The following is a 135,649-nucleotide window of genomic DNA, read 5'->3' on the forward strand; positions in this document are numbered from 1 at the left end:
CTCTTGGGTCAGAGGTCTCCTCCAGCTCTAATGTGGGGTCACTAGTGGGAGGGAGACAGTGACATATATAAAACGTGGCCTCTTAGCACTGTTCCCTCCACCCCACTCCAGCAGCACAGTGGGGATGAGTTAGCTTCTTTGGAAGGCCCTCATGATATGGTCAGCTCCATGGTTACCATCTCTGGGACAGATACTAACTAGCTGATTAACCTTCAAAAGTTCACTTCTCCTCCTTGGGCTTTACTTTCTGTTCTGGAAAATGGTGGGGCTACATTATACGACCATTAAAGTTCTTTTGCCTCTCACAATCTGTGATTTGTATGTCTAGGTAAATGGGTTTTGAAAGGATTTTCCTAGTATCTGTGTGATTAGAAACATGCATACTCATTAGTTACTCATTACTGAGCATATAAAACATGCAGGCACTATTTCAAGTGATTATAGTACTTAAACATAATATTAGGGGACCTTGAGTCCAAAATTGAGTTAACCATACTCCTCAGTTCTTGATAAAGTACCCTTATGGATCAGTTCAAGGTCCTTTTCCATTTTGTTTCATTACTTTCCCTCCTTCTCTCTCCATCCCCACACCTTGCCCAGCTCCTCGCCCAGCTCCTCATAGGTGTCCACTCTAGCGTGTGCGAAGTATATATCCTTCCATGTTTATTCCTTTTATATTTATTTAGAAATGTATATCTTTGAAAAATATAGTCATTTTGGTATTGTAAAATTTACATACATTATCTTGTTCTGTAAATCCCATTTTGTTTCTCTCTTTTTCCACACATCCTATGTTTTTATGATTTGTCCATGTTTTGTAGGTAAATCTACTTTGTTATTTCTGATTTCATTATGGTCTTGTTTGGAACATTCACAGCATATTGTACTTATCCATTCCACTACAGACTTTGAGGCTTTGGATATATTATCTTATTTAATCCTGAAAACAGCCCTGCAAGTAAGTATTCTTATTTTTTACCAGTGAGGAATTTGGATGTCTGGAAGATGAGTTTGTCTAGGGTCACCCAGTTTAGGAAGTGGAGATTGAGGTTTCAAACGCTAATGATCGGATGGCAAATTCTGTGTTCTTTGTTATGAATTTGTTTTGCTGCCACCCTACATTCTAAAGCATCTTTATGATTGATGGAATCAAAGAAATCTCCCTGCAGTTCTTTGGATAATCAGGTCCTTTCTACTTTCAAGTCATGAGAACACTTGGCTAATTTCAATATCTTTCTCAACATCTAGTTCTGAAATTGTCTTAGTCCTTTTCTGTCTGACTCATAGTAAGGTCCTGGGGTTCCCTCTGATTTGTGGACAAAATTGTTTAATGCACATAACCAGCAATTAGGTGGCAGGTCATAACGGTACAGATGCAGCCACACTGGATTTGTGCCACATGCATGCCTGGCTCACCTCATACATTAGCTCTAATCCTTCCATCAGCCATGCACGTTGGGTACAGCCATGATTATTTTATGGGTGAGCAAAGTGAGGTTCACAGAGATTAAGCAAGTTGCCCAACTTGCCACATACCTGGGAAGAATCAGAATCAATATTTGAATCGGGAACTTTCTAACTCCAAATTCTGTTCTCTTCTCAACACATCGTGCTGTCCTTCACAGGGGAAGAGAATTACCCTTTCTGCAGATCCAAGGCTCAACTTTTAAAATCACAGCCTTCTTAGACTCTTAGGCAAATACTCAATTTCCATGGGAGAAGAGGATTAAGTCTGATTTTAGAGTTTTTTGGTCATCCATGTCTGTTCTTCTTCTTCCTACTTTTTGGGTTAAGACACACTTAGTTGGGCCATATCCCTCTTTTGGTATACTCTTGGGAAAATTGCTTAGTGAATGAGAATCTTGATTTTCTCAATAAAAAAATGGGAACATAATAAAGATTTTTGGAAACCCTGAATAAATCTTTGTCTAATGTGATAGAGTGCCTTATATTCCATGAAAGCAATTTCCAGAATATTTCCCAGAGGGAAAAATCAAAAGCAGGCTGGTGACAATCAGTTTTATATGATCTTATTTAATAAGGATTTTCAGATCCAGTAGCTTGTTTTGGGCCCAGAGTAGAGGGCAGCAATGGACTCCCTGAACCCCAGAACAGTTTACAAGAGGGAAAGCAAAGGTTTATGGGCACTAGACATTTTAAGAGGGTCTAGGGACACTCATGGGTTGATATTAATACTTGTAATATGTTTTGACTGTAACATGTAATGTAGAAAAATAGATTTCTGGAGGGAGTAGAGAAAGAGAAACAATCTTACCAGGGGGCATCCTTCAGAGAAGAAATGACCCCTAAATCTTGTGCTTACTTTAACTTGGTACCTTCTCTCAAACTTCAATCTCTTGCTTCCGAAGTTTGAGTCTACTGGGGAGAATGAAGGAGCTCAACACAGTTAACTCTCCTCACCTTATTGGGATTGCTGTTTCAAAATATTATTCTCAACATTTACTGACTCTTGGCCTGAGTCAGGCAACATGCTAAGCACTGCAAAGCCTTTATTTCATTTCAACATGACAACAACATTACAAGAGAGGAATATTTATCTTTATTTTACAGTAGAGGAAACCAAGGCTTTGAAACATTACATATTCTGCCTAAGGTTTCATAGCTAGACTGAGAAGATATTTAGATCTTAGCCTTGGTCTCCTTTACCCGAGAATTGGGGTGTCGAGCCACTATGTTGTGCTGCTTTTCCTGATACTCGTAGCCATTTATTGAGCATGTGCTCTGAGTCAATCAGGATGTTAAGCATTCTACATGCATTATCTCAAATAATTCTCACAATGACTCTATAATGAAGTATTATTTTGTCCTGGAGGAACTTTGGGCTATGAATAGTTAAGTAAGTTGGCCAAGGTCACATAACTAGTCAATGAAAAAGTCCAAATTCGTATTCATCTCTGTCTTATTCCAAAGCCAAGGCTCTAGTATGTGTGATTAATCTCACCTCCAGCATCACTACCAGAAGTACAGTAATTTACAGTGAAGTTTTTGGTCTAAGCTCTGCAGTCTAGTCCTCACTCCTGCCCCATGAAACTGTTTGCATTTTAGAAAATTTACCTAGTGACACATAAACCAGAGGAGATTACAGCTGTATATCCCCCTCCCCTCACCCAAATGACCCAGTCTTACTTGTGTATTTCATACAAGAGCTCAAATCCCATTCTGGACATGGTCCATTGAATGACAAGTTTCAATGACAATGGCATGATTCTCTGCCAATTTCACCTACCCTAGATCATGTGAACATTACTTCAGCGCGAGTATCCTTTCAACATGACCAAGATCACAATTACATCTTAATTACCTGTGCAATAATCCGGTTGGATTCATCTTAGATTTGGAATCAAACTAATCTAAGGTCATCGAGGCATTTTGCAGAAGGCAGCGAAGATTGCTCAAATAGATGAATGTAGCTGACAGATTTGAGCTTTCTTCTTAGTAGGCAAACCAATGGGATATTTAAAATGATTTGGTGATGTTTCCGTGGGCGGGATGCAGTGAACACAAAGGTTCTCCCTGAATCATGAATCAGCTCCTGGGACAGTCCCCAGATACCCCAGGAGAATCCATCTTGTCAGGGAGAACACGCTCTAGCAGGGCCTCATTATCTCATCTTCTGTACACATCTGAGAGGATAAAAACAACTCTTGTGGGATTTCATGGCAACTCCCAAGTCTCTTTAGTCTCAAAGCTCATTTGCCATTTCTATAGGGAATACACTTGGTTCCTCTTTGCCAGAGGTCCTCACTGTCCTGCTGTCCCAGTTAGTAAGTGGTGGTGCAAGGACTGAAACTCAGATCCGAGGACTCCTGGCGAAGTTCTCTTTATACTGCGTCCATCTTAAACATGATGTCAAGTCTCATCTCAGGGGCTGAAACCGAGCTGCATTGTCTGCTCAGAATCTCATCAGGAAGGATGACTATTGGTTCAGGAGGGAATGAGGCTAGGGTGGTCTAAACACGCTTCATTTGAATCTTTACCCTGAGTTAGTTCACCCTCTTTAAAGATTCATTCCCAGTGTGTTTATAGGCAGGTTTCTCTGGTTATTCTAGCTGCTATCTCTTTCTTGGTCTCTGAAACCCACATTCCCTTTGTTAGAACCACACAATTAGTCACTTAATTCCACTTGTCTTAAATTTTTCCACGGTTGTTCTAAGTGGTTAGTCTCATCTCCCCTGCTAGATCTTGGGTTTCTGGAGAACCGACCTTATTTCCTCTTAATAACTTGTGTTCCGCTTTGGTCGTGTTGTCCCTCTGCCTTGTATGCTTTCATCCACTGGTTAGTGTAGGGTCAGAACTCTTCAGTAGGAGGCTTCTCAGAGAGGCACGTGCCCCATTCACTCCAAAGTAACAAGACTGAAAGAAAACCCTTTGATAATTAGGAAGACTTCAGTCCAGCTAGTATGGTTTTTGCAGTTGCAGATGCCAGGTGATGCAAGAATGCATTACAAAGAAGGAGGCAGCCAGAGACCAGGATTTCTTGCAGCACAAGGATTTCTATATTCTGATGCATTTTGGGACAATATTATCATTTCCTGTAATTAAATACCTACTGAAATAACTATGTGGTAAGGGTATGTGTACTGTATTGCAAATGTGTTCTAGAGTAGGATAGAAGATGGGTGGTAATTGGGACAAGGTAGAGAAAAAAGACGGAGAATATGCCAGTAATGATAGTATTCCATTAAACATTCCCTGGGGAACTTATGGAAGTAGGTGTTTGTAAACTATTCATTAGCTTCTTCTCCTTCTGACAGATTAGGGGGATCTGGAGTGCTTTGATATGTCACACAATGATTATTGTTGTTGTTAATATTAAGCTTAGAGCTTTTGTTTGGACTTGTGGGAGGAGATATGTGTTAGGTTGGGTTCCTTAAAAACCAACGCAAGACAGGGATTTTTGGATTAGTGTTTCACTGAGGGAGTGATCACAGAAGAACCCTGTAAGGGAGTGAAGGAAGCAGGAAACAGGTAAGCAAAGAGGTAGTTTCTGTTGGAATCTAGCTTTGGCCCAATCCTTAGGGGAACTCTGGAATGTCAATTATACCACACACTCATTTTTGCCTCTAGGCAAGAGATTTGGCCTTTTGAAATCTATTTTCATTATCCACTGACTGTGGGCTGCCCCCAAGAGGACAGGTGTGACTCCCTAGGCATTTCTGGGTGAAGTGAATCCCTTGGTTGAGAGCAATACTCTGGAGAAGGCTGTAGCTCTGAGCCATTAGAAGACAACACTCACAGCAGCTGCAGGTGGCTGTATTGATCTGGTAACTGAGATACTAAATGATGCTCTTTCTTCCTTATAGATTTTTGAGTGTTTATATCTGGGGCTTCTGATGCTACTACGTGGAGTAGACACAGCTCAGAGGGGTGTTAAGAAGTCAACGAAGAAAGACTGGCTTCAATGCAATCCCTATCAAAATTTCAATGGCATTTTTCACAGAAACAATATAAACAATCCTAAAATTTGTATGGAACCACCAGAGACCGTGAATAGCCAAAGTAATCCTGAGAAAGAACAAAGCTGGAGGCATCATCCTTCCTGATTTAAAACCATGTTACAAAGCAATAGTAATCAAAAGAATGTGATACTGGTATAAAAATAGTGTCATAAACCAATGGGACAGAATAGAGAGTAAAGTTGTTTTAGAATCCACATAAAAGTGATATCATTCAGTATTTGTCTTTCTCTGCCTGACATCTCACTTGGCATCATGCCCTCAAGTTCTATCCATGTTGTCACAAATGGCAAGATTTCCTTCTTTCTTATGGCTGAATAATATTCAATTACATGTATATAAATACTACATTTTCTTGACTCCCTTTAATCCATATTCCTTATAGAATCTGGAGAAATTGTTTATAACCTACATCAGCTTCTTTAACCGACCTTTTAAAAACTCTCCATTGGCTTCCTGTCACACTTAGGAAAAATCTTAACTTCTTTCTCCTGCCTGAGATCTTATGTGATCTGACCCCTGCCTACCTCCTTTCTGCCATCTTCTATCTTCTCCCATCTCCTACTGCCCTTGTGTATGTTCCTTGAGAGCCCAGCTTATTCCTTCCTCAGGGCCTTTGCACCTGCTGTTCCCCCTGTCTGAAATGCTCTATGCCCAAGAAGATGCTCTTGCCAATTCTTTTCATGCGCGTCCCCGTGTAAATGCCACATCAGGGAGACCTTTTCTGACTCCAGGAGTCACCTTTCTCTGCCAATACCCAACACAGTTCCTATCACATCTTCTGGCTCTGTTTCTTTATAACACTATTTTAATTAAATTAATTATTTATTTAAATTGCAGTAACATTGGATTACAACATTATATAGCTTTTGGATGTACATCATAATATATTTCGAATTCTGTGTAGATTATATCATGTTCACCACCCAAAAACTAATTATAGTCCATCCCCTCACATATGAGCTTAATCATCCCTTTTGCCCTCCCCCCTCCCCCTTCCCCTATGGTAACCACCAATCCAATCTCCAATGCTTTATGTTTGTTTGTTGTTGTTTTTATCTGCTACTTATGAGTGAGATCATACGGTTTTGACTTTCTCCCTCTGACTTATTTCACTTAGCATAGTACCCTCAAGGTCCATCCATGTTGTCATAAATGGCCGGATTTCATCATTTCTTATGGCTGAGTAGCATTCCATCGTGTATAAATACCACATATTCTTTATCCATTCGTCCCTTGATTGGGTACCTATGTTGCTTCCAAGTCTTAACTATTGTGAATAATGCTGCAATGAATATAGGGGTGCAAGTATTTTTATGCTTTTGTGTTTTCAAGTTCTTTGGATAAATACCCAGCAGTGGGATAGCTGGATCATATGGTAGATCTATTCTTAGTTTTCTGAGTATACTCCATATTGTTTTCCATAGTGGCTGCACCAGTTTGCACTCCCACCAGCAGTGTACAAGGGTTCCCTTCTCTCTACACCCTCTCCAACATTTGTTGTTTCCCATCTTGTTAATTATAGCCACTCTGACCAGAGTGAGGTGATACCTCATTGAGTTTTGATTTGCATTTCCCTGATAGCTAATGATGTTGAGCATCTTTTCGTATGCCTGTTGGCCATCCATATATCTTCTTTGGAGAAATCTCTGTTCAGACCCTTTGCCCATTTTTTAACTGGGTTGTTGGTTTTTTTTTTGTTGTTGTTGAGCTGTATGAGTTCTTTGTATATTCTGGATATTAACCCCTTATCTGATATATGGTTTGCAAATACCTTCTCCCAATTGTATAACACTATTTTTGAGGCATATGTATACAAAGGAATACTATTCAGACATAAAAAAGATGAAATTGTGCCATTTGTGACAACATGGATGGAACTTGAGGGTATTATGCTGAGCGAAATAAGTCAGACAGAGAAAGACAAATACCATGTGATTTCACTCATATGTGGAAAACAAGCAAACAAACACATAGATAAGCATAGCAGATTGGTGGCTACCAGAGGGGAAGTGGGTGGAGGGAGGGTGAAAGGGGTAAGGGGCACATATGTATGGTGACAGATGGAAACTAGACTTTTGGTGGTGAAGACGGTGCCGTCTCTACAGAAGCTGAAATATAATAATGTATACCTGAAATTTACACAATGTTATAAACCAATGTGACCTCAATAAAAAAATAAAAATAGTGTATAAACTTTGATCCAGATTGCTAAAAAAAATGTCTATAGTAAAAAATTCTGGAAGGATATTAATAGAACCAGATTGTTCTGTATGTTTTACATGTATCATCTTTAACCTCCATGTCTATCTAAGGAGGTGGGATTAGAGAAATGACATAACTTACTTAAATTTACAAGGTAAAGGAGGACCCATTTGAACCCAAGCAGCCTACTGCCAGATCTTATGTGCTAAATAACTACGTTCTAGTACCTTTCCCTCCAACCGCTAACAGCTCTTATTGGAGTGGTGTGATCATTGTTGTTTAAATGTCTTCATTTATACTTTTTTGACATTGTCCAAATTTTCTATCCTAAATAGTTGTATTTATAATCAGCTAACTGACATCAGGAAGTACAGGATAGTGGTGAAGAGCAAGGTGCCTGGAGCCAGCATTTTCTGGTTCCAATCTCAGCTTTTCCCCTTTCTACCTTTGTGACCGTGGGTGGTTTTTTCACCTCTCTGAGTTTCAGCCTCATCACTGGTAGAGTAGGAGAATAATGGTATCTACCTTGTAGGATTGTTGTGAGGAGTCAGTGGGTTAAACATAGTAAAGCTAATATGGTGAGCTAGGGACTGCTCCAAGTACTTTATATGCAGATAATTATTATTAGTTGAGTAAATGAGTAAGCAGGCTGCTGGGACTTCACTTATTTCACTTGTGCCCCATAAATAAGATTGGTCAGAAAGGGTCACGTTGGATGGGTGACAACTTCTCAGAGAGCAGTGTCTCCCTCCATCCCCAAAATGAGATTAAATTATGGTAGGGACTGCTAGACAGGGCAAGGGTTGGGTGGGGAGGAACTGAGAAAGCTAACTTTGCAGGGGCCCTTTTCTGAAGGGCTCCCTCCCCTCCGGGAATCAGAGAAGCCTAATTAGAAGCTTAGGGCCTGATTAGAGAATCCCAGCCAATGACGAATCCCCCTGCCCTGGTCTTCTAATTGCCCTCCTGGAGCGCCCAGGACAGGGCAGAGATCCAGGCACCTGTTAATGGGTGTTCCTCTGATGCTGGGGCTGGTGAGCTGCAGGTGCTGAAGATGTTTATTTCTCTGGTCCCCAAAAGTCCCAATTAGACACTATATTCTGCTCCCACTCAGCCCAGTCTTCTAGATTGTGGAAGGACCTCTTGGTCCTGGTGAAAGTAAGAATAGCTATAGTAGATCAGAGAGAAAATGAACCACAGTCCAGATTCAAAATGTACTTGAATCTTGTTTCTTCTCATCTAAAATGGGTTTGAGAGGTTTTTTTCTTTAGAGAATAGGGTCAAAGCTAGTGTGGTTTGCTGGGGAGCACAATGTGCTGGGAGTTGTTAGTTTTGCTTCCCCCTTGCAGTGATGTAAGACATTTAGCATCTTCGTGTCTCAGTTTCCTCATTTATAACGTGGGACTGATAATGCCTCTCCTACCTGCTTCAGGTGATTGTTTTCAGAATCAAAAGAGACAAGGTAGGTGAGACCACATGGAAAACTAGGGAAGCTGTTTAAATGTGAGAGTTTCTATTGAGAAAATGAAAAAAGCAAGCAGCAACTCTTGTTGAATTTCTAGGAAACTTGTAAAACTGTGGCGGGTATTTGGAATGTGATGGTACTGAAATTAGAGAGAGAGCTGGAAGTTATAGGAATGCTCTAAAACAGAATGAGCTCCTTCATGGGGGAGTAATTTCCCCATCATTGAAATTGTTCAGGCTTCACAAATGTCATTGGTCAAGAAGGGTCATCATTAGCTCAAAGACCAGCCATCAGTGATGCCTTAGAGGGGATTTTTGCTGTGGGTGGGAGGTAAATCTAGACCCCTGCAGTTCAGAGTCTGTGAAGCTACTTTATTTGGGTGCTTGTCTGAGCCACTGCTAAGGTGTAGAGAATTGAGGTCTCTCATTTAGAACTGGTCAGCTAGGCACTGACTTCGGGAGAAGTTCTTAGGAGGTTGGGGGGTGAAAGAGCCCCATCCAGAGCTAAAGAGACCTGATGCTCATGCTCTGTAAGGCTGGCTCTGTCTAGGTATCCCCATCGCCATGATTCCTTTCCCTTTTCAATCTCTCTTTAAAGGAAGGCAGTTCATCTGTTCTCACACTCTCTGAGAAGCAGAGAGCTTAAGTAGTTCTGGGCATCAGAAAAGCAGTGCTAAGATTCTGAAAAGGAGGAACAGCCCAGGAAGTAGGAAGAATGTCTTTTCAGGCTGCAGATCTGGGCTCTAGACACTCTCAACCTTTTCCTCTGTCTGTTTGCTTCCGGGTAAGACCCACCTCATCTCGGGGCCTCTCTTTCCTCATCTATACTTCATCTGTTTGAAGACATAAGGGCAGAACCATGACCTTTAGAGACCCCTTTAAGTTCTAAGATGCTACTGCACACTGAGGCCAGGGAACAGGTGGGTCAGAGTGATCAGGCATTGGTGAAGGAGACGTGTAAGGGATTTGAGGTCAGCATTTGGACAGAATTTAAATGCCATTCTGGAAGTTTATTGTAGGATCACAAAGTGAAGGAGACCCTCAGGAGTTCAACTTTTCAGGTCTTTTCCTCCACACCTCTCTTCTTCAGGCAGGGAATCTGTATCACTATGACCACCATGCTGAGGGATTGGGTGCTGTGGCGGAAAAGGTTTTGGGTCCCTGTTCTGGCTGCTTTTCTTCCTAGCTATGTGACCTTTGGACAGGTCAGTTGATCTCTCTGAGTCCCACTTTCCTCATCTGAAAATGGGTTGTGTGGAGATCACATGAGATTATGGATGTACTATGTGCTAAATGAGGGATCCTGAAAGTAATTTGTAATTTTGGGGAGGGGAATTCACACCTTCCATTGTATGCAACAGAACCAAACTTTGTTGAACACACAATATGTCATCTCATTTCATCCTCACAACACTCCTGTGAGTTAGGTAGTATTCATGCCCATGTTAGACAGAAAGAGCTGAAGTCAGAATTTAAGCAACTGGCTGGGATTTGACCGCACTGCGACAGAACTTCACAACATTCTGGTTCTATGACACCATACTAGTTCTGCCTTTCTGCTGTTTTCATGAGTTTTGCTGGAGAATATTTTCCTGTCTTTATGAGTTTAAATTCAACTAGAAAATGACCAACTACAGTTTTTCCCAAACAAGTTTCTGAGGAAAAAGGGAGCTTTTAAATAGAGACTCTATTTTCATTTCTAGGTTGAGCTGCTTCTTTTCCTGAACACGGAGTGTGGGTGGAAGGAGCGGCTGTTTTCTCACTATTTAAACATTCTGAGGTCCCAAGTCCACCCTGACACTTTGAGTGGCAGTCAAAGCATCTTGTACCTCATTCCTTTATCCCTTTTTCTCTTCAAGTCATCACCAGCAGATGATGTCAGTTTCATCATAGTGGCAGAGGGAGAATCACTATCATCTATGTCTGTTTAGTTCTACATAGTCATCATTACATCCCCAGTGTCCAATAGTGCCTGGCACAGGGTGTAAAGGCAGATCCTTTATAAATCTTTTTTGCATACTGCTGGCTGAGAGGAATGGCATATAACTTCAGGCACATCATACAACCTTTATACCTCACCATTTTAAAATACCTTTAAACCTGACTTGGAGGATCTAAGCAGATTAGTTTTGCTGAGCTGTATAAATAGTCTTCAGATCCGTGGCTACATATTTTCCAGAAGTCTTATAAAACTATTATAAAGCTGGTGCCTGGGCACTTATAACCATTCCTTCCAAATGCAAACTTTTTACTTTTGGAATCGTCTTCCCATACATTTTCTTATTTGATCCATAGTGGCCTCTTGGCTCCTAGTCCAGTGTTGTCTCTACTGTAAGATGACAAGTGGAGTCTATTAAACACTGAAGCCTACTGGGCTTTCTCTCTTTTGAAGCCCCTGTTAGTTTTCTGAGGTTAAGTGGAGGTTTTGGGGTGCCTTAATTGCCTCAAAGAGCAGATGACCTCAAGGTCTTTTTCCTTTAGCTTTGGAATGTGGGAGAATTACATGTCCTAGGTGTGTTTACCATTGGCTGACATAAAAATGACACTGTGTGTCTTGAGCAGACATGAATAATGTGGGGGACAGATAATCTAGAGTTACAAAGGTCCACCAGAAGAGATCTGTCAGGAAGCAAAATATTTCTGTGCATGATCAACAATTAGGTAATAGTTCACTGAAAATGTTAAATGGTGATGTTGCTCAATACCATGGAGCATAGTGGGTTCATAATGGCATTAAAGATTCCTTTTCTTTTACACATCCTTAAAAGCCAGCAATTTCAACTATTTTGTGGACTTCAAAAACAGGAAACTGCTGTTTCAGTGTTCTATTTATAAATCTTAGCAACTTAGTTTATCTAAATTGCCTGAGACCAAATATTTTCTCTGAGGCCACACTGATCCGTAGTTCTTCTCCCTGCCTGGAGAATTTTTGGAGCTGCTGGTTGTTTTCTTTAATCTTAATCATTAGGAAGCTGATTGGATTCTCTATCTAGAATTATCAGTCATTTTGGATGAGTTCAGGAATTTAGACAAAGCACCACAAGACAAAGTGGAACAGTTTTTAGAGAGAACCAAACATCCCAGCTCCTCTGAAGATCAGCAAACAATAGGCAACCTGGATTTTCTTTAAAATTTCCTCTGCCCCTTGCAAAATGGACGACTTAATGCTCAGAAGGATCACAATAAGGTGCGTTATGAGTTAGGAGATCCTCCATGCTGCTCACTGTCTCAGAATGGAGGCCCGGGCCACCACCTTGGGGTTTGGACTCATGAACATTTCAGGAGATGACTGCAGTAGCACAGACCTGGAGACTTCCCCAAGCTTTTGCATTTTCTCCCTTGAGCATCTGCCTTTCTTTGTCATCCATAGATGAGTTTGATTTACATTGAACCACTGTTTGTGCACTGTCTTTCCAGAACCCCTTTGGCAAAGTCTTCTGGCGGCACTCTTACTGGTCCGATGCTGATGGGGCTGATCATTCTGATTATCCTGGCATCTGACAAACAGGCAATTTTATTTTGTACTTATTTATTCATCATTGCCTATTTCCAAAAGAGATTTATAGTGACTTATGAAAATGCATGACATGCAGCAAGATAAAATAAATTAAAAATGAGGACTGAGATTTGGGCAAAGGGAAAGTATGGGTAGGCAGATGATAATGTGGAGCCAGGAGCAAGGTTGGTTCACATGACTTTTGTCTTGCCACTTCAATCTGTGCTGGGCATGACGGTTCCTTGAGGGCTGTACACTCCTCTTTAGAGTTGGATTCTGATGGTAACCCTGAGCATCTCTTCTAGTCTCCCATCCTTGTAGACAAGACATGACAAATAAAGATGATATTACAAAATGGAAAACATGTGTAGTGTTTCCAACTCAGAATTGAAGTCAGTTTCCAAAATCTTTATTTAACTTATGTTATTCTCCTCCTTGCCCAAATGTAGAGGATAATTATACAAAGCTACTAGAAGTTTCTGGGCATAAAAAATGTGCTCTCTACATGGTAACTTATCATTACTATACTCATGAGCAATGGGATAGCACTTAGGAGGGTGGCCCTGGAGTCGAACAGACCGGAGATCAGATCTCAGCTTAGTGGTTTACCTAAACCAAGTTACTTAATTTCTGCAAGCCCGTTTCCCAGTCTATAAACAAGGATAATAGCAATACGTCCTGTGTTGGGGTGCTGTGAGACGTAAATGAGCCACTTTATGTAAAACATCCAGAACAGTATCTAACACAGAGTGAGTACTATCTAAATACTGTTCTTTGTTGTTATTATTAATACTATACTATATTGTTATCAATATTAATATAATTACTAATATTATTAATAGAAAGGCTCTTTGACTTTCTCATTGGACTTTTAAGAGGACAAGAGAGACCACCATGTTGTAGAACAGGATGCAGCATTTGAAGTCCTTTAGTGCAGCCTTCTCGTGCGAGGGCATAGTCCCAGAGAGAGGAAGATAGTTGCTTCAGTTACACAGTACCTCTGTGGCAGAAAGTGGACTTGAATTAGGCCTCTGAGTGCCTTTTCCGGTCTTCCTACAACATACTCTCTCTCTGACTCATCATAATCAACTGCTCCTCCCCCACCCAAAGGAAACTAGTTCTCCTCCCCTGGGGAAGATCTAAAAGTGTCTTTCAGGGGGTGGTGGAATAAAGTGGGTCTCCTCGCTTGTGCCTCCCCAGCTGGGGTTGCCCAAGGCTGGGCTAAAGCATCCCACTTCCTGGGCCAGAGTGATGACCATGGTGTAGATTAGTGTAAAGCACAATGAATTTGGAGCCAGAAGTCCTGGTGCCATTTACTAACTATGTGTTCTTGGGAAAGTTGATTTAACCACTTTGAGCTTATTTTACTTAGCAATAAAATGGCGATAAGTTAAATTTCTGAATGGCAGAGCAACCTAGTGATTGAAAAACCATTTTTGTAACCATTATAGATATTGGGTGTTTACTCTGTGCTAGGCAATAAGGTGTGTGTTTCCATAAATTATTTATTTTACCTCTCACAGCACAGCAGTGCTGATATTTTACTGCATAGATTTTGAGACTGAGACTCTAGAGGTCAAGTAACTTGCCCAAGGTCACACAAATAGAAATGACTGAGTCAAAGTTTGGACCAAGCTCTGTTTGCCTTTAGGGCCACTATACTATATTCTTTGGACTCCATCCTTACGTTTACACTGAGCGATTGTAGGCTGATCATCAAGGCTTTAATCCCTCAGGGCTTCTCTCTGTGTTAGGAGGTTGACACGTCTGAACAAAACAGCCTTGAAAGTGTCTCACAGGGACTTGAAGAACTCCATATATTTTATAATGGGAGCAGGGTGGTCTATTGGTGGTGATTTTTCTCTTCATTTTCTATTATTTGTGGATAAATGATGCGTGCAAATAAACGTGAATAGTCACCTGATCCCTAGCATTTCTGCTAAAATCTCACTTCCTTGTTAATATCCCTCTTCTTGCTTTGGCTTTCCCAATTCCCCACACCCTGCTGTGGGTTTAAAAAAATTTTTTTAATAGCACTTACCATTTTCTATCACGATAGAAAATATACTTAAAAATCCCATACATTGAATATGCCTGGCTCTTCTGCTAGAATGACTGCTCCACAAGGGCAGAGATCTTTGTCTGTTTTGTTCTGAGCCAGAAGAGCACCTGGCACTTTGTAAATTCTTATTCAATAGAGAAATGAATATAGTCTATTTTTCTCTCTTTTTCCTCTTTGCTCAGAATGATTTGTGTAAATTCTTTTTAGAACACAGCAAGTCATTATTTTGGTCAAAGGTCAGTATTGGAGTGGGCTCTAAGGGAAGAAAAAACCTCCTAAATACTTATCAGGAATTCAATGTGGGGGGGGGGGGTGGGGCACCAGATGCTGATCTTTATTTCACCAGTAGATCAGCTTTTGCCAAATGTTGATCAAGGTTTCATTTTCTTATTTATCTGATATCCTATGAGATCTTTCTCAAATTCAGATTTTATTTCAAGGATGGAAGGAGGTTGAGAAGAATCACCTTTGAAGTGCACATTCAGTGTTTGCATTGCCCCCAATTATCAGCATCCAAACATACAGAGACAAGATGGTTCCAATACCTGGCAAGAACTCCACCCATATTAGAATTCTAAACTCAATGTGATGTCTTTGTCCCTTAATGAGCTTTGCAGTCTGATTCTGGAATGGCTTGATTCATGTATCTCACTGATTGATAATGATCTGACATTTAAAAAAAATGAGACAGGTCCTTTGGAGTAAGGTGAAAACTTGGAAACCAGGCTATGCTGCTTGGCAGGAACAGAGAAGAAGCAGCAGCTTGGTAGGCAACAGGTTGTAGAGATTCTAAGTGTGTGAGTCAGACCATGTGCTAGGCACAGCATGTAAGTTATGTCCTTCACAATAATATTGTGACTTTGATATTGCAATCCCCATTAAACCAGCAAGGAGTCTGATGTTCAGAAAGAGGAATTAACTTGCCCAAGGTCTCAAGGGATTTGAACCCAGCTCTGATTTCAAAGCCCATGTCATTAACACTATACCACTAGGCTTTCTCCAAACAAAGTGGTATTTTTCTGGTTCTGTGGGGAAGCTGACGAAAGTTTCCAAATTGGAACCAACCTGCAGAAGTTTGGAAATGCCTAAGGAACTGAGTTCTAGCTCTGGCTTTGCCTTTTTACTAACTATGAAATCTTTTTTTCCCCAGTTTTATTGAGATGTAACTGCCATACAACACTCTATAGGTTTAGGGTACAGCATAATGATTTGACTTACATATATTATAAAATGACTACCACAATAAGTTTAGTTAACATCCATCATCTCATATAGAAACAAAAAAAGAAAAGGAATAAATACTTTTTTCTTTGTGATGAGAACTCTTGGGATCTGTTCTCTTAACAACTTTCATATATACCACACAGCAGTGTTAACTATAGTCATCATGTTGTGCATTACATCCCTAGAACTTATTTACCGTATAACTAGAAATTTTTTTGATCACCTTATGAAATCTTGAGCTAATTGCTTCACTTCTTTGACCCTCATATTCTTCTCTCAAAAATGGGATGAACAATATGCCCTTCCAAGTATGTCTGAAAGATCAAATGAAATAAAGTTTATAAAAAAAATGTAAAGTGCTTTACAAATCTAAAAGACTATTATCATTACTGAAAATAGCAAATGAAACCATGCTCACCTTCATTCATCTTCAATGAGACTTTATTTTTTTTTTTATTTCAGTGGGCAGCCTAGGATTCATGGCAGAGAATGGCACTGTGACGACAGATTTCATTCTGATGGGGTTCCAGCTGCGAGCAGAGCTGCAGATGGGTCTCTTCTTTGTGTTTCTGATCGTTTATCTCATCACCATGGTGGGCAACCTGGGCATGATCGTGCTGATTCAGTGTGACCTTCACCTCCAGACTCCCATGTATTTCTTCCTCAGCCACCTTTCCCTCCTGGACATTTGTTACTCCTCTGTTATTGTCCCTCAGTTGCTTGAGAGTTTGGGTACTGATAAGATGGTCATCTCCTATGAGCGCTGTGCCACCCAGTTTTTCTTTTTCACATTCTGTGCTAGTACTGAGTGTTTCCTTTTGGCTGTGATGGCCTATGACCGCTATGTGGCCGTGTGTAACCCTCTCCTGTATGCCACTACCATGACACCACAGACTCGCCTGGGCTTAGTGTCTGGGGCATATGCTGGTGCCATGGTCAATTCTGTGATCCGCACTGGGTGTACCTTCTCGATTTCCTTCTGTAAGTCCAATCACTTGGACTTCTTCTTTTGTGACCTCCCACCTCTGCTGAAGCTTGCCTGTAGTGAGACCAGGCCACGGGAACGAGTAATCTACCTCTTAGCTTTCTTGGTCATTACAACCAGCATTTCAGTGATTCTAATATCATACCTGTTCATCATCCAGGCAATTCTGAAGATTCATTCGGCAGGTAGCAAAGCCAAGACTTTCTCCACCTGTGCTTCCCACATGACTGCAGTGGCTCTTTTCTTTGGAACACTTATATTCATATACTTGAAAGGTAATATGGGCAAATCACTCATGGAGGACAAGATTGTGTCAGTATTTTACACTGTGGTCATCCCTATGCTGAACCCAATGATCTACAGCCTGAGAAACAAGGAAGTGAAAGAGGCTCTGAAGAAAGTTCTCAACAGGATGAGGGTTTCCCAAGTAGAGTAAGACTGGAGTTCCATCAATTCAGAAGTTCCTGCAAATCATCCTTTGGGTTTTTGGCTTGTTCCCTTAACACAAGACCAGATCTCATAATTACAAAAACATATTGAGGCAAAAAAATTTATATTGGGGTTCCAGCAATTTCTTTATTAACCCTATCACTATGAGCCAGAAATTCTCTTCCTCAGTTTTCACATTAGTAAAAATTTCTGTCTTGCTAAGATTAAGAGAGATGGAAGGCCAAAGGGCTTTATCAATGGTAACATGCTGTAAGATGTAAATTTATTTTTCTTACCTGTCCTGAATATTGTTGGGTGTTGTCTCACTTGAATTTTTTTTCTACTAAGCTAATTTTCGCACCTTGAATAATTACAAAACAATAGCGTATTATTTACATACTAAGGGCAGTCACATTCTTTGGTTGTGAGTAGTGGGGTGGAAATCAGCCTTGGACAAAGAAAACTTCTCAACATTCAATCATATCTAGTTTATGCATTTGTCATGGAAAAATAGAGGGGAAAGGAGATTTGAAATGGGAAATGTTCAACTAGTTAGCCTACTTCCTAAGGTAACGTAGAGGATCAAGACACCGTAGAATGAAAGATATAATGGTTTGCATTAATTATTGGAAACAATTTGATCTTGACATTGAGCTGAACTGAGTCCCATATATAATTTTTGAAATATTTCTTGACCACCAAAGATCAGAAGCTCTGTTTTATTTCTGAAGCATTGTTCATGGACCATCAGCCTCAATTAACTCAAGCTATTCTCTATTCTCCAGTAATGAAAACCGCTCTCTACTTCCATTTCCTGTAGGACATTTGCTTTATTCTCAGAAGACAGATAACTACAAATCTGACTGCTATCTTTTAATGGTCTCTACATCTGCTAGAAGTATTACTTGGGAAACATCTCTATGGAGATTCCACAGTCTTATTCATCAACTCAACAAATATTTACTGACTATCTACTATGTATTGCATATACATACTAGGGTTCTGGAATATAGTAATAAATAAGATAGAAATGATTCTTCCTTCATGGAGATTAGAACCTGGGACATAGACAGATATTAAACCATTACACAGTTAATTTTTTTATACCATTTTGGAAAGTGGAACAGAAGAAGAACAAGATGTTACATTGGGTTCTAACCTAGTTTGGTGTGGTCAGAAAAGGGTTCCTGAGGAGCTAACATTTCAACTGAGGCTTAAAGAATAAGCATATCATTGTCATGGACTGGGGAGACTACTCCAGATAGAAAGAGCTGCAAATGCAAGGGCCTGTGAAACAGGATGCCTTGAGGAGCTGAGAGAAGCAGAGTGGCTGCAGCAGAACAAATGAGGGGGCTTAGTGTGAGATGCAGCTCGTGAATTCAGAAGAAACTAGGTCACAGAGAGCCTTGCAGTCTCAATCAGGGATGTGTGGGCTTTACTCCAAAAGCAAGGCATGAAATGATCCTATCTGAATCCTAAAAACAGCACTTTGGCTGCAGCGTCATAGGTAGAAGCAGGTGCATGTGGTGGTGGAGATGGAGGGAAACACACCCATTTCATCTAAGCAACAACAAATGGTATATTTCAGGGCATGGTGCTTGGTTTGCACACCATACAGTGTGTTTCATTCTAGAATACATGTTAGGCCAGAGGAAACTAGCAGGTGCATGACCATGATATTGGTCTAGGACTGATTCTTGGCCAGATGGTAAAATTGGGGAAATATACTTTTGGAGACATCCCCTTTTTCATTGGTACACTCTTTCTTTCCTTAATTGTAACCTTCCTCAGGTATACACCATGTGTCCTTCATCAAAACGGTCATCAGCTACTCTCTGTTAAGAGGCCAACACATTTTCATTAACTTCTACTCTATGTCAGGCTGTATTAATAGGCTGAAGAAATCACCACTTGCAGGGCTTCTTGCATGCTTAAAGGAAGGAAAACACTTCAACTTAAACAAAAAATAGGTGGGTAAAATGCTAGACAGCAAGTGTGCTATTTTAGTAGTGGTGGGAGCTGCATCTCACTCCTCCCACCTTCTACCTGGTAAGTGGCAACCAACTCTGCTTATAAGTGAATGACCTTTGATAAATGTACAGTATTTGATGTATATGTAATTGCTTCAGGGATGCACAAAGTGGATAAAAATAAAATGAAATTTTAGCATGTTTTAGGGGACTACATTCTGATTAACATGAGAAGGCACTAGAATGACATTTATGTTGAATTTCGAATTATATGTATTAACAAACGAACGAAAACATTCATAAATTACCAAATGGGTCAGGCTCTGTGCCAAAAGTTTTTACTCATCTCATTGTCACATCTCATTCTTAAAATAGACTCTACACACACTTTTCTAGAAAATAGAATCCTGTGATGGTTGATTTTATGTGAAAATTTGACTGGGTTATAGGGTACCCAGATATTTGGCTAAACATTATTTCTGAGTGTGTCTATGAAGACATTTCCAGAAGAGATTAGCATTTGAATTGGTGGACTCAGTAAAGCAGGTTGCCCTCCTCAACGTAGGTGGACATCATCCAATCCGTCAAGGGCTTGAATAGAACGAAAGGCGGAGGAAGGGAGAATTCGTTCCTTCTTCTCTGCCTGATTGAAGGAGCCAGAACATCTGTCTTCCTTTGCACTTGGACTGGGATTTACACCATGAGCATCCCTGGTTCTTGAACCTTCAGTCTAAACTACACAACTGCTTCCCGGGTCTCCCAGATTGTGGGACTTCTCAGCCACCATGTCAGGAATTGTGTGAGCCAATTCCTCAATAAACCTCCTATACCATAAACAGATCCATCACCTCCAAAAGTTTCCCATCACCCTCTTTATTCTTTGTTATTATTATTTTGTGATAAGAACACAACATAAGACCATCCTCTTAGCAAATTTTTAAGTATACAATATAGATTGTTGTGATGGTTTCATGAGTGTATACTTATCCACAAACTCATCAAATTGTATACATTAAATATGTACAACTTTTGTATGTCAGTCATACCTCAATAAAGTGGTTTAAGCAAAATCTCCATATATATATGTCCTATTGGTTCTGTATCTTTGGAGAACCCTGGGTAATAAAATCCAGTGAGTAATATTGGAGTTGTTTTCTTTTTATCCTCTTCAACTTCTAAGTGTAGCCCTTTTAAGAACTGGGTTTTGGAATTATAAGTTTTCAGCTGTAATACTTTGGCCTCACTCTACCAAAAATGATGTAGGAAAGATGAAGCGAGCAGACCTTCAGACTTTCCGTTGACCCATTTAATTCAACACATCCAGAGGCCAAAGTGCTTTGTTCTTCTCATCATTTAGAGCAAGACCAAAAAATGACATCATCAAAATGGCAGTGTCGGAGACCCCAGCATATCCCAAGAAAGATCAACAATTAGATAGCTATCCATGACCAAAAACAGCTCTGGGAGAGCTCAGGAGTCCACTTTAGAAACTGCAGCAACACAGTGGAACAATAAACCTGAAAATAACCACACAAAAGGAGAAGAAAGAACAGCTTCGTGGCCGGCATCATCCCGCTCACACAGGTTGGCACTGCTCAGTGGCAAGAGGGAATGCCCCAGCTAGAAAGAGTTCCCCTCACCAAGAAAGGAAGAGTGGAGTGATTGACTAGTGTCCCCAGCCTTTCAGGGCAGTGCACAAAGGACACACTTTGGTTTAACCCACCCAGAGATTGGCAAAGCTGAGATATGTAGGGATGGCTAGGAACAAGAAAGAAGGGCAAGGGCTACCAGTGTCAGCCACACAGTGGGAGTGCCCATGGTTTCCTGGGAGTGATTTTCTGCTCTGAGGAAGACTCGGCAGCTTTCGTCACTGCAGAAACCAACATCCAGTACGGTGGCTGTGGACTCCATGCAGATTCACTGTTTTGTCACCTCACAGGTTTTCATATTTGCAGAGGCCAGACGCCTAAGTCCCTCCCACCTCCTTACCCTACCCCCTGTTCCAGCCAGAGCCCAGAATCTGCAGAGTAGCCGGCCCAGGGCTCTGTAGCTGAGTCAGAATAAAATTCTGGATTAGACCTCTGCAGCTGATTCCCACTGCCATGTGTGCACTCAAGGCTGGCCCTTCTAGTTGTGCACTTTCACGCTTCCAGCCTGACTCCTGTCACTGGCTTCCCCTGCTGTATGTGTGTGTGTGGCGAGACCCTACAGCCTCAAGAGTACCCAACAAGAGCTAGGGGCCCCATAGCTGCTTATGGGATTGGATCTATCCCTGACTCCTGTCACTGGCCTGTACCACTGGGCTCACCTGTAGCTAGCCCCTCCAGCTGTACATATTCATGCCTCCAGCCTGACTCCTATCACCAGCCTCCATTGCTGTGCACATACCCAAGGTGAGATCCTGCAGCTACAAGAGTGTACGCCAACAGCCAAGGTCTTTTGACACCAAAAGCAAAGATCAACAAATGGGATATATCAAACCAAAAAGCTTCGCTCAGCAAAAGAAATAGTCCACAAAATGAAAGGGCAACCTACGGAACAAAAGAAAATAGTTGCAAGCCATGTATCTGATAAGTGGTTATTATCCAAAATATATAAGGAACTCATACAACTTAATAGCAACAGGAAAACAATTCAATTAAAAATGGTAAGGGGCTCTGAATAGACATTTTCTCAAAGAAAATATACAAATGAACAACAGGTACGTGAAAAGATGCTCAACATCACTAACAACAGGGAAATGTAAATTAAAGACACCGTGAGATATTGCCTCATACCTGTTAGAATGGCTACCATTGAAAAGACAAGAGACAGATGCTGGCAAGGAATTGGAGAAAAGGGAATCCTTGTGTGTTGTTGGTGGGAATGTAAATTAGTTCAGCCACAGAAAACAGTATGGAGTTTCCTCTAAAAATTAAAAGTAGGATTAACCCAGCAATCCCACTTATGTATATAAATTCAAAGGAAATGAAATTAGTATCTCAAAGGTATGTCTGCACTCCTATGTTCATTATTCATAATAGCCAAGACATGGAAACAACCTGTTTCCATTGACAGATGAATGGATAAAGAAAATGTGATACACACACACACACACACACACACACACACGCAGAGGAATATTATTCAGTCACAAAAAGAAGGAAATCGTGCCTTTTGCAACAAAATGGATGAGCTTTGACAGCATTATGCTGTGTGAAATAAGTCAGATAGAGAAAGACAAATACTATGTGATCTCACTTTTATGTGGACTCTAAAAAGTCAATTTCATTGAAACAGAGAGTAGGTTGATGGTTACCAGAGGCTGGAAGTTAGGGAAATGGGGAGATGTTGGTCAAAGGGTACAAACTTTCCATTATAAGATGAATAACTTCTGGATCTAATGTACAGCATGGTGACTATAGGTAACAATACTGTATTGTATACTTTAAAGTTGCTATGAGAGTAAATGGTAAACGTTCTCACCATAACGACAACAACAAAATGGTAATTATGTAAGGTGAAGGATGTGTTTACTAAATTCTTTGTGGTAGACATTTTGCAATACATATATGTATCAGATCATCACATTGTACACCTTAAACTTATACAATGTTACGTGTCAATTATGCCTCAAAAAGCTGGGGAATAAAAGAACACCACAATACTTTAATTGTGACTTCCATTTCTCACATATATTAATTTGAATGAATGAATGTAGATGCAAAGTCAAATTAACTAGATTATCACATAAGGATATGGGTATAGGGAAGAATGATGGAGTGGAACCCACAAAACACATAATCTTGAGCCTTTGGTTTAGCGTATATTTATATATTTACTTTTGTGTATGGGTATGGATATCATCAGGGAGAGTCGTAACACTTCAGATAAGATCAACAATCACCACAAAAAAATTCCTTTTTTTCTCTTTGTCATGAAGATCAATACAGGACAGGTAGAAATACTCAGATTTCTTTTTCTGCCCCCTTGCTCACATCCTATTTATGTAACCTACAGGGAAGGGAAAAGGCCATCATAGCCATGTGCAAATGACCACAAGATCAGGGCTGCAGGCCCCAACATTCCTACCCCACATCGGTCCCCCATATCTTTCTGGCAGCAACAGGGGTAGAAGGCAAAAAGAGACTGAAGCATTTTGGTTAAAAGATTTTTATTGGTGATGGAGTTCAAAGAAGGCAAGATAGCTCTAGGTTCTGAATCTCATTTTGCCTGATGCTGAATTCAAACCTCAAACAATATTTTCTTCTGAATCTTACTTAGATAAAGAGTGTAGGGAGGATAAATCATCCGAGAAATTGGGGAAAGCTGACAGAAGTTGAAAGGAAAGTAGGTTGCCTGCTTCCCTGTGGTGCATCTGCCAGGTTGTTCGTGGACCGAGATGCTTCATGGACATTATACAATTCATCCTTTTAATCCTATTGGGAAAGAAGTTCTCAGCTATTTCCACTTATCTCTTCTTTAAAAACCATGAACTGTTCTGAAAATTGTTGAAAAGAACATTGTGTCATTTTCTTTTTCTCAAAATATCTTTATTCTTATTTAAAGCATAATAGTGCCAACACACACACACATACAAAAATGACAGCAACAGCAATAGCAAAAGTGCTGTTTCTCTTGTGATGGAATGAATATTTGAACCCTCTCTAATCCTACCCTTAGTAAATTTGCTTCTTTGGGTTTTAAAAGGCCCAGAAAACGTATTGTAAAAAATAGCTTGTCTACACATGTTGCTTTGTATTTTCACTCTAGACATAGTTTGAAATATTTTATTCATTAATCCAATAGATTATTTATTAAGGTGCTACTATATGCTGGGCACAATTCTTGCAGTTTGGGAGCTCTATAAGTAAAGAAAATAGGCAAAAAATCTCTGCCCTTGTGGAACTTATATCCAAAAGGAGGAGATAGACAAAAGATATTGAATATAATAAGTAAGTAAATAATTGGTAAGTAATATAGTATGTTAAAATGTGTTCAGTGTTATGGAAAAAACTGGAGACATGAATTTTATAACATAAGTGAATAATTCCCTATGTCAGAGATACTGAATGAAGAGTTGGGAGGTAATTATTTCCTTTTCAATGTGAATATAATGTCAAACATACCCACTGAACAACAACTTTGCATTTCCTCTACCCCCCTAGCCTTCAGAAACCACTATTGTCTTCTCTGCTGCCATGAGTTTGGCTATTTTAGATACCTCAGGTAAGTGGAATCATGCAGAATTTGTCCTTCTGTGACTGGCTTATTTCACTTAGCATAATGTCCCTCAGGTTCATGCATATTGTCATGCAGGGTAGGATTTCCTTCTTTTTTTTTTTTTTAAGGCTGAATATTATTCTATTGTATGAATAGACCACATTTTCTTTATCCATTCATCTGTTGATGGACATTTATGTTGTTTCCATATCTTGGCTAGTGTGAATAATGCTGTTATGAATATTGGTATACCAATACCTGTTCCAGTTTCTGTTTTCAATTCTTTTGGGTATATACTTAGAAATGGAATTGCTGAATCATATGGTAAATCTATGTTTAACGTTTTGAGGAACCACTTACTGTTTTGCACAATGGCCACACTGTTTTACATTCCCACCAGTAATGCACAAGGGTTCCAATTTGTCCACGTCCTCACCAACACTTTATTTTCTTTCTTTTTTTGATAGCCATCCTAATGGGTGTGAAGTGGTCTCTCATTGTGGTTTTGATTTGTATTACTCTAATGATTAGTGATGTTGAACATCTTTTCATGTGCATATTGGTCATTTGTATATCTTCTTTGGAGAAATGCCTGTTCAAGTCTTTTGCTCATTTAAAAATTTGTTGTTGTTGTTGTGTTGTGTGAGTTCTTTATATATTCTGGATACTAATTCCTTATCAGATATATGATTTGCAAATATTTTTGCCCATTCTGTGGGTTGCCTTTTCATTCTGTTGATAGTGTTCTTTGATGCACAAAATTTTTTAATTTTGATGAAGTCCAGGTTATCTATTTTCTTCTTTTGTGCGTCTGCTCTTGGTGTCATATCCAAGAAATCATTTCCAAATCCAATGTCATGAAACTCTCTCCCTAAATTTCCTTTTAAGAGTTTTGTAGTCTTAGTTCTTATGTTTAGTTTTTTGGTCCATGTTGAGTTAATTTTTGCATATGGTGTAAGGTAAGGTCTAACTTCTTTATTTTGCATGTGGATATTCAGTTTTCCCAGCACCATTTATTTAAAAAAAGGTACTCAACTAACATTTGCTGAAATCTTTAATGCATTGAGAGAAGATATAGCATAGTCACAGGACTGACAGGAAAGGACTTTCAACTCATCTTCAGACCCACTCTTCTTCCTTCTCATGTATTATGGGCTTTTTTTTATCAATGGGGCAAATTAAGCCTGGGATGGCTAAATGATCCCAAGTACTGCAGCTAAATAGCAACTGTGTTTTAAAGTTGCTATTGAGAAGGTGGTGCTGCGTTATTCACTGTCATAGTTTACCTGGGGAAGGGGACATTCCTCAAAGAGGGCAAATCCCAATCAGTAGGAGAATGAAAGACAATTTGAAAAACTGTCTTCAGCATGAATATTATTTTCATAATACAAATGACCTAAAGTAAAACTCTTCTGTGTGTGGCTTGTGAGCTGCCCAGACATTGGAGTGCAAGCATTGGATAAGGGGTATGAGCCAAACACGCTGGGGGAACATGGATTTAGTGGGTATTATCTCATTATAACCAAGTGGACATAACTAGTCTTTGTTGAGAAAAGACGCTTGTATATGATGTGGTCAGTGAATTAACATCTACTTTCTATTTCTTTACATTGCACGGAACCACCCCAGACATTAACACAATTATCTTAGTTCTGATGTTACTCAGTTTCACCAGGAGCTCCAACTCTTTACAGTTTTTTTTTCCAGTTAGAATTGCCATCTACCGTAAGAATTGGGGTAGAAAGATACTCCTTTCAGACAGTTCAGATTTCAGCTTTATCAGGAACCTGGGCAGAGACACTATGGAGTTAACCAGACCACTGATGCATTTCTTATGAGATCTAGGAAAACCAAGACAAGCTGTGTGGAAGTCCTCTAGGCCAGGAGAACAGCAGTCTTGAGTCTCATAAATTATACATTGAGTAGAATCAAGGGAGTTGGTATGAGGATCCAGGAAGGTGCAGGTGCAATCTAGTTCTGGAAGCCATTTTGTGATGGGGGGATATGTTGGATGAAAGAATAAAGGATAGGAACAATTCAAATTACAGAATCAGAACATTTAAAATGAACTTATTGCTGAATTCCCTGCAGAAGGGTAGTTTCAATGTGCAGTGAACAGGAGTGCCACCTTCCCTACGCATTGACAGCACCAGGGAGTATCAATTTTAAAATATAGTGGCCAATATTTGCTTGGAAAATATCTCATTATTTTAACTTGTATTTCTTTCATTATTAATGAGGTTTAGAATTGTCTCATTTGTTTGCATCATTTATATTTCCTTTGTAAATTTTTTATATGCTTTGTTGATTGAATGGTAACAGTAATTTGTATATTGGGAAAATCAGTCCTTTGTCTGTTGTTTGTGTGGCAAATATTTTCCCAAGTTTGTCTTTTGGTTTTGTTTATGGTGCTTTTAGCTGCCAAAAATGTTAAAATTTGATGTGGTTAGATTCATCTATCTTTTCCTTTGTAGCTTTGAGGTTTCCTGTTATCATTAGAAAGGCCTCTTTAAGATAGTCAAATTATTCACCCATGTTTTCCTTTAAATTTGTTAAAATTTCATTTTCTTTTCACATCTGAATTCTTGGATTTGCCTGGAATTCATTTTGTGTACATCACAGTGCAAGTTTGCATTTCTTTGGGATATTGGTGAGTAAGATTGTCTTCCCGCTGGACTGGGAACTTCAGGAAGGCAGGCACTGAGCTTCCGCTACTTGTCCATGTGACAAGGAATAAAAACAGAGTGGACCATGTCCAGATAATAAAAACCAAGATGGTGGAGGAACTAGAAACAAGATAGACAGGGAACTGGGGATGCTTACTTTGGAGAAAACTCAGCAGGGAATCTCTTCCTCTGCTTAGTGTTAAGAAGATAGGCTAGGGCCAGTGGTGGATGCTTTGGCTTTCAGAGTTTAAGGAAGAGCTCTGGAAGGAACTATTCAAGAGGTAATGGGTTGCGTTGATGGTGAGCTCCTTTTCCCCTAGCGTGCTCAAGCAGACACTTATGGGATTCTTTGGGATGTTTGCAGAAGATTCAAACATCAAGAGCCAAGCAACTGAGCAATATGGGCTGAAGATCATTCAGTAGGAAGGGGTAGGGAATCATGAATGCAAGAGGCCCTGTTCTGTCTAAAGGAGCAACTGCCTCTCAGCTCTACCCGAGTGTTACCATATGTTGCAGCAAGATTGTTTTGTTTATTTTTTTTCAAGAAGTTTGAAAATGAATTTTTCAAATGGGAAGTTTCTTGATTTTTAAAATCTTGCATGTGCTAAACAAAACATATCTGCTGCCTGGATTTCTCTTGTGGTTTATGAGTTTGCAACTCCTGTCTCAGATAAAAGGGAATTATATATAGACAGTAGCATAGTTTCTGGACTAGATGACCTTTCCAAACTTTTCTAACCTTGGCTCTCCAATTTCCTGAGCTATAAAAATGTGAAAGATTATTAATAGTGTCACTATATCACTAGAATATGACTCAGCATATGAGAAGAGCAGATAGGATGGAGGAAGAATTAGGGTTTGATGGAAGGAAGAGGGTCACTGGAATTAGTCTGCTATGTACAACCTGTCACCATTTTGTGGCAGTAAATATTAATTGCTGGCAATAATAGAGTGTGAGGAAGTTACATAAGCAAGTCTTAAGAGAACAGAAGAAGCCAGAAAAATCTTTGAAGTGGCAATGAAGAGAGAGAGAGAGAAAGAAAACGGAGGATGGAAAGCAGTTTTGGACTGAAACTTTTGTTTGCAAAAAGGAAAATTAACAGTATGATGTCTCTACTCTCAGCTCACTGACCTGAAGACACAGGATCCTTTACACAGGCTGCATCATTCACCAATAAGGTAGAGTGTTTTGGCTTAGCAATAAAAATCAATGCTATGGATTTTTAGGTCTGTGGAGAAGCTGAGAGAGTCTAAAAGGAATAGGAATTGTTATTGCTTCCCAATACAACAAGATTTCACTGCATCTTTTTATCCATTATTGAGATATTGGTTGAATACACAGCCAAGGAGAGATGGCACCTGTGGCTCAAAAGAGTCAAATCTTCCACCTATCCTCCATTTAGTATGAGGTCTTGGCTCCATCTTGGTGTGACCTACAGCTGTGTATAGCAACATGGTAGATGCTGTCAGAGCCCTTCTTTTTTTTAAAGATTTTATTTTTTTCCTTTTTCTCCCCAAAGCCCCCCAGTACATAGTTGTGTATTCTTCGGTGTGGGTTCTTCTAGTTGTGGCATGTGGGATGCTGCCTCAGCGTGGTCTGATGAGCAGTGCCATGTCCGCGCCCAGGACTCGAACCAACGAAACACTGGGCCGCCTGCAGCGGAGCGCGCGAACTTAACCACTCGGCCACGGGGCCAGCCCCTGTCAGAGCCCTTCTTATAGCCCCGCAGCTCTGACAGCTCCAGCACACACCACCTGTGAGATTCCTACTAAAAATACTGGCCATTCTTTTCCTGAGGACTTGCCTTCTAGCTTGGCAGGCCAGGGAGTTAAAGCCTTAGGAGCAGTCTTCAATCAAATAGTGACAGGACTTCTTGTGAGTAAATTCCCAGACTCTTCGTTCCTGGGATGGGCCAACTCTGAGGTGTGCTCTGTGCTGTCTTCCAGAGGCCCCAGTGGGTCGTTGCCTCAGTTACAATATCAGGAAGCTTCTCATTAACATGTCCTGTTCTGGCTTCCTTCTCTTCTCTGTCTCACTTCCCCTCTTCCCTACCTGTACTTCCTGAAATCACCTCCCAAGTAAACCACTTACTCTCAAACCCCTGTCTCAGCATCCGATTCAGGGGAAACCCAATCTACAACAGGAAACAAAGAACTTATTGTGTAGGTGAACCCAAGGGTATTATAATTCCTGTGTTATTGGTTGAGTTCTTACTCGTTTAATCCCCTGCCAAATTCACATTCTGAAGTCCAAACACCAAGTACCCCAGAATGTGACTTTATTTGAAGACAGGATCTTTACAGAGAAAATCAAGTAAAAGTGAGGTCATTAGAGGGGCTCTTAATCCAATATGGCTGGTGTCCTTATAATAAGGGGACATTTTGACACAGAGGCAGACATGCATAGAGGGAAGATGATGAGAGAAGACACAGGGAGAAGATGGCCATCCACAAGCCAAGGAGAGAGGCCTGGAGTGGATGCTTTCTTTTCACAGCCCTCAAAAAGAACCAATCCAGCTGACACTTTGATTTTGGACTTCTAGCCTCCAGAACTGTGAGAAAATTAACTTCTGTTGTTTAAGCCACTCAGTTTGTGGTACTTTGTTACAGCAGCCCTAGCAAACAAATACTTACTGACATCTGTTGAGACTTACTACCTGCCCAGGCATTAGTCTGAGCATTCTACATGCATTCTTCCGAGCAATCCTCACAGCAGGCCTTTGAGGTAAATACTGATATAATCTCCCATTTGCACATAAGGAGTTCGAGGCATGGGGAGGTTAAGAAAGTTGTCCCCAAATCACACAGATAGCCAGTAGCAAAACCAGAATTGCATGTTGGCAGTCTGTCTTCAGAGCCACACTTTTATTCATTACAAGGTTAGTTTCCCACTGTGCTGGACTCTTCTATCAGGTGAGCTGTTAGATGATCGTTTTTAAATGCTTAGATGATGGTGATTTTAAGGCCCTGTCTTAGTTAGCATTCTCCAAAGAAACAGAATCAATAGGATCTCTATATCTATCATCCCTCTCTCTCTCTCTCTATCTATCTATCTATATCTACCATCTATCATTTTTTTGAAGGAATTGACTCACAAGATTGTAGGGGCTGGTAAGTTTGAAATCTGCAAAGCTGACCAGCAGGCTGGAAACCAAAGGAAGAACTGATGTTGTAGTCTTCAGTCCAAAGGCAGTCTGGAGGCAGAATTCCTTCTTTTTTGGGAAATGTGTTTTTTCTTTTAAGGCTTTCAACTGGTTTGATGGTGCCCTCCCACGTTGTGGAGGGTAATCTGCTTTATTCAAAGCCAGCTGATTCAAATGTTAATCATTCTAAAAAATACCTTCACATCAATATTTAGACTGGTGTTTGGTGTCTTTTCTGTTTGGTGAACTTCCCCTTATCAATCAATGTCTAGCCCAACTGTCACTTGCTCTAGAAAACTTTTCCTGCCACTGTCTCTCTTGGGCCAATATCCATCTCTGTGCCACTCCCATTCCTCCCACTCAAGAAATTCCATTCAATCTCTCAGTCTACGGGTTCCCTGCCATTGCTTCCCAGGCCCTCCCACTTCCACTGCAATCTGTACTAGAGCCTCCCAGATACTCAGCAGGACTAATTACTTCCTCTTTTCCTCCCTAGTTCTCAATTCATTCCACCATCTCGGCCCATGTCACATTATATTGTATTTTTAAAAATGTGGCTGTCTCCTTGGCTGAATTGATTTTTGGCTCTTAACAAAAATCTCTATGTGTAGTGAGAACTCTACTAATGTAATTATTAATTGAATGAGGTCAACTTTGCTTTTTTCACATTTCTGTAGGAACTTCCATGAGCCTCTGTGCTCCTCTGACATCCTGGCCTCTTTCTTGAAGACACAATTTGAGCAGTAGTTCAGGACTCTTGTAATCCAATTGAGGTCTTACTGGGTGCCAGATGCGTGGCCAGTTAGGAATGAAGGTAAGAGTCTGTCTTTACATTTACTAATGGTTTCTCGAGGGAGAACTTTTTTTACGGTGAGGGAGATTGGCCCTGAGCTAACATGTCCTGGGTAGCAGAGCCCTCTATAGACATAGAGTCAATGCGATTCACTTTCAGTTTCGGCATATTTTATTAAACTACCAGCACTTGAGAAACTGGTAAAGGCTGTGAATGTTGGAGAACAGGAAACGTTGAATGTTCCTATAGGATAACAAGGCATTTTCCTCCAATAACCTATGAGTCCACCTGAAGCTTTGGAGCATATGGTTTTGGTTACTCTTAGGGTGAAGACCAAACCCTGAACATGGCTTGTAAAACCCTACTCAATCCGGCTGCAACCAACTGCTCTGTGATCACATTGCGCCATGTACCCCTTTGCTAAGCCCTGGTCACACTGGTTCCTTCCAGCTTCTTAAACACATAACCTCGGCTAATTCCAGTCAAGTACCTGCCCAGGCCATCCACCCTGCTCCCTCTCCACACTTTCTTACAGGGGTTGCTCCTAATGACATTCAGGTCTCAGCCTACTTCCTCAGGAAGCCTCCCAGGACTTCCCTGATGGGATTATGTGAGCCTCTTATTTACTTTCATAGCTATGTATGTCTCTCCTTTGTAGCACTTGACACAAATGTAATTTTGCATTCTTGAGTAATTATTTAATAATTAATTACTATCTATTTTCCCAACTGTATTATAAACTCCCCCAGGGCAGGGGCTGTGTCTCTTTTGTCATCACTGAATCCTTATCCTCTAGTAACGAAAATAATGGTTGACAGGAAGGAAGGAAGAAAAAGAAAGAAAGAACAGAAGGAAGAAAGAAATAAAGAAAGGAAGGGAGATTGTGGAATGGTTGGAGTAGCAGCTGCTTAGTGCTACATATCAGACTTGAAAGTTCTTCTAGATGACCTTTCAGCCAGGTGAGGATAGCCAAGCTTGCCCAGGAGAAACTGTATTACTGTTTCAACACACAATAGCTTCTCACCAGTAGGTCTTGATGAGGCTTAGAAAACAGGTTGGAAGTGTTTAAGGGACCCTGAAAACTTCATTTTCTGAAAACAGAGGAAACCAACATGAGTAGATAGGTGCATGAGTTGATGCTTTTCCAAGTTCTTCAGCTAAATGGCTAATGAGATGCCCTCCCATCCTTCAGGCCTCACTTCCCATCTGACACCCCATCAGGCTCTCTTAGTCAGAGATTAGTTGTGGCAAATGGAAATTTACTTAAGCTAGCTCAATAAAAGTGGGAGATTTTACGGTAAAGATAAAATAGGCAATTTCATGGATATAGGAGCCGAATTGCAGCCTGACCTAGTGGGAACTGGACTACAGAAGCTACTGGGAAACAAAGCTCCATTCTCATGTCTCATGTCTCAGGGGTGCCATGGTCTGATTCATCTCTACTTCACTCTGATTCTTTTTGTGTCCTTCTTTTAGCCAACTTCCTCTGTTTGTAGGGGCTCTATGTGGTCACCAGCCCCCAAATATACATGATGAATCAGTTCAAATTCTTACCATGAAACTGACTATGGTATCTGTGTTTCTTAGTTAAAATTCTCTAGAGAAAGAATATGAGTCAACTGATTAGAGAGACTATTGAGTAGATTGTCCACTGTACCTTCAGATAAGGTCTGGGTCATATGATATATACATGGCTACCTAGGTCTGCTGTGCTTTAGAGACACATAAAGGACATAAGGACAATTTTAAGAGAAGTAGATTATATCTGGGGATAACAGTCCAAAATCATGTTTATTATATATTTGTATTGAGTCCAGTTCTTGCTGCATCATACACCTTTGAATAGACTGCCAAGGCTCATAATAAAACTCTCAAATGCTTTATTATCTAATTCCCAGCAATGGGTACATTATGGCCAAAGGACAGAAAGGGATGCTCAATGACCGGGGGGGGGGGGTGGGGATCCCACCTTCAGAGCCACAGTTCACTGCAACAGCAGAGGCCAACTGACTCAAGTTGGGCTATTTTTAGACCCTTTTGCAGGAATTTGAAATTGCAGCTGTGAAAGACTGGTCATTCTAAGGGGCTGGTGTATGACTGGGAGCTATGGTGGGCCATATTCTTCCATATAGACTGAGTTGAGGACGAAAAAATTCTTCAGGGGTAGAGAAATATGAAGCTGACATGTAGAGAGAAGCAGAGATGAGAGGTGAAGAAAAACGGGGTTCCTGATAGCTCTTCAGGAGATGTGCTCCCTGAGTTTGGCTGCATATTTGCCAACAAGTTCTGTGAGAACCCCCTCAGTCCATACAATAAACCCTTTCTTAAAAATCTTCAGTTCATTTCAGTTGGTTTCTGATACTTGCATCCAAATATCTTAACTAGTACAAAAATCAAGAGTGTCAGGAGTAACATGTGCAAAACCAGACTTTCAAACAAAATGTGGTGTTATCTGAGACAATGAGGGGGACAGTGGGGACTTCCCCATCCTAAGATGAGAAGCTGACATTCCTTGGTATGTGCTGGCAAAGGAATTGGTGGACTTGTTACTACCTCAGACTCAGACCATGTGCCCACAGAAATGGAGACCTTAGGGATCTTGTTGGCTCAGTATCAGGATATTAGAGTGTTGGTCGCTCCTTGCAGTCTTTGGCAGAGAGCAACAAAATGCAAGCAAATTCTTATCCAGACTTTGCACATGAGAAAACACAGAATCCATATAGCTAGTATTACAGAGGTCCAGATAAAAAATTATTCATTAGATTGGTGATAGCTTGGAGGAATTGAGAAATCTACAGATCCCATTCTCCCCACCTAAACCTGTAACGAATCCTCTTATTGTAGGCAGCCAGGAGTCGATTCATGAAGAGCCTCATGGACTTTGGATTCCTACAGGGAAAACTTTGATTTATATCCAGGAGAAACAGTAAAAATAAGGAGTCCTTGGAGAAGGCTCCTAAGAGTTATTCTAATTCTCTTTGTATATGTAACATGCCAACCTGCCATTATTGTCATCAGTTACTAGTAATAAGAAGTCATAATAAGCAAAAATGTCATAACTTCTTTGAGAAAATCCCCTTTCATCTTTTAGAAATATTATATTTTGTTTGAATATGTTTCATGTAATGATACATAGCAAAAGTATTCTAATAATGGGTTGTCAGGGTGATAAAACTCAGGCTTTCTAACTTGCAACTGTACTAAGAATGTGGTTAGTGAATACATGCTATTAAAATTGTTTCAGGAGCAAGGAATAGACAGGAGTCTTGCATTAGTGAAGCTGCCTATGCCACCCTCTGGTTGTTGGAGAAAGACTGTCCTGGGTCTTTGTGAGAGCTAGGGCATTAAAGTGAAGGGTGATTTTGTTTTCTGGCACTGTGGGGAGGCAGGAAAGGCAAAGGAGTCAGAAAAATATTCACAGAGCCAGTTGGTAGTACTAAGAAGATAATTTAATACCTTTTTTCTGAAAAATATGATACAAGAAAATGAAGTGATAATTTCTGTAGCTTGAGTGCTTCCTATATGCCAGGAGAGACTAAGGACGTCTCTATAAGGCTGATGGGTGTCAGGCGAATGACCTTTAGTGACCTTTCATCCTCTTCCCCACCCCTTGCCTGTCTTACTTCTTCAGCAGAATGGGGAGAGTCACATAATCTCTGTTATTCACAGAGCTCTTCCAAGCGTAAAATGGATGGGATATTGCTCTGAAAAGTCAAGGGTGCTCTGCAAATATAAGAGCCTGCCAATTTTTCTTTCTTTCATTTTCCTCTACTGGGAGGGGTGCAGTGGAAAGAGAGTGAAGGAGCAGCTTTGGTTAGAGTTTCAGTAGGAGCGAGGGGGACAGACAGTAAATATGACAAGCATATTATATGTTATTTTAGAAGATGATAATTCCTCTGGAGAAAAATACGGCAGGGCAAGGGGAAGAGGGAGTTTGCAATTTTAAGTGACAACCTCAGCTCAAATGCCACTTCTTTGGAAATTCTCTCTTTTGAACTTCTATCCTGGGGTGGAAATGATTGATTCCATGTATGTCATAGCTCTCATGGTAGCTTGTGAAATTCTTGAAGGCAGGAAATATGTGTGTATCAATATGTGTATACGTTTGTGTGCATTTATGTGTATATGTGTGTGTGTCTGTATGTATGTTTGTGTGTGTCTGTGTGTAAGTTTCAGCCCTGGTCTCTAGAACACTTTCCATAGTGAAAAATGACAAAATGACTGAATGTGCTGGTAGCTCCTGCCTGTCCTCTTCCTGGTCCCACCTTTATCAAAGGAGTCTCTTCCTGATCTTGTTCCTTTTCTTTTTATTGACTGGACATTTTGAGACTCATAAAAAATGCTTGTGCATCAGATGCTAAGAATAATTACCACAGTTTCTCAGCCGCAGAGAGCTGGCAAAGGTCATGCCAACATGCAGACTGTGCCAATTGCTTCTTTGGGCAACGCACTTGTCCTACTTACTTTTCCCCTAGGGTTTCTCTTGTGTTAATGATTAAAGGGAGAAACTTGATGAAGCACCTGACCCCAGAAGGGCAAACTGTGGCTACAAGGGGCCTTGTTTTTACCTGGGTGAATAGGTTCCCATTATACCATCTCTGGGTGAGGCATTGGCAGGGAGCCCTGTATTTACAAAACGTCTTTCTCCCAGGTCACAGCTGGTATGGGTGGCAGAACCTATGAATCATGACATTATTCTGACTGAGAAAACCAGACCCTGCAAGACTGGTGACTCCTCACGAGACAAGTCAGAACTAGAATTCAGGCTCCCTCAGCCATTGTTAGTGATGGCCCGACAGGTCAAATGCTTTTAGAAATGGGGATAGAAGAGAAACCTTTTCTACTCCCACATTAAAAGTGCCATTTTCAGTATCAGCAACAATTTCTCCTTGGGGACCAAGGTCAGCCACTGATTGGATACAACAGTGTTGGGTCCGAACATACTAGCGGAGTCTTGTGCTGGAGCCGGGAGCCCACAGATGGAGGATATTCCCCCATCTTGCCTGTGCATGCATGGAGGATGGATGTACAGTAACTACAGGTAGGAACTTATCAAAAGAGAAAGAGGAAGAAAAGATAATTATGAAATTAGAATCCCTCGAGCTTCTTGTCTTCAGGTGGCTAAAGTCATTATCCCCATATTTTTTTTTTTTTTTGGTGAGTGATATAAAAAAAACAGATGAGGAAGTGGAAGCTTAGAGAGATTCAGAGACTTATCCAGGATCACACAGCTAATCAAGGATGGTGGTGGGGATGCAGAAGGGGATGGGGATGAGGACCCAGGGGTCTGGCTGCCCCATGCAGTGCTTTTTTTCTACACCTTCAGTCTGAGATGACGATCAGCGAAAAAGCAGAAGGTCATGAGCAAAGAAAGAACAATGAACAAGGAGGGAAAGAGACTGTTGAGGGAAAGGTGATGTGGGTTTCAGGTGAGGAAACTGATCAGGTTCACCTGGTCCACACCCATCCCAATGCTGCCAAATCAATTTTTTTTCAGTTTTCATGTGCACAGTGGTTCAGTTTAACATTGACCTTGCTGCCCAGGTGCTTCCAGCAATATCAAACAATCTCTCTACAGCTCAGCACCAGAATTTTGCCATGGCTTCCCTTAATTAATTAGCAAAAATATCCAGCACCATCACTTGTCATGATGAATTATAAAATAGTTCCTTTTCGTATGCATATTTCTTCTGCTAGACTCTGAACTCCTTGCTGACTCTTGAACACACTAGAGATGATCCCACCTCAGGATCTTTGCACTTGCTGTTCTCTCTACTAGAATGCTCTTCCTCCAGATAGCTGTATAACTTGCTCCCTTGAGTCCTTCAAATCTTTGCTCAAATATCACCTGCTGATGAGGACTTCCCTGATCACCCTACTTAGAATTGCAAGCAGCTTCCCTAATATCCTTTTCTGCTGTATTTTTCTGCATTGCACTTATCACCATCTGACATAATAAATGTTTTCCTTTTGTGTTTTATTTTCTTTCACGCCCAAACTATGTAAGTTCATGAGGGCAGGGTTCTCTGTTGTGTCTTTAGTGCTTAAAACAGTCCCTGGTGTATAGTAAGTCCAATAAATGTTTGTGGCCTCAATGACAAGTGAAGGAATGCGCTCCTTCAGGTTGGACACATCTATTACAGTTCCCGGCACCAAACACAGGCACGATGTCAGTGGAGTGAAAGAAGACAAACTTTGTTTCTTCCAAGGTTTCTATTAAAAGTATTATGATAATTTACTATTACCTCCTGTGGCTTCACAGCTCCCTGATCCCTTTTGTGAAGGGAGTGTTTTGGCAACAGTCTCTCCCATGTTCAAGGCCCTCAAATAAGCTTTGCACACTTTACCGAGCTTTTCTCTGATTACCCTGATAGACTAAGTTTGCTGGTGGGTTGCTCCTGTGGCACCCTCTTGGCTCTCTTTTGAAATACACAAACCACTTATTAATGTCTATTTATTCCCAACAGACCTTAACAGTTTCAATAGGGCAGAGCCCCTGTGAGCCTTTCTCACTGCTCTTTCCTGCACTGCCTGACACTTGGTAGACAGTTAATGAGTATTTGTTGACTGAAAGGGCCAGGTATTGTCAGCAGTGCCAAGGAGAGATTAAAACACGTTCCTTGACCTCAGGCACCCGAGTGAGCATTGCTGCAGGGAAATCCCCTTCCTTCAAGTGCCTCAGTGCACACATCTTTCGGGAAATTCTTATCTGAAGATTCAACATTTACAAAATTATGCACTTCCTGGGGTTCCAAGTTTGAATAGGCAATTCTGCTGTTTATTCAGTGCAGCAAAATTACAAAACGCTATCTAGATTTCTCTATATTTAAAAATCACTTCTTTTAGGTCTTTCAGCTTGCAGGAAAGAGGTAGAGATGTGGGTCACCAAAAAGCCTCTTTGGACTAACCAAATAAAATTAATAATAATAATAATAGTTACTAACTTCATTTATCCTAATAGATGAGATTGTATTAAACACATAGAGTACAGAGCCTAGGATTCTCAAATATTTTTGTTAGCATTTTATCGATTCCCATGATTTACATTTTTAGGTATTTAGTCTCTTTCTTTTAAAGTCTTTATTGGGTTTCTTATTACAAAAATAATACATTTTTTTGCTACTGAAATTAAAGGATACATAAATATATAAAGTAAAAAAGGGAGAGTGCTTCTTTCCTTTTCCCTCTGCCTCCCATTCTCATTGCCCAGAGGTAACCACTGTTACTTTTTATGAATCTTTTCATGCTCATCAAACATTTATTTGCTTACTTTTAAACAAAAATTGTATCATATTTAACATCATTTTCTGCAACTTTCTATTTTACTTTACATTATAAATACCCTTGCAACTTATTATTTGCAGGTATGCTTTCTTCTTATTAAGAGGCTGTATAGAGTTCTATTGTATGGAGATATTCTTATTTATCCATTTATTTCCCTAATTCTTTCCAATGACAAACAGTGTTGGGATAAACATCTTTGAGCATGAAAAATTATGCAGTTAGAAAGAGAATTGCTGGTGGATTTGTCCTGTGTCAAGTAGACAAGCTAAAGCCCCATTTCCCACAATTTCTTTCCTTGCATAGTTTTGATTCAGTGTGAGCCACAGGAAATATTTTGCATGAGTTTGGAAGAAGGAAGTGAATGAAGTAGAAGCCATCTTCCTTTCAGGCTCTGGAGACTGATGCAGAGCGCCAGAGGGTTGCAGAGAGGGAGACTGTCACATACCTTGTCACTTCCCTGCTGGTTCACCTGGCTGTCATGGGACCATACCTTGACTGCTACTACTTCAGCTCCTGCCAGGTGTCCCCAAAGCTTCTCCAACATCTGGGCCAGGTGCAATGTTTAATTTCATGATGAAGGGTGCCAGCTTCCCTGCTGTCCTCCTCTACCCGAAGTTTGTGAAAATATTCTCTCACATTTGTAAATTAAAAAAATAAGTAATTTTGATCCAGCCAGCCCTGGAGGTCTACTGGTTAAGATTCAGTGCTCTCACTGCCACCACCCAGATTTGTCTCCCAGTCAGGGAACCAGACCACCCATCTGTCTGTCGATTGTCAGACTGTGGCAGTTGCTTGTTGCTGTGATGCTGGAAGCTATGCCACCAGTATTTCAAATACCAGCAGGGTCACCCATGGTAGACAGGTTTCAGCAGCGCTTCTAAGACTAAGACAGACTTGAAAGAAGGACCTGGTCACTCACTTCTGAAAAAATTGGCCTTGAAAATCCTGTGAACAGCAGCAGAGCATCGTCTGATATCGCACGGGAAGGTGAGAGGATGGTGCAAAAAGACCTGGCAGAGTTCTGCTTTGCTGTACACAGGGTCACTAGGAGTCAGAACCCATTCGATGGCATTAAAAGCAACAAAATTTTGATTCATATATAATTTATTTTTGGTGTCTTGTGCCAATTGTTCAGATACTATTTGTTGGTTTATCCGTTAATTCGAAACTTCATCTTCATATCATATTCCACATTTACTTGAGTTTTTTTTTCGGTAATTACTTTTTCTCTCCCCAGATATGTTTTAACCCTACAGTAATATTTAGCCTAATTTCTGAGGCTTTGGAATTTATTTTCTTATCTGTCAGAGAAAAATATCTCAGTCTTTTTCAGAAATTTCTTTGCTTTTCTTATGTACCTAAAATTCTAGATAAACTTTAAGATCAGCTTGTCATATTGTATTGTGTATTAGTTATCTATTGTCATAATAACTCATTGACCTAAAATAATAAGCCTTTTATCATTCCTCCTGAGTCTATGGGTCAGCTAACCAGTGTTTCTGATTTTAGCTGGGGATGCTCATGCATCTGTGGTCAACTCTGGATTGGGTCACAGCTTGACTAGGTTGTCTCACATATTCAGAAGTTGGCTGGCCATAAGCGGTCCTCGGCTGGGACAACTGGGCTGTCCTCCACATGGTGTCTTGTTCTTCAACAGGCTAGCCCAAGCTTGTTCACACAGCCGTGACTGGGTCCAAGAGTCAGAGTGGAAGTGTGCAAGGTCTCTTGAGGCTGAGCCTCACAACTGAGAATGCCATCCCTTCAGCTGCATTCTAGTGGACAAAGTCATAAAACAGGCATATATTGAGAAGGTGTGGAAATAGACTTACTCTCTTGAAGGGTAGAGCTGCAATCACCTTGCAAACGACATGCTAAAGGGAGGCTCTTGATTGGAAATTTTTGTATAATTTTATTTTGGTGTGTATATGTGCTATCTGATTCTGGTTTGGTATTAGCGTTGCTATATCTAAAGAGTATTCAGTGTTTAAATATTACAGGAATTATTAGTTCTTTGCAGGTTCCAGAGAACATTAACCTAAAAACTATCATATTCTGATGCCTTTGATGGGAGCAGGGCTTTGACTATTTCTAGACTCCAATGGTGTATTTAGTTTTCTATTTATTTTGTGCTAGTTTAATAATTTGTATTTTCCTGATAAATAAAGTATGACATTTAGATATTCAAATTTATTGATATAAAATCATGTAGGATATTCTCTTATAATTTTTATTAGGCAATATTTTAATCATTCAGAAAAACATAGAGAATATTCTGAGGAACATTCGTGTTCCCTCCATTTACATTTGCTAAATCTTAGCATTTTACTATATATGCTTAATATTTAAAAAAATAAAGCAGTAATGATATACCTGAAACCTTTGTGTACTCTCATTTCCTTCTCCTCCAGGGGTAACCTCTATCTTGAATTTGGTCTTAACATTCCCACACATGCTTTATATTTTTACTATGTATTTATGTTTCCATAGTAACCCAGAGTTTATTTGTATTTATTTTAAAACTTCACATCTATGGTCCTATAGCGTTCATAATGTTCAAATTTCTAGCAATTTGTTGAGTATAGTGGTTTTGAAAGTTGTCCATATTGATATACGTAACTCTAAGTCATATTTAATTTTTTGTTGATCTGATAAGTATGAACTGTTCTTTCTCATAATTTAAAATAACCTCTACAAACTGTTTTTTTCTCATTTCTCAGTCCTAGGGTCATGTATTTGTATTATTTTCTGTCTCTTTTTTATCCAATGGACTGTAAATATGTTTACTATGGTATTGGTCACTTCAAAGGGTCAACTCCTGGTTTTATTTATCAGATCCATTGAAAAATTTGTCTTATATATCATTACTTTCCACTATTTCTTTTTCTTTTTCTTTTTTTTACTTCCTTTTAGTTTCATTTGGTTTTTGTGTGTGTATTAGAATTTGCTTGCAACACATTTCATTTATTTTAGTTGTTCAATGTCTAATAAATGTATTTGCAAGTATAGTTTTTCCCCTTTACCACTATTGCTACAATTCACAGGTTTTACTATATACTTATCTGTGTCAGTTATTTACAAATAGCTTGAAATCTTGGGATGAGTTCCACTTTATCTTGAGTGTAACTGGACAGACCATTTCAATATATCAAAAAGGTTGATATTCCTTTTGGCTAAACTTTGTTAATTTATGTGTGCCTTACACTGTGATCAGAGAATGCATCTTGTAGGACTAACAAACATTTAAGTGATAATTTGGTTGAGAATTGAATTCTAGATTCAAAATCATTTTCTCCAATCTTTGTAGATTGTTTTTTTCCTTTGACTTCAGCATTCAGTGCAGCAGATAGAAATTTAACGGAAGACTATTTCTTATAGATCACTTGTTTTTGTTGTTTGTTTTTTTCTCTTCCAGAAATGTGTAGTATATTCATTTTATCCTTGAGTCTAGAAGTATGTCTTATTTTCAGTATTGGTATCAGGATCTTGGTGAGCTCTTGGGATCTGAAGTCTTAAGATTTTTTTTAAGTGCAAGGAAATTTCCTTCTATTATTACTTGAATTTTATTATCCTGTTTGTATATTCTCGTTGAGTTTTTATTAAACAGATATTTATCTTGTGTTCCTCTTAACTTTTTTTTCCTGATTCTTATTTCCCCTGCTGGTATTTTTGCTTTATATTCTGGTAGATGTAATAGTTTTATAATTTACAATCTCAATACAGGTGTGCAAGAAAAACAACTTCTTAAAATTTCATTTTAACTGAACTCAATCTTTTTTCCACTGAAGGAAAGAAAAATGAATCCTTTCCAATCCAAGGCAACTCAGACACTGATTAAACATGATCTATTCAGGATTTAAACTCAGTTCAAAATTCTCTCTCCTCTTTATTCTCTTCTTTCCCCTGGGATTGATCTAAATTCCCAGGGGTTTTATCCATCCTTCTGGCATTAGAAGTAGGACATTTAGTACAACTAATTCCCTCTGTCCTCACTGTCTTCTGTACAAAGGTAGCTAGTTCTGGTTCTTATTGTTGTATGCTTGTATCTGCTGCTGTCCATGGCCAATCTATGGCTTCTCTTAAGAGACATATACTCTGCATTCTCTTTGTGTGGCCCTAAAGCTCCCTTGGTTTTCCAACCCTCTAATGAATTTTTTATACTGAGGTGTTAGGATTCTGTGAAGTTGTTCTTGGTCCTTCTGCCTCCATCAATCATTGCTGGTATGTAGCTCTGCTGCCATGTTGAATGCAGAGAATCCCTAGAAGACCTACCACTATCCTAGGAAGTAAGGCACAGGTACCTCTCTTCCAGACACCTCTGAAAAATGGGATGGGGGCTTATATCACCTACTGACACCCTCTGGGACTCGTCTGGGGTTGGGGGATGTTGGGGCACTGACTCTTTCTTAACAACATCTATAATGTATACAACTATAATTTAATCAAGGTACTCTCTGATTTTCTCCTCTTCTGCCTGCTGCTAACATTTTTTTCTTTTAACTAAGAAAATGACTCTTTATCATAGTGTGAATTTTAGATTTACCGTATAAATTCTCTGTTTCCTTTCTTCCAGGATTGCTCTTTATATTAAAAGATTCTTTTTGAGGAATTTCAAGGAAAAGCTTTTATTTTTCAACATAGTCTTTCTTGCAATTAAAAGCTTTAGTGTTGACTACTATTGTTTTAATACGTTAAAAAACCTATTTAGAAATTTAATTGATTCCTTTAGTCCAGGATATATTAAGGCTGCTTCTGAAGGGGAAGTGCATGAGAAGTAATTACCATTTCCTGAATCATGGAAGTAAAACAAGGCCTGAAAAGAACACAGGGTATTGGGTGGTGCGAATTGATAAGGAGGAGGGAAGCCAGTGTTTAAAATCCAAAACTATTACTTGATCGAAATTAGCATCTCATCTTTGAAAATACTAGATTTTCAGATGTGTCTATGATTATTTTGTGGCCATTGTCATAAAACCGCTGTTTTATGCCACCACCATGACTCCCATGATATCTGGCAGAAGCTGGTGACTGCATATGTTAGAGGATTTGACAAATGTAATCCTATCTACACATTTCAGCTTTTCCCTCTCCTTCCATGGCCCTCATCAGTTGACTTCATTCACTATGACCTCACATTGCTGCTGGCACTGACCTGCATGGATAGATTCCTCTAGCAGCTGCTGCTATATATGATTTCTCTTGATATGATTTCTGCTACTATATATGATTTATCCTTGATATGATTCTGACCAGACTAGCTGTGATCCTGTTTACCTACCTGTTCATCAACAAGGTCATCTAAACATTTGCAAATCAGGTCACCAGGCCAAGACCTGCTCTATCTTTGCCTCACATATAACTACAGTTGGGTTGATCTTTGTGACTTGAACTTTAATCCATGCATGCAATGATTTAAGCAACTCCCTGGAAGGAGAAAAGGCTTTGACAATATTGTAACAGTGGTGAGCCCCAGGCTGAACTTTCTGATTTTATAGCCTGGGGAACAAGGACGTGAAGGAGGCCCTGAAGAAAGCTCTTAATAAAGCCAAGTTGTACTAATTATCATCACAGCTCTCCAAAATGCTCATCAAAACCCTCCTCTGTTGTACTAATGATCTGGGCTCTTATTATCATTTGCAAGTGTTCGCAGCACACAAGGCATTGAACCAGGCCCCCAGAGGTAGAGAATCTTCCAGAAAGGAGTTTCTCATGAAGCCTGCTTCCAGGGAAAGTAAGGAAAGACAGACGCAGGATATCAACAAAGAGATTCTATATTTTAATGAGGAGAAATATTAACAAAGATTTGAAATTAAATTATGTAATGGCAACAACAGGGAAGGTTGACAACAGCAGTAACATTAAATATTGAGCTAGAGTAGAACAAAATGGGATAGAAGGTGAAGTGATGACAATTGCGTAATAGATTTATGAGAGCTAGCATCCAAAGAAAGAATGCTTTATTGTCTATGAGGATATTTCATTACATAATTAGAAATGTTACATTTTTTTTGGGTGATTTATAATTTTATTTTTAAGTGAAAAATTACACGTGCTTGCCGTGGTGCCTGGCACATAGTGGGCACTCAGGGGTGTTGGATATAACTGCGGTCATCATAATTATTATTAGTGGAGTCTACATTCGTTAAAGACCAGATAGAAAGTTTTACTGCTATTTTAAAGTAACCAGTTGTTGTGAACTCTATAATGTCATTAAATGTGTAAAGATTAAGATAGGAAGTAGGAAGAAAGACTGAATTTGAGAAGTGGTCCAGGAAACACCTTTCCAATGGTGAAGACTGGCTTTACGTTCTCTCATTCATTTCTCTTTCATTTGATTTCCTCCATAACTTTAGGAGACTGGTACTATTATTGCCAATTTACAGATGAGGAAGTTGAAGTACGGAGAGATTATCCATATTTTGCAAGGTTGCACAGCTAGAAAATGGTGGAGCCACGATTCAACACAGGCAGTCTGATACCAGAATCCATAGTCTTAACCAAGACTTATAATGTCTTCTCTCTGGTAAACTCTAAGTTATTAGAAAATGCTAACTGAAAGAGAAAAGACTAAAAGAGAAGCTATCTGCAATTAGGATTAAAGAACTCTCGGGCATGAAAAAGATCTAATGGTCATGATATTTTCTAATACCTGTAAGGGGCACTAAACTGGAGTGACCTATCCCCACTAAGGAGCAGATTCATGGCCTAACAAGGCACATTTCTTAACTCAGGGTAGGGGCACATGGTAATATTTGCCCAGTAGGATCTCAGAATTGTTATGGACCAGTAACTGCCATGTGCCTGCCATTCTTCGTCTTTTCTAATGGGTATGCTTACTGTGGTTATATCCTGCCTGCTTCATCAATCTGTGTTGGGTGTTTGCAGGCCCGGCAGATAACTTGTCTTTTTAGTTCATAATTCTCCAGACCAAGGGGAGCTGAGTCTGGACTGATAGAGATCACAAAATCCTAGACTTTGATCCCAACGATGTAATTTGAAGCTTGTGGAGGAGGGGAGTCTTAGGGTGGTGATGAGTATATTTTGCATGTGGTTGGGGCAGTAGGATGTGAGTATTTACAACGATAAGAAAAACTGGATTATTGTTCAGAAAATATTCACTCCACTCCTCTCCCACTGTGAATTGAACGTACTCCTCTGCTCCAGGATGTTGACTTCACCATGAGACTTTCTTTGGCTGATAGGCATTAGCAGACTTCATGTAAGCAAAGACTTGAAATGTGCTTTGGTAATGGGGCTTTGTCCACTTGTGCTTCTGCCATTGTTAGAAGAACACGTCCCAGGTAGGCTTGCTGACTCAAAGATGATGAGAAACACGTGAAACGAACCAAACTCTGGCCTGGCCAAGCTAGCCAAGCCTAGCCTAAATAAACCAAATCCTGGCTGACCCATAGCCATATAAGAATAAATGCTTATTGTTGTCACTGCATTTGTGGGTGTTTGTTACACCACAGTGGCTAAGTAAATGTTCCATGGTCAAATGCATTTGAGAATTGCTGCATAATATATACTTAATTTCAGAGACTTATAGAGTATGTTATCATGCTAAAGTCTCTGAGAAATCCTTTAGTAAAGACAGTTAACTTTATTTAATCCAGTTTCTCAGATATATACAAACACTGAATTCTTTCTCAGTATGCTAAAAGTAAAAAAAAAAGTTAAAGATTAGCTGGAATTTGGCCTAATTTTCTTCTATTAGAGAAATTTCTCTTTGTTAAGGAAAACATCTTAACAGGCATCTTGATTATGAAATTTAGGAACCTCTAATGTATGGTCTAAATGGAAGGTATTTGGGTATTAAAGATTTAGATTATCGTGAATAACAATATATATAGGATCTTGAGTCTTTTTTTCCCAATGGATTAGATTGGATAGGAGTTTGGAAGACTGGTGAACTGGGAGAAGAGAGATATAAGTAAAAGATTATCTCAGCAGAGAAAGATAGGGGGTCGTATGTTAGCAGGCAGGCTTAGGTTGAAGGTGAGAAGCAGCCAGAGACAGATTCTTTGTGATGAGAATGGCTGGGGAATTTGTAGCACAATGACATCAATTATTCGGTTCTAATTTCCCCCCTATTCTGTGTAGTACTGTGAACCTCTTAAGTTTTCTACAATGTCTTTATTAAAAGTCTGTTACCCAAGCTAACACTGTGTTAACGTTGCTTCAGAGAATGAAGGAAAAAGTCTTGGCATGATGTGGTACTGGCAAGAGTGAGTGGTCATGGGAAGTGGACACAACTGTGGAGAGTGCTTTAGTGGAAGCAGGAAAACAGAGAGCCGTGCAAATGTGATAGTGAGAACCTTGAGTGTCCTCGAAAATTAGAGGAAGGAGTTCTAGACTTTCTGTTGCACAAAGGATGGGGATGTGGCAGAGATTTTAGCCCAAATATTTGTTTGCACAAATATCCATGTGTTTCTGCACATTTTCTAGCATCCCCTGTAGCTATGCTGAAGTCATGTGATGGGGCTCTGGTCACTGGGATGTGGGTAAGAGTGAGGCAGATCACTTCCAGGCCTGATCCTGAGTGATATCCTACATGACCTTTCCCTGCTCTTCCTCTGTACTAGCAGTCTTGAAGGCCACTTGTTCCAAATGGCATAGCTACAAGATGGAGGAGAGCTACCTAACCCGCACTGGGTTTTTCATGGGCAAATATAAATTTCTTGTGTAAAGCCACCGTGAGTTTAAGGTAATCTGTTAATACAGCACAGCCCAGAACACTCATCTCTTCACCCAGTCAGCTCTGGAGTGCATGTGCATGTATTTCTGTGTGGTCATAAAAAAAATGTCCTCTTGGGCATCAAGGGCTGTGGCCTAGGCAGAGTCCATTAGCAACCAGCGTGTACAGGACAGACAAAATTTCTAGTCCACTCACCAAGAGACTCTATGACCTTGGTCCCCACTCTTGACCTCTGTTTTGTTATCAGTACAAATGGAGAGTCCTACAATATCTCTTAATCCTGCAGGGCTCTTGTGAAGATAGGCAAAGAGTGCTTTGACATGGTTGAAGATGCTCTGCAATATTAGATCTCATTAAGAGGGCTTCCTACATTTTCTTTCCTAAGTGGAGAGTTGAGAGGAAAGAAATGGAATGTCCCTAGATGATTAAAAGACATTTATTAAGCCTGCTGCCAGGAAGCCCCTTGGTCTTGCCCTCCTTTTCTGGCATATCTCCAGTGCTGTGCTGGACCATATTAGCAACAGAGGCAAAAGGAAAATCAGTGATACTGCTGCTGTGTTTGTTCAAAATTTTGATGTTTTGTTCATCATGGATATTTTGCATTGCTTTTGATTTTTTAATAATATCACATTATCATTTTCCTTGTTTACTAATGTTTTGGTGCCACCTTAACTTTTGCACCTGAGATAAGTGCCTCAGTCACCTCACCCTAGTCCTGGGTTTGCCTAGTATCATCTTGTACAGCTGCCAAAGTCCCACTCATTGTCCCAGCAGTAGTCCCTGGAGTTGCCTGTCCCTGTGAATATGCTCATGTTGGTTCCCCTTCCTGAAGAGTCTTGCTCATCATTCTCCTTCTCTCCTGCCTCTGTCCAAAATGATTGTCAAATTCCACCTCCTCTTGGAAGCCCTCCCTGATCTACCCCATCCATAAGCGATCTTGCCATACACTGAATCCCCATGACATCCTACCTACACCTCACTTAAGAGGTTAGTACTTGTTATCTTCTAGGAGGGATAAATTATCACGTATATGAGGTTGCACATTCCTTGTCTACAGGCATTTTGTTTTCTCTTTTGGAGGGTCTTGCTTCATTTTGCATCTCTTGTTCTTCATTTAGAACTATTAGCACAGTGATGAATCAAGGAACTATGTGTTCTCATTTTCTCTTGGTTCTTATAATTGTCAAAGAGAACAATTATTCTGTTCTCCCCCATCTTCCTTATTTCCTTTTCTGAATTGAGACTTGAGTGACTTAACAAAATGCTTATGAATTTGGGGCTAAAGAAATACTACAGTGTCAAAGATGCAGAGAGTTGGCAAAGACTATGCCAACAAGAAGAACTTGCCAATTGCTCCTCCTGGCAACATCCCAGGTTTTTGTTTTCCCTGTGATTTTATTTGCTTTTAAAGAGGGGGGGAAAAGAGAGACTTAATGAAACTCCTGACCCTTCCCTAGGGAGGGCAAACTTAGAAGACATGATGTGTCTTGTTGAGGTCTTTGTGTAGAGTCCCCAGTGTGTCCTCCTGGATAACGTAGATCAAAGCCTTGAGTTTACAAAGCACCCTTCTTCCAGGACATGGCCACACTGATAAGGGCATCAATGGGTACAGTTTCTCATATTGTTCTGACTGGAGAAAAGCCAGAGACATCTCACTCCTCAAGCAACCGTGCAGAATGCAGAGCTGGGATTCAGGGTTTTTAGACTCCACCAAGTGGGTGTCTCATAGGGCTCTGGAAGCTGGGACTGGGACCAGGTGCCTTGTTAAGAATCCACATGAGCAATAATTGCCTTTCCTTAGAGAACACTTTAGCCATCAACTGGGGACTTCAGAGCTTTTGTAGCACCTATTAGTATCTTCTCCAAAGGAGATTTGCATTGGAGCCAGGAGCCCATGGGAAGAGGCTGTTCTCCAACCTCTGCCATCCCAGCCTGCATTTGAACAAAAACCAGGGTGAAGAATGCATCTTAATCAGGTTTACCAAGTCATGGAAACACAAAGATTAAGGGAAGAGAGAGAAGAAGGTGCTTGACCGATCAGAACTGACGAGGGACTTGAGGATGATACGGTACAGGGACTGACATTCAGGCAGCTATGACATTGTTGTCCCATGTTGATTCAGTATTTTTTGTATATGAGGGAAGGGTGGGGGGAGTGGGAAGGACACTGAGGCCTGGAGAGATTAAGAAACTTACTCAGGGTCATAACTGAGCGGGTATGGAAGAACCACCCAGACCTCCTGCTGACCAGCACATTGGTGTCTCCTCTACACTCTTAGGATGTTTCTCTCAGCAGTAGAAGAGAAATGACCTTTTAGAGACAAAGGAAAATTAGTGGGCAAAGAGAGAAGAGGACTGTCCAGATAAAGGTGAAGTGGAATTCAGGTGAGAAAACTGATCCTGAAAACTGATCCAGAATACTGGTTTTCTTGGTTCAAGCTCAATTCAGATCATCAGATCCAACTTCTTTTATTTATCATTTTCCCCAACATGGCAGACCAACACTAGAGTAGCTGCCAAAGTCTAATGCTTTAAAGATGATCAAATATCTTCTTTATCCTGCTGCACTGCAACTCTGCCAAATGACTTTCTATCCGTTAGCACAAAAGTCTCCATCAGCCTTCAGACATGAATAGACTGCAGTGCTGGTATTCATGATTGTCTCCTTAAAGGTAGACTTTTCCTGAGTCCTGTTGCACTGTTGGAGTAGACACGTGATGCATGTGAAATCCTGTTATGAGATAAATAGTGCTGCTGTGTGCAGTTTTATTCCTAATGACAGTTCTACCATTTACTAGCTGTGCAATCTTGGGTGTGTTATTTAAACTCTTTCTAACTCAATTTTCTATCTGTAAAGTGAGGATAATAAAAGTTCTTACCTTATAAAGTAGTTGTGGAGATTAAATGAGTTCATGTATAAATCATTTAGGTTAATTTCTATTATTAAGGACAATATCAGTTCTTACAAAATTTATTTTTGGTAATCTAGTTTTGGTAAGCTAAATAAGACAGCAGCTTTCTGTTAAGTAAGCACATTGTTAAGTTGAGAATGGGAAGGTAAACCCAATGATGGCTTATCACCTTCATGAATGTTGATGGATTTTAATGAGTTATTAGCCTTCGTATATATATATAAATTTCTTTTTGCTGAGGAAGATTCACCCTGAACTAACATCTGGCACCAATCTTCCTCTTTTTTTGCTTGAGGAAGATTAGCCCTGAGCTAACATCTGTGCCAATCCTCCTCCACTTTATATTTGGGTAGCCACCACAGCATGGTTGACAAATGGTATAGTTCTGCGCCTGGGATCCGAAACCATGAACCCAGCCACCCAAGCAGAGTGTGCTGAACCCAACAACTATGCCACAAAGCCTACCCATAGATATGTTTTTTTCTTTAAACATTTTCATAAAAATAATCACTTGAATGTGTGTACAGTGCCTTCTCTTTGCAAGGTGATTCATATCTCATTTGATAACTTTGTTTATTCCTCAAAAACATGTTAAGCTCTTACTCAGTGCTGAGCGCCAGGGGCACATGCCCTGACCAGGGAAGACAGACTCAAGAGAGACTTGCTGTAGGAAGTACTATCTGAACTGAGGTTTGAAGGTAGTGTAGGAGTTGGGCAGGACCCTGAGGATGGGAAAGATAAAGTGTTATGGAAGGAGAGGCCTGCAGACAGCACAGAGATGTGAGAGAACACAGGGGATTAGAGAAGCTGCAAATAATTCAGTGCGGCTAGAGACAGTGTGGGAGGATGAGATGTGGCTGTGGGTGTGAGGAGTGAAAAGTAAGAAAGGGATGTGAGGAAGGAAGTAGGCAAGATCTCATGGAGGGCGTTCTCTGACATGCCAAGGAGTCTAAATAATATCCTGTCCTTGATGGGGCACCATGGAGAGATTTTTCACAGGGGGTGAGACAGGATCAAATGGAAGCCTTTGAAATACCACTCTGCCCACAATGAGAAGGAAAAATTGGCAAGAAGCAAGTCAGAAGGCAGGGAAAACTGTTAGTTACATGGCTGTTGTTTTGATCCAGGTGAGAGATAAAGAGGGTTTGAAACATGGGAGGAGCTGTGGTCATGGAGAAAAAGGGACAGAGTCCTGAGACTGATATTCCCATGGTAGGCAGGACCCCATGTATCAACTCCTATTGGAGCTCTAGGAATATTTTGGGTAAGAGTGAGTAACTGACTTACAGGGACTCACACAGCTAGTTAGCAATCAAGATCGGACAGCATGCATTCTTATTCTGAAATATTTACCGGTATTGGTTTTCTTGCCATACTAAGTCGACTCTATGTCACAGAACTCCCTTGGTAGGAGCTAAGACTAGTCATCTGTGAAGCTCCACACAGCACTTGGCATATTTTATCCATAGTACATATTCAATGTAAACTAGAAATACAGTTAAGTCTTATTTATAGCTTCCTAGCTTTCTTCTCATCCTCAGTACCTCTGGCTTCATGGAAAACAAGAACCTCACCTTGGTGACTGAATTCCTCCTTATTGCATTCACTGACTATCCTGGATGGACACTCCCTCTCTTCTTCCTGTTTCTATTTATCTATCTCATCACCTTATTGGGGAACTTGGGCATGATTATCCTGATCCGTGTGGATCTCCGACTCCACATCCCAATGTACTTCCTTCTGAGTCACCTCTCCTTCATGGACATCTGCTACTCATCTGTCACTGTGCCTCAGATGATGGCCATGTTGTTGGAGCATGGGATTGTTTTATCCTACACACGCTGTGCTGCGCAGTTCTTCCTCTTCACCTTCTTTGGATCCATTGACTGCTACCTTCTGGCCCTCATGGCCTATGACCGCTATGTGGCTGTATGCCAACCTCTGCTTTACGTCACCATCATGACGCAGAAGGCTCGTTTGGGTTTTGTGGCTGGAGCTTACATTGCTGGTCTCTTCAGTGCCTTGGTGAGAACAGTCTCAGCTTTCACTCTCTCCTTCTGTGGAACCAATGAGATCAACTTCATTTTCTGTGACCTCCCTCCTCTTTTAAAGCTGACCTGTGGGGATAGCTATACGCAGGAAGTAGTAATTATCGTGTTTGCCATTTTTGTCATTCCTGCCTGCATGGTGGTGATCTTGGTGTCCTACCTGTTTATCATCTTGGCCATTATGCGGATCTCCTCAGCTAGAGGCAGGGCCAAGACCTTTTCTACGTGTGCTTCCCACCTTACCACTGTGTTACTCTTCTTTGGCACCCTCATCTTCATGTATCTGAGAGATGACTCTGGCCGGTCCCCACAGGAGGATCAGGTGGTGTCTGTGTTCTATACAACAGTGATTCCCATGTTGAATCCCCTCATCTACAGCCTGAGGAACAAGGAAGTGAAGGAGGCCCTGAGGAAAATTCTAAACAGAGCCAAGTTGTCCTAACCATCACCAATCTTGGAAAATTCTGAGAATCACCTCTTATGCAGTGTTAGCATTCTGGGCACTCATTATTTATAGCATGCTCAATGCTTAAATGTATATGACATGGTACAAGGTATAAAAAAGAACCAAAACTTTTAGTTCCAGAGAAAGAAAGGAAGAAAAGGAAGAGGCAGCCTGAGAAGAGATTGGGGTGCAATCTCTAACTTCCAGGACAATGGCAAAAGAATCTGAAGTTAAATCCTATGTAATCCAGTTGTGCACACCTCACTGGTCTGTGACTATAAAACAAGATTACATTTTTTTGGCAAAATTTTCTATGAAAGATTTCCATCTCATAGAAATGTTGAAAATAATGTATAGTGAACTCCCTATACCCGATACTTAGTTTCTGCAATTGCTAATATTTTGTTATATTTGCTTCATCACACATATACAATCTATTCATTTATCCACCCATCAATTCTTCCATCAATCTACCTTATTTTTTGATCCATTTTGAAGTGAGTTGCAAACATCGTTGTTAGTACTTTTCCCTCTTGTACACTTTAGAATGATATCATCGATTAGGATTCAATATTCAGATTACATTTATTTTTAATGATTAGAGTAGTAGTTTGATGGTCCAGTCAATAAAGCTGACCCTTCTCAAAGTATTCCTCAGACTCTTGTAGTAGTTCACAGGTCTGTCTCACATGAATAGCTAAAAAGCGCCCACAGTAACATGTCTGTCTATTGTTATCGCCACCGGAAATATGACCTGATCTTTCTTCTACCTGTTCCAGCTCCCACTTGTCAAATCGTTTGCCTGAGAATCCATCTGGTGAATTTATATCATTCCCATTGCCCATAATAGCGTCTGTATCTCTCTGTGTTCCGCAGCAGTTCAGTCTGTATCCAAAGCCTCCCAGAGTCTGTTGGGTTTCTTTCCCTCCAGCTTTATTGAGAAATAATTGACATATATAAGTTTAAGGTGTACAGCATTATGGTTTGATTTACACATATTGTAAAATGATTGCCACAATAGGTTCAACTAACATCTGTCATCTCATATAGATACAATAAAAAGAAAAAAAAGAAGAGAAAAAAATTTTCTCCTTGTGATGAGAACTCTTAGGATTTATGTTATACATTATGTATATATTACATCCCTAGTATTTATTTATCTTATAACTGGAAGTTTGTGCCTTTGACCACCTTCTTCCAAATGCTCCTTTCCCCACCTTCTGCCTCTGGTAGCCACAAATCTGATCTCCATTTCTATGAGTTTGGTTTTTTGCTTTTCTTTTGTATTACACATATAAGTGAGATTATACAGTATTTGTCTTTCTCTGTCTGTTAACATCCAAAACATATAAAGAACTCATACAACACAATAGCAAAAAAAACAAATAACCCAATTAAAAAATAAGCAAAAGATGTGAATAGACATTTTTCCAAAGAAGACATGCAAAAGGCCAACAGGTATGTCAAAAGATGCTCAACATCGTCAGTCAATAGGGAAATTCGAATCAAAACCACAATGATATATCATCTCATTCCTGTTAGAATGGCTATCATCAAGAAGATAAGAGATAATAAACGCTGGTATGGATGTGGAGAAAAGGAAACCCTTGTCACTGTTGATGGGATTGTAAGTTGATACAACCACTATGAAAAACAGTATGAAGGATCCTCAAAAAATTTAAAATAAAGCTACCATACGATTCAGCAATTCCACTTTTGTGAATATATCCAAAGGAAATGAAAACACTAACTCAAAAACATATCCACATCCCTACATTCATAGCAGCATTATTTACAATAGCCAAGATATGGAAACAATCTGTTGGTTCTTGATCTTCACTTCTCTAACTGTAGGTACCTCAATCAAATCCAAGGCACTAGAAAGGAACAGGCCCCACCTACTCATCATTTTCTGTTCTTTCTTTGATCTTTGTTCCTGGAACTCAAGCTCTTTTTCTCCCTGCCCCTTGGATTTCCCAAAAACAAAGTCTCAGGTATATGAATGATATAAACCATGTGGAAACGTATAACCGTATCAACAATATTATGAACAGAGGATGATTCCAAACTCAGCCAGCCCAAAATGATGTGGCACACCTGGAATTCCAGTAATAGGACTTTAAATTGAAAGAATCAGATAAGCAAAGCATGGAACATTCATAGTGAAGGCATACAAAGGATATTCAACTTAAGATCACTTATAGTAAAATACTATGCCTTTAAATCTTCAAAGACTTTGTGTTTATTCTAGAAGACAAGATATACAATTTTCAAGAGAAATATTTGATCCCTTTAACGGTGGTTTGTCTGGTTATTAAAACCCAGGCTGGAAATTTACAGTTCTTGTAAGGGGGATAATTAATAAATAGTTCCTGTGTCAGTTGTGTTACAGGTGGTGGGAAAAGTTAAGGAAGTAGTTAGAAAGCTTGGATTAGTTATATGATGCTCCCTCCTGATTGAAAAAGACAATTTTGAGTCTGTGTGAATAAGAGTAGTATACTGAAGAGTTATTTGCTCTCTTAGAATCTGCCAGAAGGCAGGGAGTTCATGACGAATTGAAAGGGACTACTAAGAGAATGAGTTTCCAGGATTAAAGAGACAATTTAATGCCTTCTGATTAAATTCTAAGCAGGCAGTTAAAGACTTCTATTTTAGAAGAAAGGGCTAACTGAAAGATCTGTAGGAACTAGTGTCTACAAAGCCCCAGTGGGACTTCATTTACTTTTTACTCTATAAAGACTGCTCAGGGAAAGTTTAAAAAAATGCTTTCCACTTAAGTATGGAAGCAAAGACAGGATTAATTAGGCAATTTTAAAGAATAGTTGATAATAGGGAGGTTGCCTTGTTGTAAATAGTGTTAGTATCTCCTTACATCTTGCTATATCTTGTGTTAAAGTCCTTCAATTAAAGCAAACTGTGATTGTTTTTGTTGAGTTATTTTAATTCTAAAAGTCCTGTTTTAACAGAAAATATACAGCTGACGATAAATCATTCAAAAGTCCGCTTTTGGATATACATACTTAGGCAATGCTAGTCTACAACAACCAGAAAACACTATCTACTAGGAGGTTTTGAATGTGGCTCTAATGGCTAAAAGGAGAATAAAAAGGTCTTCTGGAGAGAGAATCTTGGATATCCAGCTCAGTAAGGGGATGGCAAGTATGATACCATACCCACACCCTGCCTGGTCTGAAGCCTGGCACTCGGCTGCACTTCCCCCAACTCCCTTCTCAAGTTCCTGCCAACACGTGGTTTCCTCCAAGGAGACTCCCCTACCATAAGCCAAGACCTCCAGGAGCTGTCCAAGAAGGGACTTGGTATCATGGCCTCTTTGGTGGCTTCAGGAGACTCTCTCACTTTTTTTGGCCCCAGACCTAAAATAGGGGTCCTGGACACCACATTGCTTGGTACCAGAGATGGGAAAAGAAAAGCTACAGCCCTTCCAGTGGCAGTGCAAGTTGGTAGATATTACCTTACATTGGTTGCAATATGCCGTGATTTTCAAGGTGCCAAAAAGGGGTCTGATTCCCTCTTAAATCCCCTTTCTTTGCTTCCAATTCCTTTGCTTGAAGTTAGCCTGCTTGACTTTCTCTTCTGGAGACTGTAGGATATGATTGAAAGAATGCTGGGTGGTGACTGCCACTAACCAGCTGTATGTCCTTCCATAAGGGAATTCCCCATTCTATACCTCAATTTCTCCATCAGCAAAATGGGGGAGAGTTTAGAATAAGAGAATTCTGAGTCCCTTTGTGGTCTGACACTCTATATATCCAGGCTTTAACTCTATTAAAGTGTAAATTATTTGAGAAGAGAATCCTCATTATGCATTGCTAGCCACTTTCTTCAGAAGGAGACTGCGCAGAGCCCTCTCTGAGCACGGTTTAGGAAAGGGAGTGAGCACCCAAGAACTAGGTAACTGAGAAGTATGGGAATGGGTGCCAAGGCCAAGGAAGATGGAGTGGCCAGAGACAAACTTTCTACACTTCACATTGGCCCTAGGAATTTGGGCATAAAGCTTAAAGAAATCACTAAACAACAATCGTCTTTCTGATGACCACAAGATTCGCAGGCAGGATGTAAACATGAACTGTATCCAGTGGCAGATCTGCTTCCCGTGCTGCCTCTTGTGGCCTCCCCAAGTCACTGCTCAGCCACCACCCCTGTGGGATTTTGTGAGGCACAGTGGGAATTTCCCTGATTCTTCTTACCTTAGCATGTTGAAAATCTATTCTTTTGTGTTTCCAGAACAGCATCCCGTCTCATCTGGAAAATGCTCCTTTCTTTACTCTTGGTTCACACAAGTACTTCCATTTCCCTGTAGATCCTGTCTTTCTGGTCTTCAGTGATTGACCCTGAGGTAGGCACCTGGCTAACATTAGGCTAATCCTGATACCCCATCCCTTGGCCTTATGACATCTGAGACCTTCCATAGGATTTTCTTTAACTTGGCATCGGAAAGAGTGATTTTCATCTCCTTTGTGGTGGAAAAGCTGGGACAAGTGAAATGTGGACACAACCAGTGGAAGGAGTACGTTTAGGAAGAAAATAAAGCTGGTTTTCAGAGACAATTATGGGCATTGGAGAAATTTCTGATGTCATGGAGTTACCAGTCTCATTTGTCCCTGAGATCTAGCCGCAACCTTGCCTGCCCTCCCCATGGTTTTGAGAATCTTGTCATGAATTCATCTGTGTGTTCAAGCCATCTTTTGTTACTTGTAACTAAGAAGCTCCCATTAAGAAACCCAGGGACTCTAAATCATTCCCATTTTAGGCTCTCATTCTTCACATTTGTGAGGAGTTGGATTGGACCTTAAGTTCCTTCTGGCTACATCATTCTGGGAAGTTCAGGCATAGAAGCTCTGAGAAAACTTATAAAAGAAGCAATGCAAGAAACTTGTCTCAGGCCTGCGTACCCCTGAGAGTATTAGGGGATAAGAAGGGCAGATATGCATTTTTAAATTTAGAAAAGAATCAAGATGAATTTGCTTGATTATCTGGTTATCTTTTATTTGGGGCCTCTTTTTTTTTTTTTTTTTTTCTTATTCCCAAAGCCACAGTATGTAGTTGTATTTCCTAGTTATAAGTCATTCTAGTTCTGCTATGTGGGATGCCACCACAGCATGGCTTGATGAGTGGTCATAGGTTCATGCCCATCATCTGAACCAGCAAACCCCTGGCCCCCGAAGCGGAGTGTGAGAACTTAATAACCCAGACACGGGGCCAGCACCATGGGGGCCTCTTCTGTATTTGAGAGAAATAAGGGACCACTGGGGAAAGTGCCAGTTAACCAGTTTTGCCTTAAAAAGTCATGGATTGGGAATCAAATGAACTGATATAACTGCTGACTGTCTTCCTATTTGGGGACCTTAGCCAGTTCACCTTTGAATTGGAAAGATGGGTTCATTGACTTCTAATATCCCCTTGGTTTTAGTATCTTATAGGAACCTATAAAAATTCTGCAGTTCCAGAATGTGTAAAGTGAGGGCAGTTCACCAATGATGAACTATTACAGTATGTTAAGTCCTTCCAAAGCAAATTTATGAGCAATAGGTGGTCCTCCGCCTTGAATTGGCATGAGATCCACATAACTATTGATGGGGAAAGACAGTATAGATGGATTCCAGGGTGACTGCTGAGGATATATTCTCCTTACACCAAAACCTGCAGTCCTTCCTAGGGCTTCTCCAGGCTGCTAGTCATGACTCCTTGGCTACAAAGAACAGATATCTACTTTAAAGTAGTTTAAGAAAAGAGCTTTTTTGGAAGAAGGAGGGTTAACCTCCACAATCAACTCAGATTGAGTTTTCCCCTTACCCAATTATTTGTGCTTAGAAAGGTGAGGCCATATGGGGCCAAGGTGGATGGTGAGTCCATTCTTTCACCATGGCTGTGAGTAATACTTAGAAGGAGCAAGGGCCTGGACAAATACCCCCCAAATTTTCTACCACAATCTGCTCACTCTGAAACTTAGATTCCATATCTAAGCCCAGTCTCCTTCTTTCTAAAATGATAGAAAGAAAATACATACATAGAAGGAAGGATTCCTCAACTATTCCCAAACAGGGAGTGCAGAGACATCCTCATGAGGGTTTGTCGTGTAATATAGGAGTTAAGAGTGTGCATTCTGGAGCCGGACTGCTTGGGTTCAAACCCTAGCTCTGCCCCTTACTGTGGGAGTATTTGTGATCCACTTCAACTCTCTGTGCCTAAATTTTCTCATCTCCTTAAAACAGGATAATAATAGCATCTGATAGGACTCTAGAGTGGATTAAATGAACTAATACAACTTTATCTATCTATCTATCTAACAATCATCTGTCATCTTAGAAGAGTGAAGTGGCATATAGTAAGCCCCTTAAGTAGTCTTTGCTATTATTGTCCTGTCCGATTTCCCTTTCATGTTTTTTTTTTTTTTAAAGATTTCATTATTTCATTTTTCTCCCCAAAGACCCCCGGTACATAGTTGTATATTCTTTGTTGTGGGTTCTTCTAGTTGTGGCATGTGGGACGCTGCCTCAGCGTGGTCTGATGAGCAGTGCCATGTCCGCGCCCAGGATTCGAACCAACGAAACACTGGGCTGCCTGCAGCGGAGTGCGTGAACTTAACCACTCAGCCACGGGGCCAGCCCCCTCCCTTTCATGTTTTAACTCAGCTCCCACCATACCCTGAATCTCCAAATCAGGAAATCAAAGTTGGTCAGGTCTGTAGGTCTTAGGAACAAATTTCTAAACTTCTTTTACTTTAGTTTGATAGATCTCGATACTCAAATGAAATCTTGATCTATACTCTATGAGGTTCATTCTTCTTCTTTTCTGGGGCTGGCCCTCATGGCGACTGAATCATCTTAATTATCTGATAGAGGTTGTAAATTCTACCATAGCTTCCTGAAAGTATGGTTCTGATGGCCTCAGCAGCTGATTTCACCTGGGAGTTGGGCGGAGTCACTATTGTTTGTGAAGCAGAACTGCACGGGCTCAGCCATTGAATCTATTTCACAACTGAAGGAAAAGTTCTTTCTTGAAGAGTAAGACGTTTTCCTCTTTCACATCTCCTGAGGGATCCATCTGGAAGGATGCTGCTCTCAGCCTGGCCCCTTCCCAAATCCTTTCCCTGTAGGAGCCATTGCTCTGGGGGCAGCCAGTCTGACAGAGACTTAAAGGAGCCAGATCTTGAGATGAGTCATCAGGAGATGCCTTTTCTTGGAATGATTACTGCTTTGCAGTTTGGCATTCGGTCAGTTGCTGAGCTTTTTTAGAGCTGCACTGCCTAAGGAGCATCCTTCCGTAGGAATTCTAATTCTGTAGGATGGTAATCTGCTTTTAATGAAAAAGATGTTCTGTGGTCAAATATTTTTGGGAAATAGTAGGTTAAAGAAAGTTGACAAGGTCTCTTAATTATAGGATCTTATAGATCCTTTACAATGTTGATATGCAATATGATTTTCTTTGTGAAGGAGTATGCAGTGATTTCCAAACTTATAACAACAGTAAACCTATTTTCCTCCCTGGAATGTCTACCTAAGACACCTGGGGAAATGTAAAGCTTTGCAAGTTAGGAGCCCTTTGGCCGTGTTTCTCAAACATTGCAGTACTTTGTAATCACTTGGGGATTTAAAAAATACTGATGCCTCTTTTCTACACTCAGACATTCTGGTTTAATTGTTAAGGGCTACACTTTGGGCTCCAGGATTTTAAAAGCTCCCCAGGTGATTCTAATGCAGCAAAGTTGAGAACCACTGCACTGGAGTCCTCCTGTCTTGTGCCATTTTCTGAGTAGGCTTAGTCAACAGAGCACTTTGTTTTGCTATCAAGTAGCCGCATAGCCCTCTCGGTATCTAGGTTTTTTAATTTACAAGATGGGGAAACATCAAGCCCACCCCAACTATCTTAGGTCCCCTGTGAGGAAGGAAGGCACTGATGAAAGTTTGGAGAAATCATGCTCTTCAAGAACACACGTGTATTATTTTACTTTAGTTTACAGCACGGTGCACAGAGGGTCAAGCAGGACTAGAGTTCCCGAGAATGCTTCCCCAGGCACAATTCTAGATAGAATACTTGCGGATTAGCTGTATCAGAATCACTTGGGCTGCCTGTTAACAGTGTAGATGCCTGCACCCCATGGCAGAGGCACTGCATCAGAATTAGTGGGGGTGGGGCTATAGTATTCACATTTTAAACAAACTCCCTGGGTAGTTCGTATGCACAGTGAAGTTTGAGGACCAGTGCTCTGGAGGAGAGGTTGGCCACCATTAAAAATTTGCTCAGTTTGTCTGGTAGAAGTCTGTTTACGACCTGCCCACAGTTGTCTCTCCAACATTTCATCTTGTGACTCTCCCACTTGCACCATTCTGCTTCTGTCAAATGGTAAAGTTTCAGAGTCACCAATTACAGTGTGTCTTGGCAATGGGGAGCAAAAGCCAGTGCTTACAAAACAGCCTTCTTTTGGGGTCAGGGCATAGCCGGCTAGGATGGCATTGTGCAAAACCTGTGACAAAATTCCCAACTGAGATATAGGAAACTTTCAAAGAAATACGTTCCTTTTGGTACAAAGCAGGAGTGAGGCAAGACTAGGAACCAACCTCATCAGACCTTGGTGAATGATGGCAGGATGTGGGATAGGGCTTTGGGAGCTTGAAATTAAAGAGAAATTTTCAAAGATATTAGACACCTTGTTAGGGAGTCATGGGAAGATAAATTGCTTCTCTCTGGAGACTCACCTCAGGCGCCAATTATGGCATGATACTGGAGCAGTGAATATAAGAAGCAACACCGGCAAGGTCTAATGCTGCATCAGAAGCTCCAGGAGAGAGCCTGGTCCCCTAGCTGTGCTATCATGGACTTAGTCTGAAAGAAATCTCAGGAAACTCTAGCATCAGGGATGTATTGTTTTGTCAAGGGTAAGAGGAAACATAGAGACTCTATAAAGCAAGAATAAGACAGAGAAATTCTGGAAGTGACCCCATAGCAACTAGGTTGCTATGAGTATGGACACATGCTACATTGTTGTTTACTGAAAGGGAACAGAGACAAGGTAATTGAAGTCCAGAGAGGAAAAGTGACTTGCCTGGGGTCACACATCTAGTGTGGGTGAACTGGAACCCAGATTTCCTCTGGATGGGCAAGTCACTGGCAGAGGAAACAATAAACAAAGGAAGAAGGCAATAGTGAAGTGGAATTCAGGTGAGGACTGTTCATGCCCAGCTCATGGCTTCCAAACCTAATTTCTTTTCTTTGTTATTATCCCTAATAGGTCAGCTTGGTATTGGCCTGGCTGCTGGTGCACTGAGTAATCAAATATAATCAAAGCCCTCCTTTATAGCCCTGTTCTAGAACTCTATTAAGGACCCCAAGTCCATTAACCCAGATTCCTCCATCAGTGCTTGACAATACGAGGCTGCAGAAGTATTTCTGCTTTCAAGTGTGGATGCTGTTTATCAAACTACTGCTTCTATTAGGGACTGTGAGAACAACCAAGCAATGCTTATGGAGCTTTGGCGCTAAAAGAAGCTTATGCTTGCTCTTTTCATTCCAAGGTTAATGCTAGTACTTACAAAAACGAAAAACAAACAAAAAACCCTTAGTAAGCCAGCCAACTCTAATTAGGATAACAGCTGTTTGTTAAACATGCATGTTATTAGACTGAGAATAGAAATATTACAATAAGCAGAGCCCATTGCTGATTGCTAATGGATTTTTTTGGTTCGTGCTCTTTTGTTCATAGAATATAAATTTTCCTTCCTTAAAGTGTTCATTTAAAATTTTAAATGGCCACCATATATACGTGAAGTGCTTTTAACTTTCCAATGCACTTTTGCATCTGTTTTAATCTATGCATTAACTTTATCTCATCAGCAGGGCAGATATTATGATCCCCTTTTGGCAGAAGAGGAAATTGAGGTTCAGAGAGGTCAAGTGCCTTGCATAAGATCAAACAGCTAACTGGGGACAGAGTTGCAAATATTAAGAGCTGACTTGTAAGTTTAGAGAATCATTTGCTCTCCATTCTTAGTATAATAGAAGCATTCATCACTTTTTTTTTCTTTTTAGTGAGATCTGTGTTTGTCCATTTCCACATTAGCCTGAAAAATTTGTTGAAGTTGAATGCCTATACATCGGAAACTCAATTTAAAGCTTTTTGCTTGAAATGACTTGAACTTCTCTTCAGGGATCCCCTTGCCTGGCTCTTTTGTCTTAGCCCTTGCAGGTAAATGGCTGAATGGATGGCTGGGAAGAATTACACTGTGGTGACAGAGTTCTTCCTGATTGTATTCACTGAATATCTTGAGTGGGGGCTTCCTCTCTTCCTGGTGTTTCTGAGTTTCTATCTACTCACTCACCTGGGGAATTTGGCAATGACCATCCTGATCCACAAAGATTGCTGGCTCCACACCCCAATACACTTCTTCCTCAGCCGCCTTTCTTTAGTGGACATCTCCGACTCCTGGTCATGCTCCTTCAGATGCTGGCTGTGCCGTGTTCCCAGTGTGTGGGAACACGGCACAGCCATCTCGCAGGCTCGCTGCACAGCTCAATTCTTCCTCTTCACCTGCTGTGCTCCCCTTGACTGCTACCTCTTGGCAATCATGGCTTATGACCACTATGTGGCCATGTGCCAACCCCTGCTTTATGTCACCATCTTGACTGAGAGAGCCCGCTTGGACTTAGTGGCTGGAGCTTACATTGCTGGTTTTTCCAGTGCCTTTGTTTGAATAGTCACAGCCTTCAGGCTCTGCTTTTGTGGAAATAATGAGATCAACTTTATTTTCTGTGACCTCCCTCCTTTGTTAAAACTCACTTGTGGGGACAGCTACATCCAGGAAGTGGTGATTATTGTGTTTGCCATTTTTGTCATGCCTGCCTGTATTTTGGTGATCTTGATGTCCTACCTGTTTATCATTGTGCCTGTCATGCAGATTTGCTCTGCTGGAGGCCCGGCCAAGAACTTCTCGACCTGACCTCCCACCTCACTGCTGTGGCTCTCTTCTCTGGGACCCTCATCTTCATGTACCTGCGAGATAACTCAGGCCAGTCCTCAGAGGAAGACAGAGTGGTGTCGGTGCTGTACACAGTGGTGACGCCAATGCTGAACCCCCTTATCTATAGTCTGAGGAATGAGGAGGTAAAGGAGGCTGTTAGGAAAGCCCTGAGTAGACCAAAACTTCTGGAAGGCTGTAGAAGGACTCTTGTCAAATATATCTGTCATTCCCTAGTTTCTTCATCCTTTCTGTCTTTCCTCAAATATCATCTACTTGGAGAGGTAAGTAGGGAGACAACCCTACTTAAAATTGAACTGGAACACTCCACCTCTACTTTCTGATTTATTATTCTGCGTAATACTCATCACTATCTGATGGACTATGTTTTACATTTTTCACATTGTCTAATTCTCACAACAAAAAGTGAACTACATGAGAATAAGCATTTTTATCTGTGAGATTCATTTTTGTTTCCCAGTGCCTACCAAAGTACCTGGCATATAAGAAGCATTCGAGAAATATTTGTTAAATAAATGAATTAATCCCAAGTTGCAGTGTCTACCTTTAAATTCCAACTTCTTTAGTCCTGTTTTCTTATCTGCCAAGTGGGTTTACCTACTTTATATGACTATATTTTTGAGAATTCAACGCATGAATGGGAAGAGACCATGTCTGTCATATTCACTAGTATCTCTTGAAGGCAGTGCATTTCCTAGCATGACAAATACTTGATGAGTGAAGGAAAAATATTTGGAAAGTCAAAAAGTTATCGACAAACGCAGCTACTGTTTTGATCCAAAGGGATTTTGTAAATCTTATCATTATTTATTCTTTCGTGTTTCCCTTTTTACTGTTTATGTGATTTTTGAATAATGATGATGATAATAATAGATAACAATACTTACTAAGCACTGATCACCTTCTAGGAATTGTGATGTTGGCTACAGGAATTATCTGACTTAATTCTCACCTGATTTACAAGTAGATGAGGCACCTGAGACTTAGAAGTTGAGTAATTTTCCCAAGGTCAGCATGCAAGTGGCAGAGTGGGCCTTCCACTCCACTGGAGCCTGAGCTCTTAATTACCATGTACACAGTCTCCTGCTTATGAACTGCTGGCTACTCCATATAACCACTCAGTCTGGAATTTATTGTTATTACACTTTTATTTTTCCTTTTACCTGGTGAAGAAAAGAAAAACGTCCAATCTGTAGAGGTAGGAGGCAGTCAACAACATTTATTTTATAAACCTGATGTGCTAATATTGTGTAACGTGACAGCATGTGGCTATGTGTGTGTGTGTGTTTGCCTGTAGTTGTGTATGAGAAAATGAGGTGTGTATATTAAATAAATGGCAGCTTCTGAACTCTAGGAACTTTCATTTTAAGGACATATGACAAAAATTTTAGAAAACAGTTGGGTGGGTATGTTTATAGAAAGATAGAGGGAAAAAATTGCACTGGTGTCCAAGAGCTTTTTTGGGTTCACACATCAGCCTTTGTTCATGTTTTTGCACAAATCACTTAAAAACTGCAGAAGAGGATGAGGCAACTCTGCAGAGTGCATCTTGGGGGCCATTTTTCAAATATTAACTGCCATGCAAATGTTCTCCTGACACATCAACTTCTGTGGTAGGTGGTAGAGGCATTTGTGCTGTAGGAAGAGCTCAGAACTTGACATCAAAGTGTCCAGTCCGTCACTTCTTAGTTCTATGGCTTCAGATTAGTTGGGGCCTATCAGCCTGCTTTCTCAACTGAGCAATAAAATTTATTGAGCATTTACTCTGGGCCGGGTTTTATATGTATCTCATTTATCCTCACAACTTGGTGCATGTGGAGAATGGAAGGTGCTAGGTGAAGTTGTATAAACATTAGTTTTATTATGGTGCTTGTCACAAGCTCCACAGCCCAATGAGCATCAAAAGACAGAGGGACCCATAGCTGATTAGTAAACTCTTCATTTCAGAACTCTCCGGAACAGTCTCCCCTGGGCTGAGATCAGCCTTGATCCAGACACCTCCAGAAATAGAGAGTTCACTAATAATTTTTTAACTTAACTCTTAAACTAATGGACACTCAAATGCACACTTAAACTAAGCTAGGCACTATGCTAAAAGCTTTGCATGAATCATTTATTTTAGTCCTCCTAACAACTTTAATGGAAAGTAATTATTATTGACCTCATTTGGCAAAAGGAAGAACGAAGACCCAAAGAAGTTATGTAACTTACCCAAGTAATGAAACAACAAAGAGGCAGACCAGGGAGGATTTCCAAAGTGCACACTCTTAAATAATATACACTCTTCTGCATTTTTCCCTTTTTCTCCCAGGCCCAAATTCTCAGTCGTGATTTGCTTCAGAAGTGTCTGGATTTCGACTGTCTCCTTGGTCTCAATATTTGATAGGTCTGGGCTGGAGTGGGTGCATCTTCTGGCCTGACATAAATATGAGGCTCATGAAACTCACCTTTGCCCTCTTGTAGGTCAAAGAGGAGGGTCTGGGAGAATTTGCAGCTCCTCCAGAAAGAGCAGGATAGGCTCAGATGAACGATTGCCTTCTGAAGCCCTTCCAGAGCAGCTCTTGAGTCAAACCTTCCTCTAGTAACTAGTTCCCCAGTACGGTGCTCCAAGCAGTCACCAATCTTACCTTCATGTCTTCTTTTCAGTCTTCAGTGATCAGCTAAGAACTCAAAATTCCTTTTGAAATGCTGATCATTGTTTTTCTTACCATTTAATAGCATTAAGAAATACATATACTTCATTATTTTGTTCTATCAATTATCTATCAATCATCTATCTATCCTGTATCATCTCATAAGATACTACTCAAAGGATGTGTCTGAAGTCCCTTCTGATTTGCTAAGACTTCTTAAAAATAGCTTCGTTGAGGTGTTATTGACATGAAATAAACTGCATATATTTTAAAGTGTACAATTTAGTAAGTTGTAACATATGAATACACTCATGAAATCATCACCACAATAAAGATAATGAACATCTCCGTCACTCCCAAAAGTTTCCTTTTACACCATTGTACTTTCTCCCACATGTCCCTTCCCACCACACAACCCTTCATACTCCCAGGCAACAACTAATCTCCATTTTTCACTATACATTAAAGATCTACTCTCTTAGCAACTTTCAGATATACCATACAGCATTGTTACCTATAGTCATCATGTTGTATCTTACATCCCCACAACTTATTATGTTACAACTAGAAGTTTATACCTTTTGATCACCTTCACCCAATTCCCTGCCCCCCCCCCCCACCTCTGGCAACCACAAATTTGATCTCTGTTTCTATGAGTTTGATTTTTTCAGATTCCTCATATTAGTGAGATCATACAATATTTGTCTTTCTCTGTCTGACTTATTTCCTTCCCAATACAATGTTGAATAGAAGTGAAGAAAGTGTAAATTCCTGTCCTGTTCTTGATCTTAGGGAAAACTTTTTGGTCTTTCACCATTCATTATGTAGATTTTTTCATAGATAACATTTATCAGATTAAAAGTGTTCCCTTTGATTCTCAGTTTGTTGAGATTTTCTTTTTTTTTAGTCAGAAATGGATTTTGAATTTTGTCAAAAGATTTTTCTGCATCCACTAAGATGACGGTCGCATAGTTTTATTTTGTGTTTATTAATATGGTGAATTCCATTGATTGCTTTGGGACTGTTAAACGATTCTTGTATTTCTAGGATAAACCACACTTGGTCATAGCGTAGTATTCTTTTTTTTTTTTTTTCTGCTTTATTTCCCCAACACCCCTGTACACAGTTGTATATCCAGTTGCATATCCTTCTAGTTGTGGGATGTGGGATGCTGCCTCAACGTGGCCTGACGAATGGTGCCATGTCCACGCCCAGGATCGGAACCCTGGGCCGCCGCAGCAAAGCACGCGAACTTAACCACTCAGCCACGGAGCTGGCCCCGCATAGTATTCTTTTTATTATCAAAGAAAGTAGAAGATGTTCCTGAGTATTCTTGGTTGGTTAAAAAGGTCACAGATATATTGCCTACATCTGTGTATATACCAGTTTTAAAAGGAGTTTGCAGTTCTGGGTCATCTAAATTCCTCTGTTAAAAGGAGTATATGGGCCTGTCCCCATGGCCAAGTGGTTAAGTTCGCGCGCTCCGCTTTGGCGGCCCTGGGTTTCGCGGGTTCGGATCCTGGGCACAGACAGGGCACGGCTCATCAGGCCATGCTGAGGCGGCGTCCCACTCAGCACAACCAGAGAGACTCACAACTAGAATATATGACTATGTCCTGGGTGGCTTTGGGGAGAAGAATTAAAAAAACAAAAAAAGATTGGCAACAGTTGTTAGCTCAGGTGCCAATCTTTAAAAGAAGTATATGGAGAGGCATAAGCAGTGGAAGATGGAAGGCAAAGAAGAAATTTGAGATGTTTTTATCTTCTGAAAAAAATGCTCTGAAGGAGGCAGTTTCTATTTGAATTCAGCCCTGAGGATGCAAGACTGGTTGAAAGATTGCTAGGGGTGATAGCGGCCTGCATTGAAGAGAGCAAATCAGAAAGTCTGATTTCAGGAGTGATGGTTTGGCTCCTGTGGTATTTGAAACAGTTGATCCATCCTTTTTCCTGGAACAATTTTTATTTTCTTCCTCAGTCTTCCAGACACCACTTTATTCTAGTTTTCTACCTCTTTGGCTGCTGCTCCTCAGAATTCATTGTTGGATTCTTATTTTAAAGATTTTATTGTTTTCCTTTTTCTCCCCAAAGCGCCCAGTACATAGTTGTATATTCTTCGTTGTGGGTCCTTCTAGTTGTAGCATGTGGGATGCCGCCTCAGCGTGGTTTGATGAGTAGTGCCATGTCTGCGCCCAGGATTTGAACCAACGAAACACCGGGCCTCCTGCAGTGGAGCACGTGAACTTAACCACTCGGCCACGGGGCCAGCCCCTGTTGGGTTCTTATTTTAAATGTTAGAGTTACTCAGGGCTTAGTAATAGGACTTTCTCTCCCTCTGTAGTCACTCCTTAGGTAATTTCATCTAGACCTCTGGATTTAAATACTTATTTTATTAAATACTTAAAGTATGTAAATAAAATTCAAAGTGTCTACCATGGCCTACAAGATTTAGACAAGTTGGGTCCCTAACTACCTCCATGACTATATCTGCTTCTCCCCTCTTTCCCCCTAGTCCGATCCACTTACTAGTCCTTGAAGATGCCAAACCATTCCCTCAGTGGGATCTTTACAGCTGCTCTCCCCTTTCCTTGGAATGTGTTTCCCCAGGTCTTCTCATGGCTTACTCCCTTATTTTATTCAGTTCTCGGCTCAAATACCTAAGAGAGGTCTTCTGCAGCTCTTGAATCTCTCTATCTAAAACAGTTCTTCTACCGTGTGTTACCGTTCATCCTCTGATGCCGCTTTAGTTTTTATCACAGCCTTTCTTGCAGCCTCATATTATAGCCATCATTTATTTATCTACATGTTCATTGTCTGTCTCACACACTGTGAAGTAAGAGCCAGGAGAGCAACAACGCTGTCTCACTTCCTTTTGACTCTCGCTAGGTACTTAAAAAATATTTGTTTAGTGAATAAATAAAAGAGTATTTGCTGACACTTTATACATTAGGCCTTCAAGTCATTCCTACCCAATATATGGATTTTTTATGGCTTGTTTTTACTAACCATTTCTCTTGCACTTGTTTCCTACACTTGGATATCAGGGGTTTCTGTTAATTTATTCATAAAACCACAAGTTGGCTTTTCTCAAGTATGACTAGCAAAAGAACAAGTATAGCATAAAATTTAGTTGACTGTGCTTTGCACAAAATCTTTATGCTTTCTAAATCTAATGACATTAATTATTGTCCAGTCTTGAAAATCACTTAAAATTATTTTTGTGTCAGTTTCTTTCTTTAGTTTGTGAGTGCATTCAGGTCATGCACTGTGAATTATTCATCGTTGTAGTCTCAGGGCCAGACTCAGAGCCTGGTAAATAAAAGGTTTACAGTAGATATTCATTGAAAATGACAAATAGGAGAATGACTCAGGAAAATACAAGTGTCAAGGTACAGATTTATGGCTCTCCTCTGTGAAAACTTGTCAAGGTTTTCATAAAAGTTTGTGATTCTCTGTTTTCTTAATCAGTTGTCTTTTGTGTCTCAAACTTAATTCTAATTCACTTCCTCAGGCAAACTCCCAGCTAGCATACAAGTCTATTTCTAGCTGTCAGCTTCCCCGTGACTCACTGCTGATGGAGCTTTACCTTAGAGTGGATTCAGCCTCCTGTGGAACCTACAAGTCGGAGGTGATAAAGGACCACTGACAATCAATTTAAACCAAATGACCTGGGTCTAAGGCTGGTGGCTCTTATTATATCAAATAGAGGCTGATGAAACCAGAATAAAAAGAAAAAATTACAGATCTACTCAATCGATGTTTATGTAGCTGAGAAGATTCTGGCACCATGATAAGCATGGTGGCTTAATAGGCAAGACAGTTTATTTTACTTAAAATAAGAAAGCTGTTTTTACTTCCTAAAATGATGATTACTTGTAAAATGTCAAAGCAACATAGGGTATAATATAAATCACTCTATGCTATGAAATAAAACCACTGTTTTGGCTGTATGACAAAACACCCTGAAATGTAGGGATATGAAACAATAACAGTCATTTTATTGTTATCGCTCATGGTTCCAGGAGTTGACTGGACTCAGCGAGGCAGTCTTCTCTTGTGATTTTGTGTGCTTGCAGTCAGAGCTGAGGCTGGGATCAGCTGAATGTTCGCTCACTCATATGTTAGGTGACTGACTGAGAAGACTCAAAATCTGTGGATTGGAACAGCTGGTTTCCTTGGGCATCTGTCTCTAACTCTATGTGATCCCTCCACATGGTCTCTCCAGCATGGCGGCTTCAGAGTAGTAGAACTACTTACATGGCAATTCAGAGCTCCAGAAGTGCATGTCCCAAGGGAGAAGTACCATATGGAAGCTTTATTGGCTTTTCTTAGATAGTCTTGGAAATCATGCAGCACCCTTTCTGTGCTACGCTATTAGTCAAAGCAATCCCCAAAGCCCTTCAGTTTCAAGGGGAGGGACACAGACTCCCTTTCATGATGAGGAAGTGGCAAATTTCTTCAAGAGGGTGTGGGATGAAAAATATTGTGTCCATTTTGGGAAAATACAATCTATCACAACTACTGATAATATTTTCTAGACTCTCCTCTCAGGCATTTCTTTCTGCATATTCTGTTTATGTAAATGGGTTTTAATGAGACACACTGTTATAAAACTTTCCTTGCTCATATGAGATCAATTGTTATATTACAGGAAAACAAACCGAGGTTAGTAATGTGGCTTGTGGTCCAATGAGTTAGCTGCAGAGCTGGACCAGATAGCAAGTCTCTCAATCACAAATCTAGGCCTCTCTACTACTCCATATGGAATAATGAAAGTAGAAGTCTGTGTTGTTTCATGTTGGAGCTGTGGGTGGAATAGGGTTGTTTTTGAGGTACTTGAGGAAGGCAGGACTCTTAATAAGCTAGTTTGGTAATCTGTATAAAAGCAGGTGGAATGACAACTCAAATGAAGCATGAAAGTTTAAGAGGTACCACAGAAAAAGGCAGGTGGCTCATTACATATTTTCTCTTAAAAAGATTGGATTTTTATAAGTTTCAAGAAGAATAGAAGTCAGTTTAGACTGGGTACAAATAAACCTAGTTTGATAGGCAGGTAGATTGGAGTTGGAAGCCAGGGGACAGTTACCAAAAAAAGGAACAGTTCTTTTATTTGCGTGTCTATGATCTACCAGGCACCTAAGGTAATTGTCTAATATATGTGTTCATTTAGCCACAAACAGCTTTGGGATGTTGGGATTACTATTCACATTTTACCGATGAAGGAGATGAGTTTCAATGATTTAATAATTTTCCTTAGATCACACAAGTGGATCACAACATGCTGAAAAGCCAGGATTTAGCACCAGATCTTTTCTCTACGCTACAGTGCAATTGTTAGAGAAATTGGATTCGGTAACTAGTAATAGTTTGCTCCAGATCTGGAAATGTTTAAAAAGAGGATTTGGACAGGAAAAAGTACACACACTTGTGGGTAGCTACAGAGTATTTCTAAGGTGGATGTCTGAAAGATATCTCCATCAATCATTAGGCATGTAGATTCACAAAATCCCAGTGCTGGACTGGAACTCAGAGCTCTTGAGGTTCAGTGACTCTTTAGCACATCAGGGTCACCTGTGGAGTGTTTTCAGAATAGAAGTGCCTGATTCCTTCACAAGAGTCTGAGTCAGTAGATCCCGGGTGGGATGTGGAAGGAAAGTAGTTAAACCTGGTTTGTAGCCTTTTCTCAGCTTCAGAGAAGTCTGAGGTTTGACCTTCAGTCAAATCCCCTTTGCAACTCGTTGAATGGTATAGGTGTACACTGAATCCAAGACACATGACAGTCCCACTGAAATGGCTTTGAAGTGACTCAAGCATTAGTATCTGTTTGTTAAAATTGATTATGGAGGAATCTGTGACTGATGAGTAACCTGTATTTGCTGAGATGTGGCTGCACCACAAAATGGGTGTTAGTCACATACCTCTGAGGGTGCTATCGATAAGCAAGGCATAATGCCTAAGGAACCCCATAGCTAAAGATTGCCTGAACTGAGGTGGTCCACGTCCATGGAGCACTCTCTTTCATGACCATGTACATCACAAGTATAAGTGTGGAATGACAGGATATTTGGAAGGTATGCCTGGGAATCAGGAGACCTCCACCACACAGTTACTGCATGCGTAGTGGGACTCTCCTGTATCTTTTCTTAAAGTTTTCTTAAAACTTGATTCTTGATATATCTTGTGAGTATAATTGCCAGCCTGAAGCCAAGATCCCTGCAACTGGTTGAGCCGAGAAGACATGGGAATGTCTGAGGATGTGAATTCCGAAAAAGTTCCTCCAAGTAATTCTGATGTACACCCTCAGGTGGAAACAACTGGGGCAATGGCCTCATTTTATAGATGAGAAAACAGGCTTGAGAATGTGGGCTGACATGACTAAAGTCTCACAGCTACTTGGGGACAGAATCAGAACTAGGACTGATATCCTCTATATACGCGCATTTTGGTTTTCCATTGAAATGCATTCCAAAATGTGTTTTGCACAACACTTGACCCATGAACCACTCTGATGAGTCAGGTTCTGTATGATTGAATAAGTTTGGTTTTGAGAAATGCTGCATACTGTCTTACCCTCTTGGAGATTTATGCTATACTAAAGGCTTTGAGAAGTTGTCTAGTTAAGACATTTTGCTTCATTTAACTCAAAGTCACCAAAGTCTATTTGAAAGTGGATCCTTCATTTTTATAACTATTAAACATCTCACTGAATAGTACCTTGGCAAAACAAATATTGATAACTGACCTAGGGAAATCTAGATTGAATAAGGGAATAGTAATAACTATCTTAAAAGCTGCAAAAGCTGCACTGTAGGTATAACATGCACTTGTTATTGTCTAAGTTATAAACAATTTGTACCAAAGTTTGTAGTAATATATATTATAAAGATGTGCATTATTTTTGTGACTTACTATCAGGGTTAGAGTCTTTGTTTCCAAGACCAGAGCTATGTGCGAAAGCCCCAACTTCTCAGAGGTTGGAATAGGAGGCAGATTTCTGAAAGTTCATCAAAAGCTGAACAATTACAACTATGCCACAAACCCTGGGCAGAACCAATCTGGTTATGGGGATAAAAGGAATTTAGATGCTCAGGGCATCAAAGGGAGGAAGCTTTTCCTACTGATGAGCTTTCTCAGGGCACCTTTCATGTCCTTGTTCCTCAGGCTATAGATGAAGGGGTTCACCATGGGTGTCACCACAGTGAATAGTACTGCACCAATCTTATCTCTGTCATCATGGTGAGTGGATGAAGGGAAAAAGTAGACTCCTACAATGGTCCCATAGAAGAGCAATACAACTGTCAGGTGAGAGCCACAGGTGGAGAAGGCTTTCCACTTTCCCTCTGTGGATGAGATCCTCAGAACAGCTCTGACAATGCAGATGTAGGAGAAGAAGATGATGGCAAAGGGGAAAGTGATGACTGACAAACCCACAATGAACAACACAAGCTCATTTATCATTGTGTCTGAGCAGGACAGTTTGAGAAGAAGGGCCAAGTCACAGAAGAAGTGTGGAAGAGTATTGCTGTCACAGAAGACCAGTCGAAGGAGCAGAAGAGTGTGTGTCAGGGCAACAATATTACTGAGGACCCATGGGATGACTGTGAGCAAAATGCAGAGCTTTTTTTGCATGATGGTCATATAGTTCAGAGGGTGGCAGATAGCTACAAAACGGTCATATGCCATGGCCCCCAAGAGGAAATTGTCAATGGTGACAGACATAAGAGCAAAGTACATCTGTGTGATGCAGCTCTCATAGGAGATGGACTGACTTTTGGTCTGAATATTCATCAGCATTTTCGGAACTGAGGTGGAAATGGAAGAAATATCAGCAAAGGATAGATTGGCAAGGAAGATATACATGGGGGTGTGAAGGTAAGAATCCAAGCTGATGACTAGAATGATGAGCCCATTCCCAACCACAGTGACCAGGTACATACCCAGGAAAAGCACAAAGAGGAGCTTCTGCTGCTCAGGTTGGTTGGAGAGTCCCAGGAGGAAGAATTCAGAGATGGTGGTTTGGTTTCCTTGATGCATTTTTTCTGCTGATCTGAAGAAAGGATCACAGGTACTCATACCCCTACAAGAAATCCCAATATGGTGCCATTCAACTTCAGCCATTGCAAGGAGGTAAGCACTCTTTCTAAGTGTAGAGGAATGAAAGGTGGAAAAGGACCACTTAATAAGGAAATATGTCAGCAGTGCAGAGACTCAGGAAATGCCTTAGAAAGAAAAGACAGAGGAATGATGGATACTTCTCAATGAACGTGTTTTAAACTCTGACAGGATTCTGAATGTTATTTTTACAGTTGTCTCCAAATGTAGCTAAATGCCCAACATTGAGGGCAATAGGTGTACTCCATATTCTAAAGTTGGTAGTTATCCCTGAAGGAATTACTTAAAAATGAACAAAGTTGTCCTAAGACCTTTCCCATCATTCATCTTCATCCTTTAAATATAAGATAGAAACTTGAAGAGTCATTAAAGTGAAGAGTTTGGGGAAGTAGAAAAACCAAGAGTTAGGAATGCTTATAGGAATATACTGTTGTGTGGGTGCTCCTTCCAACTCGTTAGGGGAAGGTCTCCAAAAAAACTGGTCTTGAAAAATGTGTACAAGAAGGGGAATGAGAATCTTCCTTCATTCATGGCTAATGTTAGGTAAATGGAGAAAGTTTCTGGGACACATAAGAATCTAAAGACTTGTGTTCTCCTGTCACTTTTAAAAGCAGGAGCCTCATTGGATTAGCCACTATGGTAAGGGTATGGGGAAAGCATTGTAGGGCAATCGTGCATCCTCATCCATGGCATAGTATGAATATGTAAGCTTCTTATAGGCCAAGTGAATGCTGCAGGAGGCCTTTGGGCTCAAGCTACCTTTTTGGATTTTCAACCAAGAAGCAGCCTGCTAGGGTGGAAGAGGCTGTAGCAGTAAGAGGTCATGGAGTAAGTCTTCTGTGAAGGAAAGATCATAAAGAGATGAGGTAGAAAGTTCGTTGTGCTTGTCAGGGAACTGCTTAATGGAGCAGTACTTGAGAGGGGGTCTCTGAAGAACCCAACATAATCTCATGACAGAGTGTGCCTGACACATATAACTCACCAACTGATAGATAGTATTCCATGACAACAGACTTAAAGACTTTTGCCCTTTTCTGCTCTCCCATTCTTCCTCCTTACTCCTGCACATCCCAAGCTAACTGAGCTCAGGAGGGAGGACACATGCTTTGAAGGATGTGAAATTGCAGTTTTAAATTGGGCTGGGCTTTTGAATACATAGAAGTGGGTCTTTAGTATCAAAGCAAAACGTGTTTAAAACTAAAAGTGGCCAGAAAGCTATAGGGACCACCCAGGGTGTTATCTAGAGGCAGGGAAAGGAGACTGGACTTAGCATGGTTTACCTTGAGGCTTATTGGAAAGAATATTGGCTTGAGAGTGAAGATGTTTTGGTTCCTGTCTTTCTACTCTCCTAGCATCATCTCCCTCTCATATTTTTCTCTCTCTTCTACATCTCCATAATCACTTGTCTCTCAAAGATTAGAGATCGCCAAGTCACCAAAGAGATTTTGTTTCCATGAGGAAGCCAGAAAACAGGAAACTTCCACCTGTGGGATTCTGGAAAGCTGAAGGCAGTGAAGAATGGAGTAGTAGCTCTGAGGTCTCTTTGCCTCTGAGAAGCTTGGCTTACAGATCAGAGAGAGGGGGAAACTTATATGTAGAAGGGAGACTCAAAGGCAAAACTAAAATGAGATAAAGGACTGGCAAGCATCTATATCTAAACCTCAGGGCAAGATACAGGCTGGCCTTAGAGGGTCCTATGATCTCTAAGCCCTGGGCTGGTTTGGGTTTGACTGGAATGGGGAAGTGCATATTTTTGAGTGACAATCTCTAATCTTGCCTTCCTGTCCTACCTCCCCCTGCACCAGCAGTCCCACACAAATTCTTCTGAGTCCCTGAGGCACCTGCCTATCTGGTTAAGAGCAGCACTAAAGTCTAAAAAGACTCACCCCTGAAAGATGGTAAGATCTCAGGTAGTTACTGGAATCTGGACCCAGTAGCTTAACTTGTTGTTGACAGGGTAACGATGGGGAGACTGGGAGCAGATCTGATGTATTTTTCAGAACCAGACTCTTTTCTCATCACCAGAGTTAAGACAGTCATAGTGCTGGGCTCACAGGGAGCGTGTAGCTCCTTCTAAGTCCTTTGGGATAATATCCCTGAAGTGTTTTCCCTAAGACAGACAGTTGTTTTCACACCCCAGTCTCAATGAGGTAAATGGGGAATAGACAGGCAGCTTTTCAGTTCTGTTTACTTGTTCATCTTTGGTATCTCTTCCTACTTGTGTTTTCTTGTTTGTAGCTTATTTTGCATAAAGCAAAGTGAATAGCAAGTGATTGTTTGCTGTGTGTCTTATGTTTCCCGTGAGACAGTAAGCATTTTGAGAGTTCCTTCCCTCTTTCTTCTCTAATGCCTAGTAGTGGGGAGCACTCAGTAAACCTTGAGAATTGAGTTAAATTCCTGCAATAGCAATTAAGACTCCAAAGCGATGCCATCTCTGATGGAAGGGGATAGGTTATGGCCTTCTGTATCACTTGAATGACTGTCAGCATTGGAAGGGAATCTGGATGCTCATTGATTCAGCACTCAGGACTGTTAGTTGCAAATAAAAGACATAAATTCTGGATTTTTAATATTGAAGTGATATTGAGTGGTTCACAGATACATTGGGAAGGCTCAAATATGGGCCCTGAAATGGACAGGAGCAAGGGAGGCTGTATAGCCAGAGATACAACCAAAATCAATACATCCCTTCTTCTAATGCTTACATGTGTCTCATAATATACTGCAGTTATTTCCCAACCAAACCAAGAAAACTCACTCCCTCCTCAACAGGAAACTGCTTAACCTATGGACTAACTGTACAGTTATTCATGACTAATATTTAAGATAAATGTGTAATGGAGAAAAAAGAAAAGGCAAATTATTCTGTCTATCTTTCTATCTAGTCACAGCCAGGAAGAAAATGTGGGTGGAACCAGAATCCTTGTTCCTGCAACTTGTCCATGAAGCGTATCTATGAGTTCCTTCATCTACTACTGCTTTGGTGTATGTGTCACCACCTCCCAGCCCCAAATTCATATGGTATCAGAGGGGGGTCTTTTGGGAGATGATTATGTCATGAGGACTGAGACCTCATGAATGGGATTAGTAACCTTATGAAAGAGGCCTGAAAGAGCTCCTTTGCACTTTCTGATATGTGAGGGCACAGCAAAGAGGTGGCCGTCTATGAACTAGCAAGCTGTCTCCCACCAGATACCGAATCTTCCGGCTCCTTCATCTCAGACTCCAGCTTCCAGGACTGTGAGAAATAAATTTCTGTAGTCTATAAGCCACTCAGTTTATGGCATTTTGTTATAGCAGACTGAAGGAACTAAGACAACAACTGTCTTAGCATAGGTCTTCTAGAAAGCAGAGCATAAAGCAAGAATTTAAATCTTGACATTTTTATTGGGAAGTTAAAACCCCAGGGATGTAAGAAGGAGGACAATAGGGGGAACTGAGGCTAGACTAGATGCAAAGCAATGCAAAGAAATGCATTACTGCAAAGGTGATTGTTCACAAGCACGGAAGAGCCAGAGATTCCTTATCAGATATGGTCACTCAGTATCTGGGACTCCTCTGGAAGGAGAAATCATATCTAGGAGCAGTTCAGGGAGGAGAGAAACTAGGGGATACTTATATGCCCTGTTCCTTCTCCCCTCTTGCTTCCCAACAACCAAGATTCACCCCATGAAGACTTGACTCTTCTGAACTTTCGGGTTGCATCATCTGGCCCCTTGGTGGCCACACAGGAAGTCAAGAACCATGTTCCACAATATGGCCATTAATCTGAATTTGGATGAGAAGGGGAACTTTGTGTGGGCTGGTTGGCACATGGGTTCACTGTGGGTGTCTGCTAGCTGAGAGACCTTGGAAAGAGGTAGCAGAGTTTGGGAGGTGAGCAGGGTCATTAGAAAGAAGGAGATAATTTAAGGTTTGTGTCCAATACAATCTATTTCTTCTGCTGCTCAGATCTACTCATGCCTTCTCATTATCTCTAGAGTCTATAGCACACTATGGTGCCTTCATTTTTCCAAAAGAATGAAAATACACTGAGGAGGAAAGTATAAGTGCAGTTGATCTAGAACAGTTTTTCTCAAGCTTTTATTCATTATTGCCTAGACACTTCCTATCTAAAGAGAAGGACTTGGAAAAATCTCCTGAGTCTCTGACTGCATTTTATCTGCTCCAAGTTTGTTAATGAAACATTACTTAGGCTTTATTCTATGTCCTGTTCTAGCCTAAGTATTATGGGGAAATCATGAGGGCTAACGCTCAGGTTCTATCCTCAAGGAGCTTACAGTTGACTTGCAGATATAATATGTAAACAAGAAGCAAGAACTTGTAGTTTCCAGTGGCAGGTGGAGACAAGTGCAACGATTACCATCGGATATCGGGCACATTAGGGGAAATGCCACAGAAATTCAGGTGAGAGAGAGCTATCTGTGGACTGTGGTGATACATAAATATTCCATGCAGGATGTGAACTAGAGCCATTCTTTTAAAATGAGTAAGGTTTATACAGGTGAGGAGATACAGAGAAGGATTTTGAAGCAGATGGATGGTATGAGCCAAGGCCAAGTAGTAGGACTATGCATGACATATCCTGGGTTGAGTAAAGAGGTCAGCATTGCTAAGATTGAGGTTCGTATAGGGAAGTTGTAGGGGAGGAAGACATTTCCTCTACATGCTCTGGGTCCTTCTGGCAAGATGTCGAGTTAAATTCACATGAGACAGAATAACAGGAGAAAATTAAACAAAGCTTTATAACATGTATACATGGGAGAGGCTCAGGCAAACTGAGCAACTCACCAAAACAGCAGAAGTTCTCATCTTAAATACCACCTCAGCTAAAGATAAAGGAGGACGTTGAGGGTGGGCGGAGTCAGTTATGGGAGATTACGAGAGAAGTGCAGTAAACAAGAGTCAGGTTATTATGCAGAGTTGAGTCTTTTCCTTCCACATTGATGAAAGTTTCTAGAGATAAGATCATGCTTCCTTCTTCCTGGTACAGAGAGGGAGATGCCTTTACAGATAGAGATTTCCTTTACAAATGTAAATATCTCTTAGCAAAGGGTAACTTCTGCTTCTCAGAGTTTCTCTCGTCTGCAGTTTTTTTTTCTTTTTAAAGATTGACACCTGAGCTAACAACTGTTGCTAATCTTTTTTTTCTTTCTGCTTTTTCTCCCCAAATCCCCCCAGTACATAGTTATATATATTTTAGTTGTGGGTCCTTCTGGTTGTGGCATGTGGGATGCTGCCTCAGCATGGCCTGATGAGCAGTGCCATGTCCGCGCCCAGGATCCGAACCAACGAAACTCTGGGCTGCCACAGCAGAGTGCACGAACTTAACCACTTGGCCACGGGGCCAGCCCCCATGTCTGCAGTTTTTAAAAGTAACCAGCCCCAAATAATCATCATGCCAAAGAGAAGTATCTTGGGGTGGCTAATTCTAGTTCCCTGCAAAGTAAAAAATAGACCTATAACTTGGGGCCTGATCCTGCACGCTATTAACTTCAAGATAAGGTGTTTGGATTTGCATTCACCAATTCCTTACCAAACGCTTCCTTGTCATTCATAAATTACACAATGTAGAGTAATTCCATGAACAGAGTCATAGAATCTAGAGCTGAAGGGCACCACAAAGGTCAATGAGAACATCACTTATTGTACAAATGAGTAAATTGATCCCCAGAGGTATGGGTGACTTGTTAACATGAGTTGATTAGTTTGGGCAGAATGAAACGAGAATCCACATGAGTGGTTCCTGGTTCACTGCTCTCTGGTTGATATCCTTTCAGGTTGATGTAGCAGAAAGAGTAGGGACTTTGAAATGAGACAGACCTAGGTTTGAAATTCACGTCTACCACATAATTGGTTTGTGACTTTGGACATGTCACTTAACTTCTTAGAGGCTCTGTTTCCATACCAACAAACTGGGGTTGATGTTTGCAAAACACCGAACTTGGTCCCTACAACATAGTTAGCATTTCAATAGTTATTAGCTTCTCCTCTTTTGTTTACTTCAGAGGGGTCAGCATCCTAGGGAGTATGATTTAGGAGCTCCACATCCCAACCTCCTCTCTTAGCTGGTTTGAGATAAACAGTGATAAAATCACCAAGGGCTCAGACAACAAAATATCTCCAGAAAGCCCTGGTTGAAATAGTTGTCTTAGGCTCTGGAACCATGAGGCATGGGAGTGCAAAAGAAATAGAATACAGGGTCAGTCAGAAAAACTATCCAATGGTGGGTGCCGTCTCATGTGTCAAGCATAAAAGAGCAAGAAAAAAGAGTGTGGAAGAGACATTAAAATCAAGCTCACAATGGATAAAGAAATTGGATTAACAAATTGTGGTACATTCATACGTTGGAATACTATTCAGGAATTAAAAGAACAAACTGCTGAAATACTCAACCATCTGTGTGAATCTCAATCACATTATGTTAAGTGAAAGAAGCCAGACTCAAAAGAATACATACAGTATGAGTTCATTCATGTGAAATTCCTGAATGAGCAAAACTAATCTACAGCGATAGTGATCAGGACAGAGGTTGATTGGGCAGGGAAAACAATTGATTGGAAAGGGGCACAAGAGAACTCCCTGAGGTGGTGTAAATATTTCATTATTGAATACAATTGCCCAAATACATCTCACTGAACCAACTGAGATCTGTGTATTTTATTTTATGTTATTTACGTATTTATGTGTTATGTTATTTATACTTCAATTAACACATAATACAAGCTCACCACTTTCTCCTTTGTGTTTCAAGTAGAATTTAATTTTTTATTATCCCATTGGGTCAAAAGAAAAATCTTTTCTTGCATTATCTTTTCTCCCAGATAAGCAGAGGCCGAGATGGTAAATCTTTGCTGAGATTCTGGAGAAGCTGGGAGGCAGAGCAGAGCTAAGGATGTTCCTAAATATGACAACATCCCGAGTAAAACTGTCTTCCTCCCAGACAATCTAATAGGAAGTTAATCCACATTAGACAAGGGAAGAGAGACCAGAGATGTGGCAATTTCTCAGGAATAAGAGGACTTTTGGTGGAATGAGCCAGTGGAAGGCACTTATGTAAAACCACAGGGATTTGCTGGGGGCTTGCGGCCTCATACTTGCGTGTGGGAGGGAGTTGTCAATTTAGACATTTTGGAGCTAGTGTTCCTAAGACTTCCTGTGTCGTGTAAAAAGAATATATAAACCCTTCTTGGAGAACACACAGAAGAACTTACTAAGATTTTTGTCGAGGAAGACATTGACATACTTACACCATGATCTTCTTGCATATATTAGTCTCCTATACTCTAGGGAAAAAAAGATTGATTTACGATTGTTTGTTTATTTTCCTAATAGTCTTTAAACTTGAAAGCAAGTATCTTGTGTTTTTGTCTATGAATTCCAAGCAGATAACCCAGTGCCTGGCACAGAATATTGTCTCTTCTTCATCTCCAAGTCACTATTCTTCAACACTCTCCTTCTCATCCTAAATCCCTGCTCCCCTCACCACTCTTCTGCTTATTTTCATAGCATTTGCCTGTTTATTGTCTCTTTTCCCCTCATGAACATTAAATCCAGAGAGTCAGAGACTTTGGCAAATAGCGCTAGATTCTGTTTGAATATTTGTTTAAAAATGAGTAAATGTACAACTTAGCGACTATAGTTAATAACACTGTATTGCATATTTGAAAGTTGCTAAGAGAGTAGGTCTTAAAACTACTCATCACAAGAAAAACATCTGTAACCATGTATGGTGACGTATGTTAACGAGACTTATTGTGGTGATCATTTTGCGATATATACAAATTTAGAATAGTTATGTTGTACACCTCAAACTAATATAATGTTATATGTCATTTATACTTTAAGAAAAAATATATAAATGAGTGTCCATAATAAATATTTATGAAAGGAATTGTATTATGACATAAAGGAGTCTTTCTAAATAGTTTTATAAAGATCACCAACTATGTGGTCTATGGTCTCTGAAGATGGTTATACAAAATTGTGCCCCATCTCTGTTGAGTAACCTCTTTTGCCCAGTGCTAGGAGCTCCACACTATTTCCTTCTCGTGAGACTGGATTGGAACCTAAAAGAGGCAACTAGGACAATTCTCAAATGGGAGCCATTGGGCAAAGAGAAGCGCAAGGAATTATCACCATCATATTTCAAGCTTCTACTGATTTTCACGAGAATCTGTAATTTTACAATGTGGTTTTCAAAGTCACTACTGAATGAGAGAGAGAGTGAGAGTAAAGAAAATGCAGTCATCATTATGAAAATACCTGTTGAGATTCTTGATGGCGTGACATTGCAGGTTATTTTTGACCCATCCAATATCCATAAAACAAATTGTCTGCCCAGAATGTGTTGTTGTATAATAATCACTCTCATTCAATCATTTCCTATCCAGCCATCTCTCTATCTACACTCAGTAGTTTTAATTATACGACACAGAAATACACAAACACACACTCCCCTTATGATTTCCTTGGTTTCAACGTGTGGGAATGAGAAATACAAATTCCTGAGAATTTTCAGGAATGTATGAAATTATAAATTATTCTTAAAATATTTTCAACATTCTTTATACTCTTTATTTATTATAGGTATCCAAAATTTGTTTGATAATTATAAATATTAGTGTATTAGTATACACCAAGTAGTGTAGATTATAGTGAATAGCCAAACACTGGAAAATGCCCTGTGAACATTATTAGGTAGTATTTGAATAACTAAACATTCAGATCTATCAATAAGATTGTGACACTAAACAGAATCACATATCAAGATTGCCAATTTTAGAAATTATTTCCTTCCAAAATTTGTTGTCTTGGAACATCACTCATAGGATTTGTATAAAGTATCCTGGGCATATCAACTTACTAATATTTATTTTATTTGCAATAATGACTAATGTTAGAAGCAGATGGGGCCATGAACACACACATGGAAACAGCTACAAACAAGACTGAGTGATTAGATTATGACTGCTTCTCTCTCTGCTTCTTGTCCTGGTTCTGGAAATGTAGACTTAACTTTTGACTCCGTGTGTTACGTTTTCTGCTCCTGCTTTCCCCTTGACATGAGTGGACTCCTCTAAACAGTAACCTCTCTATGTTGGCTAGTTTTCTTTCATTCCTGCAGAAGAATTATAATACTTTTACCAATTTTCTAATTTCTCAACTACTTTCTCTCGGAGTTTGGATTTAAAAATAAATAATTGTTTTAGAAATGCTAGGAAAAAATTCCCACATGGAAACACCACTCTTAGCACTGTGACTAACCCTTCCTTTAATCCACCAGTTAAACAGTAAGGAAAGAAATGGAGAAATCTACTCTCACAACACATCAGAGATATTTTCATCATGTATTCTGGCCTTAAGGTACTTATTAATTAGTAGTGGAGACATGTACTCAATTAAATACACTACCTGATAAGATATATTTTAATAAAATTCAATGAGAGAGGCATAGATAGAGGACGTCTGTGGGAAGAGAGGTTGCTTTCTGGGCAAGTACTTCTTGGTAAGGCAGTTGATACCAAGGACAGACTTGCAAACCCAAAAGGCTGCATGCAGGTGGTAAACAGGAATTTGAAAGAAGTGGTGAAGGTGAAGGAGAGGAAAAATGAAGGAAACCTAAAGTAATTTTGCAAGTTCTGACTTCTGTTTACGCTGCCAGGAGGCTACCTTGTTAGGAGGGGATCATCATTTTCTCAAGGCAAACATTGACATTTAAGTCCCATCATTTAACTCACAATGTGCTGATACTCCACTCAATGTTTTAATCCAGAATGTAATAATTACATGGAACGACTCTTATATTAAAGGTATAATTTTTCATCAAGAAGGAGGAGCTCGTTCTATTCAGCAAAAATAAGTAGAGGAAGATACCTGGAGAAGCCCAGTAATTCAGTTGAAAGGACTGATCAACTCTTTAGAGCCTTTTCCCCAACAGAACAAAGTAACATTTCATTCTCTTCTTTTAGAGTTCCAGGTGAATTTTCTGTATGAATTGTGACATTAAATAAAAATGAAAGGAGGCATGAAAATGCAGTTGCAAACTTTCCTTTTGTTGGCATTCCAGACAATGCCTAGCACAGTGTGTACATTTAATTGATTCATTATGTTCTGATGTGACTTGGCCTGGATATGTTGATAAGCAACCAGCCAACCAGAGAGTTCTGTTTCTCTCTTCCAACATTGAGTTGGCAGCAAAGGCTTTTCGAATATATTGTTAAACCCATGACTATTTCCAGAATAAGTAAAGTTTTGCAGTTCTTCTCCTTATCCCTATGTGAAAACAGCTTAAAAATTAAAAGTATCAAAAGCAGTTTTGAAGAGAAAAAGAGGTAACAAAAACAAAAAATGTTAATCCAGGAAAAATATGAAAAATGGAGGAGGGTCTTGCTGTGATGATGGGAGTTTTATGTGCCAAATAAATCTACATAAGCTTCAGATTCCCTTTAGAAATTATCATTTTTCTGATTATAAAAGCAACACAATCTTTTTTTGTAAAAACATGAAAAAATGTGTAAATGAATAAAGAAGAAAAAAATTATCCTAATTCTATGAGTCACAGATAAAACTGTTAACTTTCTATTGTATTTTTATTCATCGTTGTGCATATGTAGTATTACAAAATTGGGCTCCTATTGTAAATAAATATAGGTTGGTACCTTACTTTTATCACTTATAGTTATAATGATAAATATTACTCTTTATTCTTAAATATTAATTTAAATATGATTTAAAGTATGTTGTGTTTATGTATCTAATATTTGAAGTTAGATTTTAATAACTTTTAATTTTATAAATATAGAAACAAACATATGTTTTCAGTTTTGTTTGACCCTGTCAATTTCTTGATGTTGTGATTGTAGAATAAGAATTATTGAATCAAAGAATAGAAACCTTTCTAGGCCTTTGGTATACTTAGCTATATGACATTCGGAAGAGTCATACCAATTTCTTAGATCAGTTATGATATCCACTGGCAGACACTCTCACTCTCTTCCTGGAGTTGTGAACTAAATTTTATGGGCTGGATCCAGACCCATGCCTCATAGGTTGTACCCTCCTTTATTTGTTCTGGGAGAGATGCTTCCTTTTAAGAACTGTCTCTGGAGCCCTCTTCACCTCATTTTTCCTCAGGGTAAATGAGAAGGTTTCTCAGTGTGGTGTCAGCTGTGAACACTGGAGAGGGAAGCTGATTCTGCTTGAGGGTTTGTCTGTGGTTGGGGCACAGCTACAGGAAGATGTTATAGCCATCCAGCAGTAGATGGGAGGAACAGTGGTGCCACCCATTGAGTGGCTCCTTGAGAAGCAGCCAATAAGAAGACAGAAGAGGTGAGGAAGGAGAAACAGCAGAGGTTTAGTGAAAAACACAAGTATAGATATAAATGGGTCCTGCAGGCAGTGCTGGTGTCAACCAGAGGCAGTTTTCCATACTCCAGCATGACTGGCACATGGAAGGGGCTTAGTCAATGAATGCTAATTTCTGACCATTTCTTGGCATGGCAGAATGAGTGAATGAAGGTGACAAGTTGAGATATATGGAATGAAGGAAATTGATGCATTAAATAAGCTAATGTTTGCGATTCATTCAAATCTAAAACAGTAATAAAATACATTTCTTTGAGTAAAATACATGTCTTTATGAATAGTCATTAGTTAAGGCAACTTTCACGAGATAATTTAATATTATTGCCTCCTCAGGAGGCAGGATGTGTAAAGGTATCAACCTTTATTCCCAGGGTATATGGGGGGGGGGCGGGTTCCTGATAGAACAATTGCCCCTGAGTGTAACCACGGTGAGTTACAATCTTTAAAATATGGCTAGGACACTAGAGCTCCTGCATGAAAGTTTTGTCCAAATTTTTGAATCTCATTCAAAGCACCTCTAGAAAATGAGTGCAGATTGTGGATGTGGGGAAAATATGGCAAAAGAGAAATATCAACTGCAAAGGGTGGTAAAGTAAGTATTATAATTCTATATTTATCATTTAGAGTTTATTATCATGGCAAGTGACAGGTACCCACACTAGACCCCCTAAGCCTTCAACTGGTACTAGACACCGTTTTACCAAGACAGCATTCCTCAGAGCACCTTTGATATCCTTCTTTCCCAGAGTATAGATAAGGGGATTGAGTATGGGGGTGACAAAGGTGTAGACCAGGGCGACTTGGCAGTCCTCATCATCAGAGGTGCCAGACTGGGCACTCAGGTAGGCCAGGCTGCATCAGCCATACTGCAGCAAGACCACAGTGAGATGGGAGGAGCTGGTAGAGAAGGCCTGGCAGTGACCCTCAGCAGAGCGGATGTGCAGGATGGCACAGATGATGAACACATAGGAGACACAGGTAAGCAGGAAAGAGACAGTCAGCACCAGGATGCCCACGACATAGAGGATGGCCTGGTGCACGTGGATGTCGGTGTAGGCCAGCCACAGGACCGGAGGCACAACACAGAGGAAATGGTTGATTTCCTGGTGGTGCCCACAGAAGGGCAGGGTGAAGATTAAGGATGTGAGCTGCAGGTAAAGGAAGAGGGCCAGGCCCAGGGCACTGGCCACCATCTGGATGCACAGCTTCTGGGTCATGACAAGGGTGTAGTGCAGTGGGTAGCAGATGGCCATGTAGAGTTCATAAGTCATGACTGCCAAGAGAAAACAGTCTGTGCTGCCAAGGGTGACAAAAAAGAACATTTGAGCCCCCCAGCCAGCCAACAGAATTGGCTTCTGGGTCCCAAAAATGTTAGAAAGCATCAAAGGCACCACAACACAGGTGTAGCAGATTTCCAGGAACCACAGATTGGACAGGAAGAAATACATAGAAGGGAGCCGAGTCTGCACATCACCCAGATGATGGCTGTGTTGCCACAAAGGGTCATTAAGTAGAGGAAGAGAAATGCAGGGAAAAGAGGGCCTGAAATTCAGGTACTGCTGTGAATGCACAGAACACGAACTCAGTGGGACCTGACTGGTTGAGGACAGGGCTCCCAGCAAAAATGTCTCCAACAAAAGAACAGAAAAGTGCTGAATCTTTCTTAGGTGAGTTGCTTTATTGCCTGAAGAAAAGCAGGGATTTTAAATTTGATTCTTTATTTGGAATTATCTATTTAGTATCCGGTTTGCAGTCTAAATGCTTGGAATGAATTCACAATAGAGTGTATGAAATATTTTTCCACGGAAATCTTCATGAATAGGATAGATCCTCATCTGTAGACATTTCTGGTGACAAAGACATGTAGATGTTCCTGGAGAAATCACTTTTTTTACTCTGGTATTTTAAATCCAGTTGACGAGGGCTAGCTCCTTGCTTGTATTTAATTAAACTAAAGAGTTGTACAGTGATATATATATTCCAAATGAGATAAATGGATGTGTTGCTCACTTTTTGTGCAAACATTCTGATTGAAATATAACATATATACAGAGAAGTTCACAAATCCTAAGTGTACAGCTTGATTTATTTTTTAAGTGGTAAATACACCAGTGTAACCACTACCAAGGTTAAGAAATAGAACAATTCCAGTAACTTATAAGCATCCTTTAACCCTTCTTTCAGTATTTATCCCTCTTTTGACTTTTATCACTGCAGATCAGTTTAACTATGGTTAAATTTATATGTGCAATAACAAAGTATGTACTTTATTGTAACTGACTTCAACATTATGTCTGCAAAGGTTATTCTTGTTGTTTTGTGTAGCAAGACATTGTTCTTTCCATTGTTTTCTAGTATATATCAGAGAGACTAGAAGCACCTGGGCCCACCTTCACAGGAACTGAGACATTAGTGATAGCCATTACTGTGACCTAGTACAGGCATGCTGACACAGAAGCTAGCAGATGCCATTGAATTTCTTCCTGTGGTCTGTTAGCACAGAGGTTTGCCCCACCCACTAGAGCACTTATTTAATCCAGCTCAGCCAAGACAGGCAGCCCACCTTAGGGACTCACCCCAACCACCAGCAAGCCTACAAGGAACTTGTGGGCCCACATAGGTGGGTTGTATAGGACCTCTGTAGCAGGGTGAGTGGGTTTGCCTCAGTGGGGTGGGACTTGCACACAGGGTGGGACTACATTGGTGGGATGTGTGGACCTGTGGGCAGTGGGATGTGTCAGCTGGAGCAGATTTGTGCCACTGACCATCTCAAACAGTCACAAAGGGGATCTGCTCCACCTTCTAACACCTGAAAGGATTATGTGCTGCCACACCTGGGGCCAACCCCCCCACCCATAGTTGCACTCCTGAAATATCTAAGAAAAGCCTTGCAGACTGGAGGCCTACAGCAACTGTGAGCCCCTGAGCCTAGTAACCAGACATGCTGGGGGTATAACTCACTTAAGAGAAAAACAGCAACAGGTGTGTGCTACTAGAACTTGCAGCCAGCCATATTGGGGATTGTACCAACTGATAAAGTGACTAAAGTGATGATAGCAGCCGCATGCTGCTGAGCCTTGCAACCAGCTGGCCTCAGGCCAGCTTAGCTTACCCATGCACCCACAGCAAGAGCAACCCTGACACAACAGAAGGTACACATGTGGCCCACACAGAGGACACTCCTGGAACATTTGGAACTGGTGATGAGAAGGAAGACCATTGCTGGGCCCCATAAGGCATCTCTTACATGAGGCTACCTCTCTCTGATCAGGAGAGGTAGCTTATCTACATAATACATAGATACAAGCACAGAGAGGTACACAAAGTGAGGAGACAAAGGAATATGTTCCAAATAAGGGAATAGGACAAATCTTCAGAAAAAGAACTAAACAAAACTGAAATAAACAATCTACCTGATAAAGATTACAAACTAATAGTCAAGGATGCTCACTGATTTTGGAAGAAGAACAGATGAACACAGTGAAAACTTCAACAAAGAATTGAAAAATATAAAAAAGCACCAAGTATAATTGAAGAATACAATAACGGAAGTGAAAAATTCACTATAAGGAATCAACAGAAGAGTAGATGACACAGAAAAATGAATCAGTAAGCTGGATGAAAGAGTAGAGGAAATCATCCACACTCAACAGAAAAAAGGGAAAAGAATTAAAAAGAATGAAGACAGTCTAAGGGACCTCTGGGACAACATCAAGTAAACTAACATCCATATTATAAGTGTCCCAGAAGGAGAAGAGAGAGACAAAGGGGCAGGGATTCTGTCTGAAGAAATAATAGCTGAAAACTTTTCTAATCCAAGGAAGGAAACAGACATCCAGGTACAGGAAACACAGAGAGCACCAAACAAGATGAACCCAAAGAGGCTGACACTAAGACAAATTATAATCCAAATTTCAAGAATTAAAGATAAAGAGAGAATCCTAAAAGCTCCAAGAGAAAGGCAACAAGTTACACACAAAGGAAATCCCATAAGGCTATCAGCTGACTTCTCAACAGAAACCTTATAGGCTAGAAGAGAGTGGCAAGATATATTCAAAGTGCTGAAAGGAAAAAACCTATAGCCAAGAATACTCTACCCAGCAGTTATCATTCAGAATGAAAGGAGAAATGAAGAGTTTTCCAGACAAACAAAATTAAAGGAGTTTATCACCAATAAACTGGCCTTACAAGAAATGTTAAAGAGACTTATTTAAGTGGGAGAGAAAAGACCACAAATAGGAGAAGAAAGTTACCAAGAAGAAAAATATTTGCCCTGGTAAGACAAATATTCAGTAAAGGTAACAGATCAACCACCTATAAAGCTAAAATGAAGGTCAAAAGACATAAGTACTAAAAACATAGATCTCCATGATAAGAGGTTAAGGGATACACACATACACACAGGTTAAATATCATATCAAAAACAAAATAGGGGAAGGGGAGTAAAACTGTAGGCCTTTTAGTAAGAGGTCAAACTTAAGAGATCAACTTAATAAAAATTGCTCTTTACATAGTTTATTATATATGAATCACATGGTAATCAGAAACCAGAACCTATAATAAATAACATATACACATAATAAATTATACATACACAAAATATAATAAATATATACACAAGAAATTAAGAGAATGGAATCCAAACATAATACTAAAGAAAGCTATCAAACAACAAGGGAAGAGAGCAAGAGAAGAAGAAAGGAACAAAGGAGAATTACTAAATCACCCAGAAAAAAGTAACAAAATGGTAGTAAGTACGTACTTTTCAATGGAAACTTTAAATGTCAATGGACTAAATGCTCCAATAAAAAGACATATGGTGGCTGAATGGATTAAAAAACAAGACCCATATATATCATGCATACAAGAGACACACTTCAGTCCTAAAGACACTCACAAAGTGGAAGTAAAGGTGTGGAAAAATATACTCTATGCAATGGAAATGTAAAGAAATCTGGGGTAGCAATACTTTTATCAGACAAAACAGACTTTAAAAAAAAAACTATAACAAGAAACAAAAAAGAGTACTACATAATGATAAGGGGAACAATCCAACAAGAGGACATAACACTCATAAATATCTATGAACCCAACATAGGAGGACTTAAGTATATAAAGCAATTATTAACAGACATAAAAGGAGACATTTAAAGTAATACAATAATGGTAGGGATCTTTAACACTCCACTTACATCAATGGATAGATCATCCAAAAACAAGATCAAAAAGGAAACATTGGATTTAAATGACACATTAGATCACATGGACTTGGCAGTTATATACAGAACACTCCATCCAAAAAACCACAGAATACACATTCTTTTTCAATGCACATGGAACATTCTCCAGGATAGATCACATATTAGGGCACAAAAAAGTCACAATAAATTTAAGAAGATTGAAGTAATACCAAGCATCTTTTCTGACCACAGTGGTATGAAAGTAGAAATCAACTACAAGAAGAAAGCTGGAAAAGCCACAAATATGTGGAGATTAAAAAAATGCTACTGAACAACAAATGGGTCAAAGATGAAATAAAAGAAGTCAAAAAATACCTGGAGACAAAAGAAAATGAAAATACAACATGCAAAAAATTTATGGGATAGAGCAAAAGCAGTACTAAGAGGGCAGTTCATAGCAATATAGACTACATCAACAAACAAGAAAAATCTCAAACAACCTAACAGTGCCCCTAACGGAACTAGAAAAAGAAGGATAAACAAAGCCCCAAAGCAGTAGAAGGAAGGAAGGAAATAATAAAAATCAGAGAAGAAATAAATGAAATAGACTAAAATAAATAGAAAAAAATCAATGAAGCAGAGAGCCGGTTCTTTGAAAAGATAAACAAAATTGACAAAACTTTAGCTAGACTCACCAAGAAGAAAGAGAGAAGCCTCAAATAAATAAAACCTGAAATTAAACAGGAGAAATTACAGCAGACACCTCAGACATACAAAAAATTATAAGAGAATACTACTAAAAGCTATACACCAACAAATTGGATAATTTAGAAGAAATGGATAAATTCTTAGAATCACACAACCTTCCAAAATGAAATCAAGAAGAAATAGAGAATTTGAATAGACCAATCACCAGTAAGGAGATTGAAACAGTAATCAAAAACCTCTCAGAAAACAAAAGTCCAAGAGCAAATGGCTTCCCTGGTGAATTTTACCAAACACTCAAAGAAGACAATACATATCCTTCTCAAATTCTTCCAAAAAATTGAAGAGGACGGGAAGCTTCCTAACTCTTTCCATGAGACCAAAATTACCCAGATATCAAAACCAGACAATGACAACAACAAAAGAGAAAATTACAGGCCAATATCTCTGATGACTGCAGATACAAAAATCTTCAACAAAATACTAGCAAACTGACTACAACAATACATTAAAATGATCATACACCATGATCAAGTGGGATTTATGCCAGGGATGTTTCAACATTTGCAAATCAATCAAGGTGAAACACCACATCAACAAAATGAAGAATAAAAATCACACAATTGTCTCAATAGATATAGAGAAAGCATTTGACAAGATATAACATCGATTTATGATTAAAAAACTCCTAATAAAATGGATATAGAAGGAAAATACCCCAACGTAATAAAAGCCATATATGACAAACCCACAGCTAATGTCATACACAACAGTGAAAAATTGAAAGCTATCTCTTTAAGAGCAGGAATCAGACAAGGATGTCCACTTTCACAACTTTCATTTAACAGTATTGGAAGTCTTAGCCAGAGCAATCAGGCAAGGAAAAGAAACAAAAAGGATCCAAATTGGAAAGGAAGAAGTAAAACTGTCACTATTTGAGATGACACGATTTTATATGTAGAAAACACGAAAGAATCCATGAAAAACTTTTGGGAAAAAATAAACAAATATAGTGACGTCATTAGGTACGGAATCGACACACAAAAATCAATTGTATTTCTATACGCTAACAATGAAATAGCAGAAAAAGAAATTAAGAATACAATCCCATTTACAATCACAACAAAAAAGAATAAAATACCTAAGAATAAATTTAACCAAAGAAGTGAAAGACATGTACACTGAAAAGTATAAAACATTTTTGAAAGACATCGAAGACACAAAGAAATGGAAAGATATCCTGTGCTCACGGATTGGAAGAATTAACAGTTAAAAAACCATGCTTCCTGAAGCAATCTAGAGATTCAATGCAATCAGTATCAAAGTCAAAATGACATTTTCACAGAAATAGAATAAAGAATCTTAAAATATATATGGAATGAAAAAAAGACCCCAAATAGCAAAGCAATCCCGAGAAAAAAGAACAAAGCTGGAGGCATCACAATCCCTCACTTCGAAATATACTACAAAGTTATAGTACGCAAAATAGAATGACACTGACACAAAAACAGACACAGAGATCAGTGGAACATAATCCAGAGCCCAGAAATAAACACACACATCTATGGGCAGCCAATTTTTGACAAGGGAGCCAAGAACATACAATGTAGAAAGGAGAGTCTCTTCAACAAATGGTGTTGGAAAAACTGGACAGCCACATGCAAAAGAATGAACACAGACCATCATCTTACACCATACACAAAAATTTACTCAAAAAAGGATTAAACACTTGAATGTAAGACCTGAAGCCATAAAGCTTTTAGAAAACATAGGCAGTAGACTCTTCAACATTGGTCTTAGCAGCATCTTTTCAAATACCATGTCTACTCAGCCAAGGGAAAGAAAAGAAAAAATTAACAAATGGGACTACATCAAACTAAAAAGCTTCTGCACAGCAAAAGAAACCATCAACAACCAAAAAGACAACCTAACAATTGGGAGAAGATATTTGCAAACCACATATCTGATAAGGGGTTAACATCCAAAATATATAAAGAACTCATACAACTCAACAACAACAGAAACAAACAACCCAATTAAAAATGGGCAATGTATCTGAACAGACATTTTCCCAAAGAACTACACAGATAGCCAACAGGCACATGAAAAGATGTTCAACATCACTAATTATTAGGGAAATGCAAATAAAAACTACAATGAGATACCACCTCATGTCTGTCAGAATGGCTATAATTATGACGACAAGAAATAACAAGTGTTGGAGAGAATGTCGAGAAAAGAGAACTCTCATACACTGCTGATGGGAATGCAAACTGCTGAAGCCACTATGGAAAACAGAGTGGAGATTTCTCAAAAAATTAAGGATAGAACTACCATATGATCTAGCTATTCCACTTCTGGGTATTTGTCCAAAGAACACAAAAACACAAATGTGTGAAGATATGTGTACCCCTGTGTTCATTGCAGCATTATTCACAGTAGTCATGACTTGAAAACAAAGTGCCCATAATTGGATGAATGAATAAAAAAGATGTGGTATATATACACAATGGAATACTACTCAGCCATAAAAATGATGAAATCTTGGCATTTGTGATAACATGGATGGACCTTGAGAGAAGTCTGCTAAACTAGCAAAATAAGTCAGATGGAGAAAGTCAAATACCATATGATTTCACTCATAATTAGAAGATAGAAATAACAACAACAGTAAGCAAACACAGATACAAAGACTAGATTGATGGTTACCAGAGGGCAGCGGGGAGGGAGGAGGGAGAAAAAGGCAATAGGGCACATACATATGGTGATGGGTGGTAATTAGTGTTTGGGTGGTGAACATGATTAGTCTACACAGAAATTGAAATATAATGATATACACTTGAAATTTATAATGTCATAAACCAACGTTACCTCAATAATTTAAAAAAAACCTTTCATTTGTTTTAAAAATACTTGGTGAACTTTTAAAAAAATTTTCTTGTGATAAGAACACAACATGAGACCCACCTTATTAACAAATTTTAAATGTACAATACCTTTAATTACCTCATAAATCATACAAAAATATCTAAGTAAATTAAACATAGGGACAAAAAGAAAGTATACATTTTTAAAGGTACAGTATTGGATGACCAACTGAAACAAATGTTCTAAATTAGCTATATATTTATCTAAGGTAGTAAAATATAAAAAAATCATTCTAAATGTCCAATATTAGGGAATAGCTTAATAAATTGTAGAACATCAATACTATTAATATTAGGTAGTCACAAAAAGTATAACTTTGAACACTGAATTGAAAAAGAAAAACATTTACGACTTACTGTGAGATGGAAATACTATATGCTCTCATTGTAAGAGTGTAAAATATGTTTGTAGGAATGAGGTCATCTGAACAAATAAATATATCAGTTTAGGGTAAAAAGGGAAAATAAGTCTGAATATAGCCTTCATATGCACTTAATCACACGTTCAGTTATAAGAACCAGCACAGACTCTTTTTACTGACCATTGCCATGAATCTAAAAGGCAAGCTGTCTTCACTCACATGGATTTTAGATATTTTGAACCTTTATGGATAAATTCGATGTGCTTACTTGGACTTCAGAAAAGACCTTGACATGCACTGCTGCCTCTGCCATAAAGCACATTCCTTTCCCTTCTCTTGGCTGGTTTGTCATCTCTTAAGTCATAGTCTATCACCTCAGAGAGGCCTTCTGGAACACAAAGCAGCACTCTGCCCCTATCATATCTATCACATCACTCTTTCACACTCAGTCCCCAGTGTCCCTACCCTGTTCTGCCTTTTCTTTATAGCTTTCACCCCTCTAATATAGTATTAAATGTTTTTATTCTTATTTATTGTTTATTATCTGTCTTCCTCCCTTCAAGAATATAATCTCTATGAGGGCAAGATTGTTGTCTGTTTTGCACCCTGAAGTATCCCAAACATTGGAAATATGACTTGGCTCATAGTAAGAATTCAACAAATGTTTGTTACATATTGAACTTGTTACATATTGAGTAAAAATACACATTATTGATAACAAACATGAGACAGGGAGGCTGCATGTGGCTACAAATTAATGGCAGCAATGAGGAGAAACTATGTGATTTTAAGTACATAATGTCTGGAGGGAGGTGGAAAGGAAGAAAAAACTAAAAAAAAGCATGGTTAGCCTAAGAGTTAGTAATATAGCTACAATTACAAATATATATGTATGTCTTTAAGGACTAGGAAAATATCAGCAGAGGGAAAACTTGATCAAGAAACAAGTAGGATAAGGAAACGTGAAACCAAAGATCAGAGGGAGTGATTATGGGAAAATTCTTCATAAAATTTTTGCTTATCAAGAAAAAGACATAGATCATAGAATTTTCTAGCTGGAAGGATCCATGAAGTCCATTTAACTCAACATCACATATCACAGATGAGGAAACCCACATAAGAGCTTCACTACTTGCCCAAGGTCAACAGTTACCACATGGCAGAGCCATAACGAGACCCCACATCTCCAGATGCCTAGACTAGTGTTGAGTTAGTTCATTACACATGTTCCATGAGCTCACGCTGAAATGAATGTGTGCCTTTGACAATGCTCACTGGGAGACTGTCTGGAACACAACATCAGTAAGTTCCCTACTGGGTATAGGAAAGGAATGAGGATACCCAATTGGAATTCCCAGATAATCATTGTCTACGGTGACCATGCAGAAAAGTTGCCCATTAATCTTGATTAGTTGATCAACTCAGGAAATTTTTCTCAAATATTTTCTTTAGTTGGCTTCAGTTTAAGAGGAACCATTGGGGAAGTTCCTCCTCTGTGGGGACCCATTAATTTTAAAGAAATTTCATAAAGAACGCTAAATGATCTGACTAAATCAGAAAGATTGGACAATGAGTGGATGTATCAGAGTCTGTTTTCTATCATTTAGGAGGGGTCAGATCTTCTCATTCAGCACTTGATTTAGGATTATTCCAAGTATCATCCTTCCAAAGTATGTCCCTCTCACCCTGCTCCACCCTGATCATAAATTTCTAAGCTGTCTCTTCTCCTGAATTTTAGCATGCAAAGGACTTTCCTACATTCTCATCTGGATATTATAGAGGTATTGTATACTGTCTACTTGTCCTCTCTGGGAGATACTGCACAACATGAAGTTCATGCGTCCTCTTTCCATTTTACTCTGTAAGAAGATGATAAGTAGGGTCAACGAACCCCCTGGAAGAATTCTCTGTCCTCTGTGGCAAGAACTCTTAACATCTCTGCAAAAGAGTTAATCTGCTCTTTAGTGAATTTCCTTAGGTGGCTGATGGAATGAAGTGCCTTTTAAAGCGGTAGGGGAGCATCTCAACAGACGTAATATCTTTAATTGATTTTATTTCTAAAAATAATAAAATACAAATTTCTACAGTGCATTACAATACAATACGTATATATCAACATTGAATTGTGGAAAACAAATGAGTTATAAGAGTAGGTACTACTATCCATTTTTACAGATACAGAAAAGGGAACTCTGATAAATGGTTGAATTACCCAGCATCATATACGTAATAAGTGTAAAACTAGGATGAAACTTTGGTCTTTTGCCTTTTTTTCACTATTTATTTCACAGAACTACCCTAAAGAGTATTGCATGGACCTCACTTTTTTCAAGCAGCATCATTAAATCATCAGCATTTAATAGTGCTCTGTGAAAAAAAAGTATTTCATGGTAAAATAGAGTTGGAAAATTTTGAGGTAAAATTAAGCTGTTTGCTTTACAACAGAACCTCACAGAACTTTGATGTGCTAATATGCGTCGTGAATCTTGATAAAAGGTGTGAATGTTTTCTAAGTTGACCACAAAAACTTTTTATTTCTGGAGTCTCATGAAAAATTCTGTTCCACTTGAAGGAGCACAATTTAGAAATTCATTCCTCAGAGGGTGTTTAAACTATTTTCTTATGTGTCGTGTTCTCTTATCAGGCTGAAGTTGGCAATCATGTCTTCTAATTTTTTTAGATCCCTCCACATAAGTAAGCCCAAGAATTGAGTTCATAACACTCAGCAAATGTTTTATTTATTGATAAAGCATGGTGGCCTTATAGTTGATGAGAAGAAACTTTTTTGGAAGTTCATAAAAGGAGCACCTATCACTAGAATTGGGGAAAGATGAGGATCAGGGAAAGCTTTCTGGGGGAGATGAGACCTAAACTAAGCTCTGAAGGAGGAGTAAGACATAGCTAGGGAGTGTGGAGAAGAGTGTCCAAGGCAAATAGAATAGATGATGAAAGATCCGCAGAGCAAGAGAGGCTATGGAAGACAATGAAAGTGGTTCAGTACGGCTGGTGTGGAAAGTGAAAGAAGGAGAATGGGAAAAAAGAAATAACTATGAGATGACAAGGAGAGCATTTAACGTCCATGACTGTTAATTCTCATAACAACTGTGTAGGGTAACTATAGTATACTCTCCACAGCTAAATATCTGAGATCCATAGAGGTTAAAAGTAACTTTGTCCATGGTTCTAAAAGTAGTAAATGGCAGATCGAGAACCCACACTTTTGTTTAGAGATCAAATGTCTCCTAAAGGTGTAATCAACTTGGGTTGCCATTAGGGAAAATAGTTTGGGGCAGGAGATGTTTTAAAGAGTTCTCAAATATTTCTACAAAAGCTGTTCCTCCCCTTACCTGTGTTCATAGCACCAGACTGAATTTGGGCACAGTTTTCAGCAGCACTGCCAGATCCGTACTGAGTATCCTTTCTGCCTGGATGCTTGCACTCTCTTAACTAAGTTACACAGCCTTTGATGTAGATGAAAAGTGATATATACTAAAGGCTGTGTGTAGACCCCACTCTCTGTTAATTTGTCACGTGGAATGTGGATTCTGACCTCAGGTACACTCATAACTAGCCATAAGCCTCTGAATAAGGCTTAATCTTGGTGGATCTCAGTTTTTGCATGTAGATTATCAGAGGTTAGAACTAGATACCTCTTGAGTTCCCTTGTAGTTCCCAGGTATAGGAATTCAACTTTATATATGCTTTATAAATGAGCATGTATATGACCTATAACTTGGCTCTCTATGGTTTCAAGGCTCTCCCTAACATTTAACAAGTTTTCTGGTTTTAAAAGCATGGTGTTTATGAATTAGCAATATGCATACATTACACACTGTAATACTGCTTCGTTAGCCATTGAGGAATAATTGTTACCCGGATGAGGTTCCCAACATTATCAAACTTATTGGTTCAACAAGCACATCAACAGTTTAATTGGTATGCTTTCCACCATTCATTTATCAACTGAATCCATCCCACTCTAGCCCTTCTTTATTGCGAGTAGCAGATAAATATAAACAAAATAACCATTGGACTGAGAAAGCCCCAATCTAGGTGAGGCTGAAGGAATTGAGATATAATTGGGCTGTAGAATGAGCCACTGAAAATTGGTTTTGAAAGGAAGTTTAAAGGATATGAAATTTAATTTCAAAATAATTCAATTTAGTTCAAATCAAATCAATTGTGATAGGGATATACTGGTGAACAAGACAGGCATTCTTGCTCTTGTGGAGCTTAAATATAGCCCTGATTTAAATGTTTATCTAACCGGCATTGCCAGGAGTTGAGTATTTTAAGCATCAGCTCCCTGAGGAAGTAATATGGGCACCCAGAAATCAAGTAGATTCTGTGGGTAGTAATGATAACAGGGCTGGAAGTTTCTCTGAGAAAAGCTTTGGGGAGAGTAGTAGAAGACTGAAAATAATAAGTGCAGCTTATGGATTTGCATGGACCATTAGATGATAAAGAAACGAAGGTGTGAATGCCTCAAGCCATACTATAGGATGATAAAGATTCAGAACAGAAAAATTTATTTTCACAGAGCTCTTTTGGACATGAACTAAAGAGCTGGCACAGGAAAGATGTCTACTAAGAACTTTTGTAGATGCAATCAAACTCTCAACCATTAGCCAGATGAAATTGTTGAAATGGTCAAATATTCCATTTGTGCAAATGGACAGGTTACTTCAAAGTCAGTGGTCAAAAGAGTTGAGTGTGAACGACAGAATTAATTACTTATTGTTGAAAACTTGACCATGACAGCAATTTTCACAAAGGTTGTGCCACACATCTTGAATGATAAACCTAGTGGCAACGATAATATTTATTCTCATATTTCATAAAAAGCTGAAGAAAAAGATATGTTTCTACTGCACAACATTAGCCTCACTAACTCCTATTTTTATCAAACTCTATAGTACAAAATGTGACCAGCTAGTTTACTCACTGTACTTCATCTCACAGTACCTCAAATGTTTGCTAAGAAAAAAGCAAGTGTAACCTCCGAGTGTGAACATACATGACAACTGATGACGATCAAGAAAATGTGCAGAGGCTTTTGAAGTAATCCCCAGAGGAGCTCCAGGATCGTTGGAAAGAAACACCACAATAAGAGGAAGTGAAAAAGCTTCGAAAGTGACCATTGGAAGGGAAAACTCTACTTTGTAAGGATGAACTCTGAAGTATTTGATTTTTCAATAGATTATAACCTCACCTTGGATATATGTGCTGGTTTTTCCCTTGAAATTGCCCTGTCACGACTTGCCCTGACACGTATCAGCCTCCAATACTACATCTCGCTTTATCCACAGAAGAAGTATGTTTTGCACCAAATCTTGGCTCTTCCCATTTAGGTACAATGTTGCTCATTTGATTTTCATGTCTTAATAAGATAAAATCATTTTTAAATGTTTTCCTGAATCAAGTTCTATCTTATTTGGTTTTGATGATATATAATTACAATTCTTTTACTGAAAGTTTTCTTTTGTGACATTTTATTTTTCTTCCTTTTCTCTTTTACTTTTCTTATTTAAGGTTTAACAGAACAACTGCAAGACCTAGGAGGATACAACTCTAGAGGAGCCTCACTATCCACTCTGGAAAGATGAGAACTGAAGGGTAAATATCCAAGGGAAACCCACCATCATGAGGGGAGGGCAGTTACGTTCATTGGATGTCTGTTGTGTGCCAAACACATTTCATCATATTTGAAACATTTAATCTTCATAAATTCCCTTTAAGACTCCACATTCACATGCCCAATCACACATTAGAGAATCAAGGCTCATCAAGAAACATAATTAATATAAAAATAAATTAGAAAATAAGGGAAACAGGTTTCAAACGCAGATCTGATTACAAAAATCCACACAATTGACACTAACATTCTTCTTTCTCAACATTATGTTGAAATACCAAAGGATAAAGGAAAATTTTTAATTTATTATATGATTTCAAAGTTGCATTTGTTCATTTTAAACTTTGTAAATACAGAAAAGCATACCCAACAAACAAAAAGAACTGTGATCCCACCAACCTGGTAATACCATTGTTAACATTTGACATATGTTCTTTTATTTTTTATGAATAGATCTAATTATTTTTAGATGGAATTATGGTATAATGCATGTTTATAATCTGCTTTTTCATGAACCTTCTCAATCTTACTAAATATTTTTCCGCAACATCGTTTTTAAGCGATTGCATGTTCCTTCACATGCGTAGACCACAATTAATTTAAGCATTTTCTTCTTATCGTTATTAAGGTTGATACAATTTTTCTCCACGATATAGAAAACTGTGATGAACATTCCTGTCAACAATTTTATGGACACACTCATGGTTAGTTTATAAGAATAAACTCCTTAAAACAATATTGCTGAATCAAAGTGTATGCATTTCTTCAACTCTTCATTACATGTCACCAGATTGCACTCCACACATTCTTACAGCACTTTATCCTCCCAGGAGCAGTGTTTGGCGATATAGCCCTGCTTGCAACTCTGACAACACCAGGTATTACTTTTTTCCCCTTTACTATCAGTTTGTAAACAGAAAATAGTATCTGATTTTGTTTAATTTTGTATTTATCTGAATACTAATGACATTGAATTTTATTTGTTTGCCTTTGCACATTTCTTTTTTGAATTGCCTGTTTTTCTAATGATGAGTTTATTTTTGGTGGATTGTAAAATTTCATTTTCTATTCAATTTGCTTATTTGTTTTTGACCTATAGAATTTTTAAATTTCTATTCTGTCAAAATATCAACATTTTTATGGACTCCGCTCATTTGGTTGTAAGTCATTTGCTCGTACTCTGAGAGGTGAAAAATGTTCATCTAGACTATCTTCTAGTTTTCTTCTACTTTTTAAAATATTTGAATCTTAAGTCTTAAATTTTCATGTGTAATGCTTTAGGGAGTTAATTTTAAAAATGATTAGCCCATTGTCCTGGCACCATATTAGAAAATTAATCCTTCCTGATTAATTTGAAGTAGTGACAATAGTTAATATACATTGAATGTGTACTCTGTGCCTGGACTGGTCTAAGTACTTTCACAGAATAATTTGAGTCTCATAACAACTGTCAAAGTAGGTACATATATTTTCAGTTCCATTTTACAGGTAATGAAACTGATGCATATAGTAGACAGAGAAAATGTAACACAGTGACTAAGACAAAGGATGCTGGAACCAGCCTGTATTTAAATTCCCTTTGCAACACTTGCTAGCTGTGTGATCTTTGGAAAGTTACTTAACCTCTCTGTGCCTCAATTTTCTCATCTGTTAAACATGGATTAGAGCCCCTTTTAGAGGGCCGTTATGAAATGAATTAATAAATTCAAAGTGCATAGAATAATGTCTGATACAATATGTGCTGTGGAGCAATTAACTATTATAATGATTTTTTTCTCTTCTACTGTACTGGATCTCTAGCACACTATGTTGATTTATGGTATAATATAGTTTATAACTTATATAATTATTTCTGGCATATTTTAATGTCTTGTGATGCAAGTTTTGCTGCCTTGTGGCACACTGTTTTTTTTTTTAAGCATGCTCTTATCTTTTCACCTGTTTATTCCTCTAGAGATTTTGATAAGAGTTGCATGAAATTCACACATTGTTTCAGCATCAATGAGCACTAAAATATTGGGATTTTCCATCCAGGCACATATGTACAAGCTTAGTAGTTTTCTTCAGAGTTTCTATTTGTGACTTAGTAAGTTTATTCACTGGCGTGTTATTCATTATTCATTCATTTTGGTTGCTGTTTGGAGGAAGGGTGTTCTAACTAGCATCACTGATTAAAAAAAAAAGAAAGCTCTGTGGTTCAAAGCATAAACTAACCACTTATTCATTTTACTTTGAATTAAAACATACAAATGGGCATTTATTCATCAATCTTTTAATATAAAGCCAAGGGCTTTACTTTGAGTTTGTGTTGCCTGAAGTCAAAATCTTTCTTTTCATGCATCATGTATTAGTTCAAGTTTTAACTTTTATAACATGAAGTGAACATTTAGATGCATATCAAATAGGAACATAAATTTATTCAAAATTTTCTCATTTATCCTTTTAGTCTTTAGTAGCTGTCTGGATCACATCTTATTCTACAGAAATTCTTAGCAACTCACAATAATCAAGTATTTCTCAAACACTCAATTATTAATTTTCATTAAATACCTTTATATTCACAATAGCATCTTATTAGATTTTGCAATATTTAATAAAATGGCATAATTACTAAAATGAATACAAATAATATAAGTAGGTTTGGGGAAAATTCAACCAATGTAAAGGCATATAAATCAATTTGGGGTGTAGGAAGGCTCAGATATTTTAGAGAGTAAGCCATGGGTCTGTTGTGTTCAGTGTATCATGAACATCATTTAGTATGTTGAACAGAGGGAATGAGGAGCATTGGTTAATCTGACACATCAGTTAGTGAAGATTAGTTAAGAGACTTTCTACTACATTTCTTTGGAACTAACCACCCTAAGGAATATCTTATTGGTCTTTAATTTTTCACTTGATTCTGTTAGGTTTTCAGTTAGGCAATGAAATCTTCTGCATCCTCTCTCTGTCTTATTGCAACAGCTACATCATAAAACACAAAGCTCAACAAAAGTGATGCTAGCCTTTCTATGTCATCATGTGTACACTTGTTTGGATTTTTTATTATGTAAATGTTAGACTGTCTTTAATAGAACATAAACTTCATTTAAACTTATTTTCAGAAATTAAATATTTACTTTTCTCTACTTATGTTATTTTACCTTATTTGCTTGCTTGCATTTTCTTTTGGTTTCAGCCTTTTGCTCTCTGCAGTAATTTACTTTTTAAAATCAGATTGTTTGGAACGGATATGCTGAGTTTTATTCCACTGATGATGATTATTCAGAAATAAACATTTGAATAGATATTTCTCTAATTAGTCAAATCTATATGAAATATTTCTTGGATCCTTCCTTACATAGATTGAGGATATTAGTATACTTTCATTTCTCCCATCCTTCTCTATCAATTTTCCAAAGATAAAATTTGTGGTTTTAAATATGCATAACTATTCTAATTTTTGCATTTTATATTATGTTTATCTTCAAAAATTATTTTTGGATTTTTTTGCTTTTAACAATGTTTGCATTAACCATGTAGTGTTAAATACATATTTTACTATTTGACTTTTCAAATCAGGTTTTTACCTTACAACTTCCCCAATCTTGAACTATACATTCTGATTAATTACCCAGTAACCCCGAGTCTTTGTTGAGGAATTATTTTAATTGTATTTAGAGTGATGTATTTCCTAAGCCCTTGTAATCTGAGAAAGTCTTTCCGTTGCTTTTAAGCATAAATCACTGAAGTCTGGGTATAGAATTCTTTCACAAGAATTTGTTTTTCTTAAAACTCTGTAGACATTGCTCTATTGTTTCTTGGGGTTTTGTATTGAAAATAAAGCTACAGTCCAACCTGTAGAAGTGCTTAATTTATAGGTATTTTTCCTTTCCCAGATGCTTATAAAACTCTTTCTTATTCACCTGATTATTCTATGCCTATTTCAGTTCTGTTATTGCATGTTTACTTTCCTTATTGTCTTGTATTATCTCAGGCAGCTCTACTTTCGTTTTGACCTGACTCCTTTACAAGTTCCTTTTATTTGAATCTGTCAAAGTCCTAAAGTTTAGCTTCATGGTTGTAAATTAAGAAAAAAATATTCAAATGAGAGGAACTATATAAAGAGTATATATCAGAAAGAATTGAAATAAAAAATGCCTAGTTTTAAATGGACTCATAACTAGATGAAAAGTGAACAGCTCAAGAATAAATTATAATATAGCCATAAAATGGGATACTACAAAACAATGGAAAGAAAAAAGTCTTACTACACAAAACAGCAAGAATAACCTTTGCAGACATAATGTTGAAGCCTTATAACAAATTAGATACTTCATTACTGCATATATATATTAGAGCACAGTTAAACTAGTCTGAAGTGATAAAAGTCAAGGAGGGAAAAAGACAGAGAAGATATGAAGGGTGCTTGTAAGTTGCTGGAATTGCTCTATTTCTTAATCTTGGTGGTGGTTATCCTGGTGTGTTTACCACGGAGAAAAGAAATCAAGCAGTACAGTCAGGATTTGTGAACTTCTCTGTATGTATGTTATATTTCAATCAGAATGTTTGCCCAAAAAGTGAACAACACGTCCATTTATCTCATTTTGAATATATCTACAACTATACTCTTTAGTTTAATTAAACACAAGCAAAGAATTAGCCCTTGTCAATTGGATTTAAAATACCAGAGTAAAAAATGTCGTTTCTCCAGGAGCATCTACATGTCTCTGTCACCAGAAACTTCTACAGATGAGGATCTATCCTATTCATGAAGATTTCCATGGAAAAATATCCCATACACTCTACTGTGAATTCATTCCAAGGCTTGAGACTGGAAACTGGATACTAAATAAGTAATTCCAAATAAAAATTCAAATTTAAAATCTCTACTTTTTCTTCAGGTAATAAAGTGACTCAGCAAAGGAAGGTTCAGCACTTTCTGTTCTTTTGCAGGAGACATGTTTTCTAGGAGCCCCGTCCTCAACCTATCTGGCCCCACTGAGTTTGTGTTCCGTGTGTTCACAGCTGTGCCTGAATTCCAGGTTCTCCTTTTCCTACTCTTCCTCTTCCTCTACTTGATGATCCTTTGTGGCAACACAGCCATCATCTGGGTGTTGTGTGCACACAGCTCCCTCCGCACCCCAATGTATTTCTTCCTGTCCAATCTGTCTTTCCTGGAAATCTGCTACACCTCTGTTGTGGTGCCTTTGATGCTTTCTAACATTTTTGGGGCCCAGAAGCCCATTGCGTTGGCTGGCTGTGGGACCCAAATGTTCTTTTTTGTCACCCTTGGCAGCATGGACTGTTTTCTTTTGGCAGTCATGGCGTATGATCGCTACATGGCCATCTGCCATCCACTACACTACACCCTCATCATGACCCAGAAGCTATGCATCCAGATGGTGGCCAGTGCCCTGGGCCTGGCTGTCTTCCTCTCCCTGCAGCTCACATCCTTAATCTTTACCCTGCCCTTCTGTGGGCACTATCAGGAAATCAACCACTTCCTCTGTGATGTGCCTCCGGTCCTGTGGCTGGCCTGCGCTGACATCCATGTGCACCAGGCCGTCCTCTATGTCGTGGGCATCCTGGTGCTGACTGTCCCCTTCCTACTTATCTGTGTCTCCTATGTGTTCATCACCTGTGCCATCCTGCGCATCCGCTCTGCAGAGGGCCGCCGCCGGGCCTTCTCTACCTGCTCCTCCCATCTCACTGTGGTCTTGCTGCAGTATGGCTGTTGCAGCCTGGTCTATCTGCGCCCTCGTTCCAGCACCTCAGAGGATGAGGACCGCCAAATCGCCCTGGTCTACACTTTTGTCACCCCCTTACTCAACCCTCTTATTTACACTCTGCGCAACAAAGATATCCGAGGTGCTCTGAGGAATGTCATCTTTGGTAAAGCAGCCTCTGACACTAGTTGAAGGCTTAGGGGAACTGTGGTTGGTGTCTGTCATTTGCCATGATGGTAAATTCTAAATGACAAATATAGAATTATAATACTTCACCACACTTTGCAGTTGATGTTTCTCTTTTGCCATAATTGCCCCATGTCCACCATCTGCACTGATTTTCTTCAAGTACTTTGAATAAGATTTGAAAACTTGGACAAAACTTTCAATGCAGGAGCTTTATTATCCTAGCCCTGTTTTGAAGATGATAGCTCACTATGGTGACACCAAGGGCAATTGCTCTATCAGGAACCCACCCATACATCCTGGGAATAAAGGTTGATAACTTTAGACATCCTCCCTCCTGAGGAAGCAATAATGTTAGTTTATCCTGTGAAAGGTGCCTTAAGTAAGGACTATTCATAAAGACATAAATTTTACTCAAAGGAATATATTTTATTATTGTTTTAGATTTGAATGTATGGCAAACAATAACTCATTTAATGCATCCATTTCCTTCATTCCATATATCCTAACAGGTTGCCTTCATTTTCTTTCATTCTGCCATGCCAGGAAGTGGTCAGGAATTCACATTCATTGTCTAAGCACCAACTGTGTGCCAGTCATGCTAGAGTATTGAAAACTGCACCTGGTTGATGCTAGCACTGAGTGCATGAGCTGTCTATGCTATGGCTTTCACAAAGCCTCTCCTGTTCCACCTTCTTCACCTCTTCCAGTGCCTTAATATTGGCTGCTGCTCATAGAGCTGCTTAAAAGGTGGTGCCACTGTTCCTCCTACCTAGTGCTAGATGGCTGTAGCATCTTCCTGTACCTGTGCCCCAACCACAGATAAATCCTCAAGTAGAAGCGGCATCCCTCTCTAGTGTTCACAGCTGACATCACACTGCAAAACCTTCTCATTTACACCCTGAGGAACAGTGAGGTGAAGAGGGCTCCAGAGACACTTCTTAACGGGAATTATCTCTCCCAGAGCAAATAGAAGAGGGGACAACCTCTCAGGCATGAGTCTGGATCCAGCCCATAAAACTGACTTTAGTTCACAGCTCCAGGAAGTGAGTAAAGTGTCTGCCAGTGGATATTAAAACAGATCTAAGATTGGTATGACCCTTCCAAACATCATATAGCTAAGTATACCAAAGGCCTAGAAAGGTTTCTATTCTTTAATTCAATAATTCTTGTCCTAAAATCATAACCTCAAAAAATTGACAGGGTCAAACAAAACTGAAAACATAAGGCTGTTTCTTATATTTATAAAATGAAAAGTTATTAAAATCTAACTTCCAATATCAGATATATAAATACAGCATACTTAAAATCATATTTAAATTAATATTTAATAATAGAGAGCAATATTTATCATTATAACTATAAGTGATAAAAGCAAGGTACAACCCTTATTTACAATAGGAGCTCAATTTTGTAAAAATACACACGAACAATGAAGAATAGAAACACAACAAAAAGTTAATGGTTGTTATCTGTGGTTTGTAGAATTAGGATAATCTTTTTCTTCTTTATTCATTTATGCATTTTCCCATGTTTTCTCAAATAAGACTGTGTTACTTTTATAATCAGAAAAATGATAATTTCTAAAAGGAATCAGAGGCTCATATAGATTTATTTGATACATACACTTCCCATCATCACAGCATGATCCTCCTCCACTTTTCATATTTCTCCTAGATTAAAACTTTTTGATTTCATTGCTTCTTTTTCTCTTCAAAACTATGCTTGATTATTTTAATTTTTTTGAGCTGATTTCACATGGGGATAAAGAGAAGAACCTCAAAGTGTTACATATTCTGAGAATAGTCATGGGTTTTACAATGTATTCGAAATGACTTTTCCTCCAACTCAATGTTGGAGGAGAGGAACAGAACTCTCTGGTTGGCTGGTTGCTTATCAACATATCCAGGCCAAGTCACATCAGAACATAACGAATCAATTAAATGTACACACTGTGCTAGGCATTGTCTGGAATGCCAACAAAAGGAAAGTTCGCAATTGTGGTTTCATGCCTCCTTTCATTTTTATTCAATGTCAAAAATCATACAGAAAATTCATCTGGAACTCTAAAAGAAGAGAGTGAAATGTTACTCTGTTGGGGAAAAGGCTCTAAAGGGTTGATCAATCCTTTCAACTGAATTACTGGGTTCCTCCAGGTATCTTCGTCTACATATTTTTGCTGAATAGAATGAGCTCCTCCTTCTTCATGAAAAATTATACTCTTAATATGAGTCATTCCATGTATTTATTACATTCTGGAATTAGAAGATTGAGTGGAATATCAGCACATCGTGAGTTAAACGATGGGACATAAATGTCAATCAATGTTTTCCTTGAGAAAATGATGATCCCCTCCTAACAAGGTAGCCTCCTGGCAGCGTAAACAGAAGTCAGAACTTGAAAAACTACTTTAGATTTCCTTCACTGTTCCTCTCCTTCACCTTCACCACTTCTTTCAAATTCCTGCTCACCTCCTTCATGCAGCCTTTTGGGTTTGCGAGCCTGTCCTTGGTATCAATTGCCTTACAGAAAGCAACCTCCCTCTCTACATCCTCTATCTATGCCTCTCTCATGGAATTTTATTAAAATACATTTTATTAGGTAGTGTATTTAATTGAGTACATGTCTCAACCACCAATCAATAAGTATCTTAAGGCCAGAATACATGATGAAAATATTTCTAGTATGTTGTGAGAGTGGATCTCTCCATTTCTTTCCCTGTTGTTTAACTGGTGGATGAAAAGAAGGGTTAATCACGGTGGTGAGAGTAGTATTTCCATTGGGGAATTCCTTCCTGGAATTTCTCAAAAAATTTATTTATTTTATTTTATTTTATTTTTTTAAAGAGTGTTGGATTTTTTTTTAAGATTTTATTTTTTTCCTTTTTCTCCCCCAAATCCCCCAATACATAGTTGTATATTCTTTGCTGTGGGTCCTCCTAATTGTGGCATGTGGGACACTGCCTCAGCATGGTTTAATGAGCAGTGCCATGTCTGCGCCCAGGATTCGAACCAACGAAACACTGGGCCGCCTGCAGCGGAGCGCGCGAACTTAACCACTCAACCACGGGGCCAGCCCCCAAAATTTATTTATTTTTAAGTCCAAATTTTGAGAAAAAGTAGTTGAGAAATCAGAAAATTGGAAAAAATATTGCAATTGTCCTGCAAGAATTAAAGCATAATAAACAGAGAGAGGTTACTGGTTAGAGGGATCCACTCATGTCAAGGGAAAGCAAGAGCAGGAAACATGACACATGGAGTCAAAGGTTAAGTCTACATTTCTGGAACCAGGGCAAGGAGCACTGAGAGAGAAGCAGTCACCATCTAATCAGTCAGTCTTGCTTGTAGCTGTTTCCATGTGTGTGTTCATGGCCCCATCTGCTGCTAATAGTAAGTCACTCTTGCAAATAAAATAAATGTTAGTAAGTTTATATGCCTAGGATGCTTTACACAAATACTATACGTGATCTTCCAAGAAATAAGAAGTTTTGGAAGGAAATTGGCAATTATGATTTGTGATTTTGTGTAGTGTCACAATCTTATTGAGACATCTGAATGTTTAGTTATTCAAATACTATCCAATAATGTTCACAGGGCGTTTTCCAGTGTTTGGCTATTTGCTGTAGTCTACAGTACTTGGTATAAACTAATACACCTCATATTTATAATTATTAAACAAATTTTGGATACCTATAATAATGAGTAAAGAGTATAAGGAATGTTGAAAATATTTTAAAATAATTTATAAGTTAATGCATTCTTAAAAATTCGCAAGAATCCTTATTTCTCATTCCACCATGTTGAAGATCAAGGAAACCATAGAAGCAGAGTGTACTGTTTAATTACAAATAGTGAGTGTAGATGGAAAGATGGCTAGATAAGGAAATGAATGAATAAGAGAAATTATTATACAACAACACATGCTGAGCAAGCAGTTTGTTTCGTGGATTTTGGATGGGTCAAAAATAACCTGCAATGCCACACCATCAAGAATCTCAAGAGTTATATTCACAATGATGACCACATTCCCTTTTCTTTTTCTTCTCTCTCTCTTGCTCTCTCTCTCTTTCAGCAGTGACTTTGAAAACCACATTGTAAAATTATGGATTCTAGTGAAAATCAGTGGAAGCTTGAAATATCATGGTGATTATTTCTTGGGCTTCTCCTTGCCCACTAGCTCCAGTTTAAGAATTGTCTTAATTGTCTCTTTTGGGTTCCAATCCAGTCTGATAAAAAGGACAAAGAATGGTGCTGCTAGCAATGGGAAAAAGAGGCTACTCGACAGAGCTGGGGCACAATTTTGTATAACCATCCTCAGAGATCATAGACAAAATACTTGATGATCTTTATAAAACTATCATAGAAAGACCCCTTTATACAATAAGGCAATAATTTCTTTAATAAATATTTATTATGGGCATTCACATGTATTTTTTATTAAGGTATAACTGACATACAACATTATATTAGTTTCAGGTATAAAACATAATGATCTTATATTTTATAAATTACAAAATGATCACCACAATAAGTCCAGTTAAAATTCCTCACCCTGAGTAGTTACAGAATTTTTTTTCTTGTGATGAGAAATTTTAAAATCTACTCTTAGCAACTTTCAAATATGTGATATAGTATTATCACCTATAGTCACTAAACTGTACATTTACTCATTTTTGAACAAATATTCAAACAGAATCTAGTACTATTTGCCAAAGTCTCTGACTAGCTGGATCTAATTTTCATGAGGGGAAAAGAGATAATAAATAAATAGGCAAATGCTATGAAAATAAGCCAAAGAGTGGTGAGGTGGGCAGTAATTTAGGATGAGAAGATGTTGAAGGATAGTGACCTCTTTGCAAGTTTATTTCTCACTTCTTTATATGAACCTCAATCTTAGCAATACTGTTGTCTTTACTGAACCCAGAACACATCATGCATGGTCCTACCACTTGGTGTTTGCTCATACCATCCACCTACTTCAAAATCCTTCTCTGTACCTCCCCACCTATATAAACCCTTGGCCTCGGGTTTCACTGGTTCGGATCCTGGGCACGGACATGGAACTGCTCAAAGGCCATGCTGAGGCAGCATCCCACATGGCACAACCAGAAGGACCTACAACTGAATATTCAACTATGTACTGAGGGGTTTTGGGGAGAAGAAGAAGAAAATAAAAAGATTGGCAACAGATGTTAGCTCAGGTGCCAATCAGTTAAAAAAAAAAAGCCAGAATTTATTTATTCATTTAGTTTGCAACTAACAACCCTGAGTGCTGAATAATTGGGTCTCAAGAATCCCTTCCAACGTTGACATTCATTCCAGTGATATAGGCCATAACTTATCCCCTTCCACTGGAGATGTCATCTCTTTGGAGCCATAATCCCTAGTGCAGAGAATTCCCTCAATTCTTGAGGTGTTTACTGAGTGCTCCTCACTACTGGGCACTAGAGAGGAAACAGAAAAAGAACTCTCAAAATGCTTACCATCTCACTTGGAACACAAGACACACAGCAAACAATTCACTTGCTATGAAGAGCAATAACTAACTAAGTCACAAACAGGAAATCACAAGCAGGAAGAGGCACCTGAAGATGAACAAGCAAACAAAATTGCAGAGCTGCCTGTCTTTTCCCTGTTTACCTCACTGAGACTTGGGTGTGAAAACAACTGTCTTGAGGAAAACACTTCAGGGATATTATCCCAAAGGACTTAGCAGAAGCTACATGTCCCATGTGAGCCCAGCACCATGATATCCTTAACTCTGGTGCTGTAAAAAAGAGTCTGGTTCTGAAAAATACATAAGAGCTGCTCCCAGTCTCCCCACTGCTACCCTGTCAACAACAGGTTAAGCTAGGGGGTCCAGATTCCAGTAACTTCCTGACATCTTATCGTCTTTCAGAGGTGAGTCTTTTCAGACTTTAGTGCTGCTCTTAACCAGATAGACAGGTGGCTCAGGGGACTGCTGGTTGGGGGAAAGGTAGGACAGGAAGGTGAGGTTAGAGATTGTCGCTCAAAAATACACACTTCCTCATTCTGTTCGACCTCAAACCAGTCCAGGGCTTAGAGATCACAGAACCCTCTAAGCCTGGTCTGTATCTTGCCCTGAGGTTTAGATATAGATGCTTGCCAGTCCTTTATCTCATTTTAGTTTTTCCTTGGAGTCTCCCTTCTACATATAAGTTTTCCCTTCTCTCCGATTTGTAAGCCAAGCTTCTCAGGGACAAAGAGACCTCAGAGTTACTGCTCAGGTCTCTACTGCCTTTAGTTTTCCAGAATTTCAGAGGTGGAGATTTCTTGTTTTCTGGCCTCATCATGGAAAGAAAAGCTCTTTGGTGACTTGGCGATCTCTAATCTTTGAGAGGCAAGTGATTATGGAGATGTAGAAGAGAGAGAAAAAAATGAGTGGGAGATGATGTTAGGAGAGTAGAAAGACAGGAACCATACCATCTTGACTCTCAAGCCAATATTCTCCCAAAAGCCTCAAGGAAAACCATACTCAGTCTTATCCCCCTTCCCTCTCTACGGGCAACAGATTGGATGATCCCCATAGCTTTCTGGTCACTTTTAGTTTTAAAAATAATTTTATCTTCATACTAGGGACCCTCTTCCAGGTATTCAAAGCCTAGCCCAATTTAAAACTTCAATTTCACATCCTTCAAAGCATATGTTCTCTCTCCTTAGGTAGCTTGGGGATGTGCAGCAATTAGGAGGAAGAATGAGAGTCGGGGAAAGGTCTTCAAGTCTGTTGTCATGGAATAGTAGCAGATGGTGAGTTATGTATGGCATGTGTGCTCTGTCATGAAACCATTTTGGGTTCTTCAGAGACCCCCTCTCAGGGACTGCTCCAGTAAGCAGTTCCCTGACAAGGACAATGAATTTTCTCCCTCATCTCTTTGTGATCGCTGTTTCATAAGGGAGCCACTCCATGACCTCTTACCACTACAGCCTCCTCCACCCCAGAAGGCTGCTCCTTGGTTGGCATCTCAAAAAGGTGGCTTGAGCCCAATGACCTCCTGTGGCATTCATTTGGCCTATACGAAAGCTCACATGTTCATACTATGCCATGGATGAGGGTTGTTTTATCATGCTTTCCCCATACCCTTGCCATAGTGGGCTAATCAGTAAGCCTCCAATATTTAAAGGTAAGAGGCAACACAGGTCTTTAGCTTCTTATGTGTCTCCTAAACTTTCTCCATTCACCTAACATCTAACGGTAAATGAAGTAAAATTCTGGTCTCCCTTTTTGTAAACATTCTCCATGAGCAGTTTTTTTGGAGTCCTCCCCTAACTTGATTGGGAAGGAGCACTCAAACAACAGGGTAGTCCTATAGGCATTCCTAAATCTCTGTTGTTTCTACTTCCCCAAACTCTTCACTTTAATGACTCTTCAAATTTCCATCTTCTTAGATTTAAAGGATGAAAGTGAATGGTGGAAAAAGTCTTAGAACCAGTTTGTTGATTTTTAAGTATTTCCTTCAGGGGTATCTAGCATCTTTAGGATAGGGAGTACACCTAACATATTGTCTTCAATTTGGGGCATTTAACTACATTTGGAGCCAACTGTAAAATACACATTCAGAATCACATTACAGTTTAAGACGTTATTGAGAAGTATCTATCACGTCTCAGCCTTTTCTTTCCAAGGCATTTCCTGAGTCTCTGCACTGCTGACACAGTTCCTCATCAAGTGGTCCTTTGCTGCCGTTCATTATCCTTCAGCCTAGAAGGAGTGCCCACCTCCTTGCAATGGCTGCAACTAAATTTTACCATATTGGGGTTTCTTGTTGGGGTATGAAAACCTGTGTTCCTTTCTTTGGATCAGCAGAAATATGCATCGAAGAAACCAAAGCACCATCTCTGAATTCCTCCTCTTGGGACTGTCCAACCAACCTGAGCAGCAGAACCTCATCTTTGCTCTTTTCCTGGGTATGTACCTGGTCACTGTGGTTGGGAATGGGCTCATCATTCTGACCATTGGCTTGGATTCTTACCTTCACACCCCCATGTATATCTTCCTTGCCAATCTATCCTTTGCTGATATTTCCTCCATTTCCACCTCAGTCCCCAAAATGCTGATGAATATTCAGACCAAGAGTCAATCCATCTCCTATGAAAGCTGCATCACACAGATGTACTTTTCTATTATGTTTGTTGCCATTGACAATTTCCTCTTGGGGGCCATGGCCTATGACCGTTTTGTGGCTATTTGCCACCCTCTGAACTATATGACCATCATCCAACCCAGGCTCTGCATTTTGCTCACAGTCATCTCATGGGTCCTCAGTAATATTGTCTCCCTGACACACACCCTCCTGCTCCTTCAACTGCTCTTCTGTGACAGCAATACTCTTCCACACTTCTTCTGTGACTTGGCCCTTCTTCTCGAACTGTCCTGTTCTGACACAATGATAAATGAGCTTGTGTTGTTCCTTGTGGGCTTACCAGTCATCACCTTCCCCTTTGCTGTGATTCTCTTCTCCTACATCTGCATTGTCAGAGCTGTCATGAGAATTTCATCCACAGAGGGAAAGTGGAAAGCCTTCTCCACCTGTGGCTCTCACCTGACAGTTGTATTGCTCTTCTACGGAACTATTGTTGGAGTTTACTTTTTCCCTTCATCCACTCATCGTGATGACAGAGATAAGATTGGTGCAGTACTATTCACCGTAGTGACACCCATGGTGAACCCCTTCATCTATAGCCTGAGGAACAAGGACATGAAAGGTGCCCTGAGAAAGCTCATCAGTAGGAAAAGCTTCCTTCCTTTGATGCCTTGAACATCTGAATTCCTTTTATCTGCATAACCAGTTGGGTGATTCTGCCCAAAGTTTGTTGCATGGTTGTGGTGGTTTAGCTTTTGATGAGCTTTGAGAAATCTGCCTCCTATTCCAACCTCTGAGGAGTTGGGGCTTTTGCAGAAGCTCTGGTCTTGGAAACAAGGACTCTAACCCCCATAGTAAGACACAGCAATCACACATATCTTTACAATCTATGTTACTACAAACTTTGGTGGCAATTGTTTATAACTTAGACAATAGCAAGTGGATGTTGTACCTACAGTGCAGCTTTTGCAGCTTTGAAGATAGCTATTACTAATTCCTTTATTCAATATAGATTTCTCTAGGTCTTTTTTCAAAGTTTGTTTTGCTAAGGTACTATTCAGTGAGATGTTTAATAGTTGTAGAAATGAAGAATATGACATTCAAATAGTTTTGGGGACCTCTGAGTTAAATGAAGCAAAATGTCTTAACTAGACAACACTCAGAGCCTTTAGCATAGCATAACTAATCTCCAGGAGGGTAAGACAGTATGCAGCATTTCTCAAAAATAACATTATTCAATCATAAAGAACCTGACTCATCACAGAGTGGTTCATGAGTCCAATGTTGTGCAAAATACATTTTGGGAAATGTATTTCAATGGAAAACCAAAGAACGTGTATATAGAGGATATCAGTTCTAGTTCTGACTCTGTCCCCAAGTAGCTGTGAGGCTTCAGGCATGCCAGCCCACATTCTTAAGCTTATTTTCTCATCTATAAAGTGAGGCCATTGGTTCCAGTTGTTTCCAACTGAGGGTGTACATCAGAGCTACTTGGAGAAACTTTTTCAAAATTCATGTCCTCAGACACTGCAATGCCTCCTCTGCTAGACTAGTTGCAGGGGTCTTGAGTTCAGATTGCTGACTATACTCACAAGATCCCCAAGAATCAAGTTTTAATAAAGCTTTAGGAAAAGATACAGGTCATCCCCACAACACACACAGTGACGTAAGGTAGAGGTCTCATGATTACCAGGCACACTTTCTGAATATCCAGTCGTCCATACTTGGGATGTGCGTGGTGATGAAACAGAGTTCTCAGTGAGCGTGGACCATCTCAGTTCAGTGAAACTTCAGCTCTAGGATTCCTTAGGCATTGTGCCTTGCTTACTGATAACTCTCTCAGGGGTGTGTGACTGGTACCCATTTTCTGGTGCAGCTGCATCTCAGCAAACACAGGTTACTCATCAGTTACAGATTCCTCCATATCCAATTTTAACAAATAGATACAAGTTCTTGAGTCATCTCAAAGCCATTTCAGCAGGACTGTCATGAATCTTGGATGCAGTATACATCTATACAATTCTTGAATTAGTTTCAAAGGGGATTCAACCGACGGTCAAACCTCAGACTTCTCTGAGGCTGAGAAAAGGCTGCAAGCTTGGTTTGACTACTTTCCTTACAAATCCCACTCTAGATTGACTAATTCATACTCTAATGAAGGAATCATGCACTTGCATTCTGAAAATGCCACTCAGGGGACCTTGATGTGCTAAGAGTCACCGAACTACAAGAGCTCTGAGTTCCAGTCTAGCGCTGGCATTTTGTGAATCTAGATGCCTACTGATGGATGGAGATGCCTTTTAGACATCCGCCTTAAAAATACTGACTTCTATTCTTCTCAAAACTGATGAAAATCCAACGTTTTAAAGAGGAAATATATAATCAGCCACTCACCTTTCTCAAATTTTTGTGCTTCATTTGAGTTTTCATTCCACCTGCTTTTATGTAGATTACCAAACTAGCCTCTTAACCGTCCTACCCTCCTCAGGTACCTCAAAATCCAGCCTATTCCACCCATACCTCCAACATGAAACACCACAGAGCTCTGCTTTGATCATTCCACATGGAGTAGAAGAGTCCTAGATTTGTAATTGAGAGCCTTGGTGTCTGTTCCAACTCTGCAGCTAACTCCTTGTGTCACCAGCCATGTTACTAACCTCAGTTTCTTTTTCTGTAATATAACAATTGATATAATATGAACAAGGAAGGTTTTATAACAAGATGTCTCATTAAACCCATTTATGTAAAACAGGATATGCAGAAAGAGATTCCTGGTAGGAGAGTCAAGAAATGATCAGTGGTTGTGATAGATTGTATTCTCAAAAATGGACACAATATACTTCATCTCACAAGCTCGTGAAGAAATTTGCCACTTCTCCATTAAGAAATGGAGTCTATGTCCCTCTCCTTGAACCTGGAGAGCTTTGGGGACTGCTTTGACTAATAGTATAGCCCAGAAATGGTGTCACATGATTTCCAAGACTACTTAAGAAAAGCCGGTTCTGCTTCCACCTGGCACTTCTCTCTCAGGAAAGGTACCTCTGGAGTCCTGAATGACCATATAAAAAGTCTCGCTACTCTGAAGATGCCATGCTGGAGGGACCATGTAGAGGCATGACATAGAGTTAGAGAGAGATGCCCAAGGAGCCAAGCTGTTCCAGCCCATAGATTTTGAGTCTCTCCAGCCAGTTAACCAACATGTGAGTGAGTGAATGTTCAGCTGATCTCAGCCTGAGCTCTGACTGCAAGCACATGAGACCCCAAATGAAAACTGCCTCGCTAAGTCCAGTCAACAGCTAGAAGTGTGAGAGGTAACAATAAAATGACTGTTATTGTTTTTTTCAATCCCTGCATTTAGGGGTGGTTTTTTATACAGCAAAAACAGTGGTTTTGTTTCATGGGATAGAGTGATTTATATTATACCCTTTATTGCTTTAACATTTGTATTAACTCTCATTTTAGGGAAAAAAAGAGCTTTTTTATTTAAAGAAAATAAATTGTCTTGCCTATTAAAACATCATGCTTAACACAGTGCTAGAATCTTCTCAACGACATAAACATCAGTTGAGCAGATCTGTAATTTTCTCTCTTTATTCTGGTTTCATCTAGCCCATATTTGATATAATAAAAACCATCGGGTTTGGACCTGGATCATTTGGTTTAAATTGATTGTCAATGGTCCTCTATTACCTCTGACTTGCAGGTTTCACAGGAGGCTGTATCCATTCTATGGTAAAGCTCCATCAACAGTGAGTCACAGAGAAGCTGATTTGCCTAGGAATAGACTTGTAAGCTAGCTGGGAGTTTGCCTAGAAAGTGAATTGGGTTAAGGTTAGGACACAAAAGACAACTGGTTAAGAAAATAGGGGATCACAAACTTTTTTGAAAACCTTGACATGTTTTCACAGAGGAGAGGGATAAGTCTGTACCTAGATGCTTGTTTTTCCCTGAGCCATTCTTCTATTTGTCTTTGCAACAAACATCTATTGTAAACCTTCCATTTACCAGGCTCTGAGTCTGTTCCTGGGACGACAAGGATGAATAATTCACGGTACATGCCCTCAACATACTCACAAACTAAAAAAATAAACTCATATAAAAACAATTTTAAGTGACTTTTTAAAGACTGAATAAGCAAAGACAATAGTTAGGTAATAATTAATGTTATTAGATTTAGAAAGCATAAAGATTTTGTGCAAAGCACAGTCAATGGAATTTTATGCTCTGCTTGTTCTTTTGTGCTAGTCACACCTGAGAAAAGCCAACTGGTGGGTTTTTAATAAATTAACAGAAATCTCTGCCATCCAAGTGTAGGAAACACAAATGTAAGAGAAATACCTAGAAAAATGAACCCTATATGAGGTGTCTTACGTAGTGAAACTCATAGAAACAGAGAGTAGAATCATGGTTGTCAGGGCCTCGGGGCAGTGAGAAATAGGCAGCTGCTATTTAATGGGTATAAAGCTTCAGTTATACAAGATAATAAATTCTAAAGAACTGTATAACATTGTACCTTGGTTAACAATACTGTGTTGTGCAGTTAAAAATTTGTTAACAGGGTATATCTCACGTTAAGTGTTTTTACCATAATTTTAAAAAAAGGGGCTGCCCCGTGGCCGAGTGGTTAAGTTCGCTTGCTCCACTTGGGTGGCCCAGGGTTTCACTGGTTTGGATCCTGGGCACAGACATGGCACCACTCATCAAGCCATGCTGAGGTGGCGTCCCACATGCCACAATTAGAAGGACCCACAACTAAAAATATACCACTATGTGCCAGGCGGCTTTGGGGAGAAAAAGGAAAAATAAAATCTTAAAAAAAATAATAAAATAAAAAGAGGGGAGCACTGCAAGATGCAAGGCATCTATTTTGCTGACATGGATCACAGCTCAGAGGGCAAGATTTTATAGCAAGCAGTTTCTTGGTTTGGTGGCTTTCTGATTCTGGCAGAAGCAGTGAAATGTTGGGACTAGAAATTGTTCCTGAAAGCTTCATCTACTTTTTCAGCCATTACAAAAATTTTGGAAATCACAGAATACATCATAGTAAACACTTTTGACTTAAACAAAAATAAAAGTAGCCAGTCAAATAAAATGGTATTAAATACATTAAAAAAATGAAAGAAAGGAAAGGAAAAGGAAGCAAAAGAAAGGGCTGTCGACCACGTAAAATTCTACAATCAGGAAACAGGCTGATAAAACAACTCAGCTGCAAACATGTGGTACCCTTCATGAAAAAAGAAAGATGACTCTGGGGGCAGAACCATGAGCCTAGAAAGTAGAGCCTTGGACCACAGAGAGTGATACTTTGGGTCTAGAGGGCAGAGCTATGAGCTACGGAGGATTATTTCCAGCCCTTGAAAACTAATGGAGTTTACCTTTTTTTAAATTTCAAAATTGGTTAGAACCAATAGCTCTTTTATTTCTACCATTTCTCTCTTTTTGGATGGGAATATCTGTAACTGTTATCGTATGCCTGTCCCATCATTGTATTTTGGTACCAGATAACTTGTTTTCTAGTTTTGTAGGTTCACAGATGGAGAGAAACTTGTCCCAGCATGGTTCATACCCAGAGTCTCATCTAGACCTTGATTTAGGTGATGAGATTTGGTACTTTTGAGCTAATATATTTAGATGAGATTCTGGAATTGAGTTGAGGCTGTGATGGGTTGAGGTTTTGGGGGATGTTGGGGTAAGATGAATATATTTTGCATTTGGGATGTGTTATTGCATAGAATTGTCAAGTGAAAATTCAGAGAGCTTTACTTGGTACGTATATTTCATTGAGCAAGAAAAAAACTGTTCACAAACAGGGAGACTTCAAACTGAAAATTGTTAGAAGTTCAGAGGCATGTTGTTACAGGATGGCTGATAAAGTGAAAATGAAGAAATTGTTGAACCTTTATAATGATTGGTCATTACAATGGAAGTTTTCAGATGACAGGGGATTGGTTAAAAGTGATTATCTCATACCATTTTAGGAAGATAACTAATTTCATTTGTGATTATCAGAGGCATTTACAAGGAATTATCCAAGTTAAATTTCACTTACTTTCATGAAATAAGCTAGATTAAGTTTTGCTTACATAGCCTAATTGGTTTGCGTACTTAGGGGATTTTCAAGCCTGGTCTCCATTTTATTTTATTTTATTTTAACACTTTGAGGCTCTCACCCCCTTAGGTTCATCATAGTGATATGGCTGAGAATCAAAGACAGAGAGAAAAAATTTTGCATTCATATGGGGAGAAAACACAAGAATACAAGTGATTTCTCATCAGAAAAATGGGAACCAGAAGACAATAGAATGGCATCTTTAAAGAGATGGAAGTAAAAAAGAACATTCCTAGAATTCTATAACCAGCAAGAATGTTCTTAAAATTAAGATAAAAAATGTAAATGACTAATTATGGAATTCCTTCAAAAAAATTGACTGTTTAAAACAAAAATACCACCTATAAGGGAGTTTGTAAGTAGAATGTTACAATAAGAACACAAATATGGAGGTAGAAAATGGAATTGTATGTTTAAAAGTCTCTACATATTTACTGCATTAGTATCATAATAATTCCTGTTAGGCTGTGATAAGAATGCAACTACAAAATATAATACAAAAGATATAGCTAAAAAGCTGATAAAAAATGTTCTATAAATTCAAAAAGAGACTGGACAGGAGAACTAAGGAACCAAGAACAGGAGGGATAAATAAAAACACGTGGAAAGATAAGATGTATACACTCCAATCAGATTGGGTTAACAAGAAAAAGTATGAACTACACGTTCTTTGAAAGAGGCTCCCTTTATATATGAGATAATATTGAAATCATAAGGAAGAACAATATATATGATGCAAATTCTAATCATAAACAAGACAATGTGGTTAAATTAAGATCTGGCAAAGTGATTTCTGGGCCAGGTATTACCAGCAATAAAAAAGAACATTGCTTAATGATGAAAGGGTTAATCTGTCAACAAGATATAACAATGCTAAATACGTATACATCTGATAACAGAACTTCAAAATACAAGAAACAAAAATTGTCAGAACTAAAGGGAGAAATTTGCAAATCTGCGATCACAGTTGTGGATTTTTAACCCACTTCTATCAGTAATTGATAATGCAAGTAGACAAAAATACCTAAGGATATAGAAGATTAGAACCACACTATTAGCTACGTTAACCTGATTGCACTCAACATTTACAGGATGCACATTCTTTTCAAAGCCACATGAGACATCACAACAAAACACATGTTGTGTCATAAAATAAATCTCAATGATAAAAATTATAATCCAAACTCAAAATTCTGGATCTTGTAATTAGTACCAGTTCCTAATTTGGACCATAGTAGACACTGCCATTCAAAAGGAGGAGGAATAGCAGGCACATAGTAATCACTAGTCCATAGCGATTCTCAGTTCAGTCGGGCACATTGCCAGGGCCCTCTACTGGCAGCAGGGAATGTTCTTTTTTTACAGCCCAATTATGCTCTCTCGGACTGGTTTCCTAATCCTTTGCAATTTGCAGATATTGGCTGTGCTCCCTAGGTCTGTTCTGTGAGAAGTTCTTCCATTTATATGAAAATTGGCACATGTTTGCAACTAAGTAGATTTCTTAGCTTGCTTCCCATTTGTATAAAGTTGAGAGCTCAGGAAAAAGAGTTTCCCTAGGGCAGAGGGGCCTCTCACTCAACACAGTCTTCCCTTTTTTTTTGGTTTATGGCATAGTTGTCTCATGATTCAAAGAAGGCAAGCTCCAATGTGAAAGTGCTTATCAAGCCTTTATTTTGCATCATGTTTGCTGATGTCACACTGGAGGATTCAAGATTAGAATCATTGTGGGAGGGTTACACAGAAGGGAATAGATAGCAGAAGGCAAGATTCTTGGGGGGAGACTACTGCTATAAGAAAAGAAAGAAATACAAGTAGTTTTACTTATCAATGACTTGATCTTGTACATAGAAAATCTAAAAGAATTTGTAAACTACTAGAACTAATAAGTGAATGTATTTAAATCATGGATACTAAGTCAATGTATATATTTGTAGCATTTCTATATACTGATAGAAAACAACTGAAATCTAAAATAAGAAAAGACATTTACAATAGCATTAAAAACCGTAACAACCTAGGCAGGAATTTAATGAAAAAAATATGAAAGATAGCTGTATGGAAAAAATAAAATATTACTAAGAAAAATTAAGGAGATCAATAAATAAAAAAATCTACCAAGTTTATGCATTAAAAGGTTCAATATTGTTAAGATATCAATTATATTCAAATTGATCTCTAAAGAGTCAATGTAATTCCCAATAAGATCTCCTCACTTCTTTTTATAAACTTCAGAAAGAAACAAAAATGACATAGGATTGCAAGATAATCTGATAAAGGAAGAAAAATTTTGGAAAGCTTTTGCTCTTGGATTTCAAGACATACTAAAAAGCTACAATAACTAAGACTGTTTGTGCTACATAAGGATAGAAAAATTTATTAGTGGACCAGAGCAGAGGGTCAAGAATTAAACACACACACACACGCACACATTCAATTGATTTTCCACAAAGGTGCAAAAGCAATTCAACAAGGAAGCAAAAATCTTTTCAATAAATGGCACTGAAATAACTATATATAATATGGAAAATGTAAACATTGACCCTTAGCTCCTATAATATGTAAAAATTAGTTTGTGCTATACCATAGACATAAAAGTGTTAGCTAAAACTATAAAACTTTTAGAAGAAAGCATAGGAAAATATTTTCACAAACTTGAAGAAGGCAAGTATTTCTTAAGTAGGACCCAAAAGTCATTATCATAAAGGAAAATGATGATAAATTAGACTTGTCTTAAAAAATAATTCTGCTCATCAAGAAACATCAATGAGATGTTTAAGTCAAAATTAGGAAGAAAATATTAATGATAAAAATATCTGAGAAAGGAACTATATCCAGAATATATAATAAACTTAGAAAAGATAAACAACCCAATTAAAATTGGCGCAATCTTAAAGTAATATTTCATAAAAGAAGATATCCAGATGGCCAGTAAGCCTATGAAGAGGTACTCATTATCATTTTATCAGGGAAATGCAAATAAATGTTGCTTCTGAAGCTGGAAACAGTGGGTTCAAGTTTCAAATTCCAGCTCCAGCACATATTGCTACGTGACCTGACACCAACTACTTAAACTCTGTGACTCAGTTCCATCATTGGAAATAGGATAGTAACAGTCTTACTTCATAGGAGTTTTGAATATCAAGAGAATATATATATTTTTGGCGCAGAGTAAGCACTTAATATTATCCATTATTAATAACTAGTATTTGAAACATAAATTTAAGGCTGCATAATATTCTTTCATACAATGATTGTTTTGCCAATACTTTATTATGGGGAAACTGGATTGTTAACATATTTTTATTTTTACATAAAATACTATAAGAATCATTCTTTTTCTGATTATTCTCTGTTTGTCCCCAACTCACAGGGTTTTTTTCTGCCCTACCTTGTCCCGAAAGGCTAACTTCTGAGACTGAATCACTCAGTTCCCCATGCCATCTTGCTTCCAGTTGGATTTGGCCAACTGAAGACAGGAGGAGAGATGGAATGGTACAAACAGAGAGAGTTTGGGGTACTTATCTTCCTGCTCTCTCCTTGCATGGGCATAGTCTGTCAATAGTTGCTGTTGTTTTTCTTTTCTAAAGCCACAGTTGCTAGCAAGTGTCTTCTCTCTACAAATCTAGCTCTTACTAGACTCTGATAATACTGCGCCCTCTTATGCCTGTGAGGTCAAGGGGTCATAATAGTTTCCTGCTACTGCTAATGTGTAAGTGGATTGCCACCTGTTACTGGTTCCCTTACTCATACTTTTGAATATGATCCCTTTATTATTTTTTTCAGTTAAAATCTATTGAATGAGCCATCTGTTTCCAACTGATACCTGAAATGCAGTCTTATACTTGCCACTTTCTATTATGTTATGCTCATTTGTTGATGTCTTTTCTAGGAGAGAAATTACTGAGTAAAATGGTAGAAACATTTTAAAGGTCTCTGGCACATATAGCTAAATAATATCCAGATGATTCATACCATTTTTTAAGATCAGTTTTAACATCAACTGAGAGAAATCCCAGTTGCGTGTGGATTTGAATGAACTGGAACCAAACCGTTGCCTGATAGGTTATACCCTTCCCTAGTTGTTCTGGGAGAGGTAATTCCTGGTAAGAACTCTCCTTAGGGTCCCCTGTATCTCACTGTTCCTCAGGGTGTAGATAAGTGGATTGAGCAGTGGAGTTCCCAATGTGTACACTAGTGAGATGAACTGATCTTGCTTGGGGTATTAGATGGAGTTGAGGCACAGGTACATGAAGGCACAACAGCTATACTGCAGCAGGACCACAGTGGGATGGGAGGAGCAGGTGCAGAAGGCTTGGTGGCGACCAGCTGCTGAATGGATCTTGAGCACAGCAGCCACAATGAAGGCATAGGAGGTGGCGATGAGGAAGAAAAGCACAGCAATGGCTAGTCCGGCTGCCACCAGCACTGACTGCTCATGGATGTGGCTGTTGGCACAAACAAGATGCATAACTGGTGGCACATCACAAAAGAAGTGCTCGATACTCTGAGCCCAGGAGAATGGCAGAAAGAAGATGAAGACCACCAGTTCAGGAACAAGCTGATGACTACAAAGGCCACAACCAAATGAACACAAAGAGTTAAAGTCATGATGAGAGGGTACTGCAAAGTGTGGCAAATAGCAACATACCAGTCATAAGCCATGGCAGCCAAGAGGAAGCAATCAGCACTGCCAAGTCTGATGAAGAAAATCATCTGAATGGCACAGCCCAGGAGGGTGATGGTCTTCTCTGACTGGAGGATGTTGGCCAGGATGTGAGGCACCATCACAGCAGTGTAGCGTATTTCTACTGCTGAGAGGCTGCCCAGGAAATAGTACATGGGTGTGTGTAGGCGTGCTTCTGTCTGGATGGCCACCACGATGAGGACATTCCCACTGATGATCAACGTATAGACCAGGCTGACTCCAAGGAAGAACAAGACACGCAGCTCTGACTGGGAGGGATAGACCAGGAACACAAATTCCATCAACAGTGAACGATTTTCCCAGGTCATTCAGCTGATAGCTTGTCTCTGCTGAGAGTTACAGAGAATGAAAGACGAATCAGACTGACAATATATCGGTTCAAATTCTGAGCCATGATCTAATCTAATCAGAGCTGGAGTTAGAAATGAGAAGAATTAGGACTAATTCTCTTTTTTCCTCTCCTTTTACCAAGTATCTTCATATAAATATCCACAACTTAATTTCTAACTGACAAGAGTTGGGCTAAATTATACAAGAATATTTTGAGGAAAGAGGCAGAGGAAGTTTGTGTAATTTAAAACTATTTTCAGCAGAAGTGGAATGAAAATTAAATTCTTCCAGTAAACTCACAAGAAGTGTCAAGAAATTCTTGAGAGCAAGGATCATTAAGGTGAGAGCAGGAAGCTTTTCATTTGTTCTTTCTTTCATTCATATATTTATTTACATATGATGCCTCCTGAGGTATTGACTCAGGGATATATGGATGTAACACTGAAAAGCTAGTGATAGGATGGAAAATGAAGAAAGAAAACAACACTCATGGGCAAAGAGCTGACATAGGCCTGAGATTAAGTGTCAAGGGTAAGTCTCAGAAGAAGCCCTCATGACTTCTGAGTTTTCTATCCATAACCAATCAGGAGAAGTGTAGGACTTGTCGGAAACAGAGTTTTATCATAGGGCTCCTCCTAGCTTGTGGTGGTTTGGAAAATATGGGACCATAAGCTGTTGGAGATCTAAGAATCCTTCCTGTGCGTTTGGGGATGAATAGGAAAGAGCAAGCCTGTCTGCATTTATTTCTTTTCTCTTTTGAGGAGCTAAAGTGGGAAAGCCATCCATCTTCCTTGGAAACCTTCTAATGAACAGATATAACTCCCAAAGGGCATCCATTCAACTTCTTTTCCAAGGCCAACTCATATTCAAGAAGGTGGAAAAGAGGCAACATGTGACCCTGTTTCAACCTGCTCAATTTTAATATTTATTATGAGCTTTGAAGAAAAATCTTAATCCAGAAGAACGACTTCCAGTAAAAGTCACCCACATAAACCCACCTTGGTATCACAAGCATAGGGAAAAATGTGATTAGAGTTTGTCCTAAATACTAAGAGCACTTAAAGCATGAATGGCTCTGTTGTTTTTTTAACAGGTAACAAGCGGTGTCCATATTTTTCATTCACTTTTCCTCTTCTGAACTTCAATAATGCTTTGAATTATTTCTAATGTCACTGAGCATAATCACCATTGTATTATAACACGCAGAAGAGGGGCAGTGTACCAGTGTAAAATCAGTTTTGAAATTAAATGATGTGGTTTGACTAATCCCATCTCCGTGATGCTAAGCAATACATAATTTTCCTGAATCCCAATTTCTTTATTTGAAAAATGGGGCAATATTACTCTTTGTTCTAAGGGTTGTTGTGAGCATTAAATGAGATAATAATGTAAAGTATCCACCACAATGCCTTCTCCATACTTATAGCAGCTAACAACAGATAACATCACTATTATTTGTAGGTTCAAGGGTAGCCATTCTCCCTTATTTATGTTTTTTCTCCCTATCTCACCAAGCCTAATGTTGTACAAATTATAGACATTCAATAAATATATATTGTATGGGTAAATATACTGTGAAAAACATAAGTCATTTACACTTTTATTCCACTTTCCCTTTTCACTTTTAAGATTATTTCATAACCAAATCACTTGTTCAAGAGCCCTTATGGAAAATAACTTGACTTCAGCATTTGGGCTGCACTGTGGAAAAAATCCTGTCATCCATGGATATAGCATATAGAAGTCTATAACAGGCATCTGAGGCTAGTCTACCACCTATATTACAATAGAGGGCTCTGGAATCTGTGTGATAATGACGACTTCTGAGAATTTTATTATAGTCTGTCACATTCATATCACCTTAATGGTGCTCTCCAGGATATATATAAAATATTTCTAATACAATTACCTGTAGGTCATGAATTCTTAGTACTGGAAAGGATCTCAAAAGTTATCTGGTTTACTCCTCTATAGAATACATGAATCTCTAATACTGTATCTTAATATCAGGTCATCTTCAATGCTTGGGAAACCTCATTACTTCCTGACTTGCTTGCTCCATTGTTGGATGACATGATCCTCTTAAAGTTCTTTCTTATAATGGCTGAAACCTGCCTCTGTGCAACTTCTATACATTCATTCTGTTCTACTCCATGGGGCCATTTCTACGTGAAACACTCTAGAAACTAAAGAGCTCTTATCATGCAGTGCTAAGTTTTCTTCCAAATTTCCCTTTGCTATTCCTCACATGACATGGTTTTGATACGTCTCAAAATTTTAGCTCTGGAAATGTTCTCATTTTAAATAATTAAATGTCTACTACATGGGGCAGATCACTAGAATGATCCACTATACAAAGATCTGGGATCACCTATCTGTTCATTGGCAATCTATTTCTTCCTAATAAAGATCAGATTAATCTCTGAGCTTGTGTTAGATTATTTTGCTATTTTCCTCATACTTAGTCTGACACGTAGCTCCCTAGATGCCAAAACTCTAACCATCTTTTTCATTTTCAAAGAAGCAGAACATTCTCCATCATTCTGTTAATATTGGTCCGTTGCTCTAGTCAATTGAGATTGACATTTTAAAAAGCCTTTAATCTGTGATTCCACATCTTATCTATCCTTTCTGAAGTCACTGACATTTATTTTTTATTAATTAAGTGCCAAGCACCACATACAATGGTGATAAAAATGGCACAGCTGTGCCCAAGTGGTTATACATCCTAATGAGAGACCCAGACATTATTAATTAAAGAATCTGGTGTATATATAAAGTTAAAACTGTGATTAAGTGCTGTAAAGAATAGTAGTGAATTATAAGACTGTACAACACGGGGCTCTGGCATAGTTTGTGATTAGGAGACTCTGAAAAGGCTTCCTAGAGGAAATAGTATTTAAGCTCAGATCTGAAAATTGGAAATTAGGAGAAGAGAAGTATGCGAGGTAATGAGATCCATATTCTGGATAGATGAATAGTGTTTTTTATAGTTCCAAGAGAGTGAAACACTGAATCAACATTTCATCAACTTGCTATTCCAGGTTGTTACTAAATATGTTGCATAGGACAGAGGCAGGATTAGAGCATTTTAGCATCATCTCCAGAAATCTGCTCCATCTCAGAGCCTTCAAGTCACGTCCCACATCATATCCTCATCTTCCTTCTTACTTCTCCAGCTAGACTAGCCCTAGCTGGCAAGAATGTCATGAGAAACATTATCCACGTACATTCTGAAAATCCAAGGAGTCAGAGGAGTCCAAAGAGACAGAGTCTCTTTTTCCTCAACTTGTATGTATATTGTATATGTAAGAAAAAGATTTTCCATCCTGGACACTGTTGACATTTTGGGCTGGATAATTCTATTGTGGAGGGTTGTGCTGTACACAGTAGGATATTTTGTGGCATTCTGGATTCTACCCCCTAGGTGACAGTAGCTCCAGCCCGTTACCCACTGGTTGTGATAACCAAGAGTATCTCTAGACATTGCCAAATGTTTCCCTGGGAGGCAAGATTGCCCCAGTTAAGAACCATTGGGCTAGATATATGGAAGATGCTTGAAACTGTTTGTTAAGTGATTAAATAAATAGCTCAATATTCAGGTCTGGAACTCTATGGCAATCAGTCTTTCAACTCAAGACAAAGGTCAGGAGGTTGGTAGGTGAACACAGAATTGTAGCTAACTGGGTTGTATATGTTTCAGCCTCTTTCCATTCATCTAAGGTAGTCTGATGTATTTTTCTCACTGTTGTAAAGATATTTCAGTTAAATGAATTAGGAATGGTTATCTAGAATCAAAGCATCCTTTTCTCAGATCATTTCTAAGGAAACATCAACCATTTTTCCTTACAGTTCGTCGTTTTGAATAATATAGATTAACTCCTGTCTGTATGAAAATTTGCTTTGGAAGCAAGTAGTCTGTGTGAATCCTTGTTTGGGGGAATAATGCAATAAGTGAATGGTCCTACAGCTAAGAAATCAAGACACAACTAACTGGTGGAGGGAGTTGGACTGAATACTTAGGACTGTGAAAATATACTAGATTCCTTCTAGTTTCTTGAATAACTTTTCTCTATGGTCTGGTACCTGTAGGAGTAGAGCATAGCATTATACAGCAATCACAAGGCTAAAATCTTGGCCTTCTGACTTCAATCAAGGGTCTAGAGAGTTTATTATGGAATAAGATTGCATAGAATGATTGTAAAAGTCATTTATCAGAGAGAGGATAGAGAATTCTGTTACTATATGTGAACGTGTGAAAATGAAAAATATAATACATATAATGACTCTATGTATTAGGTGATGAAAACATTTTCCCTCTCTAAGCTACACTAAATGGCACTGTAAGTTTTTGTTTGGTGGGTACATGTGCTAGTTTGTTAGGGCTGCCATAACAAAGTACCAGAGGCCAGGTGGCCTAAGCAACAGCAATTTATTTTCTCACAGTTCTGAAGACTGGAGGTCTGAGATCAAGGTGTCGGCAGAGTTGGTTTCTTCTGAGGCCTCTCTCCTTGGTTTTCAGACGGCCATCTTCTCCCTGTGTCTTCACATGGTGTTCCCTATGTATGTATCTGTGTCCTAATCTCTTTTTCTTATAAGGACACTAGTCCTATTGGATTACGACCATTTTTGATGATGATCTCATTATAATTTAATTACCTCTTTAAAGACGTTATCTGCAAATATGGGCACATTCTGAGGTACTGAGGGGTTAGGCCTTCAACATATGGATTTTGGGAGGACACAATTCAGCCTATAGTTATATGTATGTTTTAAAATGGGATAAAATATGTCATACCAGGGAAGTGTCTTCAGCTTTACTCCATTAGGATATCTATTTGTCCAGAAGTATCTTTATTTTCGATGCTGTACACACACACACATCCACATCCACACACATGAAGGCAAAATAGCAAACCACAGCAAAATAGAATGTACTCACACTGTGGGATGGCCTTGACCTGAATTTGCATCCTGCTTACAGCTACCTGTAACAGCATGGGTGCACTGTTAAAGTCATTGACCCTAATCTCACCCATCTCTGCATTCCCATCCATCGTCCCTCAGGGGAAAAAGCACTTGGAGAAGTTGATGAAGGAAACTCAGGTATTTGATTAACCAAGATTGTCTTTCTCATGTCCTATATTTTATAAAACAACTATTGCAAAATGTGGTAGAGATGGACCAAGTACTTCATGGAATGAATAATTTGTTGCCGCAATAATTCTACTTTTTCTCCCTGATTTACAGGGACTGAATTTAATTAATCCCAAAGGGAATTTGAATGAAAGAAGTCAAGCTTACTGGCATACTTTCCTTCAATAAAACTTGTATTTTTAAGATCAAACTTAAAAATAAAAAATTAATGAACTGAAGAAAGTGAGTGGGGATATCAATTATCAATGCAGAAAAATTCCTTGTGGAGTTCCTACACATGCCATCTTCTCAGGAACTTTCATGTCCCAGTTTAGACAAGCAGAAGACAAAAATAAGAACTTCATAGAGAGAGGCTTTGCAGAGGTCACTGAGGATGGGACCTCAACAGCTGAAACCTAAGGATTATCAAGAATGATAGAGGAGGATCAGTAAAAATGAAGGTAAATAAGCTCTAGGATCTTAATATGAGTCAGTGTTAAAAGATTTAATTTGCAAATGTTTGATATGTAAACTTTGGTTTACATAAAGTCACTGGATGGTTGTTTCAAAGGGACATTTCTCCATTCTTCGCAGCAGCTCTGATTGGGTAGTTTTGGGAATGGGGCTTTGGGAGCAAATATTTCCTCAGTCCCTGCCAGTGATTCTGATGCAGGAAGCCAGCTGGCAGCACTTAGAAATATATTGCTCCGTAAGAATTCCGGTTTGCACCAGAACCTGTGTTTGTTCATTCCACTATTTTGTATTAGGCACTTTTGCAAGTTCTCTCATAGCCCAAATTCCTGTCCCTCTTCTAGGAATTCACTGTCTGTCAGATAACACAGTGGGTACTTTACTGGGACAAGCCTGAACATGTTCCTCTATGTAGTCCATGCTGACATGGCACACAGTCAATTAATATAAGGTATCACATAAATCAAGAAATATAGTTGCATGGTTGCAAGTCTACTCTGCAGTACACCCAGGCATAAATTGCATTTATTGTCAGCATCCCAAAAAATTTTCTGTTCACGTTGTTGCTATATCTATAAGGCCCAAACTCTTAGATAATGTCACTCACTCTCTTCTCTTTCTCTATAAATCTCTTTGTCTCTATCATCATCTATCTGTCATCTATCTATCTATCTATCTATCTATCTGTCTATCTACGTGTGTATATAGTTGAAGTGGTTCTTTATCAAACAATTTTATGGGGGAAAAATGTCTAACTAGAAAATACTGTATTCACACACTGATAAGACTCTACATGCTTTACTGAAGAGTCATCTTATGCCTAATTAAAATACAGCCAACATAATATGACACATTAGAAGGTCTGATATGAGCTGCTTGTTTCTTGTTATTAAGTGCAATCATCTGGATACTCCTAGAAGCAGATGCCAAGACAGGATTAGATGTGTAAGAGACAGTGGGGTAAAAGTATTGCAGAGAAAAGAGGGAGGGAACCAGAGAAGGCAGGAAGAGGTGTTGAACCGTGATATAGATCTGACTCTCATAGAAGAGGAAGGGAAGGAAGGAGAGTTGGATAGGCAAAACGTCAGATTCTAAGAGAGTTTTAATCAGGCCAATGGGGTGTCCTCAGTCAAAGTCTCTAACCATAGGAGTCCTGCATCTTGTGGGAATAGATTTGCTTTAGTATCCTTAACACAGTCAATCTTTGGCTGAGAGTAGAGAGCGGGTAGCATGGCCCGGCATGGATACGTTGGTGGATTCAGCTCAGCATCTGGCCAATCCTCCCTGCAGCAGGGTATATGAGTGGCACATTTTCATGACCACTTCATTAAGGAACTGGTGCTAAGGAGAAAGTTACTATTCTAATCAATAGATTCCTTTTGTCCTTGCTTTGTAAAGTTTCTGTACTCCAAACCCATTGTTGTTTTGTCAGAAATCAGTTACTTCCCATTTGCAGAAAGTTCTTAATGTGGACTTTGATCTCTGAAGGTAAAAAATGATACTCCAAGGTTTATCACAATATCCGTAAGGAGAAGAATTTCCCTTAATAAGATCTGAAATAGGTTGACATTTTCTTGCTCTTATTAATCTGGGAAAGATGCTGATGGTGGTGGTAATGAGGATGACCACCATGACATTTTTGGGATACTACTTCCTAACTCCAAACTTGGAAATGTAGGAACTCAGTAATTTTTTTCTTTAACAATTTCTTGCCAAATATTCTGTTGACTACACAAATGGAGAGATAGATGGTGAATAAAGGTATACTTGTGGAAATAACACTCTTGGGAAATCATACATTCTCTTCTAGTCATGGGAGGTTAGATTTTGATGGGAGAATGAATCACAGGAATCAAATATGGAGGCAGAAGACCCATTAGAGTTACTTGCAATTAAGATGAGAGCTAATGGTGGACTAGACTAGAACAGTGGAGCTAGAAACGGTGTAACCATTCTCCTGCATTAGCACTGATAATTAATCATGTGTTCTGGTCCTGGCCAATCAGTTCTTTATTTAGCACTGCAGCAAGACTAGATTTGGAGACCAGATTTCAACTCCCTCTCTTAGAGATTAGGGGACTGGCAAGTGAAAAGCAGGTGTTAGAGCCACTTTGGGTGGACAATGATAAAGGGAAGGGCTCTATTTCCAGTAAAGAATTGATAAATAGAGAGGAAAACTGAAGCAGAAGCCAATTATACAGAGTCTGTGCTGTATAGAAATCCAACAGGTAGCAATAAAATAGGTTGATCAGGACAGATGTGGGAATCTAGATGGGCAGTCAGGTACGCCTATGTTCCTGGGACCCTGAGCTTGCATGGCTGGAATGGGGCTCCTCTGGAAGTCAGTATGCCCCATGTGTGTACACACTAGCCCAAGATAGACTAAGGGGCAGTTGGTTGCAGAGGTGTTGTGGACAGGGCTTGGACTGGAAATGTATACACAGTGATCGATTGTCTATGTTTGCCAAGTAAGTGCGAGGAGGTATTGGCAATGCTGGAGCCAGAAAAAATGCTAAATCTGAAAAACGGGGGCTCTGGTAACCTTAGCTGAGGATAAAGAAACAATTTGAGGAGGAACACTGCAGAAATTTAACTCTCCTCTGTTACTTTTTTTTTTTTTATTAATGTTATGATAGGTTACAACCTTGTGAGATTTCAGTTGTACATTTTTGTTGGTCATGTTGTGGGTACACCACTTCCCCCTCTATGCCCTCCCCCCACCCCCCCTTTTCCCTGGTAACCACCGATCAGATCTCCTTATCAATATACTAACTTCCACCTATGAGTGGAGTCATATAGAGTTCGTCTTTCTCTGACTGGCTTATTTCGCTTAACATAATACCCTCAAGGTCCATCCACGTTGTTGTGAATTGGCCAATTTTGTCTTTTTTTATGGCTGAGTAGTATTCCATTGTGTATATATACCACATCTTCTTTATCCAATCATCAGTTTCTGGGCATGTAGGCTGGTTCCACGTCTTGGCTATTGTAAACAATGCTGCGATGAACATAGGGGTGCAACGGACTCTTGATATTTCTGATATCAGGTTCTTAGGATAGATACCCAGTAATGGGATGGCTGGGTCATAGGATATTTTTATTTTTAATTTTTTGAGAAATCTCCATACTGTTTTCCATAGTGGCTGTACCAGTTTGCATTCCCACCAACAGTGTATGAGGGTTCCTTTTTCTCCACATCCTCTCCAACATTTGTCACTCTTGGTTTTGGATGTTTTTGCCAATCTAACGGGGGTAAGGTGATATCTTAGTGTAGTTTTGATTTGCATTTCCCTGATGATTAGCGATGATGAACATCTTTTCATGTGTCTATTGGCTATATTCATATCTTCTTTTGAGAAATGTCTGTTCATGTCCTCTGCCCATTTTCTGATCGGGTTGTTTGTTTTTTTTTTGCTAATCAGTGTGAGTTCTTTGTATATTATGGAGATTAACCCTTTGTCAGATAAGTGGCTTGTAAATATTTTTTCCGAATTAGTGAGCTGTTTTTTTGTTTCAATCCTGTTTTCCCTTGCCTTGAAGAAGCTCTTTAGTCTGATGAATTCCCATTTGTTTATTCTTTCTATTGTTTCCCTCAACTGAGGAGTTATAGTGTCCGAAAAGATTCTTTTGAAACTGATGTCAAAGAGTGTACTGCCTATATTCTCTTCCAAAAGACTTATTGTCTCAGGCCTAATCTTTAGGTCTTTGATCCATTTTGAGTTTATTTTGGTGTGTGGTGAAAAAGAATGGTCAATTTTCAATCTTTTGCATTCCTCTGTTACTTTTTAAATAACTCCCTACTGTGGTCTTCCTGAATTTGAAGCAAGCATACGTATTCACTCAATGTACCATACAGATTTTACAAGTTTGAGCCTGTCCTTGCTCAGATATTACTTTGTCATATTAAAACTTGCTAATTTTTAAAATCTTTTTCCTTTGCATTTCTTTTTCCCTCATTTCCTTTGGTCGATTGGATGTTTTGCAATGGAACAAACTTTTCATGTGTTCCCTTTGAGATGTGATAATTACTCTGGGTGATAATTACACAGTCTAGGGCTCACCCATTTAAAGTTTGGCTTATCATTAATTAGTTGTGATTAACAAAATACTTATGTAACATTACTCGCCCATCTCTATTCTAAGTTCTGGAGGTACAAAGAAGAATAATACAGATAATATTACTGTTTTCATGGAGTTTACATTGTAGCTGATGAAATACACAATAAACATGTGAAATAAGTAAATGAGATATCATCAGGTAGTGATAAATTCCACGAAGAAAATGCAATAGATTAATAGGATAGAGAGTGACTAGAGGAAGAGAGTCATCAAAAGCATCTTCTTTGAGCAGGTGAAAAACAAAAGGTGAGAAGCCAGACATAAAAGTCTGAGGAAAAAGTAGTTTAAACAGAGGGGAAAGGTGACAGAGCTAGTAAAGGACTCGAAGTTGGAAAAAAAGTCAGTGTCTAAAACAACAAAATCTTAAGATTTAAG

The 135,649-nt window shown here is 39.2% G+C and overlaps 5 protein-coding genes, 1 long non-coding RNA gene and 3 pseudogenes across 6 annotated transcripts; 6 read left to right on the forward strand and 3 right to left on the reverse strand.

Annotated features, from left to right (window-relative positions):
* Positions 1-16,404: 16,404 nt before the first annotated feature.
* LOC106822538 (olfactory receptor 9I1-like) lies at positions 16,405-17,346 on the forward strand. Its single transcript, XM_014827785.3, has one exon. It carries the CDS (start codon positions 16,405-16,407, stop codon positions 17,344-17,346), a length of 942 nt encoding a protein of 313 aa, XP_014683271.2.
* An 18,572-nt stretch (positions 17,347-35,918) lies between these two features.
* On the forward strand, positions 35,919-101,103 carry LOC123277845 (uncharacterized). The gene is made up of 3 exons (XR_006515080.2): positions 35,919-36,154; positions 100,307-100,390; positions 101,038-101,103. It is a non-coding gene; the product is annotated as an uncharacterized lncRNA (long non-coding RNA).
* LOC106822555 (olfactory receptor 9Q1-like) lies at positions 51,559-52,494 on the forward strand. Its single transcript, XM_014827800.1, has one exon. The coding sequence runs from the start codon at positions 51,559-51,561 to the stop codon at positions 52,492-52,494; it is 936 nt and encodes a 311-aa protein (XP_014683286.1).
* On the forward strand, positions 62,718-66,008 carry LOC106822539 (olfactory receptor 9Q2-like; annotated as a pseudogene).
* On the reverse strand, positions 73,208-74,155 carry LOC106822540 (olfactory receptor 1S1-like). The gene has a single exon (XM_014827787.1). The coding sequence runs from the start codon at positions 74,153-74,155 to the stop codon at positions 73,208-73,210; it is 948 nt and encodes a 315-aa protein (XP_014683273.1).
* LOC106822541 (olfactory receptor 10Q1-like) lies at positions 86,221-88,023 on the reverse strand (annotated as a pseudogene).
* A 4,246-nt stretch (positions 101,104-105,349) lies between the features above and the next one.
* On the forward strand, positions 105,350-106,309 carry LOC106822542 (olfactory receptor 10Q1). The gene has a single exon (XM_014827788.2). The coding sequence runs from the start codon at positions 105,350-105,352 to the stop codon at positions 106,307-106,309; it is 960 nt and encodes a 319-aa protein (XP_014683274.2).
* Positions 106,310-114,107: 7,798 nt separating this feature from the next.
* On the forward strand, positions 114,108-115,079 carry LOC106822543 (olfactory receptor 1S1-like). The gene has a single exon (XM_014827789.3). It carries the CDS (start codon positions 114,132-114,134, stop codon positions 115,077-115,079), a length of 948 nt encoding a protein of 315 aa, XP_014683275.3. The 5' UTR covers positions 114,108-114,131.
* A 9,509-nt stretch (positions 115,080-124,588) lies between these two features.
* On the reverse strand, positions 124,589-125,499 carry LOC106822566 (olfactory receptor 10W1-like; annotated as a pseudogene).
* Between the last annotated feature and the right edge of the window lie 10,150 nt (positions 125,500-135,649).

This window comes from Equus asinus, chromosome 17 (assembly GCF_041296235.1).
Source record: "Equus asinus isolate D_3611 breed Donkey chromosome 17, EquAss-T2T_v2, whole genome shotgun sequence".
NCBI classification, from domain to species: domain Eukaryota; kingdom Metazoa; phylum Chordata; class Mammalia; order Perissodactyla; family Equidae; genus Equus; species Equus asinus.

Coding starts and splice junctions, on each gene's coding strand:
- LOC106822538 (XM_014827785.3), top strand. CDS start 16,405: ATGGCAGAGAATGGCACTGTGACGACAGATTTCATTCTGATGGGGTTC.
- LOC106822555 (XM_014827800.1), top strand. CDS start 51,559: ATGGAAAACAAGAACCTCACCTTGGTGACTGAATTCCTCCTTATTGCA.
- LOC106822540 (XM_014827787.1), bottom strand. CDS start 74,155: ATGCATCAAGGAAACCAAACCACCATCTCTGAATTCTTCCTCCTGGGA.
- LOC106822542 (XM_014827788.2), top strand. CDS start 105,350: ATGTTTTCTAGGAGCCCCGTCCTCAACCTATCTGGCCCCACTGAGTTT.
- LOC106822543 (XM_014827789.3), top strand. CDS start 114,132: ATGCATCGAAGAAACCAAAGCACCATCTCTGAATTCCTCCTCTTGGGA.